Here is a 144,179-nt window from a genome sequence, read left to right as displayed (position 1 = left end):
GGCTGGCCTCTGGTGGAACATGAACACCCAGCACAGTGCCCTGTAACGGCTGACCGGCAGGGAACAACTGATCTGGATGACTCATATTTAGAGATCGCGCACCACCCTCGGGTGACATGCGGGGAAGGACTGCGCCCCGGCATAGCGGCGGGGTTGCCAGAGCGCTCCCCTGAGGGCACTGAGGACACACAGGCACCATGAAATGCGGTGAATGCTGTGTGACTTCGGTAGGGACCGCCCTAAGAATCCTGACGGTTCTTATGGCGTCAGGATTTCTTTGAAGCCCTCTTAGCGGCAATGACGGCCCTCAGATCCATCTTGCCCTTCGAGGACTTCGGCTGAGCACGCTGATCCGGTTCCCAACTCCTTGGAGGGGGACCCCGGGTAGCAACACTCTGCTTTTGGTGTTGTCTGTGTTTCGAGGAGCTTGTACTCGGTCCCTGCTGCCCTCGCCCGGCAGCAGGGGGAATTTGGGCCCTTCGAGGAAGAAACTTTCTTTGCCTCTTGGAACCTGTTAGTGATGGTAGAAATAGCATCACCAAACAGGTTGGAAGGATTCAGTGGGGCATCCAGGAGAAACGCCTTATCTTTGTCCTTAATCTCAGTGAGATTAAGCCACAAGTGCCGCTCCGTAGCCACCAAGGAAGACATAGAACGGCCGACAGACTTAGCTGTCTCCTTAGTGGCACGGAGGGCGAGATCGGCAGTAAGGCGTAACTATTGGATCAGATCAGCCCCAACCTCATCACTTTCCCCCAAATCCTTCAGCAGATCAGCCTGATATACTTGCAAGATGGACATAGTATGCAAGCATGCTGCAGCCTGACCTGCTGCCGAGTACGCTTTGCCCACTAGCGCTGAAGTAGTCTTGAGCGGCTTAGTGGGCAACGTCGGGGCATTAAGGGACGATGCCGCCTGCGGGGAGAGATGGCTCGCAAGCGTCTCTTCCGCTCTTGGCATCGCCCCATACCCGTGTTTCCTCATTCCTGCCACATTGCTATATATGGAGGTCTGAGGTGTGTAAACACGGGTAGATACCGGCTTCTTCCAGGATCTCGACACCTCAGTGTGGAGATCTGGAAAGAAGGGTAATGCCCGACGTGGAGGCAGAGCAGATGGCAGAAAGCGTTCATCCAGTTTACTTTTCACGGTCTGCTCTTGCTTTTCGGCTGGCCAGTCGATGTTTAACCCACTGGAGTCTGAGCCTGATTTGGGGCTTGGAGAAGTTTTGACATGCCCTGACATTTGTGCTTTTTTCAGTAGCTCATAAACATATTAATGACAAAAGTGTCATTACACTGTATTCAGCACAAACTAGGCTACAATAATATGTGAGGAACATGTATGTACATGTTTGTGTTTTTGAAGGAATAACATTTATGCGTGGTTATTGAAAAAACAAAAAACTTAAGTCACTGAAATAAGGCCAAAAAAAGTATAGTAAATCTGTGTTTACAAGACTTCTGGGTATTGGAGGTTGTAGACTAGAGTTTTTGCTTCAAAATTATGTAAATATTATGCTGCCTACTCCTTCATATAAAACAATATATTGATTTAGTTTTTGTAAGACACTTTTTGCCAAGAAACACAGTATACGAGGAGGCGTGAATCACCACTGAAAATGGGCGATTCTCACCTGAGAAGACAAAAGAATTGGATAGTAATGAGTTGAAATGACTTGCATATTAATGAGGCATTTCAGTCAGGTAGGCTGTGAAAAAAACCTTCTGTGATGTCTCAAGCTCATCATGATATATGAAACATACAGAAAAATATTATTACAATATAAAGTAATGGTTTTATATTATACTTTAAAATATAATGTATTTCTGTGATGCAAAGAGTCTGAATATAGGCTTTTAGTTTAAAAGCATGCACATTTGGAGAAATATTGGATTCTCAGGAGGGCGCTAAAGAAACAAAAACTCATCTAAAATTCATCTATAGAAGAAAAGAAAACGAACTAACTGCATGTCTTCTAGAGCTCCCTAACCATGACTTTTACATCCAGATAAACACTTTTCAAGACAATAAATACACGATTGAGATGATGAATGCATGTATTGACTGAATTTGCCTCTGAATAGCGCTGGCTCCGTGGGCGTGGCCGCATTAGCGGATAATGAGCTGAATCACGGACTTCTGACATGGCTCTCTTTTCATACAGATTACATAAACACAGAAGGTTTGTTTTCGATTTGACTTACATGATTTAAAACCTGACATCTTAACGTTTTTTTAGACATAAGTGTAATTTTTCTGTGATTAGTATTCACTAAGTTACAGTTAATTTTCGGAGAACTATCAGATTGGACTTCGTTCAGAGGGAGAGGAGGAATCACGCATCATGTTAGTTTTCTTTATTTTACAAAAAGCACAACATTTTGTTTTTACTCTGAGTGTATACAAATAAAAGAAGATATTCTATAGTTTCAATTGATATATTACTTATGTCTCTATGACAAAAAATGACGGAGTATTTTAAGTCTGTTTTGCTGCAATGTGAAAAAAAACCTGCAAAACGCGCCGGCGCGTTTTCAGACCTCAGAGTGTTAACTTAGCGACAGCACGAGAAAGCACCTCCATAAGCTCCTCGCTGGTGGGAGACTGAAGTGGCGGAACTTCAGACTCCCCCGTGGCCACGCAGATCTAGCTCCTCAGAACTAGACGCCATTAGCGTGACCGTATCTACCGGAGCGGAAGAAACCGTAACGCATGCTTCCTGCCTCCGGATAGATACACTTCCAGATGCAACAGGTGAGGGCAGAGATAAGGCTGGGCTCGTCTCTAACCCCTCTGTTACATCCATCTGCGAACCCCAAGACATAAGGCACCACCCTGCCTCAGCAGAAGCGGGACCCGAGCCTTGAGGAACGCGAGCCGAGCCACCCTCCTTGAAGAGGGCTCGGCGGGAGCGCAGCGTACGCAGAGGCATCTGCTCACAATGCACACAAGCAGCCCCCTCGAGAGCTGCCTGGGCATGCTGCACTCCCAAACAAACAACACACATTACATGTATGTCCCCGTCCGGGATAAAACGCGGACAAGGGTGCACACACTTCCTGTAGAGTTGTTCACTCGCCATATCAAAAAGCAGTTTTGCAATAGACAGACAACAATAAATAGGACAGACAGTATCACACGAAGCGCTTGCTGAAGACACAGAATCTGAATGACAGTGTTTTCGGGTTGGCTTTATGGTTCCTGGTCAGTGACGTCACCCGCCTATGACGTTCCGTCTCCTGACTGGACAGATTGCATACGTGCTTCAGACGACATCACGCAGAGGCGTTCCCATAGCGTTTTTACGCAGCGCGAGTTCCCTTGAAAGGGAACCAACTGTCTCTGAAATCTACCGTCATTGAGATATCATAACAGAACAAAACAGACCATAGTTGACATTTAAAAAAAAAAAAAACTTTCATAAATTTCGACCATCAATAAACTCTTGTATCAAAAACTGACTGTCTTTGAAAATCCATAAAGAAAAAAAGGAACAATACTTACCATCACTGAGATCTCATGACCGAACAAAACCTACCAACCATTATAAAACTCTCGTAACAAAACAAAACTGAATGTCTTTGAAAACTTAAAATAAAAAAAAAAAATAAAAAAATAAAAGAACAAAACTTACTGTCATTGAGATCTCATTCATCGAACAAAGCCGACCGTCATTGAAATCTTGTAATGAAAGAAAACCGACCATCTTTGAAATCTTGTAATGAAACAAAACCATCTCTTAAATCTCGGCAAGGAACTCAGAATCAAAACCTACCGTTATTGAGATGTCATAACTGAACAAAACCGACCATAGTTGAAATTAAAAAAAAAAAAACTTTCAAAAATTTCGACCATCATTAAACTCTCGTGACAAAACAAAACCAACCATGTTTGAAAATTTGTAAAGAAAGAAAGGAACAAAACTTACCATTATTGAGATCTCATGACCGAACAAAAACCAACCGTCATTGAAATCTCGAAACGAAACAAAACCAACAATCTTTGAAATCTCGTAAAGAAACATAGAAATAAAACCTACCATCACTGAAATTTCATAAGTGAAAAAAAACGACCATAGTTGAAATTTAGAGAAAAAAAAAATCATAAATTTCCATCATTAAACTCTCGTAACAAAACAAAACTGATCGTCTTTGAAAATTCGTAAAGAAACAAATAAAACTTACTGTTGAGATCTCATGTCCGAACAAAGCCCTCTGTCTTTGAAATCTTGTAGAAGAACACAGAAACAAAACCTACCGTAATAGTATATACCATATATGCCATTTGAACAACCATAGTTCAAATTTCAAAAAATTACAATTTCGACCATTATTAAACTATGGTAACAACCTACCATCTTTGAAATCTCATAAAAGAACACAGAAACAAAACCTACCCTCATTGAGATGGCATAACTGAACAAAATCGACCATAGTTCAAATTTTGAAAAAAAAAATCATAAATTTCGACCATTATTAAACTCTCGTAACAAAATAAAATTGATTGTCTTTAAAAACTTGTGAAGAAACAAAGGAACAAAACTTACCGTCATTCAGATCTCATGATCGAACAAAACCAACCATCATTGAAATCTCGTACCGAAAGAAAATCGACCATCTTTGAAATCTCGGAAAAAGAACATAGAAACAAAACTGACCATAGCTGAAATTTCAAAAAAAAAAAAAAATCATAAATTTCAACCATCATTAAACTCTCGTAGCAAAACGAAACAAGACCATCTTTAAAAACTCAAAAAGAAACAAAGGAAGAAAACATACCGTCATTGAGACCTCATGACCGAACTAAACTGACCATCTTTGAAATCTTGTAACAAAACAAAACTGACCGTCTTTGAAATCTCGTCAAAGAACATAGAAACAAAACCTATTGTCATTGAGGTGCCATAACTGAATGAAACCGACCATAGTTGAAAATTCGTAAAGAAATGAAGGAACAAAACTTACCGTCATTGAGATCTCATGACCGAACAAAATTGACTGTCATTGAAATCTCTTAACAAAAAAAAACGTCCGTCTTTGAAATCTCGTAAAGGAACACAGAAACATAACCTACGGTCGTTGAGATCTGATCACGGAACAAAACTGACCACAGTCAATATTTCGGGAAAAAAAAATCATAAATTTCGTCCATCATTAAATTTTTGTAACATAACAAAAACGACTTTCTTTGAAAACTTGTGAAGAAACAAACAAACAAACAAAACTGACCATCATTGAGATCTCATGACAGAACAAAACTGACCGTCATTGAAATCTCGTAACGAAACAACACCGACTGTCTTTGAGATCTCGTATAGGAACACAGAAACAAAAGCTAACGTCATTGAGATCTCGTGACTGAACAAAACCGACCATCTTTGAAATCTTGTATAGGATACACAGAAACAAAACCTAACGTCACTGAGATCTCATAACTGAACAAAAACCAACCATAGTTGACATTTCGGGAAAAAAAAATCATAAATTTCAACCATCATTAAACTCTTGTGTAACCGGGGGAAAAATGACCTGAAATGTAAATGTCTAACTAAGATCAACATCCTACATTATGAGGATTACATTTACAGTATATACACTGATAACACATTATGATACTGGCCCTTAAAGGTTTCAGTGAGTCGAGATCAGTTCTGAGAGTTGGTTCTTGCGAGAGCATGAGTGGAAGTAGCGCCTAGCCAAGTGTGCGATATTGCTTGTGTGTGTGAGAGATATATAAGTGGTATAACCTCGATAAATGCCAAAAAGGTGGTAAATATTCACTTGTATTCGAGTAATATTGCATCGGGGAGTCATATATCGAGGCGATTGCTTTGTGATTTGCGACAATTGATGAGGATTGATTGTGAGCTCACGTGGAGAGTTTGCCTCAAGTTCATTTGTGAATCGTGATTCAAAAGTGTAAGTGTTGTATTCTATTTGCCTATTTCATAATGTAATATGTTATGGAAATTATATTGTGCATGAAGTGGGAAAACTGTTTATTGTGTAATAGTTCAGTACTGCTTTTCTTGTCAAATTCAGAGGGGAGAAATGACACTGAATAGGCCCTCTGTGAGATTTGGATTGTGTTCAGTAATCCAGGGTGAGTGATTTACGTTTTATATTGAAGCATAAATGTAAATTTTGTGCAAATATTTTGAAACTTGTGTAATCTTGATTTGTGTTGAATTGTTTCAAATTCAAGACTTTATCTATGATAAAGCTAATACTGTGACAATTCAGTGATAGTTGAATGATGCATGTGGCCTTATATGTGCTACTGTTTTAATTTCAGGGGTGTAAAGGCCACTACTGTTGTCTACTTTTTGTTGTCTTTAAATGCCACATTGATTCTTATAATTTGGAGAAAGGAAACCAACTATTATTTTAAATTTTATTTTTGTCTGTTCTGTAAACTAATTCATCTCCAACCCCAAAAGCCAAAGCTATTTCTTTAATGCTGTATCCCTTTGGTCACAGTAGAGAATAAAAGAAACCTACTGTCATTGAGATGTCATAACTGAACAAAACCAACCATAGTTCAAATTTCAAAAAAAAAAAAAAAAAAAAATTGACCATCATTAAACTCTTGCAACAAAACAAAACCGACCGTCTTTGAAATCTCATAAAGGAACATAGAAACAAAACCTACCATCATTGAGATGTCATAACTAAACAAAACCAACCATAGTTGAAATTTTGAAAAAAAAAAAAAAAAAAAATTATAAATTTCGACCATCATTAAACTCAAACAAAACTGACTGTCTTTGAAAATTTGTGAAGAAACAAAGGAACCAAACTTACCGTCATTGCGATCTCATGGCTGAACAAAACCGACCCTCTTTGAAATCTCGTAAAAGGAACACAGAAACAAAACTTACCGTCATTGAGATCTCATAACTGAACAAAACCATAGTTAAAATTTCGATGGCTTTAGATACTGTTTTGGATGTGACTAGCTTAGTGAACTTTGTACATTATTCGGTTCTGGCTGTAGGGCCTGTGCAGCAAGGCAATTGAGTCACTGTGAGGTGGCCTAGCCGCGGAAAACACCGCTCTTCCATTCCGATTAGAAAATCAAATAGGTTCTCCCCACTCATTGATGCACTCACTGATGCACAACACTCCCTGTTGAGAGTGCCATAGTTATTGGCAATTCTATTACACGTAACTTGAAAATAGAGACACCAGCCACCATAGTCATATGTTTGCCAGGAGCCAGAACACCTGACATCAAAGCAAATTTAGAAGTGCTGGCTAATGCTAATCATAAGTACTCTAAGATTATTATTCACGTCAGTGCAAATGATGTTCGACTTCGCCAGTTGGAGATCACTAAAATTAACATTAAAGAGGTATGTGAATTTGCAAGTACAATGTCAGAAAAGGTCATTTGCTCCTGATCGTCGGAGTGATGAGATAGTTAACAGATTATCATCACTCAATGGTTGGCTGTCTAAGTGGTGTCTGCAGAATAATATAGGTTTCATATACAATTGGAAAAGTTTTTGGGGCAGACCTGACCTGTTGAACCTGGTTGAACCTGACCTGGTATTCATCCCTCTTGGGATGGTGTTAGTCTTAGAGCTAAAACATGACAAACTGGGGCCCAGGTCAGGAATCAGACAGACTGGCTAAACCGACCGCCTGCTAGCCGTCTCATGCCACAAGAAGTCAGATAATTCCCAACCCATAGAAACACTTTCACCTAGATAATATCATATAGAGACTGTGTCTGTACCCCGAATTAATAAATACAAAAAACTTCCAAAACCATTTAAAGGTAAAAATTTAATTCATGTTCAACAAATAAAAAACAGAGATAATACTGATAAACAAATGATAAAGCTTGGGTTGCTGAATATTAGAACCCTTCGTTCAAAAGCACTTATTGTAAATGATATTATCACAGACAATAATCTAGATTTGCTGTGTTTGACAGAAACCTGGCTAAAACCAGACAATTACATTACTTTAAATGAGTCTAGCCCTCAAGGTTATGATTATCGACACAATCCTCATCAGAGAGGCAAAGGGAGAGGTGTTGCTGCAATTTATAGTAATATCTTCAGTATTACTCAAAAGTCCTTCAAATATAATTCCTTTGAAGTGATGGTGCTTTATGTAACGTTATGTAAGTTGACATTTATGTTTGCTATTGTATACAGGCCACCAGGGCACCTGTAAGGATTGGGTCAATGGAGGGAAGATCCATCTGCAGCTTTTATTGAAGTCAAATTCACAGACACAATAACAGCAAAGATGAGCCAGTGGCAGAAACAGTGACAGGCAGTGATCTGGGTAGGTAGCAAACAATCAGAGTCCCAAGGCAGGCAGAGATCAGGGCAGGCAGCAAACATACACAATCCAGGAACAGGCAAGGGTCAAGGCAGGCAGCAGAGAATCAGAAATGAGTAACAGTCCAAGGTCAAACAAGAATACAGAAACCAGGGGAAATGCTCAGAAATGTCAGACAGTGCTAAACAAGACTTTGCATGGAGGTGTGGGTGCAAGTGTCTTTTTTATGTGTGACTGAGTGAGTGATTGTATAATGGGTAGCAGGTGCAGGGTGATCAGTCAAAGGTATGAAGGTAGATGGGAAATGGAGTCCAAATGATGTGTGTAGTCCAGGATGGAGTGCCCTCTGGTGGCAATAACGGGCACTCTCACTGGTGATCGTGACAGCACCATACAGACTTTATCAAAGAACTTGCTGATCAGAGTTAGTACTAGCTGCGGATAAAGTCTTTGTTGTTGGTGATTTTAATATCCATGGAGATAATGATAAAGACACATTGGGATTGGCATTTACAGACATTCTAAACTCTATTGGAGTTACACAACAGGTGTCAAGACCCACTCATTGTCGTAATCATACTTTGGAATCGATATTGATGCCACTGAAATTCTGCAGCAGAGCAATGACATCTCAGATCATTATTTAGTCTTGTGTATACAACATTTAGCCAAGGCTGCAAAACGGCCACCCAGGCATAAATATGGTAGAACCATCACTTCTTCCACTAAAGATTGCTTTATAAATAATCTTCCTGATCAGTTTCATCGAACTGCTTTACCTTTTCTGTCAAAAGTACTAGAAAAGGCAGTTTCATCACAACTATGTTCCTTTTTAGAAAGAAATGGTATCTGTGAGGATTTCCAGTCATGATTTAGACCATACCATAGTACTGAAACTGCTCTCATTAGAGTTACAAATGATTTACTCTTATCATCCGATCGTGGTTGTATCTTTCTTTTAGTGTTACTAGATCTCAGTGCTGCTTCGACCACAATATTCTTTTGAATAGACTTGAAAAGTGTGTTGGCATTAGTGGAATTGCATTGGCATGGTTCAAATCTTACTTATCTGACCGTTATCAGTTTGTAGCAGTAAACAAAGAGATGTCATATCGATCACAAGTTCAACATGGAGTACCGCAAGGCTAAGTACTAGGACCGTTGCTTTTCACTCTGTACATGCTACCCTTTGGAGATATCATTAGGTAGCATAGCATTAGTTTTCACTGTTGCGCTGATGATTCTCAGCTCTATATTTCTTTGCGCCCTGAACTTACCAATTCACAAAATAAACAGAATTCATAGCTGATATAAAAAATTGGATAACCAGTAATTTATTCAGAAAAAAAGAGATTCTAATTTTTGGACCAAAAAATTCTTCATTCTTAACCTAGAATACTGTTTAGCAGTTGATGCTCTGCTCTGTTAAGTCTTCGTCGTCAGTTAGGAAACTGGGTGTGCTCTTAGATACCAATCTTTCATTTGAAAGCCATGTTTCTAGCATTTGTAAAACCGCATTCTTCCTTCTTAAAAATATATCTAAAATACGACATATGCTCTCAATGACAAATGCGGAACAGTTAGTTCATGCATTCATGACCTCAAGGCTAGATTACCGTAACGCTCTACTAAGTGGTTGTTCTGCTCGCCTGTTAAACAAACTACAGATGGTCCAAAACGCAGCAGCTAGAGTTCTTACTAGAACCAGGAAGTATGACCGTATTAGCCCGGCTCTATCAACACTGCATTGGCTCCCAATTAAACATCATATAGATTTTAAAATCTTGCTACTTACTTACAAAGCACTAAATGGTTTAGCTCCCCAGTACCTGAGCGAGCTCCTGATGCATATAGTCCTTCACGTCTATTGCGATCTCAGAATTCTGGCCAGTTGATAATACCTAGAATATCAAAATCAACTGCAGGCGGTAGATCCTTTTCCTATTTAGCACCTAAACTTTGGAACTGTTTTCCTATCACTTTTCGGGAAGCAAACACACTCTGTCAGTTTACTTTTTTTAAAAAAGACCAAGCTTCTGCGCACACACACACACACTCAAACCTATTGACTAAACACGTAAATGAAACAAAAAGAAACAAAACTGACTACTATTAAGATCTCATAAAGGAACAAAAGTGACCATCATTGAAATCTCGTAGTGAATTGAAACCAATTGTGATCTTGCAACCGAACAAAACTGACCACTGAAATCATATAATAGAACAAAAACAATCAAAAGAAAAAAAAAAAGTTCTAAAGTGAGACACAAAGACATCATGAATCAGCACATAAATTTCAACAAAGGTGACAATCAAAAGTGTCATGCCGCAATGCATGCTGGAACCAATGGTACAAAACTTCCAGCATGCATCACAGAATGAATAAATTATGCAGCTGAATTGTCCTAATATTTTCTTTCATTCTAACTGTTTGCTTTTATTTTTTGCTGTGGTTTTTGCACAGAGTTGCTATCTGGGATTTAAATCAGGAGCATCCACTGAAAGTAATGATGTGCCATTATATGTATCAGTGTTCTGTGTATGTTTCCCCTGTGTCTCATGTTCTTTTGTTCAGTTTTCCAGCCACTAGTTTGTTCCCTTGGTTACCCTGATTTGAGTTTATTAGTCCAAGGTGTCTCTTGTTAATTAGCCTTGTTTGCTCCTTTGTGTTCCTTGTGTTCTCCCTTAGTCTTTGTTCAGTTGTCCTTGTATCATGTCTATGTTGTGCCATGTATATTAATCGCCTGTGTTAGTTCATTTAAGACCTTGTGATTGGAGCTCCATCATCTGCATGTGTTTCCCACAAATATGCACTGTGACAGAACAACTGACCAAAACACCACCCTGGCAGAGAACCGCCTATGAGGACTGAGGCAGAATGGCTGTCCATTGGAGAGGTATGTGGAGGAATTTCTTAAGCTCTCTTATGAGGTGAGCTGTCCGAAGATCTCGCTCTGTGTGTTTTTGGATGGGACTGGTTAGGAAACCATTCGGTATAGTGAACCCATTTGTTATTACTCCCTAGTTGAGTCCATTAATCTGATTCTGTATTTAAATAGCTCAAGTTTAGAAGTTAAAGTCAAGAGATTTCCTCCTCATCCAGCCCCATCGGAAACACGCAAGATCTCACCCGCTCACCTCGAGCCTGTTCCAGCCGCATACCCATCCAATGGGTCCGTCCATTTATGACTTCCTGCCGTTCCCCAAGTCCTCAACTCTGGGAGCAATATGGCCGCCACTCCAGAGCCTCGCCGCAAGATGGCCGCCGTCACGCCAGAGTCCTCGGTCAAGATGGCGGCTCTCTCCCTCGTCCCGGGTCAAGATGGTGGCTCTCTCTCCCTTGTCCCGGGTCAAGATGGTGGCTCTCTCTCCCTCGTCCCGAGGCGGCTCCAGTTTCCCACAACCATGCACTGTGACAATGTGATGTTTTCTACAATCTATGCATGTTTTATGAAGTTATAGGCAAAAACACCACATGGAAGCTACATCTGATTTTAGTTAGCGCCTGACCTATGGGGTTTTATGTGTTGTAACTCTGAGGAATATCTTGTAACTGATGCATTGGATTATTTTGACTCCTCTTTATGAGAATCATGAATCTGCTGTAAATGTGCCATTTTCCAGAATCGTCACGTTTCATGAAGTTACGAGCAAAAACATGACAAATGCAGCATCCGTATATTATTTACACATGGGTCATGCGGTGTCACGATGGGTTGTAGATATGAATATCTACGAAGAAGATACCTTCAACTAACATTTAATGGAACTCTAGGAACAAGGAACATGACAATCACCAGGAAATAACTACAAACACCACCTTACATAATCAAAGCTAGACAAAGGACAGACTGAAACTAAGGAGATATATATATATATATATATATATATATATATATATATATATATATATATATTATTATACACACCAAAAACTGAGTAGAGACTAACAAGAAACACCTGAACTGAAGACACTAATCAAATCCGTAACCAAGGAGACAAACAGGTAGGCACACAAGAAGAACTGAAACAAACTAGAACACTAAGAAACTGAAGACATGGAAAAAGCATGAAAACAGATCAAAAACAAACTCAAAACAGGGCTTCATGTACATGTTTTCAAATGACATGTGACGCATGACTATCTGAGCTGTATGATGTTTTTGACACACTGCAGTACATAGTACAAAAAAGTATTTCATAAATTATGAAAATATTTTTTGTGGTTGTTGTTGATCTACTTAGGAGTTATTCAAACTGCATTCATTGTAAAGTTTAGACTCTAAGCTTTCAAATGACACTTATTTTGTGTTGATCAAGGCAGTAGTTTTAAAAAATTATAAAAAAAATGTTGTAGCTAGGTGGTACCAACGGGTGGTACACTCAGGTTTAGAGGGAGTACTCAGCACTCGTTAAGATTTGATCAAAATGATTGGATGCATTAAAAAGCTTTAAAAACATACATATTTTGTTATTCCTATGTTGTTATTCCTGTGAGTGGTCGAAATTTGATTATGAATTTTTTTGCGGGGGGTGGTATACCGCCGGCGGTACACTTTGGGCTTAAAGTGTTAAGGCAGAAATGGGCTTCCATAAAATCCACCTCCATGTCCTTTTTTACTATGGGACAATTGTGCCGCCTGAGACAATCTCACCCTGCTTCCGGAGCACTTCCTCTTGCACATACAGTAGTTTGCCCTTGCATTACAAGGGCTAGAACTGGGACATGCCCATCTGTATTCATGACCATGGGGCTTTTTTCTGCATGTGTTTGCCTGTAGAAACCACAGAGAATTACACAGACCCCCAGTATCTCTGTTCTTCTCAAGAGAGAACATCCTCTTGGGGGACACATCTCAGGGTCAAATGTCAACTTTAACATGCTGCTTCCATCTGCCACACAACCTCTTGCCTCCGAGGCAAGTGCCAGGGCACTTCTATAGCCAGGTCACCTTGCCTTTCCCACAAAAATGGGTCAGGATGGAAGTCATCTCTTCAGTCCATTTGCATCCTGAACGCAGTCCAGCCTTTGCTGCTAGAGGACACGGAGGAGTTTGAGAGTGTAGGAGAGGGTGAGACACCAACCATCAGAGCCAAAGGAAAAAAAACTCACACTCACTCACTCACAAAAGAGAGAAAATACAGTGGGTCCAAATCCCCCAGCTGTGGGCCTGTCGTTTTGCATAAGTCAGGTATGTGTTTGTGGATGGGGATGGCTCATAACTCTCGGCAGGCTGATATTAAATCCGTATGCGTGGAGACGTGCCCCCGGACAGTAATGGATTACCTGGCCCTGATTCCCCTCCCAGCCCGGCCTGGCTTGGCTCAGCCCACCGACCCCGACTGTCTGGAATGTGACAAGATAGCAGGAGGCTGCCAGGGCTGCCGGGAGGCCAGATTTATCTGTGCTGACGGATGATAAAAATGTCAGGCCGCGATGTTTGGACTGGGTCGCCAGCCGAAAGGCCTGCCCACAACCTGCACGCCGGACAGGCCACCAAGAGATACATACACATGTGCACAAACATACAATATCTTCACTATCGCTTGATCACATAACCTGCCCCCACCTTCAATACTCACAAAACAAATCTGTAGTTCAATCTTTTCATTTCTTGGCCTCGCTGCCTGAAAAACACCTCAGGTAGAGAGCTTTGGTCCTCTGCTGCATCTTTCATGAACACTGATAACATCACAATACGTGTGATAACACCATTCCAACACACGCCACCCACACACATTGGGCTCAACAATATGTATGGCTCTGGGCCAGTTTGAGAAAGTTTCAGGCCAGCTGACAGAACTGTCACTTTCAGCTTTTGTTTGTTGATCATGTGCCATTTTGCCTTGCAAACCTAACCATTTGGATTTCTGGGAGGTATAGAATATTGCAAATTGTGCTGATTTAGATGTCTCTTCAAGGTAATGTTACCTAGCTGGCTAACAAAGATGAGGTTTTAGTGAAATGTGAGATTGATGACTGGTATTGGAAACGTCAGTTTGAATGGGGTGAAAATCCTGAATAAATCAGAAATGGTTTTGCACCGTATGCCATCATTTCCCAGCAAAAGTGTGTTTAAAAATGTCATTACAGCTTCAAATATTACATTTACATTAAATTATTTCATTGTGTGTGTGTGTGTATATATATATATATATATATATATATATATATATTTATATATATATATATATATAATTAGATTACTGTACTAATTTATGCATAAATTATTCTTGAACGTACCAAATTACTTAAAGGCAGAAGGTTACAATAAAAACATTTAAACATTAGACATTAAATTTTGATAATTTTGATGTAAAATCCATATTGTTTTATTTATAATTTGACCTATAGTCTATACAGTATTTAATTTAAATTACATCAGAAGTAACTGATTAAATAAGAGTAATCCCTTACTTTACTTTTCCAAGGAAACAGTAATTAATTACTTAGCAATCCATTACAGCCAGCACTGTGTGTGTGTGTGTGTGTGTGTGTGTATGTGTGTGTGTGTGTGTGTGTATAACATTTAATTAGATATTAAATTATATACATAAAATAATTCTTTATATAATAAGAACAATAATGGGATACACCTTGGCCAGGGCTCACTTGTAAATGAGATATCTATCTCAATGTGGTTTTCTTTTCCTGGTTAAATAAAGGTATAATAATAAAAGAAAAATAATAATGGGATTCATAACGCTTTTCCTGAAAAACGATGGCATGCCACAAACATAAATAAATATCAATAAATATCAAACCGAAATTGGATATTTTAATATTTGATCTAATATTCTAATCTAATGCAGATGTCAAAATAAAAATAAGCGGGGAAAAATTCTTGTGCGCGCACACACACACACACACACACACACACACACACACACACACGTCTCTCAGTTTTTGCCACATAGGATGTGGAGTAAAAGTCAAGGTTGACTTTAGCACCTGCTTGAGTGATTCATTGTGTTCTTCCTCCATTTAGAGACAGAGAGAAACAGAGAGATACTGTGTATTCTTTAAGAGCCTACTTGGCATCAGGCCAAAGTCCACAGGCTGTGTCCACGACAACGGAGGGATGAGCCTTTGAAAATCAACCAGCGGCCCAATTATGTCCTCCTGAAGCAATTATGCCCAATGACACCAGCTTCGCCCCATTCCAGATGCCCTCCCCAGCCTTAATTACGTATGCTAATGCCGAACCCAAGTGACATCACAAAACCTTCTGCCAGTAGAAATAAATCACAAATTTTAATAAACATCTCTATTCGAAGGATTAGCTAACCCAAAATGACATACACTATTGCCATTTACAAACACTTTTATGGTGCTTTTGCATCCTTTTTGAAACTTGAAAGCCTCAGTCCCCATTTATTGTAACTGCATGGGAAAAGAGCAACCAGCACAGCCTTCATAACTTCTCTATTTGCCTTCTACAGAAAGCAAGTCAAGGAGGTTTGTAATAACATTATGATATGACAGTTCATTCATGGGTGATCTATTCCTTTAAAAATGGTCTATTTGAGGCTTGCCAGCATAGATCATCTGCCATCTTGCGTCAGTTAGAGGTTAAATGAAAGGCACCTGGTTTCGACCCGCCTTGGCCCACTGCAGTGAGCTGAACCCAAAGGAGGTTGAAGAGATGGTGTGCCCACTGATAGGACTGGCCCACTGCATTTAATGATATTTAAAAGAAAAATATGCCAGTGTGATGGTTTAACACTGATTGATAAGGCTGCCAGAGGAAAGTAGATAAACAAGCAGGTGATGGATTTGCTGCTCTCGAAGTGAAGACATTATGCTGCGTGCAGAACCCTGTGCCAGACACCTAGGAGCAGTGGGTGGCCGGAGGTTAGCCATTTTGTGCCCACTCAGTAATGCAGCTTTAATCACTCCCTATATTTCCAGTTAAAAAGGAGGCTTAATGAGCCAGTTTCACAAGCCCAGAGAAACTGATTATTATCTGAGAATTCCTACCGAGTTGGTGTTTGTCCAAGTCTCCCTCTCCCTTTCACTAAATATCGCCTACTCCCTCAGTAGATGGCGCTGTTGTCCTTCTCAAACCCACCGGATTGTTGTCAGCGCGAACTGCCAAGTGGCTTTATGCTAGCATATTTTCTCCCTCCTGTCCTTATTTACAGCATGTGTGTGTGTGTGTGTGTGTGTGTGTGTGTGTGTGTGTGTGTGTTTTCACCACACAATAAGTGTAAGAGTTCTTCAAGTGTTTATAGAGTTTTTACTGCCAAACCTATCACAACATACGAGTGCACAGTCAGTAGTATCACAGCTCTCGGCCCATTTATAACAAGCGCTATTTTAAATATTTCTGTAAGGTGGCTTTTTACACAATCAACTAGAGAAAAATCACAGTTATAGACCCAAATCTTGTTGTTTAAAATAATTTATGGCCATTTTAATTGTTGATGAGTCACACGGTGCTGTCTGTCTCTGATCCGTCTACAAGCATATGCTACTGAGCCTGTCTCTCCTCTCTCAGGGCTAAAACATTGCACAGAGCTTGATTGTCTTTCTATGTCTATCTCTTTCTCTCTGGGCTAAATGCACAGCTGTAGACACCACAAAATGGCTAAACTTACAGTTGCCAAAAGCAGAGATGGAAAGGATCTACCCAGGGAGGAAAGACAGTGTGAAAGATGACAAAATGCAACAACATCATGCCTGTTATATTTTATGTGTGTGTGTGCATGTCCACGCATTTTGCTTTGGCTTTGTGCATTTTGTACACTCAGGACCGACGGACACACATATTGATATGCCTGTGAGCGTTTCTGCATGTGTGAAGCCTGCAGAGTGTGAGGAAGCAACTTTTCAGGAGGCAAAGGCACAAACTGTGAAGAGATGGGCTTAATTAAAATCCACATGAATATGCATGAGACACTTGTACGGTTCCAGTAATTACATATTGAAAAAAGGTTTCATGTGCTAGTGAGACGCTGGCGTAAGTATTCTTAAGTGATGTCTAATTCCAGCACGCCGCACGGCAATGATCGGAAGGGAGATAGAAAATACTCTTCGTTTAAAAAAACTAAAAAAAACTTAAAGAAAACTGAAAGAGTGCAGGAGAATGTGGAGATTAAGCTGTTCGTACAAAACTACTGTAAAACTCTGATGTGTTATAAGTGAGAAAAACACCTACAATTTAGGTTAACCAGACACAATAGTTCAGTAAATGAACAGTGTTAATCTTTGTAGAGGTGCAGCTTGGTTATTGCTGAATACGCAATGCTGCTATTGCATGATACTTTCCTGTCAGCATGAAAATCGACAAGCTCTTACAACAGACAGACACATCTGCCCACTCAGTCTCAGTATAAGCCATAGAAAATGTACAATTAAAATGTTGCACTTCAGTTGTGTGTGTGTGTGTGTTGCACTGGCTACTGTGGAATTTGTCTTGGATAGTGACACCTAGTGGTGCGGATGCAGTATGAAACAAAAGTTTTGGCTGCGTAAAAATGCTCTATGGTTAGTCGTGATGAATTTATTCTGTGAGTGCAAGTGTTTGATAATAGGAAGTTTATTGAAATAAAGTCAGTAGTGTTCAGCTGAGATTATGATTTCAAGATGGCCACCCCCATGAGGCAACCCACTCCATGTAAAATAAAACTAGAAATTAGAAAGCTTCTAGGGTACCTGGCTACTAATATGATTTTAATGACTTTTTTCAAAATACTATTACTTTCTTTAGGGGTAAACTTTAATCGAGGAAAAAAAAAAAACTTTAAAACATGTAAGAAAAAAAAATATTCTCTGTTAATAGATGGAGAAAGCCAGAGGAATGGAGAATAGCAGAAAATAGGGAAAACTAAAAGGAACTGTGAAAGAGATTCAGAGAAGGATAGAAAAGGAAGTTGGGAATTGCAATGGCAAGTATGATAGGATGGTTAATCACCACTTTGCCCTGCTAATTTCGCGCCCCCGTGGCAACAGAGCATGTTTTATTCAACAATTTATTAGATCCCCATCCATTCTGGCACTTAACACGCTGAGTCCACGCCGCTCCACCGTGCACTGTGTCTACAGATCCGCCCAGCAGCGGAACGGCCTGTCTGCAGACCTCCCAGCTATCATTTCAGACCGCCGACAGAACAGCCAAACATCATTACAGACTGTCTACAGACTGAACCAACATCACTGCAGTTATCCCTTTACAGAATCATCCATTGCTGCAGTGTCTACAAACCCTCCAAACATCACCCATAGAAAAAATGGGAGGGGAACGGAGGTAGCATGAGAGAAGGGCTGGGACAGCAGCACTAGGCAGGGTACTAATGGCTCCCTGAGCTGTGAGACACTGGCATTATGCAGAAACATGCTGGCCATATGGAAAAGACAATGAAGTACAGTAATTAAAACAGAACAAAGAGAGAGACTCAGTGTGCCATAATTAGAACACTGATTAATCAGCTGATAATTTTACCTTGATTAATGTTCCTGATTTTCTTTTCATACTGACCTGAGCCAGTTGAGTACGGTCCAATTAAATTTAAATTAAGCGGCAGAAAATTCTACATCAGAATAAGATGTCACAGGACAGGAAAGTCTAATTGTTTTAGTGGTATGAACAATATGCAAGATGAGACCTTTCTGGGCAAGTGTTCTCAAAATGCATGCCAGATCCTCTTAATTGTTTATACTGTATAAAATGTGATATTCAACATATTATGTAAAGCACAATGTAAAGTCAGGCGGTTCTTATCATAAACCTCAACAGGGTGATTATCTTTCATTACATTAAAGCATTTTTTGACTCCAAGGACCCCCAATGTCAAAGACATTATATTTGAAGGTCCCCCAAGCTGCTCATTTTCAAACTTTATTTATGGAAACTGCAATGGCAATAAATTAAAATATATCAGTAAAATAAACTGAAATAATTCAAATAATTAAAATGAAAATTCTGTTATTAATTAATGTCGTTCCATTTCCGTAAGACATTCGTTCTTCTTCGGAACACAAATGAAAATCTTTTTAATTAAATCTGTGAGCTTTTTTCCTTTCATTGACAGCATACGCAACTAATTTCAAGCCCCAGAAATATAGTAAAGACATCATTAAAGGAATCCATGTGACTCCAATGGTTTAACCTCAATTTTAACCTTAAGCGTTGTGAGTGCTTTGTGCAAAAAAAAAAAAAAAATTATTTATTTACAAAATATTAAAGGGGACCTATTATGCAAAATTCACTTTTACATGGTGTGAACATAAATGTCTGTCGGCAGTGTGTGTACACGTCTAAACTCTGTCCAGCAGAGTTTAGCTCCAACCCTAATCAAACACACCTGAACCAGCTAATCAAGGTCTTTAGGATTAGTAGAAAGTTATAGGCGAGTGAGTTTTTATCAGGGATGGAGATAAACTCTGCAGGACACTGGCCCTCCAGGACCGGAGTTGTCCATCCCTGTCATAAATCATAAGCACATCTCTGAGCAAGCCGTTTGCAGATTCTACCTTTTGTGATGTTACAAAATGCCTAGGCCCCGCCCATGACTGCTGACAGACTCTGCCCTATTAGCAAATGCCCTGCCCTCAGTGAGCTGTTCATAGTCCGCCATGTTTATTTCCTCACCAAAGCATTTAACAGCAGCATTCAAGTAAGAAGAATGTATTCTTAAAGTGGCTAAAGTTAAAGTCAAAATTTTTTTGGCTTTTAGTATGAATAACCTTAAGGCCGAGTTTTTTCGTATTCGCAATCTTAAAAATTCGTCACGCACAGAGACCTTGCACACTGAGTCCGATGCGTATTAATGAATGCGTTGCGAAAAAAAATCGCAAAACAATATAAAATGAAGTCAAAATGCGTGCCACGGATGCGAAAAACGCAGAAAATCGAACCAGATCCAAATATCTTTTTGACGGACGAAAGTTTTGGAGGCAGTGTGCAAACGCGATTGACATAACGTGAGGTCGAATTTATTTTTTAACGTGCAAATTTTGGACTCAGTGTGCGATGACCTTTAAGGTTTTCTATATGCTAGTATGCTCCAAAACATTGACAACATTTGCATTAAGAAAATCTAAGCATTCAAAGTCTTGCCAATATGGATCAAAGATTTCGATGACATCACCCTGCACTTCAGCTTCTCATCAGATTTTCTATTCAATCAAGTGTTCTCTAGAACCTGAAGCATCACGCCTCTACACTATAAATAGATGCTGAAGCTGCGGCTGAAGCGGTTACTTGTTCACACAATTACTGTTTTCTATATGGCGTATGGCACATAATGCACTACATAGGGGATTCAGACAGTGTAAATATGCTTTCCATTGAGGTGAATGAAGTTTGGTTTTATTTTAGTGTCACTCAAACCACAGCAGCAGGCACACAGTCTGCTCCGGTCCAGGGACACGATAGCACAGAGTGGATTATATGAGTGAGTCGGTGCATAACACAAAACATATCGGACACATGCTATATTTTAAAGCGATGTGGAGGAGATTAGGAGGAGAAACGGTTAGACTCCGCATTAGAAACATCACTGATGCAGAAGAGGTAACACTGGTGTAGGGTGACCACCAACAAACAAACCAAATGTGGGACAATGTGGGACATATTACCAACACTAAAACACAACCTGAAGCTGTTATATAATGTCTATCTAACTTAATAACAACATTTGTAATCTTCCTTTCAGCTGATAAAAATACTTTGTTCTTTAGTTCCTTCCAGAAAACACCATAACATCACACTATAACAAAACATGTCTTTATTTTACATGTAATTTAAATTAAACATCACTGACCCTAAAGGCAGCAGGCATCATGTAGATAACTATTTTTATTAAGGTGACCAGATTTCTGAAATGGAAATTTGGGACATTTCCTATTCGAGTGATCAAAATATCAAATTTGTTATTATCGATTTAAAAACAGGGACAATACATTTTTGAATGTTTTTGTTTTTAATTGTTGTTGGTTCCTTATAGGCTATTATTACATTAATAATGATGATTTAGTTTTATTATTATGATTTTTGCTCTGGTCTAAATACAATTCACCAAAAAAAAAAAAAAAACTTTTACACGATTAATAGTAACCTGTAAAAGCAGTTCAAAACAATATGTCTGTTATAACATTAGTGTGACTTTACAAAAGCACATTACATTACAAAAATAAAACATAAATATAAGAAGATAAATATTTTACAGCATTTAACATATTTTTTTAACATTATTGAATTTAATATTTAAATTTTCACAAGCTGTTTTTAGCTGTATACAGTCATTACAACTGTTTTAATTATTTTGAACTATTATTCTGCTTTTTAGACTCATTTTAAGCACAAAGTAGGCTACGTGTATTATTTTATTTTATTTTATATTTATTCATATCTGAGTGTACCTTCACCACGTAGTTAAGACTTGTGTGTGGAAATTGCTGCGTTGTGACGGAACTTATGTGGACGTTTAAAATTGTGCAAAACAATCTCGCACCCTGTTGAGGCCCTGTTATACAAACAGTATGAATAGTTAGTATGTTACTAACCTTGAAACTGATAACGATGTTTATTATATTTGACGATAATTGCGTTTTGCTCTGTTCCAGATCCAGATTACGTTCCTCAGGAAGTAGCGGCGCGCGCGCGACCAAGTGTAGCTGCACAGCCCCCTCTGTTGGAGAACATGATCACTACACAATTTCTCCAGCATGCTGCTGTATGCTCGTCGGTCTTTTTGCAATAATGCGGGTTGGTTTGAACGAGCTGTAAAACGGGGACATTTCAGGTGACAGAACATCAAAAACCGGTCTGGTCACCCTATTTTTGAAACAGTTTTGACCAAGTCCAACTCCGCTCCACATTTGGATTGACAGCGTCACAACCTAGTGACCATGTTTACTCCTTTATTTTCAACCATTGGATAGGATTTAAAAAACGGCTGTTGGGATATTACTTTTATCGAAGCGCTGGTAGGTGAAAAACTACGCAGCAAAAATAATACATTTAATGCTTTCTTAAAAAGTCAAAATTTCTAAATATTAAAATTAAAAACCAACAAACTGATGAAAATGCGGGACATTTTCTCAATATGCGACGTACGGTGCGGGACAAGGAGTCGAAATGCTGTGCGGTACAACGCAAAGCGGGATAGGTGGTCACCCTACACTGGTGCCATGCATGCACCAACATAAATTTTAAAATGACACATCTACACAAACTTTACACAAACTTTTCAAACTACACAACCTCAGCATGATTATAATCACTATTTTTCTTTAGTAACAGTATCGTTAAATCTAAATTATATTAAATCTAAAGGGGGAATCTATTACACTGTGGCTGTCAAATGCGGCTTTGCTGAACTCAACAGCTCTGGCTGAGCTGTGATATAAGTGAAAGGCTATTGGCTGTTTTAAAAAAGGGGAGGAGCTGCTCGATATGTCCCACCCTGTCTTCCTGTTTCAGTGGAAATTTGTTTCACACTTTTAAAGTTCACATAATTATACATATTTATATCTGCATAATTATATCCAGGTTTTCCGTGGAAATCCTGCTAGTTGTTGAGGGAACAAATGAAATAAAAATTAACATGCAAACTGACATTATATTTTGCATGTGTGGCTTATTTTAATGCTTGTTTGGTCTTATTTTAAATAAGTGATCTTTTTCAGCTATTGAATATGTATAGTTTTTGAGGACATTGATTAAAAAAAATAAAATAAAAAATGTGCTGCTCTAAATAATATACAAACATCCTCTCACACCAATCACATGCTCTATTATTCTTCCTAAATCAACTTTACCAGTAGGTTATACTTCCCCAAAATATCAGTACACCAATGGCTGGCCAAAAAGATGTTATTTAGTACAAACGAGAGCTCCCAGCAGCCCAACACCCTGGGTGGGTCCCCTTAGAGATGCCCCACTTTGACACCAACTCCTCAATCACAGCCAAAACTAATCTGCCCAATATCACACAATGGCAGGTGCATTTATTCTGTCAATTGAGAGGAGAGGGGAAAACAGTTGGATGGCTAAATGAAAAAGCTGGCTCTTGCGTTCTCTAGTGGCCTCTCTGCGCTTCGCTTTCGTCCGGGCTGGGGCTGTTGGCCAGGCTTCAGTTGATTGGCTGGCGTCCAGCCCCTGTAGAGTCACTTTGGGCAGGCCCTGCCAGCCATGTCAGCGTGCCAAAGCCTCCTCCACCAGCGTTAGTGGAGGGCACCGCTACTGTCACCAGCGCCCCAGCGGACCCGACCTGGAGCGCCGTGTTAATTCACTCAGATCTATTTAAAAGCGGGTGACAGCTCTGTTACGGATGGAGAGGTGGCAAGGGCAGCTGTTCCCTTGCACACATACACAAACACCATTGCAAATATTCAAACTACATAAGGCCTGCTTGTTGACAGCGCAGATCAATGCACATAGTGGCCTCAAAATGTTTTTGGACACACTTAAGTGTATGAATCTATTAGCATACATACTGCATACACACACACACACACACACACACTACTGTTCAAAGGTTTAGGGTTGGTAATATTGTTTTAATGTTGAAAGAAGTCTCTTATGCTCATTTAAAATAAATAAAAAAAACAATATGATGCAATGTAACACAATGACATTCATTTTTAAGTGCAGCTTAAGTGTCCAAAAGTGTCCAAATACTTTTTGGAGCCACTGCATGTATGATCTCTTTGGGCAAAATAGATGGTAAAAGTAACCCCTGAAGTATTCACTATAAATCCTAATTCAACCCAAGTCATAAATTGAGCAGCAGAAAACTGAGAATTGAAGGTAGAAAAAGTGGCATAAAGAGATAAAGAAAAGGCCTCCTGTGATCTTGATATATGAGCTTTGTTAAATTAACGTGTGGTTTCCAATCAACAGAGGCACGCCACAGGGCTTCTCATCAATGCGGACAGAAAAAAAGAACCTCATCTGTAGCAGTCGAGCAGGGAGAAGCTGGGAAATGATCCAAATTTTGACTCGCAAGTTTATACGCAATGACCCACTCCTGATGGAGGCCTCCAAGCTCATCTAGGCCCTTTATCTTCTCTCTGGTGGGACCCTAGCACCATCTCAATTGGACCGGCTTGTAATTGACCATTAAGGTACAACAAACATTTTTCAGTTATCTCCCAATGACAATAACGGCAATAGTACATGACAACATTCCATTAGTGTTCAATTTGAGCGCAGATGGGCACGCATATGAACACACACGTGTGTGCGGAATACGACCGTGAGCACGGCGTAAACATACAGAAATATCTGCTGCTTTTTAGTGTGTCTTTGCACATTTGCTTTTTTTGTTTCTGCTCTGAAAATGAAACTGAAATAGGCAGAAGATGCTTGGTAACATGCAAATGTTCAACTATCGCTTCTACGTCTGATGTGCAGTGAGCAATGAGACCTTGCCTCTGTCATATGCTGTGTTTAATTACATGGAAACTTTCCTTTCCTGAGGCCACGGCAGCGTAGTGTTTTGACAAGCAGACCCTCGCGCTGACAACGTTTCTCATGGATGATTTGGGATAAACTACACTCAGACATAAAAGATTAGTCCATTAAGAGCAGCAAACGGCGCTGTCTCATTGATATTCAACAGCGGGCAAGTGGTAAAACAGATTATCGGTTGATGGAGCCTTCATTAATTCAGTTCAGTCTTCGGGTTGCCCGTGTCTTGTTTGCTTCTAAAACACCACAATTGTTACTGATCTAATAAAATCATGAGATGAAATGATGAAATAAATAAATACTTGAATGTCTCCGGCTATGACATAAGCTGACAGCAATAAATTGGAAATTAGCCACAAACCGTAGTAAAAAATGTCGGAGGATGCATCCCGCTGGCGTTTGATTGGACTTGACACGTCTATGAGCAGGTGCACATTTATCGCCAAAGTAAAACTAAGAGACTTTGCCCATATCAATGCCTGTGTTAAAACAAAGCATAAATTGCGCTGTGATTTATTCAGAGTAGTTCGGAAAAAAAGTTTGATCAGGGGAGGGAGAGGTGTGGGGGAAAAACTACACAACATCCCACATTTAGCTCCAATTGTGCGAGACATTTTTCTTCCGTGGCCTTTTTGATATTCTAATAACAGGCGGTGAGCTGGACGCAGGTGTGGTGTTCTGGGCAATAACAAGGCCTGAATAATTACCGCCGCCATATCCATAACAGCCCCAAAGCTCAGAAGTGTGTTCAGTCTGTGGAGCCCCTTCTCTCCAGTGTGGAATCCGCCCCTTCGATGGTAAATGGCAGAACTGGGATCTCTTCCAGATTTAGTGCTGCCCAGTTAGAGAGAAATAAAGCTGGCAATCCTCAGGAGAACTCTCTAATGTCTCTGTTAATTGTGAGTTATGGGTAAACATTGCAGGCTTGCCGAGGTCAGACCTGTCAGCAATAATACTTTTCAGGAGGAATTTACGAGATGGCCCTGTTTATTCCGCTATAAAAGGAAGTAACAGAAGGAATTAGACACGGTCTGTTGTTGTCGTTTCTTTTTGCCGTTGTTTGCTCATGTCAATCCTTCTTCCTGTCATCTCCTGATTCCCATTACGCAAAGAGAGAGCTACTTATCTGCGCAGTGTGACAGTGCCAGTTTGGGTGGATGAGGTACTTGGGCACAACGCAGTGGAGTATGATCTCTCACAGACATGTCCGACAAGCTTGGTTTTAATGACAATTCAGAACTTTAGCCTCATTTGCAGAACAAAAAACTGTTATTCAAGGGTCAATGATATGGCGTTCATTTTTTTTTACTATATATTCATTTATTCCAAAATACATTAAAATACAAATCATTCATTCAATGATCTGAATACACGAATTGATGAGCAAGTTTTAATTTCTGAATTAAAACTCATTTTGATTTTTGGAGTATAAAGTGAAAAATATCAGGGTGATACAACTGTCCTATATCATAATGAAGGAAAAAGCCTAATGAAAAAAAAAAAAAGTATAATATTCTTGAAAAGAAAACCTTAGGTAGTTTGCCATTTATTTTTTTTTTTTTTTTAATTACAGAAGTCATGTGATGTTACCAACATGCAGTTAGCTAAATAAAGTAAATAAGTAAATAAATAAACAAGGTCACACTTTAGTTTAGGGTATTCTCACTATTAACTAACTATTAACTATGACTTTTGGCTCAATAAACCCCTAATTACTGCTTATTAATAGTTAGTAAAGTAGTTGTTAAAGGTGCCCTAGAATTACAAATTGAATTTACCTTGGCATAGTTAAATAACAAGAGTTCAGTACATGGAAATGACATACAGTGAGTCTCAAACTCCATTGTTTCCTCCTTATATAAATCTCATTTGGTTAAAAGACCGAGAAACAGGTGAATCTCAGCATAACACCGACTGTTACGTAACAGTCGGGATCATTAATATGTACGCCCCCAATATTTGCATATGCCAGCTCATGTTCAAGGCATTAGACAATGGCAGCCAGTATTAACGTCTGGATCTGTGCACAGCTGAATCATCAGACTAGGTAAGCAAGTAAGGACAATAGCGAAAAATGGCAGATGGAGCAATAATAACTGACATGATCCATGATATCATGATATTTTTAGTGATATTTGTAAACTGTCTTTCTAAATGTTTCGTTAGCATGTTGTTAATTTACTGTTAAATGTGGTTAAAGTTGCCATCGTTTCTTACTGTATTCACGGAGACAAGAGCCGTCTTTATTTTCATTTTTAAACACTTGCAGTCTGTATAATTCATAAACACAACTTCATTCTTTATAAATCTCTCTAACAGTGTAGCATTAGCCGTTAGCCACGGAGCATAGCTTCAGACTCATTCAGAATCAAATGTGAACATCCAAATAAATACAATACTCACATAATCCGATGTATGCATGCATGACGAACACTTTGTAAAGATCCATTTTGGGGGTTATATTAGCTGTTTGAACTTTGTTTATGCAATGATAGAGTCGAGAGCTTGGGAGGGGGCAGAGAGCGCGAGCAATTAAAGGGGTCGCAGCCTGAATCTGCGCATTTCTAATTATGCCCCAAAATAGGCAGTTAAAAAAAATGATTTAAAAAAAATCTATGGGGTATTTTGAGCTGAAACTTCACAGACACATTCAGGGGACACCTTAGACTTATATTACATTTAATGGCACCTTTAAGTTTAGGTATTGTATAGGATTAAGGGATGTAGAATATGGTCATGCAGAATAAGGCATTAATATGTGCTTTATTAGTACTAATAAAATATCCTAATATGCATGCTAATAAGAAACTAGTTAATGGTGAGAATTGGACCTTAAATTAAAGTGTTACCATAAACAAATACATACATACATACATACAGAGGATCCCTGCAGACCCTCATGACTGAATATCAGACAATTTGAACTTATGAAAAGTTACGAATTAATGATTCAATTAATAATTTAATACATTTTTAAATTTTAAAATATTTACTTTTTTAAAATAATGATTTAGATGTATACACACATGTACTCAAGATTTAAGAACAAAAATGTTACTAATTACTTTTTACTTGATGGTTACACCACATGACATTTTAAGAGTCAGTTTTTCAACACCATATGAAACAACATTTTGGCACATATGTTTTAATTATTTAAAAAGTTTTTTTATGGACACTTGTGTCACTGACCCTCACTATGCTTACACTTTCATTCAAAACATATGAATGGACAACACAAAGTATACAGTAGAATGATGATTTAACATGAAAAAAAAAAAAAGCCTTGGTGTCCCTATTCGAAACAGACCTACATTCTCACACAAAGAGCATTTAGGTGTGATAAATGTTGGAGACCAGGGGACTAACGTGAAGCCTTGAATTGTGTTCGTTTGAGGAGGCGAGGGCGGTTCATTCCCTCTAGACTGAGCCAAATAGAGAGATCTGGGGATGTATGGTTATTAAGGGAAACGATTCTTGGCACTCTCTCGTGGGGGCATCCTCTGTGGGAAAGAGTGGAATTAGAGGAGTCCAGATTCAGACCCGAGCCATAGAGAGGCTCTGTATGAGGTAGCATTACTTTAACAGCTGTGTAAATAGCTTTAATTCCATCATTGGCTGAGAGACTGGCCGCTCACCAGCTTACAGAGTCAACAGAGAGCTAATGATATCAAAGCCCTCCATACTTTTACTCAAAGCCCTAGAACGGACAACAATCTCCTCTCTACCTCTTCCTAAAGAGCCCAAGCCATGCTGGCAGGAGGTGCCGATGAAGACGAAAGCACACGGGGGAGAATTGTTAATAAACCCAAGGACATGGAGAACAAGTGTCTTTCCATCCATCTCCATCAGTGACGGGACAGCAGACGACAGCATGAAAGACAACAGCCCCACCTATATTATCATTCAAAAGGTGCCTGATGTAAAGAAAAAAAGAGAAGCCAACTACGAGAGGAGGAGACAAAGAACACAAAGCATGCTAACGCATGGATGTTTGATTAATTTGGTGGATATGTCGCCAGTAAGGAAGTACAACAGAAAACATGCGTGATGACAAATGCGGGTGCCATGCTACATGATATAAAACGCCTTGCCAATTACCTAACAATAATAAATCATAATGAAATCTTCAGCAGACATAAGGTTATTGTGAATCTTAAGATAAAACTCATCATGAATGCATTCCTGTATACTAATGCATGCAGTATAACAATTTTTTTTTTTAAATAAAGGTGCTTAATGCAGCAACATGCTGTTCTTTAGCAAACTAGAAGTAACTGTTAGCATACTAAAACCTGTTCAGAGAAGCTTTATCTTTAAATTCAAGCCATTTAAAGACTTGATATAAGTAGTTATTGTGAAAAATCTAAGTGAAACAGGTTATTGAAAAAAAAATGTACGATGAGGATTTTGCTCTATCCATCCATTGCTGATTGGATGGAGGCAAATCTGAAATGTGAGTTTGCAGTTGATTGTAAGAAAGGGACTGGGTTTAATCTGACATGGATTACACAACAACGATGCACGAAAAACTGAAATTTTTCCTTTGTGTTTTTCGCATACAGATGACAACGTTGTCAGAACGATTCCCATTCACAAGATTTCAGGAAAACGTTTAAAAACACTGTATTGTGCTGCCAGGCCGGTAGTTGGCGATGTCACTTTGTAAAGAAAAACTAGGCGCTGACTGAACACGTAATACGCATGTGCATGACATCACCATTTTCACAAATTCTAATTTTTATAGTTTACACGGAGACAATAATGGTATCATTTTCAAAAACTTGCACTTTGAAACCCATTTCCTCCAAAACGCTGGAGCCGTGTAAATGAATGGCCAAAACGGATAAAAAAGTTTTCAGTTTTTCGTTGAAAACGGTGTCGTGTAAATAGTCACTAATTGGATAAGTTCAGCATAATGTCACCACAGAGAAACCTGAAAAAAGGAAACACGAATAATTGACAATAACATCATTGACTCACATTTATAAAATAAATAGTGTGAATTTTTATTTTTCACTACAATTCAATACAATTTTAAAGCACATTTATAGTTCACTTTGACAGCCTTAAAGGGTTAGTTCACCCAAAAATGAAAATTATCCCATGATTTACTCATCCTCAAGCCATCCTAGGTCTTCTTTCAGATGAACACAATCAGAGATATATTTGAAAATATCTTTAGTCCTCTAAGGTTTATAATGGTTGTGAATGGGGGGCACGTTTTGAAATACAAAATAATGCACCCATCCATAAAAAAAATAATCCATATGACTACAGTGGGTTAATAAAGGCCTTCTGAAGCAAAGCGATGCATTTTTATAAGAAAAATATCCATATTTAAAACTTTATAAATTCAAATATCTAGCTTCTGGCGGACGACCATACGCAGAATGCGCAAGTCAACTTGTGCCAAATGAGTAATCCTCTGACACGATGTATGACGCAGGATGTAGGACTATTGTAAGCTTAGACACCTCTCGTGGTTCAAACAAATTGGGCTGTGCAACAAATTTAAGCTCCTCTTCTCTTATTTCTAAATCCTCCAAAATTTCTCTTTAAAAATGATTGTTTTAGACTTATAATCCATGAGCAGTGATTTTTTTTTTGATGATTGTTTTACTCTATCCTCGGTGCCTCCGCGTTCGTCATTTTGTTGTGCATCAGGTCAAAGGATACTCTTCCTCCGCAAATCGACTTGTGCATTCTGCATACGGTTGTCTGCCGGAAGGTAGTTATTTGAATTTATAAAATTTTAAATATGGATATTTTTCTTACAAAACAGCTTTGCTTCGCTTCAGAAGGCCAAAGTCGTATGGTTAATTTTTTTTATGGATTTTATGGATGTAACCACAAAGAATCACCAACGAGCCAAACATGCACAAAGAGTGATAGAGAACAGACACAAAGGCATCAGCACCTGCCCTCGTGCTCCAAACCCAACCACACGTCACCCTGTCACCCACGTGTCCATCTCAGGTCCACTTTTCCCAGTCTGTGGCCTTCCTGCCAACCTCTCCACCCCTCAGCCCACTTGAAAGAGGCACTCAGGCCTCTAAATATATAAAAGATGCAAATGACGCAAGTGACTGACACAGCATAAATAATCCATAAAGGCACATGAGAGGGAATGTGAGCAGCAAGACTGACTGTAATGATAAATAATGTATTACAGGAGACAGGCCTTGTTTATTTTGGTGGCTTGTGTGATTCCTCACAGACAAATTATTCCACCTGTGTGACTGAGAGGCAACCGTAACAGACAGTAGACTGAGGAATGCATTCATCTTCTGTGTCTGTATGTGTATGTTATTCGGTAACTGGTACTCCTACTACAAATAAATAAATAAATAGAAAAAAAAAATCAATCAATCAGTCAATATTTTTAGTCTTGTTTTCCTGTAAAATTATTTGAACATTTTGCATTAAATATTCTGCATTAAGTTTTTTTTTTTCTTACTTCACAAGCAAACATATTTTTTAAAGCAATTAACCTCATTAAATTATGTTAGACTTATGCTTAAAACAAGAACAACAATTTGCCAATAGGGTAAAAAAATAAATATATTATCTAAATACGTTAATATATATATATATATATATATATATATATATATATATATATATATATATATATATATATATCTTATACAGTTTTGGTTCTCAAGTAAATTTATTTTGTTTTAAGAATGTTGGAAGGACTTGTACTAGAAAACAAGACAAAAGCTGTGATTAACCAAATTATTTTTGCAGGCTTTTACCCAGTCTTGCGCACATATGTACAAGAAAAACAATGCCGGACATATAGAATCCAAGGTCTCACTTTCGAATTGTGAAATGTCAGTGTTAATACATGTAAAATGTTCATGGCGGATGAATACCGATGATGATTGAAAGAATATTTCTGTTGTGGAAAACAACCATAACAAAACATCTCTTCACAGAATTTAATTTGCATCCCAAGGGAGCAGTATCTAGGTAACCACATCAGTTTGTGGCTCTGAAATGGTGCTGATGGTGACAGTGTTAAATATGCCCAGTGAAGCACACCTCAAAGACTGACACACACACACATACACACACACACTTGCCACTCTGTGGCACGTCACTACTATCCTGGACACCCGGAGGTGTGAACCACGCATTGGGCTGAGAAGCAGAAACACTGTGAAATGTCCATACAGAATTAGCAACAGCAATTAGTGGCATTTCAACACAAGGATGAAAAGAAACAGGCCGGACCTCAAAGAGCCTCATCACATAAACTGACAGCTCAGAGACAAGTGTGCCGAGGAGAAGGGATGTAAAATGGCAAAGCCCAGTTTTATTCTGCCTTGTTTATAATTTTGTTAACAAAATGAGTGACGAAAATATTCATTGACAAAGGTTTTTTTTTTATTTTGTCAACGATAAGAAAGACAAAAGACATCATGGCAATGATTAAACACTTTTATAGCACACTGTTCATGAATTGTGACCAAAAAAAAAAAAAAAAAAAAAAAAAAAACACAGCAAGAGCTGATCTAAATTAATCTAATAGTTCATTTGGATCTGGAGTGAAACACTTTGTTAGCAGGTTATTATGTTCACTGAAATGCATGCATGTGTAAATGAATCATATATCCACATCATAAACATAATATTGCAATTTATATTTGTACCAACACAAAGAAATGCACTTGAGAACATAAACTGTAATATATGCTAGTCAGAATATGAAACATTGTGAATATGTAACTTCATTATGTGTAGCATGTTGTTATGGCAACATAGAAAATATTTCTAAAACATGGAAATTCATAACAGTTTCTAAAACATTAAAAATACACAACACCATAACTTATAAAACAGTATAGTCTTTATATGCATTTTAGGGGCTCAGGTTTTCATGTGATATATAATACTTAAATGCTAATATCTTTCATATGGGTTTGATTTGATTTGATTTGATTTTTTTTTTTTTTTAAAGAAAGTACAGTACACAACTTATGCAGAATATGCACATGGATATACTGTACTGTACTTGCTTACAAGCATTTCAGACTAAATTCTGAATATATTTTAAAGATTTAAAGTCTTTAACCTGACAATTTTACACAAATCAGAAGTTCAAAAGTTTGGGGTCAGTAAGATTTATGTTGTTGTTGTTGTTGTTGTTGTTGAAAAAGTTATACTTTTAAGCACTAAATTGATCAAAAGTGACAGTAAATACATTTATAACGTAAAAAATTCAAACAAAGGTTTTTTTTTTTTACTTTCTATTCATCAAAACAATCTTGAAAAAATATTCAATATATAATCTGTTTTCAGTTCTGATAATAAAATGTTTCTTGAGCAGCACGTCAGTATATTAGAATGATTTGACACTGAAAAGACTGGAGTAATGATGCTGAAAATTCAGCTTAGCGGTCACAGGCATAAATTACATCAAAATATATTAAAGTAGAAAAGTTATTTTAGATTCTAATATTATTTCTCAATATTTCTGTTTTTACTGTATTTTTGATCAAATAAATGCAGCCATGTGAGCAGTATAGCGACTTCTTTCAAAAACATAAAAAAAAATCGTACAGACCCCAAACTTTCGAATATTAGTGCACATCTGACAGTCAGAAAATGGTAGTTTTTGCACATTGCTGACTCAAATTATATGCCATTCCAGAGTAAAATGGACTAAAAGAATGATTATGACATAATAAAATATAAACTACATGTAAAAGACATTTTCATCAAAAGCCTATGTAAAAACAGTATTTATCAATAAGCATTTGTAGCTAAAAGCTCCAGAGCTCCTGTAATAGAAAATGGAGTCGAGAAACAGAGTCATCAAAGACTAACCATGCCATGAGCTGATGGGAAGGAAAAAAGACAAAAATGAAATGCCAACACACACAAAACCAGAAGCACCAACTCCTGTAAGAAAAAAAATGGGGGCGTGTGCGGAATAAATCTGAAAAGAGAAGCGTTTGAAAAGAAAGCGTGCATGTGTGCGGGGGTTTTAGAAAAAAGAAAAGAAAAACAGACAGAGAGAGATGGTGAGAGATTAAGAGAGGAAGAGAGTGAATTCCATCAACGGAGGGGTGAGATGATGGGGGGATATGGGACAGTGGAGGGAGGGGGCACATCTCGGAAGGGCAGAGCAAAGCGGGCACAGGTGACTGTCATGTGTGATGATTATTATTACTGTACACCTGCTCCTCCACACTAATTAACTTTGGATATGCAAATCAGCCCTATTGCATCATGGCCTCTCTCTCCTCCCCTACAGATAAGAGGATGTTCAGCTGCTGGATTTAATTAGGATAATGAACGGTCGGACCGCTGAGGGAAAGAGAGAGGAGGAGGAGAGGGAGAAAGGGATGAAGAGAGAGAAAAAAGAAGAGAGGGAGAGAGGTAGATGAATGAAAGTGAAGCTGGATGAGACGGAAAAGGAAGAAATATGTCAAGGGAGAGGCAAAATTAGACAAAAGATAGAAACAAAGGGGATGATGAGGGGGAAAGTCTGGAGTTTTGATTGAAGAGAGATAGATGGAGGCATAACAAGAAAGAAAAGTGAAGGCGGGAGGGACCATCCCCACGCAGAAACCCCTCCCCAGCTTGAATTCGAACGATTCGCTTGAAAGAAGAACAAACAAACAACAAACAATACACCGAAGAGCGCTCTGACACACTTTTATAGGCCGTACTTGCTAATGCACCCACTTTCTGTCATGCTCTAAAGTCTCCATGGCGGTGGGTGTGGATTGTGGAGCTCTGATGGGGCTGGATTGATCGGAGGAGGACCGGAGCGAGGCTGCGGCGGAGACCGCAGGTGTTCTGTCAAGGACAACAGCCCTCGTGCCTCTATGCCAAAGGAGAAACGCAGGCTCCGGGGCTGACAGGCCGTGCCGGGCCTAGACCGCACCGGACAGAGCCGTCTCCCGTTAGCCAGTTACCCGCTGCAAAAACAAACCTGTCATAGTGACACGTCTGCATTTCCAAACAGCCAAGTTCAGGACCTCATTGTCCAGTTTTATAGCACCAGCTTTCTTTTTAATAGCATATCAGCTGATGAATTGACGGGCTGCAGAATGATAGTGTTGCTGGGAGTTTAGAGATCTGGTGCTCAGACTAATTGCCCTGTCAACACCAGGGCTGGAAATAGCCCTATCTCTGAAATGGCAAGAGAGAGGATGAGACCGAGACCGAGAGGGAAAGGAGAGAGAGATGGAATGATAGAAGGAAAAGGAGATGGAGATGATGTGTGTTCAAGGGTGAGAGAGGAGGAAATGCTATTTAGTTTTCACTCACTTTCTCTCATTCTGCGTGACAAACAAAGCATTTCATATTCACACAGACACAAAACAAGGTTTTTCTATCATAATGGGGACTAGGGTTTTTTATACTTGGCTATATTTCCTCTCCTAGCCTTAAAGTCTTGATGAAATGAAAGTATTGACAGATACTTTCTTCCATATTGTGATGTATATCTGACTGTACAGGATTATCGAAAAAGAAGAAAATGTAGGACGAGGGCTTGTTTCTGTCAGTTGGTTGTTGACTGGAGATGTGGGCTCTGATTTAACTGATTTTTAATTTAGTTTTCATTAAAGGAATAGATCACCCAAAAATAAAACATCATCATTTATATAAAAAGTATGAAAGATCTAAAGTGAGGAAAGAAAAAAAGGGCCATAAACAGTACTCTTAACAGCAGTCCAATATGTCCAATATGAAAATTGCGAGCTGCTATTAACTGTAACTGTCAATTGGTTATGAGACAAACGAGAACCAATGATCAGTGACGTCAAACCTGCTGCATTGAAATATCCCACACAAATTTAGTAAATGACGACTAAAATATCCTTCCTTGCACAACACTATTATATGGCTTCAGAAGTTTGGTGTATGAACTCTTTTTGAGATACTTTTATGGTACTTTTTGACAGTGCACTCACTGTCACCATCAAAGGAATAGTTAATCCCAAAAATGAAATTTCTGTAGTCATTTACTCATCCTTATGCCATTCCAAGTGTTTGGCATGGTAATGGGTATGACAATGTTGATATGTTTGGTCTTGGCGAAATAGATCTGCTACGCTGCTGCTGCTTTTATTGCTGCTACTACTGTAGGTTATTGCTGCTGCTGCAGAGCAAGTTCGGGACTTGCTATTGCCAATATATACACGACACTCTGCTGCTGTACAATATAGCGTACATGAATTACCTATAGGAGAACATACAGGTGAAGCTGGGGAAGGTGGAGGGTTTCTGAAAGCACGCTGCACTGCTAAGGCAAATGCTACCCAAGTATTTTAGTATTGAGTGTGCAAGCTCATTGGCCACTGATACAGCAGGAACCAATCAGCTGTGCCCTATAACAATGTGATTACGTACAGGTTGAGTTAAAGGTCCTATTAGCTTGTGCCATCTAGAGTTTCATGACAGAACTTTGCATTTCTTACATGGAACACAAAAGAACATATATTGAGATTATTATTTATTTGATTTATTTTTTTGGGTCAATGGTTGGTTGGTTACTAGCATCTTTTTTTGTGTGTTCTGCCAAAGAAAGAGAGTCATACAGGTTTGGAATGACATGAAGGTGAGTAAATGATGACAGAATTTTCATTTTGGGGGGAACCATCCCTTTAATGTTTAACATATGGAAAAGCACATGAACACAAGGTTATTCTACATTTTGATGAACATCTGATGACATCATGTGACTCACTGGATATTTGAATGTTTTTTTTTTTTAAGATTCACACCATCAAACTCACTATTACAGAAAAAATATCATCCAAAGCTGTTGAAAAACACAAAAATGTCCCAATCAGAATTCCCAAAAATACTTCTAAACAAAGCACTGACCTAGCAACACCCCATACGTTGAGTGGATTACAATTTATAGTTATAAAGTTGAAAAACTCTTGATAAGGAGTTGGTTTCAGATCTGCAGCTATTGTTCTGCAGGAGGAAGATAGTTCAGATTGCCTTGCACCGCTGCCTCTCCAGAGCGACCTGCAGCCCGGAGTTCCTCTCCCCCACTTTTAATCTTTCTGCTCCAGGTGATTGATTGGAAAAGGAATGAGCTGTTTATTGGATGCAAGGGAAACAAATTGCTGTTTTAAGTGTCTTGCCTTGATACCAGACATGACTTAAGATGAAGCGTCTTACTCTCTCACTCGTTTTTTTTTCCCGCCATCTCTCCCTCTCTCCCCGGTGTGTGCTATGCACAACCTTCATTTGGAGAGCTGCCAACGCAATCCCACTTTCACCCGCTGCATAAGTGTGCACTCTCACACAGCAGCCATTTAACATGGCATCTGTTTCAGATGCCTTTTATCAACCTATAAAATCAGCCCTTAGGTTTCCCGCACACGCAAACGAACTTGTGATCTGGGTGAACAGTGGATTTCGCTTCGTAAATAGAACCATAACCATCCTGAAGTCACTCCCAAATAATCAGGGATTTGATCGCTGGGTGAATAGCGGGGGACGCAGAAACACTGATAGCCAGTCAAGGGTTATCATACGGGATTCAGATACAGACAACTGCTGTCAGCTTAGCCGTACATTCATTAACACATGTTGGCAGATTTCATGACTACTCAACATATACCTGTCTAGACACCTTGATGGTCTTGGATAAGAGCCAGACCTCCCACATTACAGGCCTTGTTGTGTGAAGGACATATGGAACCATCTTGGCACAGGCATGGATCACACTGTGAGGTCATAGCCCACCGTGGACTGGCCATAATTACACAGCAACAGACAGACAGGAAGCCGACTGGACATGGACAGAACTCAGATGGGATAACAGGTGCACTGCCACCATACTGATAGATATTCATCAGCCTAGATTCAATATCAAATTGAGAGCTTTAATCATATCATAGAAGTTAAGCGACCAGGATCTATCAATATTATATGAACGACAATTTCAAGAAATAGATAAATAAATAAATCTGACCCCAAACTTGTGAATGGAAGTGTATATACAAATCCTCACTAAATCACGTTGATCATGGTGAAGATTTTTCCATGGGTTACAGAAGAACTTGCATATACTGTATATTTTAATTTTATTGTTTTTTCAATTGTGGGTGAACTATTCCTTTAAGAAGACTGCACCTGCTTCTACTGAAGTCAAACTTTCAACTAACTGAATATAGACAAATATGAAACTTTTTAAATAGGCATAAGACACCAACTTGGGCAACATTATAACAATCCTCTATGCGTTTAGATTAATCACAATGTCTGTGTCAATCAAAACACAACCAGTTTTACATTCATCAGATTGATAATAAAACTCCTGTGTTTCCCCCTCCTTTATTTTATTCTTTCACCGCATGAACGAATGTGCACATTCTCAGGAGGGAAGTGTCACGTGACCTACTTAATGACAATCTGTCTCCGTGCTTATATTTCTCCACTCGGCTTATTTATTTGATAAAGTGCGATGCCTTTCCTTTTGTTGCCCTTAATCGGAGCTTAACGTCTTTACTCCAAGATCAATAAACTTTATGAATTATTTTGCCGCTGTCTATTTTTATGGTTCCTTTTGCTCATTAGCATGGCTGGCTTTATTAGCTGAGGCTGCCAGTGTCTTTAGCCGGTCCTGTGTTCCTTAGGTACAGTAAATATCACTCATGTTGTAATTAATATGCACACCCTCAGCACTAATTAAAACACAGACCCCTCCAACCAGCTGGGCCCAAGCAGAAAGAGCGGCAGTCGTGCCGTAATGAACTTGTTGTAAATGTGAGCCCAGCCATCGGATATCATATCCCTAGGAGCTGACAGCATGCAACGGAGGGAGAAAGTAATAAGATCCATGAACTTGTTAATACCCACCCAACCATCCAGAAGCAAACCCCCACCATCTCTGGAAAGAGAGGATATTTTAATGACACATCTCTAATTAAAGCCTTACTTTATCTCCTGTGTTTGCTTAAGAGCGATTGAACGACAGCAAGAGAAAGAGAGAGAGAGAGATCTCCAGCAATGAAATGTTCATAGAAATAGAACATAACTTTGTTTAAACTGAAAAATTACTTGTAATATAGTACACTGTCTTTCTTATGCATTAAACTGAAATATCACTATAGGCATATACATGTTAATTAACACACAGAAAGTGAATACACAGAGGTTTAACCCAACATATTAAAATGCTAATTATAACTCTTCACAGAACGGCAAGTCAATACAATCCATTAAAAAAAAAATTCATACAGGGATTACAACCCCTCGGTTTTTCATTAGTATAGAAAGTTTACTTTCTGTGTATATTGTAGGAGACCTCTCCCTAATGACCTCCTGCCTTACAGCCTAATCTGTTATAAATGTATCTTAGATCATTGAGCAAACAGTGGGAAAGGTCAAGGCTATAAAAGAAGAACAGCAGAGAGTCTGAAGAAAAAGCAGGAACGTTCACAAAGCTGCCGTCTCACCACTAGTCTCTGCTGTTGGATCACTTTTCAAGCCCGCTCTCCACAATCCACACAAACCTGCGTTACTATGCCATAAAATGTGGCATTTTATTCCAGAGTTTGTTTGAAGACTTGAGAGGTCCAGAATGTGGATGAGAGCGAGTTCCTCTTGAAGAAGCAACATGCAGTACAGCTATTTAGTTTTGACTGTTTTTGTTTTTCATTTAAGGACTTTTAATAAGGTTGTAATAAGTACTTACTTTAAATGATTCTGTTATAATTTACTCAGCCTCATGTCATTCCAAATCTGCCTTCTTTCTTCTGTGGAACAGTAGATATTTTGAGAAATGTCTTATTTAATAGAAGTCAAGAGTCGCCAAAACTGTTTGATTACCAACACCTTTATTTGTGCTCCACAGAAGAAAAAAGATCATACAGGTTTGTAAGGACATGAGGGTGAGTAAATAATGACAAAATTTTCATTTTTAGGTGAACTATCACTTTAACTGATTTCACCAGCATTCTGTTTGCTCAAAACAGCCTTGATAATTAATTTCCACCCTTCTGAAAATCCTAATGACAGAGAAGACTTTCATCAGCCAAACAAAATGCTACGAGGTGCAGATATCACTGCAGTTTAATTCATGATGCAGCTAAACATGTGGTCCAAGCTGAAACTAATGAAGTCTTTCTAATTCGGTTATAGTTTATTAATGTCAAAGACACAAGTCCATTAATCAAGTTATAACATAACTGTGTGCTGAGAGAAATGGCTGGATTTGGTGCGGTAATAAGATCACATACATTTTAAAGGTCTGCGATTATCACCGTGGGTTCCCAGGCTCAAGTAAGAACTCCAAAAACGATTTTCATTCGGCACTCATTAATATGCAAAATTATTCAAATGAGATTGTAATTAAGCATCTACTCAGTGGAAACCCTTTTCATGATAATTTATGATAAACTCTGTAGCTGCTTTGATTGAGATTGATTTTTCGGTGCAGAGAAACTGTCATGAATACAAAACTGATTTCTTCCCCTTTTTCTCATCTGCTCAGGTATACAGATGCAACATGCCCTATGATTATTACGATGTAGGCAGCTTATAGAGATATATTAAGCTAATCTGAATAAATTCATCTGACGAATCGGAGGAGAAATGGAAATCCTATTTTTCATGGATTTTTAATGTAAAATCTTCATCTGTACAACCTGTTTCTGGCACCTTAAATACTATAAACATTGTGCTTCAATTAAAAAAGAGAAAGGGAAAAAAGGAAAAGATAACTAGAGTATTTTACATTTAATGCATGGTTGAACAAGGGCTTAGAAGAGAAGTAAATGGAGGGTGAGAGCATGAGAAGAGACAGAGGGAGAGAAAAATAGAAAAAGAGGGGAATTATTATATAGCCCAAGGGTTTCTGTGTTTCTCATAGTCATTCCCTGCTCTTAACAACCCACTGGAGACCAAATTAAAAAGGACTGTTAACTTATGAGGTTCACAACTGAACCACACACAGTCTAATGCTTGCTAATGCCTTTTGTATGATCTGATGTGCTGAGAGGCAGTTAAAATAACAAAATTGATGCCCAGTGCGGGAGGTTAGACAGTTTCTTCACAGATGGACCTTAAAGTCTTAACAGGCATGAAATATGACATTGATTTTATCATAAAACTTAAAATAAATATTTTCTACACTGTGTAACCATACTCCAATGAATTCACAGCGAGTAAATGTTCAATCGTTTATGTGAAAGCCTGTATTTGTGTGTTTATCCTTGAGGTGCGGCCTTCAGAGGCGGAGACAGAATGCAAAGAAAATAGATGAGCTGTGGGTGGATACATGGATGATAATAGGCATCATAATTAAGCAAACCTAAGCGAGCACTTAAGGGACTCAATATCCACTATTAAGGCAGAACATAAAAGGAAAAGTTAGTGCTAAGTAAATAATATTATTGTAATTGGCACACAGGTGAATAATTCAGCATAATTCTCAAAGCTTGTTAAGGTTCCCTAATGTGTACAGCAAGATAAAACCATATGCCTTTCTACTGTCATTCAACTCAAAGATTTGGGTTACTATAAATAAACACTCAGATAAAACAAACAGATGTAGTTGCTGTAATCAGAACTGAAGATTGCACAACTATTTACAATTTTTTTTAACCCCTTCAGACTTTTATGATACATACATGATACTTAAATAATGTGCACTTCTAATTCTTGATTTGGTAAAAACATACACTACCGTTTAAACGTTTACTTTGGTTGTTGTTGTTGTTTCCATTTTTTTTTTTTAAATAAATTAATTCTTTTATTTAGCAAGGATGCATTTAATTGATCAAACTTGACCTTAAAGTCTTTTACAGTCTTACAAATAATAACTATTATTTAATGAAATAAAAAAATAATAATAATAATAATAAGAGAGAGAGAGACAGAAACCCCAAACTATCGTTCAGTGGTTGGTCATTTCAGCATTTCAGTCATACTAAAATACATAATGTAATATTTTAGCATGGCTGAAATGATGACTTGACCATTCACGGAATAATGACTTTTCATAAGCTAGATTAATAAAATAACATTAATGAAAATTGAAATAGTAAGGACACAGGGTGATTGTTAATGAAACATCAAATACTCTGTTTACTGTCTACAACAGTGGAAGCAGTACTGGTTTTAGGGGCAAAGCCAGGCCAAAAGTAACTTATCTCCTTCAGCTGAAGACCAAATATGGATATAAAGGTCACCCAACTGCAAGATGCAAGTTGTTGATATGGCTTAATTGTGAGATCTGAGCGGTATGAGAGAAGACACTTGTGGTCAGGCTGAGAGAGCTAGAGAGGGGAGACATGGATAGGAGAGAAGAGCAAACTCCAAAGGATCACAAGAGGTCAAATCAGCAAAATAAACCACACCACACTGACCTGCATGTTGGCTTCCTTCAGTAGCAGCACTGCTTATACTATCAAACAAGCATGATCTTTTAAAGAGAGTAGAAGTGAAGCCAGGTTTAGTGATGCCATTTAATTTTCTTCCTGCCTATTGAACCCACCAGAGTTCAGATGATTCTACTTGTTTTCGTAGCATAAATTAGTGCAGAGCTCTTAAAATCCACTGCACAACAAGGGGTGACTGGGGCTAGTTTTTACAAAGGCTATATCTTAGCCTAATATTAACCTGACTAGCATACGGGACAGATGTGCTTTCAGTAATATTAGGTCGGGAGACATACTTTTGGATGTAATTTTGTACAATTTATAAATTACAATTTCTCTTGGTCAAAACAATGTTTAGAAACTTGTTTTGTAGTTTAATGAATTGAGTTGGGGTTTTTGAAAATAAATAAATAAATAATTAAAGCTAATAATGAAATATAAGCCTTTTCATGCCAAAATGCCCTGTTTAGGTCAATGTGCTTTTAATGAGGCATATCTTTGTTTCTGGGCAATAACGGTTAAAACATTTTTTTTCCGCAGCCAAGACTTTAAGGTTTGTTCCTACAGAATTTGACATGTGAAAACAAGCATACTCTGAGAAATGTACACTGGAATAAAAAAAAAAAATAATAATAATTTTTTAATTAATACAATGAAGTCGATTGGTTTAATCAACAGAAACTCATGGGAATGACATACAGTGAGTCTCAAACACCATTGTTTCTTCCTTCTTATGTAAATTTCATTTGTTTAAAAGACATCCGAAGAACAGGCGAATCTCAACATAACACCGACTGTTACGTAACAGTCGGGATCGTTAATATGTACGCCCCCAATATTTGCATATGCCAGCTCATGTTCAAGGCATTACACATGGGCAGTAGCTATTAACGTCTGGATCTGTGCACAGCTGAATCATCAGACTAGGTAAGCAAGCAAGGACAATGGCGAAAAATGGCAGATGGAGCAATAATAACTGACATGATCCATGATTACATGATATTTTTAGTGATATTTGTAAACTGTCTTTCTAAATGTTTCATTAGCATGTTGCTAATGTACTGTTAAATGTGGTTAAAGTTACCATCGTTTCTTACTGTATTCACGGAGACAAGAACCGTCGCTATTTTCATTTTTAAACACTTGCAGTCTGTATAATTCATAAACACAACTTAATTCTTTATAAATCTCTCCAACAGTGTGTAATGTTAGCTTTAGCCATGGAGCATAGCCTCAAACTCATTCAGAATCAATGTAAACATCCAAATATTTATATACTTATACGCAATTAGACATGCTGCATGACGAACACTTTGTAAAGATCCATTTTGAGGGTTATATTAGCTGTGTGAACTTTGTTTATGCAATGATATAGTCACGAGCTTGGGGGGGAGGGGAGCACGAGCAAATAAAGGGGCCGCGCGCTGAATCGGCACATTTCTAATGATGCCCCAAAATAGGCAGTTAAAAAAATTTATTAAAAAAAATGTATGGGGTATTTTGAGCTGAAACTTCACAGACACATTCAGGGGACACCTTAGACTTATATTACATCTTGTAAAAAAACTGTTCGATGGCACCTATAAAATCACATTCCCTTGTAATCTTTAACTAAAGATTGCAGCGATATCAAACTACAATGATTCAGCAATCCAATCAATTCCGAAAAAAATCTAATCCATTCCTACATTTCTTATTTATTGTTTGAAAAGCCAACACTATCTCACGAATTTATACGTATTTTACGAGGTGGCTAATTTGTACGAATTCATACTATTTGTCTAAACCCCAGTGACAGGTAGGTTTAGGGGCGGGGTTAGGGGTAGGTCATTCGTATGAATGCATACAAATTTGGCAACTCGTTAAATACATACGATTTAGCAAAAAACATACAAATTTGTACAACCTCACTTGTACGAATTAGTCAGTTTTTTTGCTAAATCGTACGTATTTTATGAGTTGCCAAATTCATATGAATTTGTACAAATTCGTATGAATGGCCTACCCCTAACCCCGCCCCTAAACCTACCCGTCACTGGGGTTTAGATAAATCGTATGAATTCATACGAGTGAGGTCGTACGAATTTGTACTATTAGCCACTTCGTAAAATACGTACAAATTGCCGTAAGATCGGGTTGGAGAAGCCGTTTCACTTGTATACGTCACAGTAGGGAAGAAAATCACAACTATCACAACTTCCGTTTCATGCCAAGTTTAAGATTAACAAAGAAATAGATTTTAGCATAAAATAGAGAGTATAATAAAACATGTTTGTGGATGCCAAGTACACATTTGCAAACATAAATTGCACAGACCAAAAACAATGAAAGGTGTCAGAAAGTCGGTGATGGCATTGCTGCTGCTTTCCTTCACATTCAGCAGTGTGTGGTTCTAATTGGTTGTCCTGCAGGGCAAAGAAGAGTGCACATGTCTGGGGACACCATGTCAAAGCAGCATAGAACATGTGCACACACACACACGCTTTCAAACAGAACTCCCTTGTGTCTGACTCTGTCCTCCTCCTCTTTCTTTCGCTTGCTCTCTCTGTCTACCTGACCCTAAGATCGATGAGTCGCACAGAGGCAGGGGCTGGCCATGTGGACAGCAGAGTTGACACAAAGCTAAAGGGGCTTCTTGCCGTCTCACCACACACATCCAGGCACAGAGCACCAGACAGCTTAATTAACGCTGGGAAACAAGAACTACAGGTTACAGCCAGGCCTCACTGCGTGTTTGCTACCGAAAGAAAGAACTGGCACATACTGCTATAGGAAAGAGTAAACGTACGTTTCTCTCTCTCCTATTTCCACTTTTATGTCTGCGGTTGCTTCTTGTGAAATGCAGTGTCATGAGACAGTGGAAATAAACAAGGTGTTGGTACGGTTTATTAGCAAATTTGAAAGCTAAATAGAAACTTCAGAGCTGATATGTATTAGTAAAAATAAGTATCAGATGATATCCATAATCATTCTAACATCTAACAACATATATGTCATTATAAAATGGATAATTTTGGTCAATGCAATATTCTAGCCATACTGTAACAGAGAGGACACAGAACATGAGGTGTCCTATTTTGCATACTTGTGCATTATTCTACTATTCCAAACTATATTGTATCATAATTTGTTTATCCGCACCGAAAAAAGCTGTGAAGCGTATTGCACATTGTTGGCGCATTGCTATTTTGAGGCAACTGAAATAGACTGCACCATTGACCAACTGAAACCTGGACTAAAGTCAATGGCACAATATTATTTTTGTTATTTAAAGAGCACATTAGTAATATGCGCCTATAGTTGTGCATACACATTGATTATTACACACACAGAGATGCACAGCAACACAAATATGCCAAATATTAAAAATAAAAGGAGTGCATAAAGATAAAAACGCTTTGGTGGAATCCAGCTTGTCCCGTAGATGTTCTGCTTGCGCGCTTTAACCTCGCGCATGAGCAGATCCATTTCCTTGCTAGAGAAGCGTTCGGTTTTTCTGCTTGCAAATCCCACCATGTAAATAGCACCATGACATGAGCACAACTATCTTTTAAAGGGAATGAGAGATAAGACTCTGATTGGCTTATTGCACGTTATGCCTAAAACACACCCATTACTCATTAGGACAATAGGGACAACCCTTTTAGACTATGCACTGGGCACGCCGACCATTTTTCCCGTCGTTAAACTAGCAAAAGTATTCGGACATGCCCTAAGTGCACTTGCACTGTGCGCTTTAGGCCATACTCTTAGATCGTTAAAATAGGGCCCTTTATGTTAAACATCATGAACAAACAGGAAAAGTTGTCTCATCTTGTCAGAGAAAGTGTTACAGCAGTATGAACTGGTGGCGATATCTATGGACTTTTAAGGTAATCAGCTAACCTAGCTAGTTATTTTTATTGTTGCCGTTTAATTCAATTTTAATATCCAAATATTAATATCAATCTGCATATGCCATGGACATCGGTTATGCTCATCTTTGGTAGCTCCTTTGAAAGCATCTTGAGTAAAACAGCTTTATATTTAAGGAAGCACATACAAAAGACCTGAACCAGAAGCAATGCAACTATATATGCACACATATACACACGATTGCGGCAGAGCAGTTTTGCAGCTCAATTAAAGTATTATTAGTATTAGCCTATCATACACACTCAATAATACCAATTATATCTTCCTTAATTCTGATTTAATCTGCTGCTCGTATGAAGAACTAGTCTTTGGCCATTTGAAAAGGGATGGAGATATTATGAAGGCATGTAAATGATTGCGACCCAAGGGCACATCTTTAGGAAACGAGAATAACTTAAAAGGCATATATTCCACTGAAGATGCCATCGTGAGCACTCAGACAGAACCAATTCAACATTACAGAGAGAAATCAAAATATCCACAAAGGTCTTGCGCTATCTATTGATTTAAATGAGTTGGACTCTGGCTAGATTGTTGCCATGCAATATTCTCAGATTTTTGCCCCACTCTTTTTTATTATTTGTTTATCTAGGACAAAAACATAATAAAGACCGCTGCAGAATGCACAGCTCTAAAAGAGAAAAAATTACATCATAACCACCACCAATCTGCACAAATAGTGGCACATCATGAAGAGATATATAGCCCTAAATGATGTTTGGTTTGGGGTTTTACATTTCAATTTAGCCCCAGGCCTTAGAGACATTAAGGCCCTAATGTACATCTTGGTCAGTGCACGTTCCCTGAAGCAGTCCGCATGCTTTATTAGCAAGTCTCTGGCCCCTTTGTGTAATAGCAAACCAGTCTCTCATTACTGGTCATTAGATTCATATTACTTGTATTTGAAATAGTAATACATCTTGCAACCATAACTAGTTTTAAAGGCCTCGATAATGCACTAAAGAGAAAGAAAATACTCGGAGCAAAACAGTTTGTAATTGGAACATAGTGTAAAGGCTGTTTGCTTGTATGGACTGCTAATGTGCTTCTCTTGTATAATAACTTGTACAATCAGTACAGAAATGCACAGACTGAAATAATCTTGCATTTAAGGCATACTTTGACTCAGAGGAATGTATAATTTCGCAGGCAATGCCTTGGGGTTACAATATGATAAGTCGACATGTAATGCAGACAATATTAAACAGCTTCTTTTAGTGTGCTGAATGAACACTTGATAATGGAACCGATGCAATAAGACCCATACTGGGAATAAGAGAGAAAATTTCGGCATCCTCACCATTTTTTTCTCTACAAGCTAATAAAGAGCTGCACACATGAAGAATACTAAACATGTGCTGAAAGCCCCGACGCAGCCAACATGATACAGCTTGACAGCTTTGCTTCTTGCCAACCGCGTATGTCAATGTAATGATCTGTGATAAGTCAGGTCATTATGCCCTTTTACATATGCATCTATAAATGCATTCATAAATACATCACTTTTTTATTGTGTAGGGTTAAGTCGTGACATTTTAAAATGCATTTTCCTCGTCTATTCTCCATATTCTTATTTGATGCTGATGTTTTCCTTTTACAGAGTATTACTGCTACAGTACATGACCCAAAAAGGCCAAAACCAACACAATCTCACAAGAAAGACGTAACTCTGTCACATGGATCTGCACTATAGTAAAATAAAGAAGTATAAAAGTATCATCTTAGCGGGTTGGAGTTCTCATAAAAGTTTCATTTTTCAAAATGTTCTCAGAAGCCACGATGTTTTACGAATACAAACAATGAGGGCAATCTAACACCAATGACATGTGTAAATTAAACAAACAACACAACCTCACCCATGTACAGCACCTCTGAACTTTGACCTTGGAAGGACTTTTACAACTTTTTATATTTTTAAAATACAAGCCTTTTTATACATTGTTAACATCATTGCTAATTTTCTTTTTGTTTTATGTGTAAAACATTCCTCAATCCATTTATTATTAATTAAAATATATTTGGAAATTGATAGCTTTTGCATAGGGTTCATTTAATATTTTAATCTGAATCATGATTTAATGGTAAAGGGACATGTTTGTCACCTTATTTTGAGCATGACTCGGGGCAGCGATGTGTGCCTGCAGTTGAGAAAGTGACAGACATAACATGAGAGAAAGAGAAGAGTGGCTTACTAAAATTGTCAAGACAGTTTCACAAGGGGCTATCTGTCACTTCTTGATGGCCTTGGTGAAAATTACACCCTGTCCGTTTACAGTCCATATTGAGTATACATAACACATTAAGAGACTCATTATCTATTTCAGACCATATGGACCTGGGCTGAGGTGGGTCACTGCAAGGCCATCCTAAGCTGCTCTCTCTAATTGCAACAATTATGCCATCTTCATCACAAGGGGCATTTATGGAAAATGGTGCCACGGCCCCTCAAGATTGGTGTCATTGCACTCTGGACTACAAGAGAGTCAGGGAGATATGCCCTGCAGCCCACTCAGAGCCCAAATGTGCTCATATCCCAGGGATTCTGAGCTGAATGTGACACAGGAACATTTTCTATAGATCTAAGGTTTCATGCATGTTTAAAAGCCGCAAATCTATCTTCAGATTTAGCTGACTGAAAGGTAAATCTTTGTAAGATTAGTTGAGAAATCATTCTTTTGAGTTGGATCTTTTCAATAAATCACTGACTTGAACTATTCATTCTTGTCTGAACTATTCATTCATGAATTACACTGAATGATTTATTCACAAATTAAATTGAACAACTCATTCAGGATGAATGGGAATGCTAAAATTTCCATTCCCTAGTATAGAAGTTTACCCAATAATGACAACGTCTGCTTCTGAGAACCCCAGAAATGTGAAAAGAATCCAGACTGAATCGGTCGAAGAGCTTCTCGAGTCAACAACTCACTGATTCATTGAATCAAAAAAAATCTACTGACTTGACCCAAAAGCTGCATCTGAAATTGCATACTTCTCTACTATATAGTAGGCAGAAAAACAGTATGTGACAGAGAAGTATCTGAATTCACAGTACTCATAGAAGAGTAAGCAGAAAGTACCTGGATGACCTACTACTTCAGGCGATTTTTGCTGCTTCGGAAAACGTAGGTCCTTTCCCAAATGGGACCCTAAGCTCTCGCGATCTTCCTCCTAGTCTGTACTTTCCTGATATAATGGTGCTTTGACTGTTTGGTAGAAGTCTGCTGTGGAGCTCATTTCAGTGCAGGCTTGGCAAAAATGCGCATTAAGAGCGTATATCGGCTGCAAAGGGGGCGCTTGTGAGCACCATTCTGAAACCTTATAATGACAAATGGGACACACTATGGTTTTGTGGACATAACGGATATGTGTGAGCGGTGGCTATTGTAAGTCCACAAGACCATAAGTGCATATGAAGTGTGCCATTTGGGACAGGGCCGTAGGCAGCTGACTTGTTGCCTTGCTGGCCTATTATAGGCAATGACTTTGTAAGCAGCGTTTGTGCACTAAGGTACTGTACCTCACAAAACTGATTTCGGACAGACTTCTGAGGCACCGTAACAGTTTGATGATATTCAGCAAAATAGAGCTGGAAAACATTGGTCAAAATGTATATTTAGACACAAACTGACCAGTGATCAACTGCAGTTTTCAGACGCCATCTTGATTTTTTAGCTCAATTGTCACAGAATGGATAACACATTGGTGGAATATCAAAGGCAGTGAAGGATACATCTGTGTTGCCTTCAAAAATCGATCAGATGAAGGTATCTCAGTCAAAAAGAGGTGAAGCTTACATTTGATCCGGATGTGTGTGCTCTGATGCGTTTCTACCTTGGAATGCATCCTTCAAAGGCAGCATTTTTAAGCTTTTGGATGCAGCCATTCTGAAGTGTGTGTACGATTGACACTTTACTATCCCATGAGGCCATGGCCCACGGGAGAGGATTTGTGAATGGCAGTAAAGCGACGCAACTGATGCTGGTAGGTCACATGATAAAGACAACATAGTGAATGTACATTCAGATTACATTTACACATATTCATACTACTGTATATAGAATGTACCTTTTTAGTGGTTGCGAAGTAATTACTTACTCAAAAAAAGTACCTACTCTAGAGAGTATATGCAATTTCGGATACAGACAAAATGATCTGGGTTTCTGGTCACTGACTCATATGAACCAGGTTTGTAATGAGCCAAGAACCGATTGAACTGTTAAGAGATTTAGGCTGCATCCGAAAACTGGAAAATGCTGCCTTCTGAGGATACATTTCAAGGAAGTAAGGCATCAAGGCACATCCGAATGCAATGTTAGCTTGACTTCCTGTCTCATGAGATACCTTCCTCAGATCGATTTTTGAAGGAAGCATGGATGTATCCTTATAGCTGCCTTTGATATCCCACAATCCTGTGCTTTCCATTCTGTGATATTATTTTGATATAATTTTTATCGAGAAATTACTACTGTAATAATTAAATATTTGTTTAGTTCTTACCGAAGCTTGCGCTATATTGCTGTAGATCATTAAACTGTTAGGCTGCCTCAGAAGTCTGTCCGAAATCAGTTTCGTGAGGTGCCTTCATGCACAAATGCTGCCGTACAAGTCATTTTCTTATAAGACAGCGAGGCAGCAAGACAGTTACCTAGGTTTTCGGACGGAGCCTTAGTGAACCAACAGAGGGAAAAGCAAGTCACTTTAATAGCTGTACAGCAGATTGTTCACAAATAAAACATACTAAAAATATGTTTATATGACATGACTGCTTTAAATACACAAAAGTTGGTTTTAACAGCATTTGATGTGAAATGTGCAAAAATCACACAAAGCCAAAAGATGTAGGGTGAATTGCCCTAATGTGGGACTTTTTGTGCATTTCAGACTTCTGTGACATATTGCAATTTGTAGCCAAAACATTACATTCACTCACAATACCATTTTAAAAACCCCAGGATGTCTCCTAATCAAATCAAAAGATAAAATGGAGATAACAAATTCATAAAAGAAATTATAGACATATTAGTGCTCTTAGTGCAAGTCGTCTAAAACAATCTGGTGTTTCCTAATATGGGACAGTTGTATCCCTAATGTGGGACACTGAAAATTCTATGATAAAAGGCCAAAATCTATGATGATAATAATAAGAATAATGATACTAATAATGATAATGATGATAATAATAATAATCATAATAATAAAAGGTCTATGAAAAGGCCAAAGTCTACGATAAAAGGCCAAAATCAATTGATTCATGCAGAATAGTAAACATCTTCTTAAGTTAGTAATTATCTTGGTTATGGATGGATTGATTGATAATTGAACATCATCAGAAAAATAATACAATATGATAGTTTTGATGCATATATTGTAAAGACATTAGGCATCTATTTTCATAGGCTATGTTATGTTATATATAGAAAATAATTAAATGCACAGTCAGAATTCTTTACTGTTCTCTTCAACATATAGCCTAGGCTTATTTGAAGGCAAAATATAAAATCTTGCAACCTGCAATAAATAAATAAAAAAAAACCTTGAACAAACTTTAGGCTAGATTTAACATTGAGTCAAAATTCATAAAAATGCTGCGAACTGCATAAATGTTTATTTGGCATAATGTTTTCTATTTTACTAAACAACAAACACACACAATCATTCTATTATTGCACAACAACACTAAAACACTGTAAATAACCATTTTTGTCCCACAAACCATGCCCCAATACACATTTTTGACTGACTAAAGTACTGTCCCACATTAGGCAATAATACTGTCCCACTTTTTGAAACCACATTTCCTAATTTTGATAAAAATATAAAATATATAGTTTACACATACAATGTTATAGTATTTTTTGATGGACATACATTTCATAAGCACATTAGGCCAAAATATATCATGATTTTTTTGTTTAAAATTAATTTATACTCCTTAATGTCAAGTTTGTCAAAAATCTATGTCATTGACCTTTGGGTGGCTTTCACACAAGGTCCTTCCTTTTTGATGATTGCTACAGTCTCATATATGACTGGACATTTGAGAGGCTATGTGATTTTGATCACATGGCACCACAGCTTCAGATAACCTATAGTTTCACTGACATTCATGTATTTATGCGGGACCTACAAACACTAAACCTTAGGTGTCCCACATTAGGCAGTGTCCCACTTTAGGGCAATTCACCCTAGCCTAAATCAATTTTTTTTTTTGCGTACTATAAGTGCAAATTATAATTACACTGTAGGTTATAATAAATGACTTTGTTTTTATGAGCTGAATCAACAACCTAAACTGTAGGTGCGTTCCATTCGACCGTAAGTGGACTGCAAAGTAGACTTCACAGGGTATTTCGCCATCTTAAGTGAGATTCCATTCTGAAAGGAGCGAACATGTTCAGTTCGAAGGGCACTGCGAACGGCATAGGGAATAAGGGAACATCGATACATCACTTCACAGGAAGTAGAGAGGTAAAATTACCCAACTGTCATTGCGCACCGCGTCACCAGTCAGAACTATGGAGCAGAGCCGTTGAAAGAATTATTAAACGGCTCTCTGAATTTACGTTGGAATTTTGAATATTCATAAATTTTGTTATTATACGAACGAAAGTATGAGGTTATGGCGATGAGTGTTGCATATTTTATTGTATGAATAGGCATGACAAAGTAAAAGTGTTGAAAAGCTGTCATTTTTTATTTTACTTTATTTACCTCAGAAGTCTTTACTATGCAGCTGCGCGTGGAAAAGAAAGCGCACGAGATGAGACCCAGACGGTGGATTAAGAATACATACAGTTAACCAAATGAGAATTTATTTTCATATGGCATGACAGTTACAGCTTCAAATCTGTTAAGTGTCAAAATTTTAAATTCGAAAGTAAATTATAATATTTATTTATGTTATATCATAATCTGCGCGACACCGTCGTTGACTTTCTTTGATGACGTTTTGCAGGGCGTTCCAAATGAGTGATTTATTGCCAGCGAAGTCCACTTCAACTGATATACCGTGCTCAGGGAGTAGGGAGCAGTGAACACTGCGTAGGGACCCTGTCGAATGGAACGCAGCTTATGACAGCTTTGGTTCAGTTCTTTTGCAGCAGTGTTCGAATGAACCGATTCTCAAAAACGAGTGAAACTTCTGATTCTATTTTGAATGACATCGGCGCTGCCCTGTGATGAAACTTGCTACATTGTTGTTCCGCCTCTCTAGGGTATTTTATTGGTAGTTGAAAATGAAGGGCACACACATCACTGTTCTTGATAGGTTCTTAAAGATTTGGAACCGATGTCGCGGGAGTGTCAATCACTTTCAGGAAGTTGCAGTCTGTTGCCGTGAGAGGAAAACAAAAAAACAAAAAACCGTGAACTGACTGGAAGAACCGAAACTGAGATTATGATGTATCAAAATTCTTCTTCTGTATAACATTATTCTTCTTATTGAGTGTTGACATGCTTTTATAAGGACGCGTTATTGTTATTACTAGTTTGTGATAAGGAACCATTAAATAACCAGCAATAACTTGACAGGAAGTTTACATTGCTCTCTTCAGTCATTAGTTCATAAGGATTATTCGTTCTGAAACTATCTACATGACAGTTTAACCTCATGGCACCAAAGAAATACAAACTACCCCATCCACTTCCAGAAGGATGCATTTTAACAGATTCAGAAAAGAAGAATTGGCGCATCGGCAAGATCATTGGAAAAGGTGGTTTTGGACTGATCTACTTGGGTAATGACTTTATATTCTGTATTATATGTAAAACTCCTTCATAATTTCATTTTCATCTATGACTAGACTTGGTGGCAAACTCACTCGGAGCACAAGAGTTCAAAGACCTGAACTATTGCCAGTGCAGTCTTGAAGTCTAAAATGATTTTTCTAAATGATATTTAAAGCTGTGCTTTTTTTTTGTTCAATATAATTTTACAGTAGTGTGTTTTAATTTTTATTGTTAAACATATTTAAAATAATGGACACTCACATTTTTAAATTATTAATTTAGACATCATGATTGGATAGCTCTCATAATTTCAAAATTTTCACCTTTTTTATTTATTTGTCCACATTTTACAGCTTCCCGGGATGTGAGTATCCCTGTTCGAGATGACACTGATTTTGTGATCAAAGTGGTAAGAAATATATTGAAACAATTTTGAAGAGATGTCATCCAAATATAAACAGTACATGGGCTAAGTGTCTACAATTTCTATATTCATTTTCAGGAATATCATGAAAATGGACCTTTATTCTCAGAATTGAAATTTTACCAACGAGCAGCAAAGCCAGATACTAGTAAGAATCTTTGTTCTTTTTTAACCTAAAATTCAGTCCGTTTTATGCAGTGGAATTCTATTATGTAAAACATTTTAAGAAAAAAGTTCATAAACACTGATTTTATTATTGCCAAAGGATGTAGAAACATATGCATGTTTGGAGTAGTGTTGAATGAAAATATTGAAGACCCCTCATCTTCATCTGAGAGTTCTCAAACATGAAGTGCATGTCACTGATGAAGTGGCTATAGATGTAAATTAGCCTGGCTAGGCAAATTAATAAACCAAAGCAAACATGCACCTCTGTGGTCGTTAGTGCAATCCCAGCTTGTTTGAGCTCTAATTCAGAGAGAGTGACCAAATTGCTGATAATGATGCTGGTTTCTCCGAAGGGCCCCTGACCACCTGTCAGTCTGGTGCATAGCCAGTCAAGACAGATTCCCCTTCCAGCTAGGCTGGAGGAAGTGCTTCTTTATGAGTGTTTGAGAGATATATATATATATATATATATATATATATATATATGCATATATATTTGGCTAAAACATTTTTAAACTCTAAAATCACAGTGATCAAGTGGAAGAAGTCTAAACAGCTGGAGTTTTTGGGGATCCCAACTTACTGGGGGTCTGGACTGGCTGAAAATAACGGGACAAGGTATGAACCATCAGTTTGTCTAGGGTGGGCCATATAACCACCATGATTTGAGTAATGCCTATCACTGTAGTGGTATACAACAGATGTTTTTTATCATTTGTATAATATTTAGAAGTATGGTATTATAGTACTGCAATTTTGTGTTGCTGGAAATTCCTATTTAAATGCCTGTTTTTGGATAATCAAGTAAATTAAATAATTCACATAGTTACAATACTCTAATGTGATTAATTACTCATTCTATTTGGATCTCAATGGACAAAAAAATAAGATGACACATGGATTATACTGCAAGTCTGGGGTCAGTGGAAAACCAGATTCAAAACAGTAAAATAAGTATAAAACAAATAGTTGTGAATCTGATTTCTGACTGGGGGAGTAACATTTGAAGTCGTAAAATAGCCAATATATACACACATCAATTCTGTGTTGTTGCTCAGCAACTGTAAACGGTGAAACTTTGCTTTGTTACACCCTTTAATAACAAGTTTTTACTTGTCTCGACTTTTCATCACTCTCATATAAATAATATAAAACAGTCCTGCCCACTGATAAATGGTACAGCAAAATATTTACCTATATTTACACAGTCACATAGTATATACTCTCATACAGCCCAGCCCAATATTTGACATTAATGTTAAAAACATTAATCATTTTTGTTTCTATATTCTTTTGTTTCAATTGTATATTTAAGTTAATTTTGATCTTGTTGTCCGGTTTTATAGGTACAGGTTTATGGTAATGGATCGGCTGGGCACAGACCTGCAAAAGGTGTTTATGGAGAATGGTGGACAACTGAGGAAGCCCACCGTGCTACAGTTGGGTGTCCTCATGGTGAGACGCTGCTAAACTTCGTACAACATTTAGTTAGAGCTGCTTGCCTGTGTTATTTTAGTAATATTTATAAACTATTATAGTATTCATTTATATTTACTTCCATTTTTATATTTTAAATTTTAGTTTTGTTGTGTGCTTGTCATTTTTATTTTTGTTTTTAAAGGTGCCATCAAACATTTTTTTACAAGATGTAATATAAGTCTAAGGTGTCCCCTGAATGTGTCTGAAGTTTCAGCTCAAAATACCCCATAGATTTTTTTTAATTAATTTTTTAAACTGCCTATTTTGGGGCATTATTAAATATGAGCCGATTTATGCTGTGCGGCCCCTTTAAATGCTGACCTCCCCGCCCACGGAGCGCGCGCTTGCCTTAAACAGTGCATAAACAAAGTTTACACAGCTAATATAACAAATGGATCTTTACAAAGTGTTCGCCATGTATGCGGCATGCATGCGTCAGATTATGTGAGTATTATTATATTGTTTACATTGATTCTGAATGAATTTGAGGCTGTGCTCCGTGGCTAACGGCTAATGCTACACTGTTGGAGAGATTTATAAAGAATGAAGTTGTGTTTATGAATTATACAGACTGCAAGTGTTTAATAATGAAAATAGCGACGGCTCTTGTCTCCGTGAATACAGTAAGAAACGATGGTAACTTTAACCACATTTAACAGTACATTAGCAACATGCTAACGAAACATTTAGAAAGACAGTTTACAAATATCACTAAAAATATCATGTTATCATGGATCATGTCAGTTATTATTGCTCCATCAGCCATTTTTCGCTATTGTCCTTGCTTGCTTACCTAGTCTGATGATTCAGCTGTGCACAGATCCAGACGTTAATACTGGCTGCCCTTGTGTAATTCCTTTCATAATGTTGGGAACATAGGCTGGCATATGCAAATATTGGGGGCGTACACCGCGACTGTTACGTAACAATCTGTGTTATGAGATTCGCCTGTTTTACGTCTTTTAAACAAATGAGATTTATATAAGAAGGAGGAAACAATGGAGTTTGAGACTCACTGTATTTCATTTCCATGTACTGAACTCTTGTTATTTAACTATGCCAAGATAAATTCAATTTTTCATTCGAGGGCACCTTTAATATATCTATATAGCTTTAATTTATTTTTAGTAGCTAATTTTAGAACTTGAGCTCACACTTATTTTATTTCACATAGTTGCCAAGAGGTTCATAGTTGCCAAGCTTTATTTCAGACAAAAGCGATACTTATTGCTACAATTTATCAACTCACTACAATCTTGACCCTTAAATATGTTTTAATGTGACCTCAGTGAATGTAGAGGGTTTGACTGAATATGATAAGGCGAAATTATTTACAGTATAATTTGGTGGATTTTGAGTAAGCTTCAGTTGCATTTTCTGGCAGTCCGACTGCCTTGCATCCAGCTCATCTGCCTGTAGTCATTACAGTAGGTCATTATGAGGTTACTAAATTATTCATGTTAACCTTCCCCTCTGTCACTTTGCCCTTAACAGCTGGATGTGCTGGAATATATTCATGACAATGAGTACGTCCATGCTGACATTAAGGCTGCCAATCTCTTATTGGGACACAAAGATCCAAGCAAGGTGAGTCTGTATGCACATTACCACAATCAATAACCAATGATTGGTTATGTTTTTGGGTCACCAAAAACATAAATATATGTATTTATATATAAAAAAATAAGAACACGGTTCTTACTGTGTTCATGTTGTATAGCAAAACACTTTTGCTGCTATTAAGGTGGGATATGGATAAGTTCAAGGACAGGTTTGGTGGTATAGATGTAATTGCATGCAGGTATTTTATTAAAATATGAGTACAATGTAAAACATGTCATGTTTTTTTTATTGTATTTACACAATAAGTGCATTGTATCATATGATTAATTTAAATGTTAGTACATAGTAGTTAAATACACCTAATATAAAGTGGGACCTCTTTTGTGTATAAAAATACCTATTCAAATGCAGCACATACTTGAATAAGAGTTTTTTATTATTTTCATTGATCGTCTACTAAGACGACCAGCCAGCATTGATGACATTTGGAACTTAAGTATAATGGAGTATAATCAATTAAAGTCTCACTCTGCTGTCACAACTTGACCCCATTTCCTTGTGCTTTGCACTAGCATACCATATACGGTAGGAGAGATTCAGTTTGAAAGAAAATGTCTTTGGGAAGATTTATGCTGACTTTATCTTTTGCAGGTGTACTTGGCTGACTATGGACTATCATACAGATACTGTCCTAATGGTGAGCATAAAGAGTACAAAGAGAACCCCAAGAAAGGACACAATGGCACCATTGAGTATACAAGCATTGACGCTCACAAAGGAGTAGGTAATGTAAAATCTGTCATTTATTTTATCTTTTGAAACCATGCTGAGGTATTACCGAGATAGAAACATGTGGCATTATGTATAAATGTCCTGTGTTTCCCAGTAAAGTCAACATGAATTGCCATTTGCAACCCATTTTACCTCATAATTTGAATTATTTGCAAGTGAAACAGAATATTCAGTGAGAAAAAAATGTTGGAATTGAAAAAGGTAAATAAAGTGGTATCAGAGTTTTGATTAAGGATTACAAAGACAACCCTTCATTTTTCTTTGGAATAACATGAATCAATGTATTCACCGTGATTAGACCAGGAACATGCATTAAGGACTAAATGGAGATTGTTATAATTTCATGTTAACTTTAAAGAAAGAGGTTCACCAAAAAGTATGGATTCACTATCTAGATTACTCACCTTATAATGGGTCTGTTTATGTGGCAGGGACTTCTCAGTATCATGTCCTTAACTTTGGGTCGTGCTATTGGAAACACATTAACTCGTAAATTGTGTACAGTCCTTTTTATTGGATATTGATTGTTCTATCCATGCTTACTTGGGCAGACTTAATTCAAGAAATCCATAATTAGTCAAAGTCATAACCTGCATCTTGTATGCATTTACTATTAATTAAAGCTTTGATGTTTTGTTGAACTGGGACTCAAAGCCAATATCTCTAGCTGCGTTGGCCATAGGATATTACAGAAGTTCAATACTGAATACACAGCAGTAAAGCTTGCAAATAGCCATGTTTCTGTTGCTGTTTAATTTTTTAAGCACATGGAGAAAAAACAAGATACACAGTCAGCAGAAAAATATTTTTTAAAGTTTAATGTAAGTTTAATGTGTATTTATTTGACATTTATTCAATTGTATGATAACACAGTTTGAGTTAGGGCTGTGCGATTAATCGAAATTGAGTTTCGACTTTGAGTTTGGCTTCACGATTATGAAAATACGATAGTTGAGATAAAGCAATTATTGTGCCCCATTCCATTACTTTCAGTAAAATCATGTAACATTATTTTCATAAAAATGGGATGTTTGATATTAAAAATAGTTATTAAAAGATAACTCACATGATTTACAAAACAACTGTGAATATTGTCAGTTATGTTTATTCTCAATAATTATTTTGTATATATTTGCTGACTGAGGCAATCCAGATGTTTTTTTCCCTTCCTTTTATTTTGTGTAAATGTGTGTCCTTGTTGTCTTATGTTGGTTATTGTTTTATACCTTTGTGTCTGTTAATATAATTTCAAAACTCTAAATAAAATATACTTACAAAAATATGTCAAACTGCCGGGCTTGGTGAGTATTCACATAAACCCAGTTGGTTATGTCTGAAGTGAACGTAAACAGTTGGGAAAAAATAGAATGTTTATTTGTATATTTTGGATCTGTGCATTTGGTCTTAAAGTGACAGCAATCTAATATACCTGCAGCTGTCTGTATCATTAATGTTAATCAAAGAACAAAAGACAAGAGAAAAATCACTAACTGCTCTCGACTAAATGATAATAAACCAAAGCAAGTTTAATTCTTACAGTGAAAACTATGCTGTTTTATTTTACATTTGATTTCTGTATATACTTGCATGAAAAACTTAAAGCACCATTTCAATTTGTATCTTTTTTAATATAGTATTTGTCCTATTGTTTGTAATTAGTTTTTAATGCATTACTGACTGTTTACTTATTTAAAAAAAATTTGAGGACTTTTCTCAGCAAATATGTAGTTGATACATAACCAGTGCTTCCCACACATAGACTTTACTTGGGCGGGCCGCCCAGTTATATTAACTGCCGCCCAAGTATATTTGGAGACGCATTTTTGCATTTATTATTTTTATCCACTTATACTTTTATATCAGCCCAAGATAATGAAACCATCCGCGATCGATTAACTATTTAAGATTGTCGTTTCGTACCTGCTCATTATGTGTGCATCAGAACTGTTTACTCCCGCTAGCATTCCCACGGGCGCTGCATTTTGCATTTTAAATTGTATTTAGTTTGATTTCCATTTAATTCATAGTAAATTATTGTAGTCTCACCCACAGGAGGAAAAGACTAAGAACATTATTTGACACATTTATTATTCATTTTATGAATTTTACTAGTAAAATCTGTGTCCCATTCACTGAGAGAGACACTATATGACAGAAAGGAGAACATAGGAAAAGGAGAACCATTTAAATGCTGTAATTTTGCATAATTTACAATGCATAATATTAGTATGTAATTAAATGTAATAGTATGCTGTGTAATTAAAATTAATTTCAATAAATGAAAATACTGTTAAAAATCACACATTATTTGTTTGTCACATGTAATAGACCATTTTTGTGCCATGGATAATGGAGGATTTTTCACCCGGCTACCACCGTAAGTATATTTCAAACCCGTGGGAAGCACTGCGTAATGCTATTGTTAAATAAATTACTTGTATAAGGTTTTGGTCATATGGCCCACTCATAATCATGTTAAATAATCGTGATTGAGAATATTGGCCAGAATAATCGTGATTATGATTTTTGCCATAATCGAGCAGCGTTTTTTTTTTATTTTTTTTATTTTTTTATAATATCATGTCTATTTTTATCACTCAAATAAAATCACTCAAAATATATTTTTGTATGGACTTTTTAGGGGATTATCATACTTGGGGGTCCATGGCATCCAAACGTTTGAAAACCCAAGGTTCAGCAAGGTTCTTATGTGGATTGAAACCTTTTTTACCCATATTTTTCTTTAAATGTATGGTGTTATCATTACGATGGTTTTATATGTAGAGGATGAATGCATGTGTGTATTTTTTACTGTTTAGATATAAAAGGGGAAAAAAGTTCATGAATCTCTGTAGCTCATAGCACGGACCCAGTAAAACACTTTGTTTGATACATCAGAAAGTAAATCATGCTCAGGTTCAGACCAAGGTCTGGCTGCTTTCAGACAAGACCATGTTCTTACCTGAAACAATTTGTTAACTTTCCATGTACAGGATTCTACATATGTTCCTGATTCTGTCTTTCTGCTCTGTAAATGCATGGCCAGTTGTACTGTGTAAATCACATTGCATATGGCAAGTGATATAACACTTGAGAGTTTATAAAAACACTTACCCACTGACGCACCGACTTGGGAGTTCAGTGTCCCGTTCCACTCCCAAAGCTAAACTCAAAGCAGCGAGGCAGTAAATTTGACAAACCTTGTTTGCACCACTATTAAACAATCCGCAGCCAAGCCGGCATCACAGCACTAATCTTGATGGAGGACACTGACAGCTGTTGTGTAGGTCATTATCACTGACTGCCCTGTAGATGAATGCAGATTGCAGAGTGTTTCTTTTCTTTTGGCCCCTGGCACCCCATGTAGATGTTGATTTGTTACCATGGTGAGGAGTGCAGAGACGAGCACTTCGTGTCCCACTGAACCCTGTGCAAAAGGCCTAATTATCACCTGTAGGGTTGAATTGAGCCAGCTGAAATTCAGGAGGAGAGGTTCAAGAGTTTGACATGGCGCTTTGGATAATCACAATAACAATAGACCATAATTATGAACAACAGCTTCTATCTGATGGAAGGTGTTGTGTTCAGCCTAGAATGCATCATTCTTGTGGATCGGCCTTTTTATAAGTGAATCGGTGTCAGGACTAGGCCAGGCAGCCCACCCCTTCAGGTCCATATTACAGAGTCGTACAAAATGTTTACAGAGCGTGTCTTCTCTTGTGCACTTTGGTCTTTAATCATAGTGCCCTTTTTACATGGCACTTAAGAGGCATTTTTCCAAGGTCACCTGTGAGGGATGTTAAAATCTTTTCTATTAAATTGTGTGTTTGCTAAATTAGTTTGGTCAAGGTTGAAGAAAAATAAAGAAAACCTATATATGTGGCCTAATGGTCTTGCTGGCTAGCGGGCAGGGAGGCTGACTCTGTAATAGGCACGGCAGGATCAATGATGGTCATGGATTTAGGCAGAGATTTTCTCTTTTGATGAATGCAGTCAATAGGTAATTTCTCAGGAGATGGACTGCAGTTACAGTATTGAGTTAATACACTCTCTAGGCACGAACAAATGATGTGCCTTAATTTACCCTTATTGATGAAGTTGGAGCTTTTCATGAAGGGACAGGCTTAACAGGAGGTTAACTCCTGTATATGAGTGAAACTGACAAAACCATCCCATTCAGATTTAAATTTAGGCAAACGTAATTCATTGAGGGTCCTTAGTTTAAAGTCAACCCGTAATTTGTTTAATAGCTGGGATCCAAAATGAATATTTCATATCTAAATGCTGCTGTCTGTCTGTCTGGTTGGCATAAGACTAATCATTTGGTTGAAGTGAGGCCATTTCACACTCAGTGCTCATAAGCAGATGTGGTGTTGTAAAAACTAGACTGGGATAGATTCCCATTGAGCTTATGCAAGTGTGAAAGCAGCTCTTTTGGGCTTATTTGAAGACTAAAACCACTTACTACTTATTCCAAAAGTATTAATCTCTTCTGCTCCCAGGGTTAAGAACAGTTGCATAGATTCTTTTATTGTTCCTTTTCTTGTATTTTATTTATTCTTTTAACATCTTTTATTGTGTTGCATGCAAAAAAAAAAAAACATGCACTGTGACCATTGGAGTCTGACTTGTGTGAGCGGCTTCATTTTAGTGAATCAAAAACATACAGCATGACAAGTGTAGCTTGATTCCTGCAACCAGTGACTCTTATGAGCCAGTTCTTTTTAGCGAATCAAAAAGATACAGAGTGCATTGTGTAGCCCAATTCCCGATTGATTGACTCCTATAAGCTATTACTTTTTAGTGAAACATACAGTAAAGTGTGACTAGTGTAGCATAATTCCCGAAAAGAATGACTATTATACGGTTTAGTGTTGTGTATATTTATACCGTTTGAATGCTTCAGTTTCCATGGTTGCTGTTTTGAGTCAGTTCTAGTAATGAATAGTTCAAGAATACAAACTACTGAATTAGAATTAGATATGTAAGATTATGTACGAAAAATTAACATTATAACTACTGCAATTTTCCCAAATGAATTGGAATTGAATTTGAAATTAAAATCTGAATGAAATCAAGAGCTGGTGAATCAGCATCAAACTGATTTGGGAAATCTTTATTGATTCTTAGCCCAGGGTAGAGGAGTCTTTAATGAGATATTAAACAAATGTAAGAATCATAAAAGACGAAGTGTTCTTATAAGAAGTTTTTAGTATACAAAAGACATTTACACTAGATGGCAGTTGTGTAATGTGTTACAGCAGAGGTGGAGATGGAGGCGGTCTAAGGAGCACATGCAAACACTCTCAGGCTCTTCTCTTAAGGCCAGCAGAGACCCCACGGAATCCAGAAACATGTGGAAACTATTTGGGCCAGACATTTATTTCTTTGTTTTACTGCTTGGCTCTCTGTCGGAGAGAGTGTCGGGCTGGGCCACAGGCTGTCTGGATCATGTCAGAGGCCGTCAGGATCAGGTTCCTGGACGAGTCGCCAGACCAGACGAAGGAGGAGGGAGTGTGAGAGAGATGTGAGGAGCGCTGGTGGGAGGAAACTGACCTACTCTTTCAACTCTCAGCCCCTCTTAGAAAAGCCCCGTTAGCCTGTGAGGCAGGCCAGGGCACCAGCTGAGAAAACAAAATACTTCTCTCCATCACCCCCCCTCCTTCTTCGCCTTTTTTATAAAGGCATATTTCAGCAACCAGTGGACGGGTCATTCAATCAAAGAGTTTTAACTTGCTTCTCAACCAACACTCAACTTCTTTTCCTTATCTTCACTTTCTCCAACAGCCGCATCCAGACGAGGAGACTTGGAGGTGTTGGGCTACTGCTTGCTTCACTGGCAGTGTGGAACTCTGCCCTGGCTCTCATCTCTTAGGAACCCAGCTGAGGTCCAGGAGGCCAAGGCCAAGTACGTTCCCCTTTTCACCATAGGTCTATTTGTGTACAGTGGCTGCTGATCAGAGGCTTTCTGTGCTTATTCAGCCTGAATTATTCACTCAAATGCTTCATTAAAGCCTTAAAACTCCACTAAAGGTGTAAAAGGCCACATATTTTCTTTCTTGTCTGGAAATTTAGGTAGTGGAGTACACAGCTTTAAAAGGATCAGCAGATCAGTAGAAGAGAGAATGACAAACTCTTCACAGTGAAATTTTAAATGTATGTTGTGTGATTCCGTGAGTCGAAAGCGAAGAGGTGTTTTCAGATGCATTTTTGCAACTGTTTAACCTTTCCTTTTATCATCCCTTGACCACAGGCTGATGTCCAACCTGCCAGATTCTGTCCTGAACATGTCTGCTTCCAGCACGGGTAGGTGCACGTGAGTGTGCAGACCATTTGCTTTGATCAACAAGGTATGGAGCTTCCTCGCCATCCCCACAAGCACAATCTCCTTGCCTCTCCTTCATCAACGGACTCTAGCGTCCCTGCAGTATCTTTCCCCCCTCCACAGGAAGCGAGGGCACGTGCGTCTTCTGAAAGGGGGCTTTGTGATCTATGATTATGATGAGGCCTTATTCCCCCAACCTTGAGAGGCTGGCTGCAGCTGGACCAGAAAGATAAGACCTCTAACATGCATCAAGGCTGCGCATGTGGTATACATTCAGCTAGGCTGCCACAAAGAGAACGTGCACCGGCATAGCACTGCATCCAGCATATTTATTACAGTGAAGAATGGAAGGTGCCTATATTAGACACACATTTGTGTTCTCGTATGAACAGAGAGGCCGCACTACATTGTGCTCCTGCCACTGTCCATTTGTTAGGAAGATGTGATTTTTGTTCCTTTTGGAATGAAAATGAAGTCTGCAGATGGTGGTTGTCACTTGGCCGGACATTTGCGAGTGTGTTCAGTAAGCATCTAGGTCAACAGCAGGATGCATCAACATTAAACATGCAGACCAGCTCAGTTGGTGTTTATCTGCAAATTATGCAAATACTCAACCACAGTCCATCTCCACAGTAGTCCCCACTTGTGTAGTTTCCAAAAAAGGACACATTTGGGATGCTCTACATCAAGGATATTCAATTAAAGTTCCAAGAGGTCCGGTCTCTAGATTTTCTTCCTAGCATCTTTAGTGGGGAGGGAAGCAATGCGCATGAAACATAAAGGGCTTGAATGAAGTGCGTTTGGCTCTAGATAAAAATATTAAAGGATATAGCGCGGAAAGACCATTACCATAAATGACCCTGAGTGCTTGTGGTGTGTACCGCTGTGTTGTTTTGACGCGCTTTGTCTCGCTGTGCGCCTGGAACCAAGCCAGGGTCTGGAGCAGGACAGTGGTCTGTTACTTGAGGACCCCTGCTCTACATGATGAGGCGTTTCGAAATAATGTAAAGCTCAACATCTGATTTTCAAAATTGTTTTTTTGTGTATTAATGGGATAGTCCACCCAAGAATGAACATTCTGTCATAATTTCCTCACTCTCATGTCGTTCCAAACTTATATATGCTTCTTTCTTTTGCGGAACACAAAAGATGATATTTTGAAGAATGTTTCAGCTGGTTTTGTCCATATTATGAAAGTCAAAAACATTAAGATAGAAATTAATTCATACAAATGATATAGTCCAAGTCAATCGTCATGACATTTGGTCATGTGTTGTGGGACAATCAATGAAGTTTGACTTTATTTGACGTTTGAGGATTGTAGTCTGTATTTGTGTGTCGATCAATGTTTTGATATTATTTAAAAGTGAATAAAGGCTTAAATGTTGTATAGATTAATTTCATGATACTTGAAAACTTTCATTGTTTGAACAATAACAACTGAAATGTTCTTCAGAATATCTCATGCATTCCACTGCAGAAAGAAAGTCTAGAGTGACATGAGGGTGAGTAAATGATGATACAGTTTTCAGTTTTGCATATTCAGATGTCTTTCTTTCTGATCCTTTACAGAAATAGCCAGCTTCCTGTCCAGCGTGAAAAACCTTGACTACAATGAAAAGCCAGACTACCAGGCCCTCAGAATGGTTCTGTCAGCGGCCAGGCTGCAGGGTCCATTGGACCTCTCCAGGCCAAGGGCGTTAGAGATGACCAGGCCAACCACACAAAGGGTGAGTGTGAAATGCTTTGGCACAGCAGCCCAGTAGACTTAATAGAGACCATATGAGCCGGGGCTGGAGTATTCTGAGCAGCCTGTGGGCTGCGGCAGATTTATCTGTCTGGGAGAAGGAAGGAGATGCTCAGGTTTGGGAACCCTCCTCTGACCCTTTCCCAGCTACAATGACTCCCACTCCTGCTCAGAGCCGTCTGCCTGGCCTATTGGCGGCGTTGGAGTTGGACCGAAGTGGTTCAGATGAGGAAAAAAAGGAGATTTACACAGTGGTGACAGACTCAGAGTTACTGAAGGCCCTCAGCCTGGGGCCACAGCTCAATGCAGTGTCAAAACCATACAAGAGAGCTATTTAATTAAAGCGCTCTTATTTATTGCATTCACATGCACACTTATATTTCAACGTCTATATGCACATTCAGAATCAAACTGCATAAAATACAACACACTGGATTCCTGCACTCTATTACACTGGTGAGAGACAAGAATGGCACTTTTCCTCTATAAAGAGAATGAGCTTGTGAATCTTGACCGTGGTGTCGTAGGTTAACCTTTGCTGACCTTGCCAAAAGGCTTATTGGCTCTCAAGAGGTCTGGAGTGGAGAGACCTTAATTCCTCTGGAATCACTTCACAGTTGATCACTGCCAACTTGAACCGCTGAACTTTACGAACACCCGAGCAACCCAATTTGAGGCTGTTGAATACACACATTTTTCAGAGGCCAAAAGATCGCCAGTTAGAATTGCCTCTCATTTCTATGTGGAGCTGTCCAGCAGTTTGATCTGTGGTTCAATAGAGAAGGCTCAGTGTTGAGGATTTGGTTAAGGGTTGGTAAATACCCTCAGTGTTTAGGGTGTCATTTACTCTGCTTGTTCCTTGATATTGAAACCATTCTGCATACAGTGGACACCTTGCAGAAAACATCTCAGTTCTACATTTTTAGATTGACCTTTGCCTTTCAAGTGTTTTATAAATAAAGCATGAATCATACAAGTGATTTAAATAATATAAGAAAAAAATATATATATTAAAAATATATGTGCACATTAATGAACTTTGAATGAATTCTGTGAAATTATGCTTGCAATAAAATGTCATAGTCAACAGTTGTCCATAGCCAGTAGCATAACAATGTTTGAAGCACAGCTCAGACAGAAGTTACTTTCAAACTAAGCAGCTTTCCTTTGATCTCTTGAGTGAATTCCCTTGACCAACTTGAACCCGATACAAAATCTGCATGGGGAAATCTTTTGCCCTCATGCAGAATTCCAGATAATTGGATTTTGACCATGAAAATTTACAAACAACGGTAAATGTAAATGCACCTTGTGTAATAGTAATACTGGCAAATAGTGTTGTTCCATCCTTGTCCATAAAATGAAAGCTAACTAATTACAGTGAAATATATAAATTCAACTAAATAGGCTATATCCTTTTTTCAAGGCCTATAAAGCCTGGAACACACCAAGCCAACAGCTGTCGAGCAGTTTTTGTTCGTCGGCCGACCAAGTTTTCTCAGTGTGTTCCGCACCGTTGGCTGAAGTTGGTCCCCGTCGGCTTTTTTCGGCTGATTCAACATGCTGAATTGGTGTCTGAGCTATTTGGTCAGTAGGGCCATCTGATCATTCTGATTGGCTGTTCAGCTACTGCCACCTGTTGTTACGGAAAGGCATTTCTTCTTACGCAGGCGCAGAACGGATGTGCTACTTGGCCATCGAGTGTTGAGTGTAGGTTTCGTTTGTCAGGGCAACTTTGGACCCAGACTCTGCCGACGTGAGCCAACCCCGCAGGTTGCTTTCGTCGCCACTAGTACGTCGCCATTGGCTTGGTGTGTTCCAGGCTTAAAACCTTTACTATGCTTGCTTAAATGTAAAATTCTGCAATTCAAGTTTCAGTGGTGTGCGACATTGTCATTCATTGTTTTGTTGTTGTTTTGACTATTTCTTTGTTTCTGACTTGAATATGTGACTTCCTGACCCAGATGTAGGAGCTTCCCTGGTGCACTTTGACTAGTGTTTAACTAAGAATGTGTTTCCCTGAGATGCATTAGGTCTGACTACAGTACAATATGTTTTGATGTTGCTAAACCTAGATTGGGACTGCCAGTTCAAAGTTTATAGGATTTGATCGTTCCTTAAGTGAGCACATTGGTGTTCCTTTTTGATGCACAGGTAGTTTGTGTGATGCTTGCAGTATCAATGCATTTGAATGTTTTACATGGATGTATGTTGTTTCTTCTTCAGTTCTTACAAAGCAGTGTGCATAGTCTTTTTCCTCTGACCTTGACCACCCCATCTTTAGCACAGATGGAAAGCATCAGTGTCAACAGCAAGGGCATTAAGATTTGAATCCCCTTTTCTTTGTAGTTGTATTTTTCTCTGTGGTTCTGTTCATCCCTTTCTAGACGGTGTAGCTTCAGTTCCTTTGAATAAAAGCTAAAACAACATCATCAATGTCCCCCTCGTGTCTCAGCTCTCCTGAAACCACGTCAGGCAGCATGAGGCCAGCAGCTCCTTGTGTCACTCCAACACTCCTGGAGTTTATTTTGCCTACAGCTGACCTCGCTGGTGATCTGTGGCCAAATTTAGTTTGGACAGTTGCCACCTTAGGGAGAGCAGTAGATGCCATTAATCAGGGCAGGTCCTCTCCTCTAAGGATCCAGGTCAGGCAGGGAACATTTAGTGTTCTCTTTCACTCTCTTGTGAATGCTCAGAGACAAAAGCAAGTACATTTCCGTCATCTATGTTATTTAACTTTACCTTCCACAGGCTGCAAGCCAACCCAAGACTACTGACAAAAAAACAGCCAGATCTAAGCCTGTTGTGACAGCAGAGGAAGATGATGAGGAAGGGTTGGGCGGGTCAACACCCAACAAAGTCTGGAGCAAGACCAAACGAGAGACACACAAGCAGGTGTTATTCAAAAAACGACTGAATAATGGTTCTTGTTGGTTAATGATGTGGAGTGTTTTCTTTTTTCTTTTTAAAGGTTTGGTTTATTTATTTATAACATATTTTTTTCTTTATTTTTGACCAAAAAAACCCCCAAAAAAACTACATCAACAACTTTACTGTATAAAAGCTGAAGCAATTAATAAATAGCTTAAAGCATAAATAACAAACTACAAAAATAATGTAAGAAATAAAACTGGAAGATTTTTCAGTTTATACATTGTAAGTAGATTGTGTGAAGTTGACAGTGCATCTTTTATAAAAGTAAAAATCAAGTTTTAATTCAAATGTTTAATTCAGAAATCAACATATTTTCTTTCATATAGTATGAATGGGTATTTAAACATGAAAATATATACATTACTGTTCAAAGGTTTGGGGTCAGTAGGATTATTTTTTTTTTATTATGTCTTTGGAAGAAATCTCTTATGCTCCCCAAAGCTAAATGTATTATCAAAAATACAGTTAAAAAAAAAAAAAAATATATATATATATATATATATTGCTAAATCTTATTTAAAATAACTTTTAAATTATATTAAAATATATATTCAAATTCAGTTTATTCCTGTGATGGCAAAACTGAATTTTCAGCAGTCTTCAGTCTTACTCCAGTCTTCAGTGTCACATGAACTTTCAGAAATCATTCTAATATGCTCATTTTGTGCTCAGGAAACTATTGATTATCAGTGTTGAAAAGTTCAAAAGAACATCATTTATTTGAAATAAAAACCTTCTGTAACATTATAAATGTCATTACTGTCACTTTACTGACCTCAAACTTTTGAACGGTAGTATAGTTGCCATTATATATATTAGGAAGAGGGTCTCTCACAAAGTGATCATCATATTTGGAAGTCCTCGTATATATATATGTATATGAATATAGTGTTATCATACACTCATTTAAATTATTTGTTGGTGTCATCTTTACAGAGACCAAACAAAGCTGACATGGCTGCAAAAAGAAGTGATAGGCAAAAGTTTATGCCTGAAGAAAGTGATGAGAACCTCAGTGATGAAGATGAGCCCCTCCCTCCACGAGTTCATCCTAGAACAAGAGCAGGAGCACGGCAGAGACAAGAACACGAACAAGTAAAACCAACAGCAGAGCACAGGCCAAATGACAAATAGACCACAGTCAGTCATTCACTTCAAATTGATCAATGTATTAAGCACATCAAAAGCCATAGGAAATACAAATATGCTTTGCAATGATTATTGTTTGATACAAAAGTGCATTAACAGATCCAATATCTCTCGTTTATATTTCTTATAATGTGAAAAGATACAATTTGCTCCAACAACACAGGAAAAGAGGAACGCGGAAGTTTATGAGGGCAAGACCTGGATGACCATGAGGGGAAAACAAAACCGTCACTATTTGAACCAGCAAAAACACACTCAAACACTAAATGATGACTATGCAGTACCCAGCAGTGAAGTTGACTACTGGAGGAACTACACCAGGAAACACAGCCGGCATCAAAACCAATGGGAGGAAACTTATGATGATGATGGAGACCACTGGGGAAGTGATGTTTGTGGATTGGAAAATGAAAGGACTCTGTACCATCACAGAAATGACTTTGGAAAATCAAAAAATCAGGGTAAATGGCCCATTAAAGTAATGTTGATCTTCCTTCTTGTTATGATATTAACTGTTGTTGGTTGTTGGCATTATCCTTACTGGAGCCGTAATGCCACATGATGGAACAGACTGTTTTTAAGCGTTTCCCGTGACCATTTTCACAGTGATGGGCTAAAAGAATGTATGTATAAATCAATCAGCATGAATTTTTTTTTTTTTGCACTATAAATGATTTATATGAAATTAAATATCTTTGTGCATTTAAATAAAGTTATTTTCTTTGCTATATTTGTGTGATAAAGTCGTGCTACCTTGCTGCAGTAAGGACATTCTCCAAACACAATATTGAAGCTTTGGCGACTGGTGGGTAGACCTCTCAGCCACTGTGAAGACAAATCAATAAAAGTATACCATAAATACCATACAAACACTAACAAATTATACATTTTTAGATAATTGTTTATTGGTTTTTGCATGGTCATGTGATTGTTCTGTTTGAAATACTGGTAAACTGGGTTTTCTGTATGGTTTGCTAAATCTTAAAGTGCTTACCTCATAAAGACACACTTGATGGAAAGGCTGGCCGCATCGTGGGTCATTGCAGACCTGATCTGGAATGTCTGACTCAAGTCGATAAGAGTAGCAGATGCCACATTCAACACTGAAACTCTTGAGTACACAACCACAAAATGTCATGAGCTTTCACATGTAGAACAACTCAAGCTGTCAGTAAAGTAAAAAAAAAATTTTAATAAAAAAAAAATTAAGTCTTAAAGGATTAGTTCACTTTCCAATTTAAAATTACCCGAAGCTTTACTCATCCTCAAGCCATCCTAGGTGTATATGACTTTCTTCTTTCTGATGAACACAATCTGAGATTGCAGTGAGATCAATGAGTATGAAACTGAAGACAGTGCCTCCATCCATCATAAACGTACTCCACATGGCTCCAGGGGGTTAATAAAGGCCTTCTGAAGTGAAGCGATGCGTTTGTGTAAGAAAAATATTCATTTTTAACAAGTTATAAAGCAAAATATCTAGCTTTAGCCAGACCGCATTCCGTATTCAACTTACGAAAAAACGGAACTGGCATCGTATTAGTTAAGCTTTTTCCGTAAATTGAATAGGGAAGGCGTAGGAAGTAACGTAAGCTTTTTGAACTGCAAGAGTTTTACACTTTCTTCGTAAGTTGAATACGGAAGGCGGTCTGGTGGAAGCTAGATATTTTACTTCATAACTTGTTAAATATGTATTTTTTTTTTTACACAAATGCATTGCTTTGCTTCAGAAGGCCTTTATTATTACGTTTATGATGGATGGAGGCACTTTCTTCAGCTTCATACTCGTTGGTCTCGCTCGCTGCCATTATAAAGCTCAGATGCGTCAGGTTATTTATTAATATATCTACAATAGTGTTCATCAGAAAGAAGAAAGTCATATACATCTAGGATGGCTTGAGGGTGGGTAACGCTTGGGGTAAATTTAATTTGAAAGTGAACTTATCCTTTAAGCCTGGGACACACCAAGGCTGCGTTCCAGTCCGGTTTTAGACACGCACTCGCGAACTTCCCTAAACACTTCCCCTCGGGGGAATCCCTGCCGCCATTTTGAAGTGCGTTCCACTTCGTGAAGTGGACGAGGGAAGTTTATATGGACAGACCCTCGCTCCCTCGATTTTGACCGAGGGAGCGAGTCTACTTCATATGTACACTTCAGGCAGCTCCATAACCCACAATGCAACACGATTGTGACGTCACCGCATATTGCGTTTAATTTACCCCACCACAAACAACTCTATGATATTCTAATTATTTTTTAAACATTTAAAACACACATATATACATATAGAATGCTGTATTAAACAATTTTGTAAGGGGAAAAAATAAATAATAAATCAGCTCCATTGCGGATTCCAAGTGATCAAGGGCTTAGGACGTTCCAGTTCAGCCCATACAAAGGTTCCGCCAGAAGTGGGCACTCGTGCAACGTAAGCAATGACGTACATCCGAGTCAACGAGACGAATGCTGCGTTCCAATTCGCCTACTTATACTACGCCCTAAAAGTATGTACTCTTTCTGTGAACAAAAAGTACTTACTTTTGAGTGTGTAGTAAAAGAGTAGACAAGCTTTGGGACATACTAACACGTCATACAATCGCGTCTTTTCTCTCTGTCGCATCCTGTCACCGTAAACTGGCCTGTCAATCACCTTACTTCCTCCACATTTCATTTAGCTAATTTCCTACCGTATCGGAGTGAAATGCAGCACGTTGATCTGCAGTCGCGGGTCTTTCATGTGGAGAACTCTCCTCATATTAATGCATAATGATGCATTTAAAAGTTAATGGCCATTATCGGATCTTCATAAAAGTCCACATTGGTATTTGCAGATGAAAAATAACACGGGTAACATTACATATATATTTTCTATCAGGTTAAACTGATTATTAGTCACTCAAATCTCTCAGCGTCGATTGCATATATCCGCCATGTTTTGTAGTTTTTTAACACTTTTTACTCGTGTTTGTAGTTCTGAACTGAAACCTCGTCCAATGCGCAATGGGTTGTGGGCAATATTAGTTTGTGTATCTGCAGCCTGCAGTGCTGGTCTCCCTTCATGAATTACGATTATAATAAATAGACAGTGGTCTCCTACACCGAGGCGAAGAACGCGTGTGCTGGCTGACCGTCGGCTGTAGTTCTCTCGGTGTGTTCACGTGCAGTTTTGTGCCGCGATGCGAGGCGACAACACAGTCGGTTTTTAGTAGGCCTACTTTGGTGTGTCCCTATCCTTAGTGCTCCCACCAATGCCATTTTTGCCATCATTTACTCACATTTGTGTTGTTTTAAACCTGTACTATAGATAAATAGTACTATAGACAAATACTAAAAATATATATATTACATATCTACATAAATAAAAATATTTTTCATAAATCAGCATTACCTTTCTCATAAATGTCACATTTCAGTAAATAATAAAGCTTTTGACTTCAGAAAACTTGTATATACTTAATATATTGCATAAGTCGTATTAACCATTTTTTATTTAATACAATTTTGTCCATTCCAGCACTGTACATTTATCAAAATGTCTCCAGCTGTGTTCCACTGAAGTCAGTCATACAGGTTTGGAATCACATGGTGAGTAAATAATGACAGAATTTTTATGTTCAGTTAATGATTATAGGAAAGGTTTATACACTTCTCATATTTTGTATCCCCGAGTCTGATCTGAAATTCTGTATTTGAAATTCACTGTCTGCTGGCGCACGGCGGCTCATATTTGTTCCCACAGGGTGAGGAGACTCAGGTGGACTCATCAACCCTATATGTGCTTGACCCCCACTTCACACAATCCTCCTGCTTAGCAAGACGCCTCAGCCAGCCTAGAGAACCTTTACACATCCCCCCCATTCCCATGCTTCTGCTCTCTTCTCCTCCACTCTATGTGTTTGCATATTGCTGTTCAGATAATTAGATGTTTTTTTCTTTCTTTTTTTCTGAGCAATCCATTAAAAGGATGGAGGATAAAAATTTCAACATCTGGTCAAGTAAACTTTTCTCGCTTCAGAATGTTAATGATGGTCAAGCATTAATCTGCGGTACAGACTGTGAATAAACACTGCGGCCTTTCAACCCACAAGCTGAAAGAGAGAAAGCATAAAAAATGCACAGAGGAAAAAAGATAAATGGCGGAGCTATGATTAAACAGCTCTTGATAGTGCCGAAGATTCTGCCACCTTTGTTATTGTAATGATCTTATCTGTAAACAACCCAATTAAAGGAAATCTGTACCCACCTCTCCCGATGATAAAAACAAAGAGAAAAGGAGGTGGAAAAAAAGAACACTGCAAGCTTCAAATGTGATGGTGCTGTGGAACTAATTGTAAGTGGCAGTGTATGAGACGAAAATATGCAACGTACAGATTTTTCGTGGGTGGTAGGCGATGGAAATTCTATCTCCAACACATCCTTCATATTCTGTAGGACACTGCAGTTAGGGTTCCTATGAGGAGAGGAGGAAATCAGACCTTCATGCACTAATTAAACGCATACAGTCAAGTCATGATGGTATAATGAATACAGTTCAGTGATTACTGCCCAAAAATCCAGGATATCACTGTGAGAATCAACGTTCTGGGCCAAAACATTCTCACCATGTGGTTTCTGATTCATTTTACGCTGTAATACAGACAAAAATGTCTGCAGCACGCACATGAAATAGCAAATTTGCATTGAAATATGCAACATCCACTTTGATTTCTCATTAATCATTTTTAACAACCTCGGGAAAACATGAAATGGAACAGAAGTTAATAATCAGTTTGCTTACCATAAATGCATATTGGCATTCAATTTATTCCGTAAAGGAGTGACAACTGAAAGACGAGAAAGTTCAAATTATTAACATAATTGTTGTAATTAATGTCAAAAGTATAGGTGCTTCAGTAATAAGTTGATATTTAAAAAAATATAACAGTGTATTTGTCAATTTTTTGGAAGTATAGATATAATTTAGTTCTTACAAATATGCACTACAGTTCAAATGTTTGGGGTCGGTAAGATTCAATTTAATGATCCATGCTAAATGAAAGTATGAAATGCTGAAAAAAAAAAAAAATATATATATATATATATTATATATAAAATTACATACATACACACACATACATATATATGTATATATGTGTGTAAACATACACGCACACACACCCCTACACCCACACACACACACACAAACGATTGAAACTGGTGTTGAGAATTGTTACAATTGACAGTATTGGTATGTTGATGACCCTATAAACACAGTAAGCTGTTATCTGTTCTGTCACATCTTCAATTATTCATTATCAAGACCTACACACTTATGTTTTTGTAATAGCAATACACACTGGACTTCATAATGTTTGCAAAGCACTGGGGGACAAAAATGCCATCAACATAAATCATATCAATCAATCTGCATGGCAAAAACAAGCCCGAGGGAGTGTTGTATATGAAGGCAAGAACTGCGCTCACCCCCCTAATGTAGCCGAGCAGTTTCAATTAACTCTACCTCATCTCTCATTCAGTGTTCCTCACCTGATCGCAAAGCGCTGACAGACAATGCACGGCCGCGTCATTTCTTACCTCTAATCTCTATTCTTTCGTAGAAATGCCACAGCAGAGCGGGCAAAAGAACAGGACATTTCCTACTGTGACAAACAGTCTGACAGAAAGGGAAATATTCAAATAATTCAAATAAAACGCGCTCATCATGGCTGTTCCACCCGAGAGATCAATCTGGGAGGGACGTGATAGCCGCACTCTCTGTTTGTCATTTGTAAATGCAAAAAGCAATATTTCTGTCTGACCCCGCGCTCGGAGGGTCCGCGACTGCCACCGTCTTGACTATTGAAGTGTGGATTTAATATCAATGAATAACATTGCTAGGCAACCGACAATGTGTTCTGTGTGCCATTGTCAGCCAAGCATGACCTTGGATTTAAAGAAACAATCACGGCGGCTTAAATAGTGCAAACTGACCTCCATTCCAACACCATCTCGCTGAAATCTAAAAGCACATTGCGCCACAAACATATTGCGGGCTGTCAGCTCGGCCGCTCCAGTTGTAGCGGTCCTGTCTAAATGCAGTAAAGCATTTACAGCATGTGCACTTATGTACGGAGGTAATTGAAAAACAAGAGCACGAGAGGGAGGCACGAGTTCCTCGCATCCGAGCTGCCTCTCACATGCAGGAAACCGTAATAAAAGCTGTATGGAGATAAACAGAGAGATTTGCAGATATGAAAAATGCCTACCGTGCTCAGCCCCGAGCAAACAGCACTCTGGCAGCATTTTGGGGTGTCTGGGGTCAATTTGTACCTTTATTGAGACATTGTTTCCTGGGGAAGAACAGCGATATGGCAGCTTAAAATCACGAAAAATGATTGTTGATGGGCATAGTTGGATGGATGGCGGTGATCTGCAAATAATGAGATTTGAATGTAATGTTACCGATGGCGATCCTTCTCGTGGAGTCTGCTTTTGTGGGTTTTTCTGGTTCCAACACCCACGTCTGCTCATCTATCTCATCCAGCACCGACCAGAACTCGGACAGCGCCTCAACGTTTATCAGGAACTGACTGTGGACACTGGCCAAGGTGCTCTGGGTGTAGAAGAAAGGGCAATAAATTAGTATCAAATGTATTTTTCTTGCTTGAAGAGTTGGTTTTTGACTTATGGTCATTTAAAGGGACAGTTCACACAAAAATTAAAATTCTATCATTGTGGAATTTACACTGTGGAATAAAACTTTTCTCATTCTTCTTTTAGAAGTTAGTTTAGGCTTTGCAAGCACACTTTTAAGTTGTGGTCACATTAGCAAAATGTTGTTGAATATTCACAGGCAAAAAAGGTCCATTGTCTATTGTCAATAATGTAGTAGTCTCAGCCTCAGACATAACGCCCACGGACCATTGGCTGAACGTCTGATGCATATGGCACACTAATCTGGAAATACTTCAGGAGTTTCAAAGTCGTTATTTGGTTGGTTGAATTACACAGGATCTCTGGGCGACGCGTGTGTCGCATTCTTTAACGGTTTGCCTGGAAACAAATGCCGTGTGGCTAAACTCAGTCGTGGAAGAAGAACGCAGTCGTGTTTACAAGCGCTTACCAGGATAAACTAAGCGCTGGATTTATGTGGCTCCATTGTTGCTGTAAACTTGCACAACGTTCTTGAATTAATAATTTATAGATTATTATGCCAGTCTGTTATTGTAGGGACATTGACATTTTCACGCCTCTAAACATGACGCGGAATAAAACTGTGATTGTCATGTCAGTCAAACGTCCTCTTGGGCGGTCCTTGGCCAGTGAAAGCTGCGATAGAGTCCAGACCTTCTGCCATCAGTCTGAAGGTCTGGCTATGCAAGACTAATAGTGTAGTGACATATAAAGCAAAGCTCACACAAAAGTCACTTGGTCAACGTGTAAATTTAAGTGACCAACTTGAACCTGTTGTGAAATTTGTGTATGGAAATTCCAGATCATATGGATTTCCAATGGAAATGACTGACCGCACCTTCAGTCAATTCATTTGCTAGCTAAATCTGTACCCTGCAAATGTTCAAATGATTCATCATTACACTTTTTTAAACTTATTAAATGTTTTTATTTGCATTATGGCAAAATGGGGTTCTAGGCAGTCTTAAAAAATGGCAGTCTTAAAAATTGCAGTCAAACTTGATAGCCAATGATGCATTTTCATTGTATGGAAAATAACAGATCTGATATTTTGCTCCACAGGAAAAAAAATTAGTGACATGAGGGTGGGTAGAAGACTGAATTAACAGTTTAAAATTCAATGAAATGGAAGTAGTGACAAATTTATTCTTCAGTATTGTGACATCCATCCGAGTGTAACACCTTAATGCAAATGATCTAAAGTAGATGTAAAATGATTGTATTGACCAAATTTAGACATGTACATGTTGTATTTACAGTAAAATCCACTTGGTAAAAACATCAATGGACATGGCGCCTCTCAGTCAGTGGTTGCACTCTCAGAAGTGTCTAGATGCTAGAAATAGTATCCTTTTAAATTCTCATGCAACTCTTGATATGCAGGAACAACATTGTATTTTTTTTTTTTTTGTCTGACATTGGCTGGGCTGTATTTAATAACTCCTGAACACTTCTGCATATGGGAGATGTTGATACTGTCCACATGTCTGGTTTCATATCACTGCTTTATACAAACTCTTCAGCCCTCTGCCATCAACACTCGGGGAGGAAAAAAGAAAAAAAGAACCATTCCCACTGAAGTCTTGCCAAGTCTTCATCAACTACCTGTCAACAAACCATTGATTAAAGCACCAACCAAGAACAAATCAAATATAAAAAGTGACTGAACAGGAAAAGACCAAAACTCATACATCAGCAAACAAGAGAAATTCAGCAATAGCGTTTGATCACTGAGAACCACAGACGACCTATCTACGGTTCAGCATAACGGCTTCCTCTAATTCTAACATATACAAACACAGTTGGTTTCGGTTTCCTTTGGAGCTGTCCAGTGGTGAGGCAGAGCTAATGGTTTGAGTATGGCCGCTCATAAATCACAGCTGATGATTGACAGCTGATGGAGTTTGGCCCCGTTTCACTCCACGCTGTCAGAGTGAGGGCGTACAGGTCACCGCTCTGACCTCAGACCCACACTCCTCGCTTTCCACCCATCTGCCAAGTCAAGGTCTTTAATCTCAGCCCAGAATCAGAATGCTTTAGTCTGGACACCAGATCCTCTCTGCTCAAAGGCATGACCAATGCTGTATTTGTAGTGCTGTTTAAGATGAATAGGCTTATTTAGTGTGAAAGAGATTGCAGAACCTGAATTGAAATTGTGTCATCAAAACTTCAAACATCCAAAATGATGCCACTGTACGCAATGAAGTCCACAAACATTGCTTAATTAATGTAAAAAATAAGTTAATTGTCAATTTAATTTGCCAGTGTTTTATACCAGGGTTTTTCAAACGGGATATGCAGAAAAGTGGGAAAAAGAGACATTTTTTATTTATTTATTTATTTATTTATTTTTTTTTTTTAAATTTTAGGGCTGTCAAACGATTAATCATGATTAATCGCATACAAAATAAAAGTTTGAGTTTGCCTAATATATGTGGGTGTACTGTGTGTAATTATTATGTATATATAAATACAAACACATCTGTGTATATATTTGAGAAATATTTACAAGTATATGTATTTATTTATATTTTTATATAATTTATATTATATATAAATACATTTTTTGTACATAAATAACATATTTATCTTAAATATATATATTAATTTGTGTGTATTTATATATACATATTATTTACACACATTACTCACACATATATTATGCAAACTCAAAACTTTTATTTTGTATGCGATTAATCGTGATTAATCGTTTGACAGCCCTACTTAAGATATAAATTAAATATTCAATAATATACATTTGTAATTAATTAGAAATGCCAAAAATAACAGATTAATTGTTGTAATTATTCCAGTGATGGCCAGTTTTAACAGTAAGATATAAAAACTAAATCTATCCTTTAATTTAAAGGCTAGAATAAATAAAATAAAATAATATTATGTTGAATAAAATATATACATACATATATATATATATATATATATATATATATATATATATATATATATATATATATATATATATATATATATATATATATATAATGTATATATTTATATGTGTGAGAGGGTCCCTCACAAAATCATATTTGGGGGTTGTAGGCATCAGAAAGTTTGAAAACTCGGTTGCTTTGGCTGATGTCAACAAAAGCTGCAGCTTAAAAGGATAGTTCACCCAAAAATGAAAATTATTCCATGATTTTCTCACCCTCAAGCCATCCTAGGTGTATATGGTCTTCTTTTAGACAAACACAATTCGAGATGTATTTAAAAAATATCCTGACCCCTTATTTACACTGCACGTGCCTGCGGCGTGTTACGGCTGTGACACGGCTACCGGAGCTGATCCGCGGCCACTCTAGTCAATGCTTGTGTTTACACCAGCCGCGCCGCGGCATGTTTCAGAAGCGGCCCTTGAAATTTATTTTGTCCTTGTCATTCATAACTGGACTTTTAAGTATATTAAAGGGTTAGTTCACCCAAAAATGAAAATTATGTCATTAATGACTCACCCTCATGTCGTTCCAAACCCGTAAGACCTCCGTTCATCTTCGGAACAGGGTTTAAGATATTTTAGATTTAGTCCGAGAGCTTTCTGTCCCTCCATTGAAAGTGTAGGTACGGTGCACTGTCCATGTCCAGAAAGGTAATAAAAACATCATCAAAGTAGTCCATGTGACATCAGTGGGTTAGTTAGAAGTTTTTGAAGCATCTAAAATACATTTTGGTCCAAAAATAACAAAAACTACGATTTTATTCAGCATTGGGTCTGTGTATATCCACAGTGACGCTGCTTCTTCTTCTTCTACGGCGGTTGGCATCCAGCTTATTGGTGCATTACCGCCCCCTTCTGCCGCCCCCTACACTTTCAATGGAGGGACAGAAAGCTCTCTGACTAAATCTAAAATATCTTAAACTGTGTTCCGAAGATGAACAGAGGTCTTACGGGTGTGGAACGACATTAATGACATCATTTTCATTTTTGGGTGAGCTAACCCTTTAACTTCATCTGTAGGCTACAGTAAAATAAAGTATGGCATAGCAATAGACACAATTAAAATGGATAAAATATAACCATTTAACCATTAAAAACATGAAAAAAAAAAAAAAACAAGAAAAAAACAACGTTGGATATATCTATACAGTAAGTCTCGCGAATCCAGCCGCTGCGCTTCTGAAATGCTTCTGGTGTGAGTTGACACCACATAGAGGATGGAACAAAACCTCGCCGGAGCCATAGCGCACTGCAGACGCATGCAGTGTAAACAAGGTGTTAGTCCTCCAAGGTTTAATATGGTTGTGAATGGTAGGCTAAATTCTGAAGGCAGAAAATTAATCCATACGACTCCAGAGGGAATAAATAAAGGCCCTTTGAAGCAAAGGAATGCATTTTTGTAAGAAAAATATCCATATTTAAAACATTATAAATTCAAATAACTTGCTTCTGGCGGATGACCAAATGCATAATGCGCACGTCAATTTGGGTGGAAGAGCAACCTTTGACGTGATGACGCATTGATGAACGCAGAGGAGAGAGCAAAACAAAACACTGGTCACGAATTAGAAGTTTAAAACGACACATTTTAAAGAGAAATATCAGAGGATTTCGATATAAGAGAAGAGGAGCTTGAGTTTGTTGCCCAGCCGTATTTGTTTGAACCACGAGAGGCATCTAAGCTTACAATACTCCTACATCCTGCGTCATACATCGCGTCAGAGGATTACTCATTTGGCGCAAGTCGACTTACGTGTGGTCATTCGCCGGAAGCTGGTTGTTTTAATATATAAAGTTTTAAATACGGATATTTTTCTTACAAAAACGCATCCCTTTGCTTCAAAAGGCCTTTATTAACCCTCTGGAGTTGTATGGATTCATTTTTTTTATGGATGGATGCATCTTTTCTGTCTCCAGAATTTGGCCTACCATTCACAACCATTATAAACCTTAGAGGACTAAGGATATTTTTAAATATATCTCGGATTGTGTTCGTTTGAAAGAAGATAGTCATATACACCTAGGATGGCTTGAAGGTAGAATCATGGAATAATTTTCATTTTTGGGTGAACTATCCCTTTAATGTAAAGATAATGTAAACATTCTAAAAGAGCTAATTAACCTGCTCCACCCCGAAAAATAAAATTCAATCAAAAAAAAAAAAAAAAAGCAAGTCTATATATTAGGGGTGCAACGGTTCAAATTACTCAAGGTTCGGTTTTTATCACGGTTTTAGGGTCACGGTTTCGGTACGGTTCGATATGTGCTATGTTCAGGTTAAATAGTACTACTGTCAAATAAAAATAAAGAAAATAAAAAGAAATAATCTAACTACAAGCAACAGCACAAATAAATACAATAGAGCAAAGACAGAAATAAAATAAGCAGTGCTTTTCAGGTTTTTCAGGTATATAACAGTAGCTTTCAGGTACAGAATTTAAATAAAGTAGCTAATCAAATGTAAAACAACATTGCATATAATCAACACGGTATACATTAAATAAAGATTTATAATTATTAATTAAGTTATTACAAAAAGCTATTTAGTCATGAATGAGTGATTTCCTTGTCTTTTGTTGGTTGATTAACATTAAAAACACATACAGACAGCAGGAATATTAGGCTTCTTTCCCTTTAAGACATCCAGTACACTGATACTGAACACGTGTTCTTTCTCGAGTGTTTAAGTTCACTTAAGACATAACCTACTATTTTTGCTAGGATACTCTACAAGACGGGCATGTTGACATCATTTTTGTGTGAATTTGTCCGTTCAAGCAGAAGACTCAATATTGAGGTTCTCTTTTGCGTCTTGCACTCAAATGTCAAAATGGGCAAGGCTTAAATGAGTTTAGTTTAAACACAGATAGCAGCGTGTGCTGTTCATGTCTCACCTGCACTCATGTGCTATCAACACCCAGGTGTTGACAACGTAAATACTGTTCATATTGAGCATTCGGCACTCGCATTTAACAACGTTTAGGGGAAGCCAGAATGCGTATCCGTCGACAAAAACATACATTAGCGAAACTCTGTCTGTCTGTTTTATTTATTTTCAATAAGACATATTATAGATGCGTATGAGTTGTCAGATATGAGATGAACCGCGATGCAAGTGCGTGCTGAACCGTGTGGAGAATGGTACAGTTCGATTTTTTACCGAGAACCGTTACACCCCTACTATATACATGTGCACACAGTGTATTATTAGTCATCTGTGAACTTTTGTGGTGATCCGAGAGAAAACTAGATTGATTTTAGATTGTGAGATGTTAAATCACATTTGTCAACAGTAATTTTCAACCATTGTAATACCTCAACCACATAATACAGCCAATCTCAGCTGATTTAAGAGGGACAGGACTGGCTGCATTTAGAGGATGAGATCTCATGTGTTTTTCTTTTGTCACGTAATTTGTGTGTGCTGACGTTGATTATGTGCCTGATTCTCTGATACATTTCCATACATGTTAAATTGGAGAGCACAGAGGCAAAGCTGGAACACCCAGAGCTGGTAATTGAACATAACAAAACAAATCAAATGACTTCTGTTTTTTAGACAGTAGCAATAAGGCAAGGGATACGCAGACAGCCAAATCAGAAAAACAGCATAGTAATCTGAATTGGTTAGGGAAAATCTTTGTTAAGGCAAGAAAATATTAATGTGAATGAGCTTTCCCTGACGCCACACAGGAGAGATATAGGAGAGTGAGCATGAAACAAATATGATGGGTCATTGTGCCAATACAGCACACGCAATTTAGCATTGCACAGGTGCAAAGACGCAGCAATTATTTCCCAATTAATGCCGGTTGTGTGATTATAGTTATGCTTTTATTTAAATATATGGTGCAGGCTAGATGTCCTCATAATTGAATTTCTCTTGGAAATGTGCCCGAAATGTGGAATGGTACAATGGATTCCTCCCCAGTGAGGTGACAGCATGCTTACTGTTCTGTTAACTCTCCCAATTAGGTCCTTCCTCATAATGTTCAATGGTGCATTTTCAGCTATTTAGTGAACAAGTGTCAAGTAAATAAATCAATAACTGCACACAAAGAAATATGTATTCATTAATGCCAGTGGTCTATAATTGTGATTGTTAAGGAACCACCATGTAAAGAAGCAATTCTGGGCTAAACTATTTACATAATACATTAGTGGGACAGTGCTTGTACTACCATTATTTTGAAGTGCAGTATTTTGTAATACAATGTAAACACAACTGTACATGAATATGGTAATAATTAATTATTACTGTATAGGGTTGGATCAATATCAATTTTGGCTTCTGGTATCAGTATAGATGATAAATGAATACCTTTGGCAACAAATGGACAGCCTTTAGCGACTTTATAAAATAAAACTAGCACTGTCAATACATTCAATAATTAAATGGCAATAATTTACATAATTTTGTAGTTAAAGGGGAAAAAACTACTACTAATAATAATATTACTTATTAAATGAGCTGAATGTCAATATTGTTAGCTTGTATGAATACAATATCTTGTAAATAGCTTAATAATGTATACAGAACATTGTATATGCAGTGCAGTGTAACATCAAAAGTGACATTTAAATTTTATAAGACTTATATAAAAATGACTGTCTCTATCTGCTTGTTAAGTCGTAACGTAAGGAACGCCGTTTCTGGGTTCAAGCCTCGACTCCTTTCACTTAAGAATGGCATCTCCGTGGCCGTTTATGAGCGCTATATATCAGATTAAACATTTAACATTTTAAAGTTAAACATTTAAAATGTTTCTCTGTGCTCACAGACATTAATACTTTAACAATTTATATAAGATGAATCACTGTCTGGCCATCTGGGATTTTGGTATGGAGATAAAGATTATGATTATAATTTTTTGGAAGTATTACACCACGTCGTGTGTGTATATTAGCACCATTTGTTGTTTTCTTTTGGTATGAGATGGAGCATTTGGACCCGGAAGTGCTGCAGTGTGAGATCAGACTTAACAACCAAATATTAAAATAGAAAACAGTTATTTTAAATTGTAATAACATTTCACAATAGACCCTTTACACAGACTGTGATGACAGTATTTAACGGTCATCAATATCTTAAATCATGCAAAAAATGTTATATTTTCATAAAAAAAAAAAATATTAATGGTAAAAGACTGTAAAAATGCTACGGTGAAAAACAGTTAATTGGTTTACAGAAAATGTACGTAATATATACGGTGAATAACTAATATTTGTAACGTTATATTTAATGTAATTTTACGGTAAATAACCATTAAATTTAAAGTTTTTGGAAGTGAAAAATAAGTTATTGTATAATTTACAGTGAAAAACAGTAAAACTGATATTCCAACAATTCCCTGAGACACTTCACATTTGATGTATTTTCGTTGAAGTAACTCTGACTCTTAGATTTTTCTAATCAGTTATGATCATTAGGGTGTGCTCCTTCTATATATTAGTATGGTCTTTCTCAGCTTGTGGAAAAGCTGCTTGTGATGAACTCTTATCACCACTTTATTTGGTGGTTGTCAGTGTATTACAAAGGTACAAAACAGATATTAGTATTTGATTAATTTGATCAGTTAATAAAATGTTTTTGTTTTTTTCACAGTGTGTAAAATAAACAGTTATGAATCATAATTATTACAATATAAACCTTTAAATTAATGAGGGTGTTTCTAATACAGTGGCTATGGAAGTGACGGTAAAAATTACCGTTATCAATTGCTCTCTATTTTTTTCATCTTTTTGAAAGTTATGAAAACACTATTGTGGAGTTTTTCTTTTGCGATTTGTGCAAATGGAAACACAAAAAAATATATATAACAAAGTCTCTCACTGACCGCTATAAAAGTTTACTATGACGACTTCCGCTTCTGAAAAACACGGAAATGTGAAAAGGGTAAAATTACATTTAATACTTTATTTTTTTATTAGATAAATGCAGTATTGGTGAGCATATTTTCCCCAAATTGTTAAAAAGATATTACCAAACCCAAACTTTTGGACTTTTTGTATTTCCTTTTGTGAAATAGGTTGAGGGGTTAAAATTCATGCAGTGAGCATTGTTTCTCTTTGTGCACTCCATGAGTCGGGCCGGGTGGCTGGTTGAGCGTAAATCCCACTGAGACACACCTGCACCGCTGAGTCCGCCACCGAACAAAGAGAACACCCCGCCAAATCTCCTGATCCATATTATACATTACTCACAAACTCACTGACTCTCTCACAAACACACACACAGTCAGTTCAGCGCAGGTAATCATTACTCATTCAAATGTACGTGAGAGGCAGGCAGACAGGCCTTTCTCTTCCCTGAACAGAGGAGATGCATCAAGACATCAGCAGCGCAGCAGGGCTTCAGCCGACAGAAGGCTGCTGTGTGCTGAGCTGGTCTTCTCTGTCAGAGAGCCATGTTCCACTGCCATCCCTCACCCAGCACAACGCACAACCCTCCCTAACTCACACCACTGCTGTGCAATATGCCAAGTCGCTTTCATCCACCTCAAAGTAATTGGAGCAAACGTATGACTGAAGAGGAGCCTGTTTTTCAGGGGAGGAGGCGAAAACAGAGGACGATGATAAAAAGAAAACGAAAGTGAAAAATGGGTCTCCGTTCTCGCTTTTAATTGTTATACGTAAGAGGAAACTCGTCGAGGCTCATTAGAGGCCGCTAACATATGTAGCTTTCCAGATCGCCATCCTGTCGGTTTATTTGGCACTGTTTGAGCCTTTGTGAGTGGAGTTATTGTTTTTTTATGGAAGCAACATCAAAGCGGAGGTGGAACGGAACACCTTTCATCAACAAACACACACATTTAAATGCCAGAAAAACTTTGTTAATTAAAAACATTGTACTTTAATTGCTATTTTAAAAAGGCCAATTTTGGTAATGTGATACTGTAAAAAGCCAAATCAACTTTTCAGTAACAATATTTCTCTTCAAAAAGTTTTGAAGTAATTTAAGACTATGTACCTGAGAGGTCCACGTGATGACCAGTGGAACAGGAAGATCTGCAGAAAACTCTGGGGCCTCAGCTGGATACTGAAAAGAGTAAAAAAAAAAAAAAAAAGAGAAAGGGTAAGAAAGTAGTAATTTAGCAGATGCTTTTATCACTCAAAATGTTAGTGGAAGTCTGGTATGGTATATTTCAAATATTAAAGTGTAAAAGGTAAGCACTAATGTTTTTATATTTATATATTACGTTTTTTTGTTGTTGTTGTTATATACAGTGTTTGTTTCTGACCCTGCTGTCCCAATGAGTATTTTGCTATCCAATGGTCATGCTTTAACTTTGCAATTTCTAGTATTGCATTAGTATTGCATCCTTCTCATGGCATTTAACACTAGAAGTCCCAGAGAGCAGCCATTTGGCTTTTCTACCTATAAAACCCGCAGGACAGCCGATGGGCTGGAAGTCTTTAGGCTAATATCCTTAATCAGCTGTGAACAGTTGCTTTTGTTATGTAAACAATGTGGGGCCATGCTGAGCCACTTCAAGGAAACTTGTGTTTCACTTTGCCATCTTAGGGAGAAATCAACACACATGTTTTTTTTTCCTTTGTTGCTGAGATCTATTGATAAAAATAGTACAAAATAAAATAAAGAAACCAACCATTTGTACACATATTTACAAATAATATTAAAAAGTGAGTGAGTACATTCCAGCAATCACTCACAATCCTGGCACTGCCTGGCAATATATTATAAATACATTTTGTATATATTCATTATATATTAATCTTATATTTGAAATACATCATAAGTCCATTTTTAAAAGTGTTTGAAAGATGGGTTCAAGTGTACTACAAGTGGTAACTAAATACATTTTTCTATACAGAGATAGTATGTTAAAAGCACATTTTAGTTCAAATTCATGGTGCCTCAAAATAGCACAGTTGAGTACACTTAGATGTTCTTAAGATTATCTTAAGAAGTACTAAAGAAGAGCTTTTAGTATATTAAGTACAAAATAAGTGCACGGAAATAGAGCACTGGACATTATGGAAGTGTATAAGTGTACTAAAATAAAGTGTATTTTACTGCACTTTTTTTCACCTGGGTAGACACTCCAACACTTTCCGTTTGCATTAAGATTATTTTTATTACCACACTGGCAGATATTGATAATTTTACTTAAGTAAAATGCACTTAATTTAGATCCCCCCAGGAAACAAGACTAAATATCATATATAATTTTCTCATATAGAAAATCCATCTTGATTTAAGATTTTTTTTTTATTATTTACTTGAAATAGGATAAAAAAAAAAACTTAGTATGAAAAGCATTTTTGCAGTATGAATGAGTGAGTTAACTTTTTAAACATCACTTCATTTCAGGGTTAACATAGTCAGAGTTTTCACTTAACCTCCTTTCTGAAACCGGCCCATGGTCAATCAAGTTCTCTGCTTTTAGCAGCCCTCCCTCCCCCACACATACAAACAAGCCACCAGCAACCATTCACACACACACACCCCCAACCCCCCTGCAGATTGCTCAGGTAATGACCATATTTACACATGAATTGATGCTAATGATAGCCAAAAGACTAGCCAGTTAGCATCCACTTGGCTAAAGGAGAGTTACAAATCTCTGGGACTTCTAGTGTTAATAATTTAATAATGTCTTTTCGGTCTGAGTTAAATCTCTTTTTTGGCTCATTTTATCTGTTAAAGAAAACCTGCTTAATAATTATGCACACCTGAATATAAGGCGTTTTTTACTTTCAGCCTTCATGAACAATCATATATCACTTATGACTGATTAAATACAAAATGAATAGTAGTTATTAAGATTGATGTGGTTTGGAATTGGTAAATTGTGCTTGTAAAAAAATATGATCAGAAAATCAACATTATTGTATATATATATATATATATATATATATATATATATATATATATGCACATATTATTATTAAATAGCATCCTTCATTGTGCTAATTTACTGAAATACAGTGTAGAAAACATGCTTAGATTATTTAAAACTAGTTTTTATTGTGTTTTAGTTAAAAAGTGAAAGTAAAGCAATACATTACATTTTAAAATATATTATAATAAAATAAAAACAATTGTTTTTACTTTATTTTAATCAAATAAATGCAGACTTGGTGAGCATAAGAGACTTCTTTCAAATTTATATTTTAAACTTAAATAAACTTACTGACCCTAACGGTAAATGTATACTATATAAACATTGAACAATAGTGTATATTATATACAATATTAATAGAAAATTATATAATAAATGAATAAAATTAAGATGAAAATAATATTAATAATTTATACATTTATAAATTAATGTAAATTATTTTATATTTAAACAGCATATCCACTCTCCATGCTGAAACACTAGGTAGGAGAACTTTCCACACCTGAAGGCCTTACTTATTCAACCTCTTTAAGCTTTAAATTATCTTACATATGTTTCCACACTACAACCAGTAATACAACTATGAGTATGACCCCACAACCCACATTTACACCAGCAGCAGAGATGCCTTTACTGGCTCCTGTTGAGTAAGCTGCCGCTGGGTGACGGAGGGCCTTGTGAGAGGTGCCCGGCTCTGGGAGGATGAGCAGATGTGAGGTGGGTAGATCACAGCTATTTTTAGCACCCAGCAGGATGGTGGGCAGGTGGGCACAGGGGGCTTCTCACGCCCTGCTGAATCTCATCAGGACCCCGTGCAGTGTCCGCAAGGAGCCACTGGCATCTATACCATGTCTCCACTTCCAATGCCAAACAGAGCTCACTCACTCAGCCCAACTCTCTGACTAAACTACTCACACGCCTCAATTTTCTGCTTCTTCTGTGGCCCCTGTAATCACCTTATAAGGATCACTCATGGTCTTATCTGTGCCACCGCATCCCCGCAAACTCTCTCACCTCTCCTTCAGGCCCTGCCACAATCTCACGGCTCCATCTCTCAACATAATCTTACAGTCACAGCACATTAGTGCCACCTGCTTAAAGTTAGATACTAAAACCAAAGTTCTGCTCTCTGCTTTTGCAGTCCAGCTGAGTCTGAGAATCTAGATACCGAAATCTGTGCAAACTTATTCTGGTACATTTGCATCTATGACCCACAAAAATCATAGATCTGCAAAATGTTTCTTTTTTGAAGACCTAAATATCAAACTTGTTTAATGAAAAAGGAAATTTTCAAATCTAAAAAAACGTGGCTTGTTTTTACAGTTACGTCACATTTACAAACACACACACGCACACACGCACACGCACACACACACACACACACACACACACACACACACACACACACACACACACACACACACACACACTACAGTTTAAAAGGCTGGGGTCAGTAATATTTTAATTTATTTTTATTTTTTAATTTATTTTTATTTATTTTTTAGAAAGAAATGAAGACTTTTTTATTTATAATGTTACACAAGATATCTATTTCAAATAAATGTTCCTCCTGTGAAATTTCTATTCGTCAAATGATTCTTCATTTTTTTTTTTATCATAACAAGAAATTATTCTTGAGCAGCAAATCAGCATATTGAAATGCTGTTTTTAGTTTTTTTTTTAATATATTCGTCAAATGATCCTTCATTTTTTTTTTATCACAACAAGAAATTATTCTTATATATATATTATATCTTATATATCTTGATATATCTATGAATACATGCAGCAAAAAGAAAAAAAAGAGAATAAACTAAATATTAATAACAGATTTTTCCTGTGAGCTTTTTGTTTTCTATGCATTTTATTTTTGCATAGTAACATAAAACCTGTACCTGTAGTTATGCCAATTAATTTTGTCAGATAAATACCTTAAATCAAGTTTAGTGTTTTGTGCTTCTGCTAAATGAATGTGTTAAGTTGACACAGCTAGCTTTTACTGAATGCAAATTACATGACCCTTTAAAAAAGGACCTTGAAACTGGTCATATAGTCAAAAAACAAACAAACAAAAAACATCAAGTTGAGGGAAAATAAGGCTTACAGTTTACTGAGTAATATTATTTAACAACATGTACTTAGGGTTAAGGTTAGGATTAGGGTTTGGTTGCATAGATGCATGTAATTTTGCATAATTTACTGTTAATTTACTGTTATTATTATAGTAAGTACATGTAATGTGTAACAAGGACACTGTGAAATGAAGTGTTACCAAAATAAAAAATAAAACAGGGCTTGACCCTTGGCTTCACCTTGGACTTGAGCTTGATTGTAATAGCGTGCTGACGCCCTGCAGAGTCCTCTGCCTTCATCTTGAGTGTGCAGAACTCTGCATCGATGAAGAGCAGCCTGCCAAAACAGATCAATAATCACCACACATAAGACCACATACAACACATATCAGACAGGTCAACAGTGACAACATACAGAATATTTCTTGCAAGTAAAAACATAACAGGGATGTGCGATTTGGTCATTCTGACCAAATAAACCAGCTGAGACCTGTTGGTTTGAACAAAAATGATTTTGGTAGATTTCCTTTAAATAAAGATGCTCCTCAGATGTAGACAATCCTTTCTCCCAGCAAACAGCGCTGAAAATCATCTACAGCGACCACAGATTTATTGCTAAAATCCCAGCACTTCACGACACACTCGTATTTCAGCAGCTTATTTACGAGTCGTGTAACAGCATATCGTGGTTAGTTCATACATGCACACTTTGCTCTGAGTGTTCCCATCGGCAGAAACTGCAGGATCACATATCCACATTCTGTCCCTCAGCACTTAGATCCACATAAAAACTGTGGGAGAAGAACTTTGACACTTTTTTTTGGCTCACACTCTCTTCTGCTATTACAGCAGAATATACTCACTGTACATTGATGCATTTTTTTTAACTAACTCACTAGTGACCGTTTTGAACTTAAACATCTGTGTGCAATGCCCACAATTATTTCTCACTTTTTCTATTTTGAGGGGATTTTTTACTTTTAATTAGAAACTACAGTGAAAAGTAGTGATGTGTATGAGCAATTGACTTAAAAATAAATAAATAAATGCCTTTATACTGTATATGGGTCAATGACGTGATGGGTCCTTTTTTGTCCAAAGGCCTTAATAATAATAAAAAAACAAAGATATGACATCCAAAGAATGTGAGGTAATAGAGCTAGGTCACTTTTATTCAATCCAAAAGGTTTTAATTATATTTTGCTACATATAAACGTATTTTAAAGATTTTGAAGTGTCAAAAGGTTATTGGGTGTAACCGTCCAAAGGCCAATACAGCCATTTCATTTGTGATTAAAATATCTTAAAATGTAACAAATGTATATATTTTTTATTCTGGCATGATTTTATAACATCATATATGAACATAGTGCAACATGGTTTTAAAATTATGATGTCATTCATTCGGAGTAACCATTAGGTGTGTTCAACATCGGCTGCGGCTGGATGCAACCGATCGGCGAGCTGAAAACGGAGATGTGAAGTTAGACACTTTCTGCATCTCGTAGTGACGCTCACACTGCGTTTGCATACTTTATCACTTTACCAGTGAAATAAATGCAATATTTGACTAATACACTGATGTTTCAGAGACATTTTCATTCAGTACTTTATGTACTATTTTTATTTTTATTAGTTTTATTTTGATAAACATGACAATATAACATTGCAACTACATTAAAAGGAGATTTAACTGTAATAAAAATACAGATTTTTGAGCATTAGTCAGAGTTGCCAGGTTTTCACAACAAAATCCACAAGTAACTACCGAAAAATTCGTGTTTTCAATTGTTTATACGCATGTCCCAAAACATCAGGTCATTCGGTACATCTCTATAAAACACGGAAAATGTTGTAATATTTTAAAAACTTTAAAAATATAAAATGTTTGATTGTCCTTTTGCTAGCTAGCTATACACTTAATAAAACATAAAACTTCAAAATTAATTGTATTTTTTTTTTTTTTTGGTTTTGAGGTAAGCTCTGAATGAATGCAAATCTATAATTTTGTATAATGTACAGTTTTTATGAATGCATATTTTAAAAAGTGCATTGATAGTCCCTTAATTATTTTAAAACTGTTATTGGTGACATTGGTGGTTACATTTGTGAATACTGACTGTAATCCTGGCAGACCTACCTGCAACCACGCTTTTATTTCTCTGTTCTACTGTTCAAAGTGATCTTAATGCTCAGTCTATTTTTCTCACAAGCCATGAAGCAATGGGACAAATCTTTTGCATCACATTCAATTACATGAGCTTTTGGCACAAAATCACACCAATCATTCATTTCCTCAAAATTGAGATCTCTTTTCTGACACGAACGTCATTCAGCCACTCTGCATTCTACAGGGATCTCCCGCCACAGTATCAGGCCTTGCTGGCGTTCACCTCAGTTGATTGAAACAGCTTGACGGCTCGATGTCTTGCTGGGAGGATTGATGAGAGCATTACATTTGCAACTAGAAAATCAGCTCCCCTCATAAATGGCGAAAGGAACATTTGGCATGTTTGCATACAAACAGGCCATAGATGAAAGCCTAAAGCTGTACAAAAACAAAACAAAACAAAAAAAAATCGGAACAGTAAGGGGAAAACATAAACTGTAATACCGCCAAGGCCACTTTTATGAAGACTTCTCATCACAACTTTCCAGATATGCAAAAAGCCAGCTGCTGAAAATAGTACAGTTATTCCATTCTCACAGGTGCCACCAGGGATCATGGGTTTTAAGATATAACTGCTGGCTGGAGTGAGATGGTGAGAAGACCAGCCAATAGGAAACCTGCTCAGGTGTCATTATCTTGGCGGGGTGTTAAAAGACCACAGCGAGAGGCCCCGCGCTTCTCTCTCATACATGTGCAAGGTGTGACAACCTCTCACCATGGCTCCCATGCACCAATTGTCTAAAAAAATCTGAACATTTTCAGATGACGATGTCAGACCAAATGCAATATCTCACAGTAAAATGGGAGCAAAATGGGATCAAAGTCAAAATATTCAACTTTCATTTTCTTATGACCTAACGCTTTGCTGCGATACTTCAAATAGCACACTTAGACTGCACTATAAAGCAGCCAGAGACTGATGTTTTGTAATTTCCTAAATATCTGACTCTTTTGAACTATTCCAGGGATAAGAGGGGAGAGCAGACCTGACCCCATCTATACAGTAATTAACAGTAAATGTGGCTTCTTCAAGGCAACTAAAACTCATTAAAATGACCAGGTTCTGCGGCACTTCCCCCTTCCTAAACCAATCAGGGTCCGCAACTGTGCCGGACTTGAGGCTATTAACAGAGACACGAATTAAGGATCTTAATTAATCTCAAGTGCATTTACAGATAGCGCTGGTGTATAATACTTCTGACCGCAATTCAGGTCTGAAACGTGCACCTTATTTCCAGCCTAACTTTTCAGCCTACATTTCCCCATTAAACTTGAGAGTGGGTCTCCAATTAGACCAATTTGCATTTGCTAATATCATAATTATATCTTTGGACATTAATAGAAAGTGGAAAATGAGAAGCCTAGTGAAATCACAGCTTGATACGTGGCTGACAGACACCACATTAGCCTCCTCTGTTACAAAGCAAGAAATGTGACACGATGTTTTCATGAAAAGTTGACGACAGCCACTCATGTCCTTACAGTAATGCGAAGGATTTGTCCTATATGCAATTATAAGAGAACACAATGGAATGCAAGTCGAGAAAAGCACTAGGCCACTAGAAATCATCATACTTATCCCATCCTAAAATCTCCATCTCTGTTATCAGCTGGGAATAATACTGGGGTGGTGAGAAGGACTGACATCCTGGCTGGCTCTTCAACGCCACTTCCTGATAATAGACAAGTTCATAATAATGAGAATCATTTATTCAATCTGCGGGACTCGTGTGCTTATTATGGTAATATGATGCTAAACATTACATCATGTATAACATTTGTCAACCTGAATATGGTAATGCAGGAAAAAAACATGCAATATTTTAGCAATGTTTACCAATACTGTTCTGAGTTCCAGGATAAAGGCCATCAGATTAGTTGAATGCTGTAATCTCTGTTAAAAGAAAACAACAAATAAAATTCAAATGCTTTGATTAAAGTACTACATAAAGAATGACAAAACCAGCATCTGTCATTTGACTAATGAGAGTGACCATTAGAGTTAATTTTTAATAATTTTAAATTCATAAGAAAATAATGAACTTTAACTAGTTAGGGTACCGCATAAATCTAGGCAGGGTAAATCATAAATCTAATCTTTTCACCCTAGAGGCACATGGAAAATGATTTTTTTTTCTTCCCTCGACAAACATTATGTGTTAATTAAGACGTATTTCTTGAATGATGAGAAATAGCTGCAAACTATTTGCCTTTGATTAATTGTACCTGCTTCACAATATGTTGATAACCATGAAGTAGCCGTTTCATTTGCCAACAACAATGTAATCTGCAAAATAACCCAAAGACAAGCCAAAGAAAATTAAATAACAATAACAGTAATAAAAAAATCATACTTAATAAACTTCTGTAATTATGTATATTAACAAAATAATAATCCTCCTGAATACCAGAAAAAAAAAAAGTTTTGTGAATTTAGTATTTTTTTCATGTCATTACATTGTTTAGTGTATAAGAAAGAAATCGAAAAATAAATGTTTTGAAAACTGACATTTTATTCATATGTTATGCTATGTCCTCTGTAGTGGACACCAGGACTCTGTTTAAAAAAAAATAAATAAATAAGACATGAATAAACAATGGGGTTTTTTAAATCACCAATCAATTTTTAGGTTTCAGGATTTTTTATACCAGACTTTGTATAAAGATGATCCTCAACTATGTTATGAAAGATATAACAGAATGATTTGATATACCATTTTGCTTTATGCAATATGTGTGTAAAAAAGGCCATAAATGTTTTGTTTTTTCCCCCCATTATATACAATGTATTTACACGCTGTATGTAATTTGCATATGAATGTATTCTTGGAGCAACATGTAATGAAAAAAGAAGTGTAATAATGGAAGTAATAATTGGCAAGATTTTCATAATAATATCTTATATTTCATAGGAATATTGATATATAATTTATTTCCCTATTCAATTGTGTCTCCTAAAATGCCTGATAAACATGATTTAAGTCCTGTTGTCCTCTACAGTGTACATATATAAAATCAATGACAGAAAGTCATATTTTGATTTGAATCCCCTAAACATTTTCCTGAGATGTTGATTTATAACAAACAATTTGAAAATTAGTCAGGTGTAAATTATAATAACAAATACATTCACAAATACATCCAAACATTTGGTATCTCTGAAAATCCCTGAATGTGCTCTTTACAGGACATCCAGACTTAAAACTGTGACATATAAGGTCTCAGAGAAATTGGCTAAAATATAATGTCCTCTACAGAAGACAAAACTCCATAACTTGTAGTCAGGAGGATATATACTACAGGAGGATATATTACTTTTACAATTTACATAAAACATATGACCATGTCTTGTATATGGTCCAATGTTCTTTACATATGTTATATGTTTTTGTATTCTTAGATATTTTAATAGATAAACACTCATTAAATAAAATATATTACAATCATACTTTGCCTGTTTCATCTGATGATCAGGGGGTAGAGATATTCTTATCCTGAAGTCTTTTTCCTGTCAAAGATTAAATAAGAAAAAATTGACACTTGTGACAGTCGGTTCAACTGCTGTTATACGATTCACACACCTTACATATTCACACTGTAAACGGAGCTGACAACCTACACTTGAAAAGACTCTGAACTGAGATGTGAAACTTTCCTTACCAGCACTGTGATGAACCCGTCATAGACTGTCTTCTCCTTATTAAGCGCAATGATCATAGGGCTTTCTCTCATCAGCAAACAGCTCATGGTGAAACATAAATACGTCAAAGCCCAGAAGAATATAAACCGCTAGCTAAACTCTTACTTAGAAATTTCGATAGTGAACTAAGTCATATATACACAGACAGAAGGTTTTTGTACAGAAAACAGTCGAACGCTACTGTCAGAAGAGTCTTCTGTTGTTGTGATGCAGGCAAAGCGAAAGTAAGTTCCCGCGAAAAGACTCGAGCGTCACTGACGTCATTAAAGTTTGAATGACCAAACTTTATTTGAACTAATTTGCAAACGCCTTTAACCAAATAAGGCCTGTTGAACGGTTAAGATTGTTAAATTACCTGCAGTGTCCAGGTACAGAATCTTTCAACGTTTTGTAAAATAAAGGTGTTATATTGTCCAATATATGAAGTTTAGGATTAGTTAATCACTTGATGGATGTTTATATTATTTTCCTTCAATTAAAGAGAACGCCTTTAACCAAAATCAAAAGAAGTAAACTAACGTTAGTCAAAGTGTAACAGGTAGGTCAAAACGTCAATCCCTCTTTTGTACACTTGCCTGACTGTCGTCATTGTAGTAAAAACACTTTGTTTCATGAGTTTTGTCCTCTCAACTAAAATTACAGTATCGTCATTGATGAAAATGACGACATAACATTAATAAAGATATTTTTCTTACTGAAAGCTTGAAGTGTGTTTTCAGGACAATGATATTTTCAGGAAGGGGCAAGTTGTCACATATTGTAAATGTATTCAAGTCATAGTGGCCTACTGTAGTAATACCATATTTGTGGAAATCCTTCGATAATTTTGTATGTTACCTTTTACATTTTGCTGAATCATATTTTGTATTGTTTTGAATAGCTTAGCTGATTTTGCTGTTACAAAGTCTGTGGCAGGCCATTAAGACAGTGGTTTTTAACCTTTTTGACTCAATGGGTTCAATATTAGAATGCCCAAGAGATTTTATGTATTTCTTCTGTAATTATGACACATACTTTTTCATTTTTTAAAACAAAAACTGGTAATGTTTGTTTATTAAAATAACCATGATTAATTTTGTGTTTCCAAAAGATTCAAAAACTGTATGTTCAATAGTTTTTGGCTGGATTCTTGATCAGGATTGGAAATCCCTACCCTAGGAAATTTGCTGAGGCTTATTGGACCACCTGGCCCCCTGGTTGAGAACCACTAAGGTATGTTTGAGTGTGACATGTCCTGCTATTGGGAATGCTAAATGAAAAAAATGGAAATCTTAAGTAGATTTGTCATTATTATTTGTAGCCAGGAGTATCGAAGTATATACAGACACTGATTATGAGAAATATTAAATGGTGTGACACCTAGCCTTAATTCCCTGCATATCAGCATATCACTTGTTCCCTGACAGGTTTCCTTTATGGCAAATCTCCAACCCTCCTTGCTAAACTTTTTTTTTTTTCTTTTTCTCAAACAGACTATAGCACATATCTTTCATTAATACTAATGTGAATATATAAACTGTGAAATATAAATGCGCCCTTCCCTTGTCACTTTCTGCCATACTCTGATACTGTGGATGCAGATGTCTTTGTTTTGGCATCTACAATTCCGCTTTCATTAAACCTCGCAGTAATAAGCAGAGTGTTTTCTTTGTCCAAACATGCTTAAATATTCAGAAAAGCTGCCTTTAAGCAAACACATATCATTACAGCTGAGAGCTCTGTATTGGAGTGTGTGATTGTATATTGCTTGTGTAGAGTGTCAAGCGTACGTGCTACACATTGTGCCTGGAGAGATTGATGTTTTGTCATCCACCTGCTTCTAAGCTGTAAAAGCAAGCGCAGCAAAGGCAAACCTACCCAGCTTCAAAATCCAAACAAAGAAATCTTAGTGGGCTGTTTACATATCTGTGGAAGGATATCTGGGCTTGTGTTGACGGGGTGCTAGAGTGGTTGAGAGATCAGTCCCCGCACAATGGGTGAGTGTTAAATGCTTTTTTTGTTTGCGACAGTGAGGAACAATTTAAAGCGATTTTGGCTCTGGCTGTGGTTTGGAGAGGGTGAGCCTGGCAACCTCACATATGGAGAGAGAGAGAGAGAGAGAGAGAGAGAGAAAGAGAGGTTCCTCTTTCCCGTCACATGCAGATTGTTACAGCGTACACTGCACAGGGTTAATGGCAATCCTGAAAAAAAAGGATTTAAACAATTATGCCTTTCGGAATTGCTGGAGAAACGCGGATTATTTCTTTTCCCTGCCTTCTGCCTTATTGCTGCGGCATCTGCCTTTCTTTTATACCTTTTGAGGAGCGTGATCTATTGTGCATTGTTTATCTCCAGCCATGGTCACTTCTCTGGAATGCAATTGGCTGGAACTACATCGTGTGGGTCTTGCTCCCTGCTTTTTTTTCTCCCTCTCCCTCTCTCTCTAACAGATTCTTTTGAAGCGAGACAAGAGCAGGGGTGGCCGATTTATCGCGCCTCTCTCTCCTTGCCATGCATTCATCTGAATGAGAATAAGGAGCTATTGTTCTGTTCCGTTCTCGGTAGACAAGCTTTAATGCTGTTTTTACGAACCGGTTTGAAAATATATTGTTATTGCTAATGCAGATTGTGGGATTTTTTTTATTTTTTATATAGGTGTTGCTTTCTCATATATGATCTAAAACATATTAGAACATGCTTGATTATAATGTGTGTTTTTTTTTTTTAAATTTTAGAGGACATTTCAGAAAATTGTTAAGAATGTTCTATATTTAATTGTTTAATTTGTTGTTATTAATTAGTATTAGTAGTAATATGAGAATTTATTACTATTACATATAACATTATTTAATTTAATTTACCTTTTAGATAATCTATTAGACAAAATAGTTAGATTAATTATATTTTAAATGTATATAATTTAGAAATAATTTTATATCTACTCTTTTATAATATATATATATATATATATATATATATATATATATATATATATATATATATATATATATATATATATATATATATAATTTATATAATATGTGTGTTTACTTTCTCAGACTTTAATACTGAGCATACCCAGTATCCTCACCTGTGCATACTAAGCAGACAGAGAGAGTGAACCATTATGATGTAGACTTTGGCATGTGTATTAGTTGCAGCTTTACCAGAGCTCCCATAGCTGGCCATTATTTGAATGACTGGTGTAATGAGACGGATCAAACCCGGTGCTGAGCTGACCAGGGAAGCTGTGCATGTCAGCTATTTGGCCAGGGTCCTGGACCATCATTACACTTTCTTTATGGAGCCATTCAGACTGTACATGAAGCACAATATGTCAGTGGAAATTAAAGTGTCCCAGCACTCTCTCCTCGTTCCTGCTCATTTACCATGTGCACTGGCCGTTAGCCTTTGCATGTCTGTAATGGGACACCTTCCCATGTCTCACCACCAGCCAAATACTTCAAAGTTATATACTGCTTGGATATAGTTCACCAGTGGCTAAAAGTCAAACGTGGATTTAAAAAAAAAAGTTAGACCTTGCAGAATATCTTCTGTACAGAAGGGCAGACTGGGGCTAGTTGTCACACATTTCATCTCTTAAATTATCTTTTTATGGGTGAGTTATGTTAACCAAACTAAAATTACAGTATCATATTTTTGCTTTAGTTGTTGTTTAAAGAAGTAAATATAATGAAACCACTTTGGTGTACATTCCAACAATAGTCAAGTATAATGAAGATACATTTTTAAGGGAAAAATTGAATGGGTCAGGTCGAGGCAAGTTGTAAATTTATACAATTTATTAATTACACTATTTGTGGCTAAAACAATGCTTTGTATATATTTATTATGTGCTAATATTTTGTTATTATGAAACTATTTTTTTTTCATGTATTTCTATATGCCTGCTATTATTAAAAAATGACTTTCAAAAATGATTTAAAGACTTCCAAAAATTATTTAATAAAAAAATATTAAAAAATATTCATAAAAGGTGTGACAGCTAGCCCTAGTCCCCCCTACATTGTTTGTGTCAACTTTAGTATTGACTATAGAAGGAATTAGTTGAATTGCTTATCCAGTTATGCTTAGCTGTTAGCACACTGGCACCCATCCACTGCAGTGTGTCTAAATGTACACTACGACTAATTTGCTGTATCACGCTCTGGACCAAACCCTTTTCTTATGGAGGTGAGGCAGGCAGTGTGAAGACTTAGCCTGGATTACAGGACTTCAGAGATAGCGCTGAATCCAGCCTCCTGTCTGACAAGAATTGATCGGATTAGAAAGGGTGGATTCCATCCTTTAGGGGAAACCAAGCACGTTGTATATAATTGACTTTTTTTTCTCCCTCCATGTCTTGTGGGTTGACAGTGCTAGCAGAAGGGAATACTTTGGTGGGTAAATATCAGAAAGGACTCTGGTTTGACCAGGTTGGCGGAGGCTTAGAAAGCCGATCGATATCACTGGTGTTGAGTTGCAGCGGCAGCCCATGGACACGGCGCGGAGGAAGCGTGATGCGCTGTGATGCTCGACCTGCACATCCACCAAGGTCCAAACGACTCTGCCACGGGTCTTGTTTCAGAGGGTTTTGGTTGTTTACCTCCTTTGTGCTCCTTTTCATCCACCCCCCCTCCTCCCCCCATCCTCTGCTCTCTTAAACTTTGCTTTTTGCTCCTACACAGTGGAATAGACACACATGCTCCAGCTCATCAGAGTGGCATGGATAAGGTTTTTATCTCTTTTGGTAAATCCTAGTGTCAAAAATGGAACTCTTACTTACAGCTTTGAATCGGGCACATCCGGTAACCTTTGAAGTGTGTGTGGAGAACAATCACAGTCATGTGAGAAGGGCTCTGCAAATGCTAGGTCGCTTCAGGAAAAAAAAAGTTAAAACGGTTTTTGCTTTTTATATGAATGATGCCTCTCAGCAGTTGCAGTTCAGTTGTAACTTTACAGTATATATCTCCTTCAAGGTCATTAAATAAAATTCAATTACATTATCGATCAAATGTTTTAGGAAGGAAAGATCAGCTCTATGTTGTTTTAGTCAACTTTATTATTATTATTATTATTATTATACATTTTCTTTAAGTAGCAATTTTCATTGTTTTTATTTTGTTTTATTTTTATTTTTAGTTATTTTAAACCCAGGATTTGTGACCTTTAAGCAAGTTTAAAAAATGTAAGCTGCATGCACTTTATATGCATGTTAAGAAATAATTAGTATATATATATATATATATATATATATATATATATATATATATATATATATAATATATATGAGCCCATTTCATCTTCAATATTGTGTCATTAGACCAGAGCCTCTGTGAAAAATTGCAATTCTTCACATAACCATGTGTTAAAAACTGAGCACCTCTACCGTTTTGGCAAAGAATTAGGTTGAGCTTAATGGATCAATTTTTTGATTATTAAAGCCAAGTCTGTGTGCTGAGGCGTAATGCGTTCAGCATTGATCCCTCTCCAGCCTTTTATTGCCGTTACTCCAGTGCCTCTCACATTTAAAAGATATGTTCACACGAATAAAGATTTTACAAAGTGACACGGGGATAAATAAGATCTTGGAGTGCAGAGATCACATTCTTAAAGGAAGGTACAGTCTGGAGAGAAGTCAAGGAACCACTCAGGGAGCGTTGAGGGATGCCACAAGTTTTGAAACTACAGCATAAAAGTGATTCCTGGAAAATTGAAGCTAAAAAACTTACCACGGGCCAATTTTAAATTTGATTTACTTGTGTACTACTAAAGTTTCAGTGATGGTGAATACTGCCAATACACAATGACTCCTTTGTTCCTATATTATATTAGACTGATATAAAGTATCAATTTGTTCAACATGTTTTTGTTTTAGCATATCTTGATTCATGGTTAGTCGGATGTTGAAACTATGCTAAATTTGAGCAGCTCTTCTGGCTCGTCTTAACAGTTGAGTTTGATTTAGAGGATGCTATAGAAAAAGCATCCCGACATGTTCAAAGGGCCGAGAGCATATGGAGTCTTTATTGACCATATGAGTTGAAATGAACCCAAAAGCTTGGCGTGTAATGATTGTTGCACACTGGGCCCACGAGCTGTGCCGTGAGCTAACCAATCAATACCCCATCAATAGCTTTTTATTAAAATTGTTCGCAAGCAAATCAAAATCTATATTGTTTTCACTAAAGAAAAGAGTGTGAAATATTCCATTTATGCGTTAGTCAGATGAACGAAGTGAAATATTGGTTTCTATGCATGATGGAATTAGCGCTCGTTGCCTATACGTATTGATATTAGAATACCTCGCCCGAATTGATTTTACTAAGCGATGCGTTTGTGATTAACTTATTTCCATTCATTTCAACGGAGCTGAATTAACTATCATATTACCTCTGTATAAAGATGAGATTAATAACACAAGTACTCATTATACTTATGAGATGAATGATATGCTGCACAGGCCGTATCGATTCAGCTGTGAGGAGAGAGCGTGGGGCGAGTTGCTTATCGGCAAGCTCTTATCGTTTATTTACTGCTATATATTGGGCAGTACAGGCCATTTAAACGAGTCTATTTCACCAGCTTGAAATATGAGCCAACGGAATACTCGATAGTGCATCTGTCACCACAAAAGTCCTTTTTCTGCTCCTCCTTTCCACTCAGCATTGTTTAGCTGTTTAATTCAGATCAGTAATCCTCCCTCTGTGATAGACCATTAGACATACAATGGAATGTTGAAGAGCATCTTTATTTAGATCAACCATTCTGAATATTACTGAATAAACTACCCACCTCTTCACTTTCCCCGAGCTCAGAGATGAACGAGGGAGGAAAAAAAAAGAGAAAGCAAAACAGATAGTAGGTGTGGAGGCTGAAAAGGATATTCACTGAAAGTTCCCATTGCTGGGGTTTGTTTCTTATCTTTGCAGACGAGTGGGAAATCAAAGACTGGAATGCTGGGAGAACGCTGGGGAAACTGATGGAGGGGTGAGCTCTGGAAAGGAGGACAGATACTTCCTGTTCCTGCTGGAGTGACCCGCAGGTCTGAGGAGGAGTGAGGAAAAGAGAGGGCGGAGAAAGTGAGTGAGTATGATATGAGACGGTAGCAACGAATGCACAGGAGGAATTGTGTTGGGAATAGAGTTAGTATGAGAAGGAAATATTGATTAATAGACATTTACAGGGAAGTGTGGCCTAGTGTGTTTTGGGTCACTATTTTACCCATGATGCTTCTTTTTTTTTTTTTTTTTTAGCATTGTTTGACTTTTACAGGGTTTCTTTAAAGTTCATTGCATTTGAATTAATCTACTACTCAAATCCAGTTATTTATGTTCTTGTACTGTACTGCACAGGCCAACCGCAAGGTCATAACCTTTATATTTGTAACATATTTGAGTGAAACTTCAAATATTTCACATTGATATTTGGCATTTTTTAGCATCGCATCATGATATCGAAGCTTTATCCTTCTCAAGCATTTGTAATTATGTCAGGAAAGAATCTGCAGTCGCACATGCCAGCCAAAAGAGGGCAACATGATTTCAGAATTCCTCCACATACTAGACCAGAACAGTGTCTAGAGGGTTAAACGTGTAAGTAACAATAATTTACATTTGCATTTGGAATGGTTTCCCTATTCTGTCAGTCGGCAGTTCAAAGCAGTTCAACACTCTTGGCGACAAAGGAAGGTGTTGTCACATGCGTGAGATATTCCGGGGCTAAAATGAAGTTGCTCACCATCAGTGTGTCATCACAGAAGGACATCTCCTCTGTGATGACTGAATGAAAACAAAAGAAAAATTACATTAACCTATTATTGCTGAAACAACCTGCTGTCAAGAGATACTGTCACCTGAGATCATTAGGTTCATTATATTTAGGCTGTTCCGGTGTTTAAGAGTGATGTGATTTAATCTTTTTTTTTTTTTTTTTTTCAAAGTCAGCGCAACATTAATGTAGATTTAGCAGTTCTTGGAAATGCTGTTGATATTACATTCCAAATTCACTATTATCACTCATGAGTTTTTCAATATAACTGCACATGTGCTTTGCATCAATCAAACGAAGGCTAATATTCACAGCAGAATTATGGCAAGAGTGTTCTGCTTCTTGCATCCAACTAAAAGCGTTTTTACAGAATACAGCACGTACTTACCTTTGCAAGTGCATAAATGCACACATGTATACATATGCATGTATCTGTGCGTGCTTTTCTGTTTGTGAGAAAGACATCGCAGCATGCATATATGGGCTGAATGTGTTTGGTGCACGCAAGCATGTATGGAAATTTTCTTTATATTTGTTTGCTCAGCGCAACCTGCATCTCACATACAAACACACCTTTCTTTTATGAAATTGACATCCTGGTTTAACACGGGCAACTGCTTTTGCTAGTTGGCACTGTAGGAAAACTGTAGAAGGGTCAATTGCACTTCAGTCTCTGACCAGCAGAGGGCGACCTTTCCAGTCTGGGCAAGCAAGAGGTCATTTTTGTGGGTGCGTGAAACCGTTTTTTGGTTTTAGACAAATATGAGCATGTTATATAGGGATTTATTTACATTACAAACATTGCATTTTTGTTTTTTAAATATGTTGCCTATAAACAGTTGAAAAACTACATCAGATAAGATGAGTTGTATTGTAATATTTAATGCTTCTAATTCCATTTTAAAAAAAATTTTTGTAATGAATACACAAGCATAATTATTATTATTACTATTACTAATTTCTAAAGATTTATTCATTTTAGATTTTATTTGCTCCCATTTTACACATTTTACCGAATCACTTTCTGTGTGCCATTTTTTTTTCTTTACTATTTTAGTCTAATTGTTTTATTCTCCATTCAGTGTCTCGCGTTCAATCTCTTATCACTCCTGTCAGTATTATTTCCATAACAGTAATGCACTTGTAGAACAATTCAATTAGGCTGGACATGCTGTACAATTAGGTTTTCCTGTTATGGAATTTAACGGTAAATTACTTGCATATTTCCCAGTCATTTGCAAGTATGCAGGGCCCATTTCATTAGTCTCTGAATAGGACTGAAGAGAAATCATACAGCTATCCTTCTTCCTTCAAACCTGAAACCAGCGGCTCGACATTAAAGAACTAAAGGTCAGACAAAACTCTTAAATTTGAAGGTGACCTATCTGAGCCTCATTTAAACTTCCTGTGGCAGTGCAGTTCTCCAGATCACTGTGATTATGAAACGACTGTTTTATCAATATCATCGCTGCCCTTTGCGGGTGCAGCCGTGCTTGTGAGATGCAGATCTCTCGCAGAATGTCACATTAAACAGGTGTACAAACACTGTCTGCTTATAAATTGAGTAAACACGCATTCTTTTGCGCATCCCTGCGATAGCTAATTATGAAACTTTAGTTTCTTCTTTGGCTTTTTGTTGTAACTGGGTTAAAGTGTGAATGTGAGATTTGCTGATGTCGACATTTTGTATTTTTAAAGCAACAACAAAGAAGCGCTTGTTTGTTTCTTTGCATTAAGCTAATTGATTGCCGCATGCTTTTGACTGATATGCAAACCGTTGTTTTGTAGTAAATTAATTCAAGTGAAATCTAGCTACTAGAATATTCATTTGACTGTAAACACATGTACATTTTTTATCATTACAGGATAACTTTAATTAAGCTCACTTGAAAGTAGATTATCTGTCTTTATTTTTGAGTTGTATAACACTCAAAACACGCTGAAGTCTATTAGCACGTTCGCACAAAGCGTTCCACAAGCTTTTTGTATGCCTTTTCTCCTCGTTTCTAATTGCCGGCTGATATTTTAGACCTCGGAACTGAATCGAAGCTATTCTCGCCACAAGCCTTTGCGCTTGGTGCCACAGATGTACGTCGCTTTCTCAGTCTGCCCGTGTAGACCGTCGCGGAGAAGCACATTTCTTCTCAGAGCTGTAACTGACATGACACCTTCTCCTCAGCACGGATCCAGGGATGTGTCTAATCGGCGCTGGCAGAACACTCTCTGCTTAATTTTAGCCATAATGGCTGTGAGGGGTGAAATGATACTTTAAAGAGGATAGAGAGAGAGAAAGGGAGTGAGAAGGAGAGCGAGAGACAGTGAGAAGGAAAAGGAAGAAAAAAAAAGAGAACTTGAAGGTGATTAGTTGTTCTGGAGAATCTTGGCTGTGGAGGCAGGAACACTAATCCTTGCTTTGGTTGGAGCCATTTTGCGCAATAGGTCCCTGATTCCGCCCCCTCTCAATTTTAAGACCCGTGTCAAGCTCAAGCTCCTCTCCTGCGCCTCGCTGCTCTCATTTCCTATGCCTTCTGGCGAAGCCTGCTATTTATAAGAAATCATTTTTCTTCTTGCTTTTATTTAATTCTTTCCTACTTGTTTGATTTTCTGCCCTGCTTAGGAAGGTGGCCAGATGAGTGGCAGGGATCCAGAGGGTTCCACCGTTCGCATTCTCACACCCAGAATCCTCTGTTGTGGCCCGGCTGCCTCTCTGGCTACCTGAGCCTCATGAACACAACAACGCATGCGCATGCGTAGTCTCTGGTAATCATATAGTAATCTATATAGCCCAGAGCTCAAAGCATCACTGTTCAAATGCCTTTGTTAAAAGCGCTGCCTTTCTTTTGTTGGTGCTATAGGCATCTAGACTGGTTGCGAGCAAACTAACATGCGCTCTGATCCAGATCATATTATGTTTTTATTGATAGGTGCATCCTCATCAAAGTAGAGCTTTAGGCTGTTTCTCGTCATTTGCTTTGAATGCGCGCATGTTTTAGAACTACTGTATTACCTGATTCAAACCTTTTTTATTTTAATTGCCTCTTGAGTGTACTTTTTGCTGTGATATCTATTGATATATCTATTACTTGGAGCATGTCTACAAAACAGGCTGTTTGAAATTCTTCAGGAATGGAGACGATATGTTTTAAAGGAGTTTGTCACATTAAACAAAACGTGGAAGTTGGTGGAGAAAGTGGGAGGTTAAGGGTTTTTGTAGAGAAGTGAAGTTCTTATTGCAGGTCTCTCATTGAATTTAGCTGTTGCTGCGTGTTCAAATCCTCACGCAAGGCTTGCATTGGGAAGATGTTGACACGTATGGAACTGTGAATGCTGAATTACCTGCTGTTGAAACGTTTTGTATAGCAGGAGTTTTTATTGTGGTTTCACCTTTTTTTCCTTTCCTCACCTTTACAGAGAGAAAAATTAATTTCCCTGACCTTCGAGTTTTCAGAGCAGCAGGGCTCAAATTCCACATATTACTATTGTGGCTTTTTATTTTACTATGAAATGCATGAAACAGGATAATGACTGCTCAGGGAATCTACTTATTGATTTTTATTTCAAGGCTAGAAATAATAATTAAAACAGAACAAACCAGCACCTGGTCTTTGGGTGAGTGGTTTTAGAAATAAATTTGTGTTTAAAGTACTATTTTAGTTGTGAAGAAAAAAATGCTGGTTACATATAAACCAGTGGTGAGGTGTGTTAAGGTAGTAAAGTTGATGCTTCAATGCAGTATTTAGAGCTGTAGTAAAACACTGTGAATTTTAAATTACTATTTAAGTAGTAATTATATATGTACTACTTAAATAGAAATAAATACTACTAGTAAATAGTAACATAATATACACAGTCAAACCAAAATTTATCCACACACCTTGAACATTTCATTCATTCATTTAGTTAGTTTATTCACTATAGTTTAAAACAATGGTAATAAAATATGACAAGATCTCAGTGTTAAACTGTGTCAGAAAAAAATGATCTTAATTATGTCAGATAATTAAGGTCAAATTGGTCAGGTCAAAGTGTCTGAATAATTTTTGGTTCCAAATTTTTATCAGTTTTACTGGTAGTCTACTGTATGAAGAAATTTTGGCTATAATATGTCACAGTTTTCTTTATTTTGCTATCCTCACAACTATAGTGTATAGTGTTTATACAAAATAAACTTTTATTTTTAGTTTTTTATTCTTTAAATTAACACTTTTCTTTTTTTAACATTTGAAAGTTATAAGTAATTTCCTGAAAATGTTTTATAGTTTTTATTGTTTGTATTGTTAGGGTTTAGTAAAAAGAGATAATTTAAACAGGTGTATGTCACCAGGTATCATCTATGAAACATTAACCATACCGCTGCAAGAAAAAAGAAATGCTTGTGTCTATCGGACCATTACTAATATAATGAATTGAGTAATGTTTTTGACACCTCCATCGAGTCAGGCCATGAAGTCTCTATTTCAGAGTGTTGTCTTGAAGCGCTGCTCCACTGTCCTTGCCAGCCACGTCCAATCAATCGCCAAACGACGGGCAGGAGTGGCAGAAAAGAATTAATGAAGGAAAAGTTTCTCAGACCCGGTGTCACTTCATGCCAGGAAAGTTTGTTTGAAACCCTAATGTGCACTGGAGACGATCGAGGAGGGGGGGTGGGGAGAGCAGTGTCCGTTGAAAGATATTGATATAGATTTTAATAAATGTACAGGCGATGACACCTAAAATGCCACTTCCACAATGCAGTTTGACAGTGTATTTGTACTAATAACCCCTAAGAGTGGAGATGAAATAGTGTCTGCTCCACTGTAGCCATGATTAATGTGGCTGAAGTAATTAAATTCCATTAGGCCCCGGGATCACCTGCCAGTGGAAGCGGGTGGCGGGCCACGGTGAGACAGCCATCCTGGACCCAGAGACTAATGCTTTTTAAAGCAGCGCTCCCAATCCCGGCCAAGGATACGGTAACGGAGGACATCTGCTCCCCGTTGATGGCTGAAGGTATTGATGCATTGGATCATTAAGGGGGAGGGGGGGCGCTTAGCGGATGGTACCAGCGCAAAGCTGTGTTTTCGCTGTTGACAGGAGAGATGCGCCAGAAGAAATGTGTCCGCTGTGTCTGTGCTGGCAGTGCGCTGTAATCTCTGGGCGTAGAAGGCAGCAGAAGCCTGGCTGCAGGCTGTAGCGTTGCAAGGCTCAGTGGGAGTAGCTTTGCTCTGGGTGCAACGTTGGGCTGTTGTTGTTGCTTTTTTTTTTTTCCTCTGCAGCGGTACTTCGTCCTCCCGGTAGATGGGTACGGCACCGCCCCCACGTCCCCTGCTGTTTTGCAGCAGATTCCCGAAGACTGGCATCATTGCTGGTGGAGAGAGGCCCATGCCCTTTGCAAATGGCTACAGTAATGACCCACTTGGGAGGCAGCGGGTCGCTGTGGATGCGGATGTGTCCAGGTGCCACAACATAAGCATTTCATTAAATATTGAAGGGACTGCTTTCAGTTATTGAGGCGGCGGAAAAAAATTTGGCCACATTCCAAAAGTGACTAAACGTATGTGAGATGCGAACATCTCTCTCGTTCTCTCTTTTTCTGTCTCCTCTCTCTAATCACTTTCTGGTTTTACTTGACCTTTCTTCTGCTAATTAGTTGCCTTCTTGAAATGCATTATGGGTAATCTATCTTGGGCGATCCAGCTTCCCCCCTCTTCTCGCTCCGGTAATCACTCTAAACGTATGAATGATTTATTCAGCGGAGCTATTTCTCACAATCTTAAAATACACAAACCATAAAATACAACCCAATTATTACCTCACGCCTGCAAAAACTGGACTTGGGCCTGCGCCTGTGTTGTGTAATTGTGGTGACATTGAAGGAGAGAGAGTTATCTGGGGTGTGCACAAGCACAAGTGGGCAGGAACTTGCAGCTGCAGATGAGCACGGTAATGTAAGGTGTTGAGATGTGCAAACTCGTGCCCATGCTGTGTTAAATGCTACGTGTGCGGCAGTCTGAACGCGAGTAGTTTTGCACAGGCTGAGGAAAGAGCTGTGGCCAAGCACGTCCTTGTTACTCACTTGAAGGAAAAACAAAAACAAAAAGCCTTATGAGATGCAAATCGTTATTCAGCAACCCTGCTAGTCTAGTGATAGCTATTATACATAAATTATGTGATCTTTCCTTTAAAAAATAAATAAATAAATAGCATTTTAAAATATTAAAATTTTTTTTTTTTAGTTTATTATTATTTTATTATTATCATTAGCTTTTTTTTATTTTTTTTATTCACTTGCAGTTTTTGTTACCTTTCATGCAAAACAAGAGGTTATTGTGCACTTGTGAATGTCTGAACGGATTGTATGTTTGAAATGTGCGCCCACTGGAAGTGGGTACAGCAGATGTGTGGCGCTGGGGCCCCCGGCTGCTGCCAGCTCCTGGGATCCTGTGTTGACAAGTGCCTTCAGGTGCACAACACTCCCCATTACACACATAACAGAGTTAGTCCCTGACACGGAACCAGAGCCAGAGAACACAGTAGAGCCCTGCGCGTGCGTGCGCGTGTGTGAGTTTTAAGCATATTGGAGTGATGGATTTGGAAGAAGAGTTTGAAATGCGCAATAACGATTCTAACTTGTACTACCCTCTAAAACATGTTGGGTTAAAAACAACCCAAGTTGGAGTGAAAATGGACAAACTCAGCGATTGGGTTGTTTTAACCCAGCGGTTGGGTTAAATGTTTGCCCAACATGCTGGGCAGTTTTATTTAACCCAACTATTGTTTAAAAGTGACTATATGGCTGGCTTAAAATTAACCCAAAATAGGTTGGAAATTTAATAAATTTAATAAATTTATTAAATTTAATAAGCAGTTTAATAAATGTTTATTGTTTAATTATTATTCATTAAACATATTAATAAATGTTCATTTCCAACATATTTTGGGTTCATTTTAAGCAAGCAATACAGTCATTTTTAAACAGTAGTTGAGTTAAATAAAACTAAATGTTAAATGTTTGCCCAACCTGCTGGGTTTGTCCATTTTCAACCCAACTTGGGTTGTTTCTCGACTCGGCATTTTTTAGACTGGATGGTTGTACTATTAATCAGAACCAATTATTGGACAACAACAGACATTTGGTGTTGAGAAACTTGGCCTGCACAGTCATGTAAGGTAAGCAGCAAACAGTAAAAAACAAAAAAAACAAAACAAAAACAAAAATACTCCAATTTAATTCTACGGTGGCTTTCACATTAGCAGTTTAGATAAAAACAGCATGGTCAGCATGAAGAATTTGACATTTGTAAAATGGTCACATAAAAATAAAATGTTTTTGGAAAAAAAAAAAAATATATATATATATATATATTGGCAGAAGTTATTAATTAAAAATTTAATAAAAATTTTATATAAATAAATCCAATACATGCATTTTATTACCTACTTTACGACTGTGTGTTGTAGCCCTGTTTGTTTAAAATATCAATGACAAATTAGTCAGTGCTTTTGCTTTTTTTTTTTAATATTCCTTTATTATTTGGTGTTAATACTAGAGCTTCAAAGTGTTACTGAATCTGTCTGAATGGATGAAGGCATTGTTTCTCTGAGAATTATATGCGTGGGTCTCCATATGAATATGCATCAATTAAATCTGAAGTAAAGAGAAAGGACAATTTATTGCTCTGAGGATTTATTCAATTTAACTCTGTAATTGCTTGCAATTCACTTGCTCATTATAGTACAATTTAGTGCATTTAACAGCAGCTGTTATAGAGTTAATGACAAGAGCTATAGGGAGGATCTACATTATCCCAAATGACTCTGTGCAAGGTGTAATTCCACACTCAAACACTCATTCAGCTTGCAGGAACCACATGAACGAGATTTAAAGTGAGAGTAGTTTTTAAAAGAGAGAGTGTGAGATAAATCATGGATTTCTTTACTTGAATAACAATTAACTGATGTAAACAGATCCCAAGAATGGATCATATATACTTAATTTAAAAAAACAAACATAGGATGTTGGACACAAGAATTGAAGCAGCTAACAGGGTCTCATATGTGGGTAATCTCACAAAAATGTGCCCAGGTCACATTTCACCTGCCCCAAGAAACAATAAATACAAAAATAAATGAATTAATTGATTGCATTTTTTGTACATCCAGTTTTTCTTAATGATCTTTGATTGTCATTATGGTAATAGGAGTGTTTTTTTATTGTAAATACTGTAATATTGTTCATTTATATCAGCAAAAATGAAAGGCAGCACAAAAAAATACTATCATGTACAATTTAAGCTAGTACATTATATAAGCTAATATATTTACAATAAAAAAACAAACAAAATGTTGTCATTAGAAAAATATCATAGGCCAATTTTTTTGGAATATTATGATTTTTTTTTTTTTCATTTCATTTTTTTCCCCCTCAAAACATCATTTTATATTTCTTTCCTTTGATTTAGGGGTGAAATGCTGTATGGCCAATACGTGTTATACGTGTTATTGGCCTGCAAATTCATTATTCTGTCTGCTATTTCATATCTAGATAGATTATTGTGGTTGTATATGTGTATGTTCTCACTTGTTTGTATGAATCTCTGTGTGTGTGTGTGTGTCATAGTGTCAGTCACTATTCTAAAGGTGTTCAGACTGTGTGAACTGACTGTGAAGATGCCTTTGAGCAGTGGCTATGTTTTCTGTCTGATTGTTTACCACTCCTCTCTCTCCGTCTCTCTCTCTCTCTCTTTCTCTCTCTCTCTCGGCTGTAAGTCTAAAATTTTAATTATGCTGCCTGACAGGCTCGGTGCGTGATGCACGGCCATGCATCCATCACGGAGCGAGGGCCAGTGGCGGCCCATGCCTTGCCTGGTTCCTGAACGTCGGAGCAAGGGCTGAGCAGCAGGTGCCATATTACTGTGTACAGAAAAGCAATTAGGAAGCATATTGGATGAATGAGGAGTGCATTAATATTAGCGAGTACATTTGTCAGTGGGCTTGATGCGAGTCTTTTTCTTTTCTTTATGCAACATTAAGATTGTGGCGCTCATAAATTCTCTGCTTAAATTGCCATCTGTTTCCCTGTCAGGGCACTCTGAGACTCTGAGAAGAGAGGAGGGGGATAGGAAAGTTTTCTTCTTTCCTCTCTCTCTCTCTCTGTCTCTCATCTGATCTTTCTGTTCTTTCTTAGGATAATGTAGCTTTGCAATTCATCAAACAGTTTGACATGTTAAATGGAATGTTCACCTAAATATTCAAATTTTGTGATTGTTTACTCACTCTCATGTCAAAAGGACATGTTTAACTGAATGTTCATGCTGCTCTTTTCAATGCAACAAGAGTGAATAGTGACCAGGGGCTGTCGGGCTCCAAAAATGACAAAAAGCATAATAAAAGTGACCCATACTGTGCATGTGCTATATTAAAATACAAACCCGATTCCAAAAAAGTGTAAATTGTAAATAAAAAACAGAATGCAATGATGTGGAAGTTTCAAATTGCAATTGAAAATCAAATTGTTTTATTCATAATACAACATAGATGACATATCAAATGTTTAAACTAAGAAAATGTATCATTTTAAGGGAAAAATAAGTTGATTTTAAATTTCATGGCATCAACACATCTCAAAAAAGTTGGGACAAGGCCATGTTTACTTGTCTTTAATAATGCTTGAAATTTTGTATTAGTTAGTCTAGTTGTTTTTGCGATGGTATTTTTAAACCATAGGCAAAAGTTCCTTGTGTAAGTGTTGTTTATCCTGTTGATTTTTGTTCATGGAATTCAGCTACAATTAAATGTTTTGTAAAAAGTATTAGAATTAATATGAATGATATCCAAGTTTTTTTTTTTTTTTTTTTTTACCTTATTGGAGTCAAAATTAGAAATCAATAAGAATCAGAATTGATAAGCAGAATCAGAATCGTTAAGATTCAAACGATACCCAACAGTATCCCCCATACAAAGGGACCAAAATTTAGCTGAAAATGTTTCAATTGAACTCGGTATGCCTTTCAGGGTGTCATGTTCTCAGGTGATAAATAAAACCAGTTTAAGTGAAGTTCTTAGACAATGAAGCGCTTCTTAAAATTACAAATTTTACATACAAATTTTACATTGCTACTGTAGCATCATTTTTGGTCATGGTGACGTGTATCAACAGTACTGACATGTTCACCGGTTCGCTGTATGAATGAAGTAGACTTTGAAACAGTTCAAATGCATCATCAGAGAAGTGCTAAGTAAATGTCTCTGTTTCAGTCTACGATTGCTGCCTGTTTCACCCAAATATTTTCATTGCTGAAATTTCAATTTCACTGCCATTGTATGGAAAAGAGCAGCCAGGATAATCTACAAAATATATCAACCGGGAGAGAGAATTGCAAGAGGGAGAGATTGTTCTAGTTTGTAACAACATGAGGGTGAGTAAATAATATGTAAACCTTTAACCTTTTGCTCATTGTTTGAGCCCTGTCTGCATATGCTTAAATCAGATTTCTTTTGCATTTTTCTTGTAGAGGAGATATTTTTAAGTCGATTTTATATTTAATTAAGTCAACATGCGGACTGTAAAATATTCCGCAGCAAGAGCATGTTAAAAGCACAGATTAAACTGATGTGGCTTTTAGGAAAGAGGAAAACTGTCTGTCCTCTCTTTCTTTCTTTTTCATTGTCTTTCACCCGGAGAGGAAGAGCTGCTCATCGTTCGCTCTTTTTGGCACGGTGGCCACATTCTCAGGGCTATCATCTCAATAACACGGACGGCTTAATGACGGCACGTCCAAGTGCTGTCACAGGGAGATTACTGTCAGTGCGTCCCATGCCCGCAGGGGATGTGGGGGTGTTCTGAGCTCGATTGGAGGGGGGCAAGGGGGGATAGCATAGAACCCCATGATAATTAGCCAGCCTGCAGTGTGCGTAAAGCAGTCTGAACAGCCAGTAGAGTGGCAGAGAGGGCAGCATGTTCACTCTTTGTGTATCTGTTCTCCCTTCCTTTGACTTCAACTCAGCCCAGTTGAGTGAGACTGCTGGGAGTGGTACTTGGGCACTATTACGACGTTTAAGACGGGTATAGTAGGTAACTGGTGACTTAGCAGACAATATGTAGTTCTTTACAGCCAGTTTGATTCAAGCATATGTAGATTACTTGAAGTTATAAGTGCAGTGCAACACCTCTGTGGGCCTGTCGTGTGGCTTTGAACAACAGATCACATGTCATTATACATCCACAACCCCTACCAGCATTATCATCGCAGACAGTTAATATACACTCTTCATATGCAGACAACTTGGGCGAGGATTTCTGTACACTCTGGGCTTTGTTTGCTCATTTTAATGCGAGTCAGTGGCCGCCAAATCTGACCATCCAATGCGGTTGCGTTCACGCTGGCTGCCTGTTATTAAAACATTTTCCCTTTTGAGAATTATATTCAAATAATTCTGTTGCCAGAGTTGTCAGCCAGCTACGATTTAACTGACTTGTCAGTAGCTAGCTGCCATAATCTGTATTACAGGCACTGGCACGGCGATTAAAGATCAAGAGATTTTAGGAAACTTAGGGGGAAAAAAGAGGGAGAGAGTTTGGACATTTAAATGGCAGAATTCCTCTGTAAATACACAGAAAATGTGGGTTGCTTTTAAAAGACCTCCTTGCATGAGGTTAATGCCTGGAAAACTGTGGTGTCCCATTTGAAAAGAGAAGAGAAACTTGGCATATTCTCTATTAACTCTTCTGTATTAGTATTTCTCTTTTTTATTATTTAATTTTATTGGCTTATGCATCACCTTAATGCAGACTGACTTTGAGAGAGCCAGATCCAGAATTGGTTTCATCTAAAATTGATTATAAATATAGTTATTATTGTTGTTGATGCTGTTTTCCTTCACAACACTTTAACTTTACACTTCAAAAGCAACATGGCTGCTGAAAATATATAATGTATAGTCATGTGTAAAGACATGGGGTTGGTAAGATGTTTTTAAAAAGACAGAAGAGCCATTACACCAGTCTTCAGTGTCACATGATCCTTCAGAAGTCATTCTAATATGCTGCATCATATTTTGGTTGAAAATATAATACTGTTATATATATATATATATATATTTTTTTTTTATTATTTTTTTTTTTTTATTCTGGAGTATTTGATTATTTTCAGCATGTTTTAATAAATAGAAATCTTTTGTAACATTATAAGTGTCTTTGCTGAATCAAAGTATTGACTCTTTTTGTACTACTTTGGATTTATTATTTGTCATGTCACTCTGGCTAGCAACCTGAAAATTCATAATAATTCTTTCCAATGGGATTTCAGTCCCTCTAAAAATCTGAGATTAACTGTTCTCAACACTCAGAATCTATTATTGCCTCAGTTACAGGTCCTATGTCTCTTTCAATTTGGTTTGGTGTACATTGGAAAGAAAGAAATGTTAATCGGAAAAGATTATTTCTCTACCGCTCCTAATATTGCTGAAATGCATTTTTATTTTTATTTTTAAATTTCACAGCCATACAACATTCAACTAGCTCCTGAAACAGTGTACAGTTTATTATGATTACTCATATCTGTGTATAAAATGTAGAAACCAGAGCTCTTGGATCATGCGTACCCCTGATATACAGTGTCTGTTAAAGCTCATAGCAGCGTATCTCTGTGTGTGAGTCTACAATTGCAAGTACCTGAGGCTTGTCTGTCTTTGGCATAAATCACGTTGGTAACAAGACCAAGTTTATCTCTCCTGTAGTGCGAATGAAGCTCTCAACAGGTCTGTGCATGATCCGGTGCTATTAGGCTGTCTAATACCTTCTCATTGTTATTCATGGACTATAACATGGCTCGTTTTTTTTTTCCTCCGCTCTTGCCTTCCCTCACAGCTCCATTTATGAATTGCTGTAACCTCTTTTAAGAGTGCCGTCTAATTGATCTAATTCAGCACTAACGGATGTTCTCTGTTATTACAGATGATCTTGGAGGCAAAGTTGGTAAAAGCATTAATAATCTGCACTCGTTGTGCAGTGCCATGGCACGCCTGAACGTGCCGGGGGGTAATCATGCAGTCCATAGGGGGCGCATGAAACCATTATTAATATTAAGGAAGATTGTTCGGCCTACAGTCACTCACCTAGTCTAAATGGAAGGCTGTAGGTGGGATTCACTGCAATAACGGCAGTACCAGATACAGCGACCCACAAACTCATACCTGTGTTTTCAATATCCCTTTCCTTCATGTTTTGTACCTGACATCCTTTCGCAAACCCACACTCCCCTCAAAAGAGACGTTGTTCAACATCATGATGATGATGGTCTGGGACTCCGCTACACCACAAAGCCAGGATCTCTTCTCAGATCTCTCATGAGAATTGTTTGCTAGCTTGGTGAAGGTTGTTTGATATTTCCTAGCTGCTCTCGACTTTCTTCTCTCTCTTTTTTTTGCCTCCTAATTCGCAGTATGATGACAATAACTTGCACGACAGCCTTAGCGAGACCTTTCGAAATGCTTCCGGCCGCCCACTCCCCTGCCAAGGTCGCCACTAAAAGGCGTCTCACTCTTCTCCTAGTGGCTTCTCCTTTGCGCAGACTCGTCGGCTAGCCCTGAAAGATATAATTTTCTTCAAATGCACCTCTCGGACTAGTTTGTCTATTTCCGTGGTGCCCTTTTCCAATATGATTCAGAGACTCTACATAGCAGCGACTTGCGCAAATCACACGGCAGGGCCGGGATCTGAGAGGGACAATTTGCCAGCAGTATGCATGAGTAAGCAGGGAATTTCTCCATCCATTTAGAGTGACCAGACTGCTCCCTGACAAGAAGATGAGAGAGAGAGAGAAAGAGAGAGAATGGAGAATCACTTTTGCTCTCTAACTCGGTCCTGTGAGGGAACTGCCTTCAGATGGCTTTTGCCATGTCTGATCTTTCTCTCTGGCCAAATCTGGTTTTCCATTATCTCCACTGGTGCCTTGTGACAGGGTAGGGAGCCCATTAAAATTCTGGGAGTTATATTGGTCATATGTAAGTATTTTTTGTTTATTTCTTGATATTGCAGTGTAAGCAATGCTGGAGTAAGTCTGACAGGTACTGTGGAGATACAATACTTTAAGAAGTAAGTGCAAAATACTATATATTTATGCCTCAGACAGTGTTGTCTGAGTTCACCTCGTCGGGTCTTAGTCGAGCCCAAGTCCTTAACCAACTGAGTTTGAATAGGAGACATTTATTACACATGATTTGGAATTGACTGTACTCAGAAACATATGAGTCCAAAATATCCAGGTATAATTAAGTGTAGATTATCATGGTGATTTTATATATATATATATATATATATATATATATATATATATATATATATATATATATATATATATATATATATATATATATATAGTAGTCAACATTTGAAATTTGAAGTGGATCAAAACCTTTTATCAATGTTGTCCTAAAACCTTCTTCTTAGGACAACTTTGATTATCCACTTCAAATGTTGACTACTGTGTGTGTTTTTTAATATATATATATATATATATATATATATATATATATATATATATATATATATATATATATATATATATATATATATATAATATTATAAATTATAATAATAATAATAATATAAATTATATTGTAAATATTGTAATTTTCTGTGATGTAATTTTTTGTGATTTCACTCATTCAGTACATTTATTTGGCAAGGACTCATTAAATTGATAAATTTTATTTTTAAATTGGTAAAGTGACAGTAAAGACTTTTTATGTTGTTACAAAAAAATCTGTTTCAAATAAATTTTGTTATTTTAAATGTTCTATTCATCAAAGATTCAAAAGAAAAAAAAAGTATGGTGTCCACAAAAATATTAAGCAGCACATTTTTTTTTTTTTCATCATTGATAATAATAACCCTAACTTTTAAGCACCAAATTAGCATGCAAGAATGAATATACCAAAGGATCATGTGACACTGAAGACTGGAGTAATGGCTGCTGGAAATTCAGTTTTGCCAACACAGGAATAAATTACATTTTAAAATATATTAAAATAGAAGACTTGAAATTGTAGTAATAATAATAATAATAGTAGTAATATTTCAAAATTTTACAGTTAGTATATTTTTGATCAAATAAATGCAGCCTTTGTGAGCATAAAATACTTAGAAATATTAAAAAATATTGCATACCCCAAACTTATGAAGAGTGTAAATTGTGCTAGCCATATGAAGTTCTTAAAGAAAAAAAAAAAAAAAAAAAAAAAGAGTGTCCAGCATACAGGAACTGATCAGTACTGTTTAAAAAACATCTTGGTATCTCATGTAGTGAGCACCAATTTATGTTTCTTTAGTATGAGAGGTTTTGCTATTGTATAGTGTTTTTTCAATCAGGAGGGCAGTATGCCCTGTGTTTTTTACCCAGCCAACCCTGAGTAGAAGAGCAGGCTCAAGACTGAATTGGCAGGTTACATTTCTGTACGCAACACATGAAACCTTGAGTGGTCCCACATCTTGTATGAAAGAATGTGTAAATCCTCCCCATCCTACTTTAAAAATCACGCTGACTGAAGGGGTCCCCTCTTACCAGTCTGCTTCACTGAGACTCTTAATGGTATTGTTATCACTGTTAGAATTACTGCTGTCATGCAGAACAATACACCACCTGTTATAGTGAGGAAAACAAAAGCTGTTTTTCACCTTTCACTTTTTTTGAGGCCAGTGTGGTTGGTGATTACTTTTCTGCTGGATTGGCCAATTACAGGCTTATTTTGGTTTTCTATTTTTAATGGGTTAAATAGTTGTCTTTTTATAACAGGTTATAGTGCTGACAAAATAAGTGTCTTATTGAATATTGTTAACTCTGAAAGCTCTTAACCTGTCCGTAAAAAAAATAAATAAAAAAAAAAAAATAATAAAATAATGCATCCAAGTTATGATGAACCACACACATGCCAAGCTTATCCCCAATTCTACAGGGATTTTACACGTACATGTGGCTTGGTCCTTAATCCCTCAAAACCACGTAGACTTTCTCTGCTGGAATGTTCCATGCTGGGAATGTTGTGTTGAATGTGGCTGTCAAGACAGCTACAGTATTTAAACTGGAAAACGTTTGTAATTGTTGAACCACTTGCTGAAGAGCAAAGCCCCTTTCTGCTTGTTGAGCTGTCAGGATTAGCATGGACATTAGAACAATATTTACAATTTAGAGTTTCACATTAGAGTTTCACATTAGAGTTTCACATTAAGTTGGTTGAATGAAGAGTGGCTACATTGAAGACATACAATTGAACTTTTAATTCTGTTTATTGATTGATTGATTGATTATTTGATTTGTTTGTAAATACATAAAATTCCTATACTTCCACTTGGTGGTCTTGCTATTATTCCAAAATATGAATAGTTAAAAATAATAAATAGATAAAAATAGCTATTTTGATCAAGCTCTCAATATCCACTACTATTTTTCCTTTCTTAGAAGTTGTAAACTCTCTTTTTCATACCCTTTCTTAGTCTTCCCCCAGGGTCCAGTCCGGCCTGTGAGATTTCCTTGTTAGCTTAGATGTGGAGAACTGTTTTTAGAGTAGACACCTAGTCAAGACTCTGTGTGTGTGTGTGTGTGTGTGTGTGTGTGTGTGTGTGTGTGTGTGTGTGTGTGTGTGTGTGAGATGCCCTCCAGCCAGCGGCGCGGTAGGGATGATGCGCTCTCTCACAGAGTGCTAACCTTGATCAATACCCCACTATGGATCGCTCCAAACCCCGCCGCTCCCGCTTACTCTTTATTTCAATATCACGGCTCTTTGAACACTGTAGCCAGAAGCCCTAGCTGAAATGGTCTCATTCTCTCTCTCCCTCTCTCTCTTTCCACTTCCCTCACTCTTTATGGGTAGTTTTGTAGCGGATAGATCACCAGAGGCCATGGGCAAAGGACAGCTGTGTCATTTACCTGCATTCTTCCTTCCCATCCAAACTGAGAGGAAGAAAAAAGAAAAGCAGCTTTTTGTGTGGTTGTTGCAAACGCCCTCACACAGACATCAAAAGTAACTTATATTTTGAAGTGCAGGAAAGAAAGAGTAAGGTCTTTAATCACTTCCCCTGTGCCCTCACAAGCCTTCATGAGCCCTTCTGGGCTGCACAGGAGCAGTTTGTTTTTATTTGCTGCCTCGATCACTTGCTCATTTTGGGATTCAGTGTAACACAAACAGTGCCTTATTCTTTTTTTTTTTTTTTTTTAAATCCATTCTTGATCTTTAACTGCTTAAAATCCTTTTGGACAAATGAATCTCTTTGAGTCTGTGAGTTCACACAGGTGGAGTTTGAGTGTATACCAGCGTACCAGAATAGAGAAATACTGTGATTATTTACATCATATTTACGGTGTTAGAGGCCATTCACACAGAACATTTATTATTTATTTATTGTTACTTTTATTTATTTATTTTTAAGTTTGAAAATGCAACTTGAAGGGCAATGGAATAATAATAATAATAATAAAAAGACACTGTGTAGACTAAATTTTTCAGTAGCTCAGCTGTTTTGAAAACGGTATAGCTTTTCCAGTAGCATAGTCAAAATGTTACATTGCTGTTTTTTTGTTGCCTTATATTGAGCTGGTCATAATTGGAAGACTAATACAGTGGACATGTGTAACTAAAAATGTAAGTTATGCAACACCACAAACTTTTCTGAAGTGTGAAAGTTGCTCAGCAATATACTATAGCTAGCTTTTCATAGAACAAGCTACTTTTTTCTAGCATGCAGCGGGGTAGCATGACAAAAATATGCAAAAAGCCTAATATTTAGGGATAATTCTAAGTGGGTTTCCTCAGAAACTTCTGAGTAATAGCATTTATTTGATTTCTGAGTAAAATAAGCTTTCTAATAAAATTCTACATAAGAACTACAACTGTTGTCTGATTCGTTTTGAAGAAGTTTCAGTGTTCGCATTTGAGGTATGACTGTGTGTAATTTAAAGGCACAATATGTAAGATTTTTGCAGTAAAATATCCAAAAATGTCTTCAACTGTTTGTAAATTGTGAGAAAATAGCTTTTTTAACCAAGGATACAGGATTTGTCCGGGAGTTACCTGTCAATGGTGTCATATCTACGTTACCCTCGGTTTCTTATTTTGTAGAATTCATGCAACACCAAAGACACTTTAATATATTACATATTTTATTAGACAAGGGAACAACTGTTTGGATACACTAATAGACCGAAAATGAATTATTGTTATATAGCTCAACACATTTAATCTTTTTGTTTAAATCTTGTTTTTTTTTTTTTTTTTTTTTTTTTTTCTGAGAGTTCCATGCTTTTACCATGCCTCAGAGAAAAACGCTTTCACTTTCAAAACATTTTTAACACAGTCAAATGTATCTAATATGATTTTACCTCATATGCTTGCCCGGAAGAAGCGGAAGCAGTGACTTAGGCATAATAAAAGTCCTGCTGCTTGCGAGACGTGTGTCGCGTTCGTCATCATTAGCAATCGCTCCAGTGGCCTCATTCCGCTCCAACATCACTAGCCCTGCACTGCTTCATACTACAGTAACGTTAATAATCTCATCCATGAATATGATTTCTGCCCGAGTCCCATCCCGATTGTTTTCCACAGACTGTGAGGTGAAGACGTCAACTCCCAAGATTACGTGCTCAAACTCTGTGTCATCAAGCTATGCCTTTGTTTTGAATAGGCAACCTCTAGCGGTGAAAAATCTACATATTGTATTCATACAACAGCATTCTAAAAACACATTAATTATCAGAGGGAACCTGTGAATGCTAATTTTTTTGGGGTTTATACTTGTGTTTTGTCTGTCACACTGTGTATAAATGTAGATATTTGCTGTATTGTTGTATTTGCTGTATTGTTAATGTTGTATGCAGTGTATCTGTGTGCTTTTATATTATAACTCAATAACTAATTGAGATGTTTTATTTCCATAAATATATATATGATATCATGTAATGGCTTCATGGCTTTATTGTAGTTAGTTACTTTGTGTAGCCTGTAGCATTTTCAAAATATGTTCCCCTACATTGCTCACATGGTGAAATGACACGTGCACAGTGTACAGTAGTTAAAGTGCGCATCGGAGTTCAGAGGCTGACCCAGATGTGTTAAAGTGGGTCACGGGAGTGTCTGGGCCTTGCACAGAAGGCAGAGATGTGTGGGATACTGAGAAGGGTTGGGGGTACTTTGCCCTGATTAAAGCAAATTTGGAATGGGAATTGTGGTATATCCCTTGTGTTTTGGTTCCGCTGACATACTCTATGCATCCATCCTAATCACAGTCTCTCCATCACACAACCTCTAAAGGTGAAATATGCATTTTCTGTGCCACTAGTATTACCAAACAGGACTGTGAAAGTAATTTCTGTTTTCAGACAGGTTATCCTACCACTTATCTGGCAAACAGATAAGGCACAGTCACACTAGCAAAATTTCAGCAAAATTTTGCAGACAAAGTCCACAGACACAATGTACTACTCGCTTTACCAATCAAATTCACACTACATTCATACGACTACTAAGAATTAGAGGGAGTGCGAGCTTCTTTATTATGCTATAGTTTAATTTTCTTTTGTGCACGTTGTCAGTTCATTAGTTGTCTATTTAAAATGATCCATGTTATTTAATGGGTGTCCAGTGAGAAACCAAGCATTTACTCTGCCATCTCCCAGTAATCTCATACCTCTTGTCAGCCCATCTCCCATCATGCAACGCTCTCAGATGGGCAGGCTGCTCTTGATGCTGTCATCTGTCTCTCCTGTCTTTCCTCATCCTCTGCTTTCCTTTCTTCCCCCTCTATCAGCACACTCATCCTTGCTTCCATTTCCTCCCATTCTCAGGGCCGATCTCACTGGTGGGATTTAGTTTATCTGACAGTCTTCTGTGAGTGTTGCCTCCTCTCATTATAAAGTAACCCTGGTCCAGCTCAGTCCTGCCATAGTCCTCTTCCTGCCAAGAAACCAGTGGTATAGGTGCCTCAATTGGAGGGAAGGCGTCTCAAAATACAACAAACCAAGACATGCTTTAAATTGTCATGTACTTTTTATTTGTGTTCCCTCTGGATGAATTTGAGTTCTGCATGTCTCAAAAGTCTCAATTGCATCTTGAAGGGGACATTTCATGCAAAAATAAAATGTCATTTACTGTAGTCACCCTTATGTCTTTCCAAACCTGTATGACTTTCTTTTCCTGTATGGGACAGAATGCTCGTGCTGCTCTTTTGTATACATTGAATATAATTGGGGATTGAGGCTCTTTAAAGGGATAGTTCATTCAAAAATGATGTTTTTTATCATTATTTACTCACCCTCATGTTGTCCATGTGGAACATTAAAGAAGATATTTTGAGAAATATTGTAGAAATAAAGTGTTTTTTTTTTTTTTTTCATTGGGCTCCAATGTTGTTCAGTTCAATGTCTTTCAAAATATCTTTTATATTCTTAGAAAGTTATTCAAACAGGTTTGGAACGACGTGAGGGTGAGTAAATGATCACCAAACTTTCATTTTTGGGAGAACTATCCCTTTAAAGGATTAGTTCACTTTTAAATAAACTTTTGCTGATAATTTACTCACCCCCATGTCATCAAAGATGTCCATGTCTTTCTTTCTTTCGAAATTAAGGTTTTTGATGTAAACATTCAAGGTTTTTTCTCCATATCATTCATTTCAATGGGCACCAAACGGTTGAAGGTCCAAATGGCAGCTTCATTGCAGCTTCAAAGGGCTTTAAACGGCACCAGACGACGAATAAGGGTCTTATCTAGCGAAACGATCAGTCATTTAAAAAAAAAAAATAAAAAAGTTTAAGTTTTATAAGCACAAATGCTGGATTTGCTCTTTTCTCCGATGCGCGTTCGTGACGTCACGTAATACGCAATTACGTTGAAAAGGTCACGGCTGACGTAGGCGTAGCAACCACAGTTTAATTCGCTCAGGAATGTGTATAGGAAATCTCTGAAAAGTCACAAATTTCTGTCCTGACAAAAAATTTCTTTTAGGCTTTCTAATAGCACCCAGGATAGTTTAAAATATTCTAACTGACCGCCAGGGTGAGTTTTTTTAAGGCGACTCTTATTTTAGAACGTTTGCCCTTATTGTTTCCATGGTGACGCGTGCGTGTCAGGAGCGCTGAACGTAGCCCCAATAACACTGTGAGAGATGGATCACTATTATTTTGTTTTTCCTTTTTTATTTAAAATATTCACAAACTTGCTTACATGTCTTCAATTCTATGATATTCCGATTCTCAAATATGTGTGAGTGAGTGTGTTTTGTCGTTTAAAAACCTTTATAAATTATCTTTATCTTGATCTATAATGCGAGATGGGCGCCGCCATCTTAGTTTGCACTGCAGTTCACAGAGTTCTGTCAGTCTGATTTACAGCAGGTGAATACATCAGTTTCTCCTGAAATATATGCAAGTAAGTGGCTGGTGAACTGGAAGAATAAGAGAGTAAACTTTATAGTTACTTAGACCCATTATGTCTGTCTGATATGAATAAATGTCGGCAAATTATATTTGAATTCACTGTTTATTGATGCTTCCACTGATGTCTGACATATGTTTGTATTTTATAAACTCCAAATGTATTGTTTATTGGTGCTTATGCGTATTTAAATGTCTGAAACCTTAAAAGAAGCATTATGTGGCTGAAAACACTGCATAGCTGTGATGACAAGAGAGCGCGCGAAAGCACAGTTTGAATCTAGCAGTTATGTGACGTCGCTGAACATTCTAAATCCCATATGTGGAACCGTACGCCCAGGGGCACAGAAATAAACATCCCATATGTGGGAACGTACCGCTCAATGGATTAAACAATAAACTGACACAAAGACATTTGAATATGTGTATATGATCCTCCTTCCGCACATTTGTAATGTAAACACTGACTTGATACTTTCGCCTACGTCAACCGTGACCTTTTCAACGTAATTGCGTATTACGTGACGTCACGAACGCGCATCGGAGAAAAGAGCAAGGCCAGCATTTGTGCTTATAAAACCTAAACTTTTTTTAGTTTTTTAAAAATGACCAATCGTTTCGCTAGATAAGACCCTTATTCATCGTCTGGTATGTCGTTTAAAGCCCTTTGAAGCTGCACTGAAACTGCCATTTGGACCTTCAACCGTTTGGTGCCCATTAAAATGAATGATATGGAGAAAAAACCTAGAATGTTTTCATCAAAAACCTTCATTTCTTTTCGACTGAAGAAAGAAAGACATGGACATCTTGGATGACATATAGGGTGAGTAAATTATCAGCAAAAGTTTATTTAAAAGTGGAGTAATCCTTTTAAGCTGCAAAAATGATACAAAAGCACCATAAAAGTATCATAAAATAGTTAATATGACTCATATTTTATATTTTGAAACAATTGTTCTGTCTGAGGAATTTTTAATTCTGCCTTTGAAAATTAATTTATGTATATTCAGATATTGGTCAAGAAACAGGTTTGACATCAATAATGCCAAATGTCACTGGTTCTCAAAAAGCTCACATATGGCTTCCATCTTCTTGTCCCATTTTATTGTGCCTGCTTACAGTACCTGTCAACCTTTTACTAGAGCTTCTTTCTTTTCTTATTCCCAAAGAAATCTGATTTGGTCTCGCTTTTCCACATTGAAACTAATTACTTGGCTGAGTGCTGATGTAAGGTGTGATGTCACGCTTTCTAGTGGTTTTACGCTAGTGCACTCGCATGCTAATGGTCATCGTTTTTTTCTACTTGTTCATAGGAGCACAGATAATTAACCCCCCCACCACTTTTTTGTATAGATATTGTAGCAAGGAAAAAGAATGATGCCCTATTCTATATTCTGATCTATGATTTAGTATTTTTCACCACACTCTGGTAGTTTTCTTATGTGCATTTGATAGAACAGGATTGTATTTACATGAGAAGCCTACAAAGTAATCAATAAGCATGTGTCTTCCTTACGGCCTCGATATCTGCCATCTGAAGGTCTATAGCTGATGTTAATCATGCATACCCACTTCAACTATATCAGCAGATGATAATGACTGTGCTTTCCCTTTTTATTTATTACACAGCCATAAGGGAAAATGTATTGACTAATGGTATGTTTCCAACCTCCATATCCAAAGAATCACACACTGTACAAGAAAGGCAGCAGCAACAGCACCTGGATAAACTAGTTTAAACAAGTGGAATTTTGTGTTTTAACCAAACCAGAATCTGTTTTTATATGCCTCTTTGAGTGTGTCTGTCAAATATGGTCACCCGTGTTGTCGCTGTCAAGTAATTACTGCGGTTAGAGTAAATGTGGCATTTTAGTAAATGGTTTGTGTCCGGCCTGGTGCCCAGTCCGAGTCTGCCGAGACGTGCCGAAACAGATTGAGCGGGCCAGGTAGTCCATGACATCCTGTTAAAAACGTTCAGCGTATCCAAACGGCCCCGCGGACATCAAACCTTGCCAAGCTGTTCCCACGGCCCTCTGCTGCCCGCCTGTCAACTCATGCCAGACCAGCGCCGGCCAAGTCCAACACGGCCATGTGGGTGAGTGTGAGAGAGAGAGAGGCCTATATTAGCTTACCCGCAGCCCGTTGTGTGGGAGCCGCAAGCGGGTGAGGTCAGGCCTCGTGTGAGGCCTGCAGGGAGGGGGAACCGGACCTGGTTTGGCTGGTCTCTAAACAGCCCCAGGCCCAATGAGAAGAAAATGGCCAGTGAGGTAGGCTGGACTGTGTTTACTCAGGACTTTGTGGGTTTTGGAATGGAGAAATAGAGATACGGCGAAAGAAAAGAGAGCGAGCGATCAAGCAAGACTTGGCCCCTGACTGCATTGGGTAGTTAAACATCCCCAGGCTGGGATTGTGGTGAGGGCAGCTGGACTGCGGCAAGCTAAAGAAGAAGAGAGGAGGCCCTGCGCACATGTGGCTTTTACATCGTCTCTCTTTCTTTCTTTCTCCAACTCCTCCTCTCTCACCCTATCTCTCCTGAGAGGCCTTTCTCTGTTCTGCTGAACTCCCCTGACCTTGTGGTTTGAATCCCTTGCCACCCACACTGGCATGCTGCTCGTCTTTGATATGATTCCAGGCCCAGGGGTAGAACAAAAAACCGCTGCCCGTTGCTTGCCCATGCACACTGCTCAGGTGTGCGGAACATACCTGACCGTTATGGAAAACGGGTTTATCCTGCTCTCCATGGTCTTCCCCTGTTGGGCTCCAGTATTCAGTACCCACATAGCACAAAAAAACGAGAGGTAATAAGCACCAATGGAATGAAAGAACAACCCAGCTTCACATATTAAGGCAATCCAGAGCACTCGGCTTACGAAATACAGTATGCTAAATTCGAGCAAGATGAAGCAGCTCATCGAAGTAACTTATTAAATAACAGCCAGCTAATTACTTTGTCTTCCCATTGTCCTGCTGCTATACGTGTTATTGAGTGTTTTATGTATCTTAGAGTAATGAGGAAGACAAGCCTGGCACCTGCACTGTGTAATTAAACATATAAATTCTCCCCTCGCAGAATTATTTGTGGTCACGGGCTGATTTATATGGCTTGGTAAATTGCAACGTTGAGCTTATTTTCTTTCCCTGAAAGGGCTTAAAAAAGGAACCCCATCCATCAGCCACCTTTGCCAGAATAAGCTTTGCTAAAAGTTGACTATATATAAGAAATACATGGTATTTCCCCCTCCCCCCATTTTTTTTTGTTTTTTGTTCTTGCCCTACTCCAAGCTATGTTCAATCTACCAGGCATTTTTCCTTTGGGGAAAGCATGTAAATATGTATTTCTGGAGCACAAATTAGTTTTATGTTCGGATAATCGGATTGATGGTGCTATAATTTTTGCACTGATTATTTGCATAACTTTGGAGGCCATATGTTTGTGTTGATGACTACTGTTCTAAGGGAGAAATATAGAGGAGAACTTTTGAAGAGCAAAGATCTCGGACACAGAAAGTTGGCCATGAAATATCCTGCTTAGAAAGGAGAGCATGGAAAAACATGTTACTGTTTCTCTGTCCTGATCACTTTTGGGTCGCTTTTTTTTTTTTTTTTTTTGTCAGTTTAAACTTTCAGCAGTGACTTATGTGTCTTGCGGCTGTTCACCTGGGAGGGACTGTGTGCCTTTTGAAGATTGCTTACTCTACAGTTTATTATTTATTCTTTCAGGCGGATTATAAATTGATAAAATCTTAATGATATGGAGAGGCTCTGGGGTGTGGAGAGTGTTCTACTAAGGAACCTTAACTTACAGTTGTGTTAGTGTGTGTGTCAGCCCCTGTATCCGCATAGCACTTCTGATAAGCAGCAACAAACACTCTCTTTGTTGTATAACGCATTTTCCGTTCTTCTGACGTTTCCCTCGTTGCTGCAGTCTCTCAATAACTACCTTCATGTTTAGACTTCATTTCATTTCTTTCTTGTTCCTCTGTGAAATGAGAGCTTTTTTCTGAGTTCTTCCAGCGATTTTAGCTCCGGCAGTTTTGTAAATATTTGGTCCCGAGGTTTAATAAGTAGTAAATGATGAAAATCACATTTAGAGATGATAATCTCCAGTAACTGAAGGGGGAGGTAATGCAGAGATGATGATTTTTCTATTTTGTCTCTGCATATTTTTAGAGTTATTATTGTGCCAATGCTATTGCGAGGGAGTGTAGTATTGAGAAAAAAAAAAAAAAAAATGAAAAGGAAAGTATGAAAAATATCTCAACTGCCACAAGAGCCCCCCCACCAAGAGACAAACCTCCTTACATGTGCAAGTAACTGTCACCACCACCAATATGGTGTCCTGTTTCTTCTCATAGAGCATATGTGTGAATGTGATGTCATGTTTGTGTATGCATGCACATGTGTGTTTGCATTTGTTACTGTGTGAGTGAGAATGAAAATCATGGCAGGCCATGCTGTTTATTGCTCTGTCTTTCCCTGTACTTTAAGATCCCTAAGCATACATGTTGTCTGTCAGTATTGGTATTTTTTAATTTTATATATATATATATATATATATATATATATATATATATATATATATATATATATATATATATATATATATATATATATATATATATATATATATATATATATATATATATATATATATATATATGTGTATGTGTGTGTGTGTGTATGTGTGTATAGAGAGAGAGAGAGAGAGAGAGAGAGAGAGAGAGAGAGAGAGAATGATATTCGTATCACTCTATATATTTTAATATTTAATTGTACGTGCTCATCTCCCTATTTTTATATATTTAGATATCCTCTAATGCTCATTTGAAAATGCTCATCTAACGTTATTCTAGAAAAATTTGAATAATTGAATAACACTGTTGAATGTAATCCTTAACAAATCTTACAATGAATGAATATCATTTTTTTTTATGCTGTATATTATAATGTTAGGATTCCTAAATTGACTTGTAGCATTTAAAACGATTGATTTCAGTTTTACTGTTTTATGTTTAATTTATTTAGACAAAATAGTAGAACTATAATCAGCCATAACCAATAGTTTAAAGGCTTAGTGTTGTTACACTAAATATCAGAACACTTGGAACAGTGCTTGTCCAATCAGATTAGAGGACTGGAACTAATTGTTGTTTAATTCCATGCAAATGAGATATGTGAATATTCTTTACTCGCTGCATTAATTGCACAGTTTAAATTCTGTGATGTCTGTGATCGAATCAAGACCTTACTGACCTGAGGCTACAAAATATTGCAAAATGTAATGTCTCTCTCTCTTTTTTCTCTCTCCTGATTTACTTTGTTTCCTCTTCGATTTAGATTATTTATTTTATTCCGTTTAATTTTTTCTATTTTTTTATTTTGGCATTTTGTGGGGTCCTGCTGCTTTTATTACATTCCTGACACTTTTGTTAATAAATCATTGCAAAGTTAATGAAAATTGCATTCAGGCATATCCAAAATGATTGTGTCCTTTGTCATGCTAATAAATTGAAAGATGTTGGTCCAATGGGTGAATGCCTGCCCATTACTGAGAAGTTTTTGATGGGTGCCTGTTGAACCTCTCATTTTCTCCTCTTTCTCTCCCTTCCCAGTCGTTGTTTTTCAGTCGGATGATTTTTTTCACATTTATCTTTAGGTTTTATCAATGTGAAACTAATAGGTTTCAGGTGCAGTCATTTTCCCTTGCATTCATTTGCATGGCACAATGTAAGGAACAAACATGTACAGTCCTAAAGCAAACTGTCAGGACAAAATATATAAATGAATAGTTAAACATGGTAATAATACACATTTTCCTTTCATGCATGTCACTTGCACATGCTGCTTCTTTTGACCTTTACCTTGTTACCTCAGCTTGAATATAAAGCATTTGATATTCTAAAGCATTAAAGAAATCTCTGTCGTGGTGAGTTATACATTTCCAGCATTTCATTTTTGATAAGCATTTTCCTATATCTTGCTTTTTCTTTCCCTCCGAGCTCTGTTGGTTGTGGACCGTCTTATCGTCCGCCACACTCAGCAGATACTGTGTCAGTGAATGAGGTGTGGACTATGTGGACGTTTTACAAATCTAAATGCAAAAAGAAATGGAATATTTGATAGCCTTCCATAATGGCCCTGAAATCTGTGTCATTATCTACTATCAGATGTGGCTTTTAAAAGCATCGGGAGTTCCTGGCGTTTTACATGAATTTCAGCTGAGAGCAGTTATTGAGAGCAGAATACATTTAGCGTGTCAGTTTTCTGGGCCTTCCATTGCTTGTCTTCCCCACCGCTTCAGTGGCACCCGACACGAGAGAAAACCGTAACAAATAGGTAATGCAGGAATCACCGTATATTCAAGTGATGTACGTAAATTTAAATCTGCCATTAATGTATCAACCTTACAATAAAAATGAAATTCAATAGAAGATCTGAAGAGTCTGAGAGAAAAACATTTTTCACGAAAGAATTCTCTTATATTCAGTGTTTGTACCAGTAAAGCATCACAACTAACACATTTTGTAGTAACGTACTACTTAATTAAAAAAAAAAAAAGACTTGAATATTATGGTGTAAATTTAATAATGTGCATTGCTTTATTTATAGTGTTTATTTGATATGAAATCATCTCCCTTATTCCCAGTAGCTAGAAACGGCATGGATGCTGTATTTAAGGTGTGTAAGCATTGCAGAAGTTGTTGTATTGGAGAATAATGCATGTATTCATGCTTGTATGTACAGCTATTGACATTTTTTTTTCTTTCAACTCACCCTGAAACTTTTAAAAAAGTCAATTTTGAGTGCTTCAGTGGAATTTTCTTTGACCATGACCTTGGTGTTGCTGGCGCAATGCTCTGTTTGAGCTACAGGATGACAATTGTTATGACAATTGGTGAACACTTTTTTTTTCATTATATAATGCATGTCATTCCATGCAATACAAACTTGAAAAACAACACTTCCAATGTCAAAAATGTCTGCAAACCAAACAAAGCACTTTTGCTTTCAGGGCTCCAGACTAACTTTTTTACTAGGAGCTCTGTAGTCCCTTACTGAAAATTTTAGGAGCACATGCAGAAAATTTATTGGCACACATTAAATCAACCTGCAGCGCATACTGACAAATGCCTTGGTAATAAATAGACTTACAGAAATTACAATGTGCAGTTTTATTTTAAGTTCATAGGGCTCCAGACTAACATTTGAGTGTGGCATTATCATTCATAATGTCTAAATAATAATTCAAAAGCACAACGAGTAAATGTATGTATGTATGTATGTATGTATGTGTATATATATATATATATATATATATATATATATATATATATATATATATATATATATATATATATATATATAATATATTAAGGTGTGGCAATAGTTAATACACCAATAAGCGCTCCTTTGCAGCCTCCTAGTGGTAATGTCTTTTTTATTTTTAAAAAACTTGAAACTTTTAGTTTTATAAATGGGGATGATCTTTGAAAGATGAACAAATAATCTTTTGCTCATCACATAATGTTTTGCTCATCACATTAAAAACAACATTTAAATATGATAATACTAGAGTTTTGAAGTTCTGGAAAAATATGTGTGAAGTACTTGAAAGCATTTGACTATTCCTACCACAATTCCATGGTTACAGTTAGTGTTACTACATTAAATCCAGGGTGGATGTTGTTCATTTGTGGACTGAAAGCATTCTATAATGTAATATAATGGTGTCCGTGTCAGTGATGTTTGATCTGATATCACTGCTTAATAATAGAGAACTTAAATTTAAATGAATTTAAATGCTTCTCGCTAGATCTTGCATGATGTTATTATTTCTGTGTTATTATTTCTGTTACTTATTGCGATACTTTCCATAAAAAGCAACATAATTAGTTACTTTTTATTATGAATAGCACAATAGTGTAAGGTTTTACGTTTCAAAGTATCTTCCCCAACACTGGATATATTTGAGTTTCAGAGCACATTTGTGTAGTGAATGATAGGAGAAAGCCCATTAAAAGGTCCATTGAGGAGAGCCAGATGGTTTACACTTAGTGACTGAAGTCTCTAATCTCCACTCATATCAGAAATTTGACATGTTTGTTGATTCTTGCCTTTAACTCGTATGTTGATTGATGCGCCATTGCTGTGCGGACAACCAAAATAAGTCTTTGTGCGTCTTTTCTCTGTCATTGGCCACGTGTATTGAGAGGGCTGTGTTGGATTCAGCTGCACCAGATTCGATTAGCAAGCTAATGTTTTATTAGAGAGGAGTGCGAGAGGGGGAATAATTAAAGAGCCCTTGTGAGGGAGGGACAGGCAGTCCTGTCTGCCTGGGCTGATGGGACATCTGTTTGCCTGGGGGTCAGGCACTGAAGCGGTGGGGTGCTCAGGATGGAAGGGGGAGTTTGAGGGGCGACTGCTAGAGCTAGAATGGTGGCCACGCTGGAGTTTGTTTCCTCACTACGCCGCTCTGGAGCAAGAAACAGCAGGCCTGCTAACACACAGACACCAAATTAAAGAACTAACCCAACTTCATTAACAGAATAATGATGGGCTCAGTCTGAGCACTGCTTTATTACCCATGCAAAAATACATTCGCATCAAACCGCGATAGGCCGGCGAGCAACCGGAGCACACCAGGATTTTGAAAACGTTTAAAACCATTTAAGTCGATAGACGCAGACTTCAAGTGAGTCGAGAACAAAGGAAGACAAAAAGCGAATCATCTCCCTTGGTATGTTTCCTGGGTGCACCTTGGATTGCACACAGAAAGCTTATGCCAAGTTTTCTCCGTGTGCAAGTGCCACGATGTGACCCGGGGGCCGTGTGGCGGAGCCGGGTCGAGCGGTGCTTTGGTCTGCGGGTCGGCCCCTCCCACAATTCTCACCTCCATACTGCAACCTTTCAGTCTAAAATAACTTTAAAGCGCTGCGCCTGTTGGGAATATGGCTCCAAACTAAAAGCTAGTCGTATTAAAACCACCCTAATGCTAAGGAGGGGGATGAAACAGAGTGAACTGTGGGGCTGTATTGATGTGGAGAAAATGAGCAGCTCTTGCTGTGGAAGAGGCCTGACTCCCCTATCGATTTAAAAAGGGAAAATGTAGAAATAGACTCTGTAAATCTGGCACTGCCTAACAGGTTAACAGCGACCATCTTTTCATGTAAACTCATTCAGTATGCCTGCATTGATGTCGGGAAGATGAGCTGTAAACCAGAGCTCTTACACCTTCCCTGCTTTGTGAATTATAGTGTTTTTATAAATCAATACGCAAACACAGTTATCTGTTATTAAATTGGGATAAATGGTCATTTTAGTCACGCTGGTATTTGTGCTCAGGGGGGAAGTATTCAATGGTTTTGCTACATTTGAATATTGATGATTTACAGACTTGAGTGCTACTATTGGAAGTGATGTGACGGAGCACACATTAGTTTCATTCATACTAGAAGTGTTTAGGATTGACAACCATACAACAACAACTCTCAATTTGCCCCATTCATACTACAACTTAAAGATGTGAATCAAAAACTTTGTATGAATAAGTAATATAAGTCTAACCAATTTTCTATTCTGTTTGCTGTGATTATTAAAGTAAATTTCACAACAGAGAAACGTGATCACAACAGTGCTGTCGAAACACTATTCCACGTGACTCTCGGCACTGACACAGCTTAACAATTTATTAACTCATGTAAATTAAGTCATGACAATTGTTGTCACTCTTGTTTATAACCAAACTGTGAATGGAATTGTGCTGCTCTAAAACAGAATTGATATCCGTATTGTGAGACTTGGAGAGGGATGATGTTTCCGAGTTCTTAAAGCTAGCAGAACTCCACATTCATGATATGTGGGTTAGGGAGTGCAGCATCTGTGGCCGTGTGCTAAATAGGTCCTTATTTCCTTTTCTCCTTTCCTGAGTGCATGTTGTGTGCAGTGGCCATGTTATCATAACAAAAAGAATGAGTGGAATTTGTCATCACACACACTTCCTAAAGCATATGATAGAAAGTGTGGACAGCTGCCTTTTTTGGAATCAACAAAGTATATACAATCACCTTCCTCTTACTGATATTAATGTCCATCATTCTTCAGAGCTGTGGTGTAGTGGTTAATGCATGTGCTCCAGGTACTGAGAGTGGCTATGCTGGGTTATTTAGGTTAGATGGGTCTTAGGTTAGTCCAGAAAACTGCAAAATGCATATCCTCCTTCTCAATTTAAGTTAAAGTAATTTTAACTTCACCTAAAGCATAAATGCATATATAAAAACATGGCTTAATCTCAAACTTTTTAGATAAATTAGCCTTTATATGGTCCATATAATATACACATGATATATTGTTGCACAGGGATCTCGTATAGTAATTGAGAATTTTTAAAAAAATAAATAAAGAACATTAAATAATTTACATATATAGTTTGTGTATGTGCACTGCTGTTCAAAAGTTTGGGGTTGGTAAGATGTTTAATGTTTTTGAAAAAAGGTTACTTATTCTCACCAAATCTGCATTTATTTGATAAAATACCATAAAAAAATAAAATACTTGTCACATGAGCCTTTAGAAATCATTCTAATTTGCTGATTTGGAGCTCAAGAAACATTTCTTATTATCAGTGTTGAAGACATTCTGCTGTTTTTGACAGTTGACAAAAAATATATATATATTTTTTTCTTTCCAGGATTTGATTCTTGAATAGAAAGTTCAAAACAACAGCATTTATTCTAAATAAAATCCATTTATAATCCTTTATAAATGTCTTTACTGTCAATTTTGATCAATTCAATGTATCCTTACTGAAGAGTATTATTTTCTTTAAAAAAAATAAAAATAAATACTGACCCCAGTCGGTAGTCTATATATTGTAAATCAGACTTTTTAAAGAATATTGTATACAAATATTGTTAAATACAAGTGTATGTTGGTATGGTCCGATCAGGATTTTGTTGTCGATACCCACTACCGAATACTTGTCATCATGATTGGCCGATACCAATCCCAATCATTTAAGCTTTATATAAGAGCTATAAATATAAGTGTAAGCTCTCTGTTGACTGTCAACTGTTAACCCCTTATACCCTGAAGGGATTTTTAATGATTTCACATGATTTCAAGTAGCATACTTAAAAGTAATGGCTTATAACTCTTACAACACTGCTGAGAGAACCCCAGAAAAAGTAATTTATTGATTTATTTTGTTATTATTCATGCTTGAAATGATGACTATTAGAAAGTATATATGACAGGTGATAAAATTTAAGTTTGGGCCTGTTTACAATCATGTCAACTGCATCTGGGCCGAATTTTGTCAATCAAAAGTTATGACATTTGTATCCATGGTTGCCATTTTTATCAGAAGTCCAAAAACCTCTCTAAACAAATGATTTAAGTGTTTTACTGAACACAAGAACTTCTTACATGTGTAAACACCACAAAGTATAAAAATATTCATAATTACATTAAGTAACAAAGTAATAAGATCTTGGTTGATGAGTGATCATCTCCCAGCTGTCAATCTGAGTGATTAATCCAATCCAAACCAAGCATGCTCCAGCTGTAAAACAGTGTCCAAATGGTCATCCCGTTCAATCATTCAATCATCCCTACCCACCACACCCGAGATCCAGTTTCCATTGGTTGAACTTTCAAATATCAATAGAAAAAACAACGTCGTGATTACGGCGCAATTGGATTCCGGAAGTCCTATAGCTTTAACCAAGCAGCTCGTAATGTCACTCCATAAGGATTTTCTCAAGATCTACGCATGATGTTATGTTGCGTGTGGGCTTGTTTGAAGATTTGCTCTAAATAAAAGTGGTTTTCTATGGTTTAATAATGTTTCGCGAAATTACAAAGCAGATCTTGGTACAAAAGTATCTGTATACTGTTTACGTTAACATCAGTGGCAGCTTTTTATGTTTTTTTTACGTTATAAAATTACAGTCAGTTTTTGAGATCGGACAAATATAGTGACTACCGATCCAGTCATAGAATGTGATTATTGGCCGATACCTATCTGCAGCCAATCAATCGGAGCACCCATAGTGTTTGTAAATGCTTACATATAATATCCTAAAAAAATGAAGATAAAATCCTAAACCTCAAATTAACTGATCAACAATCATGACCAGTCTGCTGAACTATATCTTTCTCATAAATATGCAAATGCCCAAAAATAATAATGTCCATGAATCAGCTGTTTGATGGACATGCATTATTTGTCAGAGCTTTGTTGATTGGGCTTTGGCTGGAGGGTTATGGAGCAGGTTTCTATGCCAGTGAGCCCCATCCTCATGGTCTGTGAGCTATGTGGAGCACAGATGGAGGGGTGGAGGAGCTGGAGAGCGTGGAAGGGAAGAGTGGTGTGGTAGGGGTTGGATGAATGGACCTTCAGTCTGTTCTGAGAGACTGAGTGGGTGGACGAGAAACCTGCCAGGTATGGGTTGATTGACAGGGTCGTCGTGACACGCCATAGCGGCGGAGGTGAAGATCGGCTCCTTTCACACAGATGAATCCAGAGAGGGTCGAGGGTGAGCAGCCAGTAGTCAGCCGTTGATGTCCAAATCGGAAGCTCCAAAACAATTACTCTCACAGCGGAGTTTAGGGACGAAAACAGATCTCTCATATTGAGAAGAGAAGGGAGGATGGGGTGAGAAATGTGGCTGTAATTAACCCTCTGGAGTCTGAGGCTGATTTGGGGCCTGGAGAACTTTTGACATGCCCTGACATTTGTGCTTTTTTCAGTTGTTCATAAACATATTAATGGAAAAAGTGTCGTTACACTGTATTCAGCACAAACTAGGCTACAATAATATGTGAGGAACATGTATGTACATGTTTGTGTTTTTGAAGGAATAACATTTATGCGTGGTTGTTGAAAAAACAAAAAACTTAAGTCACTGAAATAAGGCCAAAAAAAGTATAATACATCTGTGTTCATAAGACTTTAGGGTATTGGAGGTTGTAGACTAGAGTTTTTGCTTCAAAATTATGCAAAAATTATGCTGCCTACTCCTTCATATAAAACAATATATTGATTTAGTTTTTGTAAGACACTTTTTGCCAAGAAACACAGTATGCGAGGAGGCGTGAATCACCACTGAAAATGGGCCATTCTCACCTGAGAAGACAAAAGAATTGGATAGTAATGAGCTGAAATGACTTGCATATTAATGAGGCATTTCAGTCAGGTAGGCTGTGAAAAAAAAAACCTTCTGTGATGTCTCAAGCTCATTATGATATATGAAACATACAGAAAAATATTATTACAATATAAAGTAATGGTTTTATATTATACTTTAAAATATAATGTATTTCTGTGATGCAAAGAGTCTGAATATAGACTTTTAGTTTAAAAGCATGCACATTTAGAGAAATATTGGATTCTCATATGCTTATGTCAATTTTCTATACAGAGGAGTTATATTAACTTAATATTCATTGTCATTACTATGAGCGCTGGTGTTTTCAATTCATCCTTGAAGTCGGAGGGCGCTCTATGCATTTTTAGTCCACAAATTAATCTAAAAGAAGAAGAGGCTATTCCATGAATGGAGTTTCCAATACATACTGCAGCCGGAGGGCGCTAAAGAAACAAAAACTCATCTAAACTTCATCTGTAGAAGACAAGTAAACAGGAAGTAACTGCATGTCTTCTAGAGATCGCTAACCATGACTTTTACATCCAGATAAACACTTTTCAAGACAATAAATACACGATTGAGACGATGACTGCATGTATTGACTGAATTAGCGTCTGAATAGCGCTGGCTCCGTGGGCGTGGCCGCATTAGCGGATAATGAGCTGAATCACAGACTTCTGACATGGCTCTCTTTTCATACAGATTACATAAACAAAGAAGGTTTGTTTTCGATTTGACTTACATGATTTAAAACCTGACATCTTAACGTTTTTTTAGACATAAGTGTAATTTTTTTGCCATTAGTATTCACTAAGTTACAGTTCATTTTCTGAGAACTATCGGATTGGAGAGGGAGAGGAGAGATCACGCATCATGTTAGTTTTCTTTATTTTACAAAAAGCACAACATTCTGTTTTTACTCTGAGTGTACACAAATGAAAGAAGATATTCCACAGATTAAAATGGTGTATAACTCTTAATTGTATGTGCAACATTGACGGAGTATTTTGAGTCTCTTTCACACTGATAAGAAAAAAACCACGGTGGTATCGCCGGCGATACCGTCAGACCTCAGAGTGTTAATGAGTAGCTGGAATGAGGGAGTCCCAGATGGAAAGGCAGAGTCGCCTGGCATGATTGTGCATCCGTGGCTGAGCTGTAAGATATACCTGGCCGCACGCTCGGCTCTCTGAAGTGGCTAGTTAGCATACGCCGCTCTTGTTATTTGTGTACTCAGTGTGAGAGCGGGCCTCCTCAGCTGCCGTTCACCAGAGACTTGTTTTGTAAGATTAATGAAGGTCACCGATATTCTCAGAAGTATTCTGATAATTAAGGCTTTGTTTATCAAAAACAAGTTATATTAAGAGCAAAAAAGATTCATGGTAATTATTCATAATCTTAACAATTCAAGTGTAGCCACCTCATTTGTGCTTTTAATTCTTCTTGTTAATGTTTTGCATAAATCTGCATAATTACTTGAGATGCCTGTTGTAATTTTGACAGCTACTCAGCTCATGTGCACTAAAGTATGGCGAACGTTCCGCGTGCTGCATACTTATAAACGGACGTATGGCACCGGCGGAATGTTTTTCGGAGGAGTTTTCTTCTCGTTGCACTTGCGTTGTGACTCTGGGAAAGAATATGTGTTTATATCAAATATGCTAAATGAACGGTTTGGCCCGCAGTGGGGAAACGCGAGCGGGAATGACTGGTTTTATGACCGAGGCGCTGCTGCGATCACGCTGACAAAACAAATGCCGACATGCTTCTATAAATCCTTGGCACAAATGGTCAGTCCCCCTCTGCTGTGTGCCCAGATGTGTCTGCGGAGAGCAAAGGCTACTAGGCCCTCTAATCACACTCTAATTTCTGCTGTAATAATCATCATGTAAATGGATGTGAAATGGTAATGCAAGTCTGGAGTTTACGTAATCTTGTAATGACCTCTTGTATTACACTGTCTGTGATGTTGCCTGTAATAGATTGTTAGTCACTAATCTGAAAGGGGGGGGGGGGGGGGGGATCAAGAACAGTGGCTTATGAAATTAAATTTGGAGTGTGGCTGGACCTATTAGCACTCTGACATAAGTGATATAATTTCTTTCACTTCTCTGCGCGCACACACAGACACATACGCTCCCACTTTAGGATGGCTGATTGGTATTCACTAAACAGGAGAAATAATGCTCTCATCACTGGCTTAGACCTCAATGATACTTTTAAACTAATGCGCGGTGAGGGTTCACAAGTCATTGAAATTAGAATGCTGGGGCTGCTTCAGCAGCAGAATGCTGAACACAATCTATACAGTATGCGTGCGTATGAGCAATGAGTAATATAGCCGGCTTTTTATATGAATTATCAAAGCGGGGTTCATATATTTGCTACTATCTGCCCTGCTATGATGCTTATGTAATGGTTTCTGTCTCTAATCCGTGTCATCTCTGTACTTAAAGGAACAGTTCCCCCAAAAACTAAAATGATTATTTTTCGTTTTGTTTGATAACATAAAATTAGTTTATTTGTTGTTGTTATTATGTGTGCTGCTTTTTCAGTGTGGAAACATAATAATAATGTTCATATAGTTTTATTTACAACTTTGAAAAAAAAAAAAAAAAAGGTTTATTACGGTGAAGCTTTTCCTAAATGGCTCTAAAAGGATTTTGCCATCAAAAAAAAAAAAAAAAAAAAAGTATTTTTAAAAGTATTTTTTTTAATTATTATTATTACTTTTTTTCTATGCAGATGCAATCCCCAACAAAATCACCTTGCTCACAGTAGAATGATTCATTCTTTCCAAATATAGGCTTGCTATTCAAGTCATCTTGTGAAAAATCCTGTATTTGTTTTATATCTCAGTATAGCAGAAAAACAAAATATCGCAATGTCAGTTGTTTTTTCCAGTATTGTGCAGTCCTTGTTATAAGACACCCATTGTTATATTTATCATATTTGAACCATTTTGACATTATATAACAGTTCTCTCCAGTCCTTTTTTATTTTGAAACTGTTTTGGCACCCTTGGCAGTGGCTAATGAACTTTGACTCTGATTTGACTCAAATGAAATTTAAAGGGTTAGTTCACCCAAAAATGAAATTTCTGTCATTAATTACTCAACTTCATGTTGTTTCACACCCGTAAGACCTTCGTTCATCTTCGGAATACAAATTAAGATATTTTTGATGAAATCTGAGAGGTTTATGACTCGTCCATAGACAGCAATTTAACCAACACTCTCAAGGTCTGGAAAGGGACTGAAGACATTGTTAAAAAAGTCAACGTGACAGCAGTGGTTCAACCTTAATTTTATGAAGTGATGAAAATACTTTTTGTGCGCAAAAACAAAGCAAAAATAATGACTTTATTCAACAATATTCTCTTCTGTGTCATTCTCATATGTTGTTTATGTCCAGCTCTTCCAGGATCTATGTCAGAACGGCAACTCATTATTGGCCGGCTCCTGCATCAGCATCACACGTATGCGCCGTGCTACGTAAGGACAATGACAGGGAAGAGAAGAGATTGTTGAATAAAGTTGTTATTTTTGTTTTGTTTTTGCACACAAAGTATTCTCGTCGCTTCATAAAATCACTGCAGTCATGTCTGGACCTTGAAAGTGTTGGTTAAATTGCTGTCTATGGACAAGTCATATACCGCTCAGATTTCATCGAAAACATCTTAATTGGTGTTCTGAAGATGAACAAAGGTCTTACGGGTGTAGAACTACATGAGGGTGAGTAATTAATGACAGAATTTTCATTTTGGGTTGAACTAACCCTTTAACTTGTTGACTCAACTTTTTGGCTTTGCAAACATGAACATAGGTGTAAGTTTTTGTATTGCGTATTATGTGAAACAAACAGACACATTCAAGGTATTTAATCAGTTTAAGTTGCTTAAATGTGAAAGTTGCTTTAAATGGTGTTTTCCATATAAATGTCAATATTAGCACCAGCCATTGAAAAACCCAAACTGCTCAAGTGCTACTCAGTTACAGAGGTAAGGTGTATTTTCAGGCATACCTGTATGTTTGGATATACTGTTAGCTTATGCCAGTATTTTGCATAGTTTGTTTTCATGGCAGAACTGCAAACATGTAAACACTAGCACCTAATATTCCTCCCTCTGTGGAGCTAGAGACCTTGACCTCTCTCGCCAGCCTGCTGTCGTGCCTGCGTTGCGGGTGCGCTGATGTGCATAAGTCTCCTTCACGGCACTGTGAGCCGTTCATAGATCTGCAGAGGACTGTGCTTTATGGGAGGGCCATGTGGCATCAGGAGTTAAATGAAAGTTGCCTAATGAAGTAAACTTGCGAAGACGGAGTGAGGGGAGGCGAAGAGGCGAAGAGACAAAGAGAGGGCAAGAGAAAAAAAAAACTCAACTTTCTTTAATTATGTTTACCCAACAGGCCTTGCCTCCTAATTTAAATAGCATAAACATCTGGACTGCACCGGCATTAAAATCATGGCAGTAGTCAAGCAAATCTTGTGGAAAATAATGAAATTAGATCCCTGGTGTTGTGACAGAGGAAGGGCAGGATACATCAGCTCCATGTTAATAAAATTTCCATGAATGACTGAATACAATTAAGAAATTGTCAGTTGTGGCTGTGAACTTTTGTAACTCATAGATGTTTGCATCATTTGATTATGGTGGCAATTTGGAATTGTTTATCAGTGTCTGTGTTGGGGTATTAATTATGACCTTTTTTTATTGGTCACAATTAAAACAAACACAGGCTCATGGGGAGGAACAAGAGCCAAGGTCTGTGTTGAGTACAGCAGGACTTATTGGAAATCATCTCTTTATAGTCTTTATTATCATCAGTGGTTTATGGCTATTATTATTAGTAGTAGTGGTGTAGTAGTAGTACATCTATAAATTATTATTATTGAGGTAAAGTTGGTCTAGCATTCTTGTCATTATGAGTTAGATAAGAGTTTTGTCTCTGACTGGGACTTTAATCCTCAGCGTTTTTTTTTTTTTTTTTAATTATTATTTTATTTATTTATTTATTTATTTATTTTTATTACGTTGTTTGTCTTATTGCTTCTAAATTAAGATTCAGAGCGAGGTGCTTTGCAAATTGAAATATGAACCTCTACCTCTGTTTCAGTTCACTCTC

General features: G+C 37.4%; 2 protein-coding genes across 3 annotated transcripts; one reads left to right on the top strand and one right to left on the bottom strand.

The window, feature by feature from the left end:
- The first annotated feature begins 53,326 nt into the window (after positions 1–53,326).
- On the top strand, positions 53,327–71,017 carry vrk2 (VRK serine/threonine kinase 2). 2 transcript variants are annotated; one of them, XM_067386305.1, is made up of 13 exons: positions 53,327–53,747; positions 54,093–54,148; positions 54,242–54,311; positions 54,862–54,949; positions 55,678–55,786; positions 57,305–57,397; positions 58,025–58,157; positions 63,953–64,073; positions 64,419–64,471; positions 66,063–66,220; positions 68,989–69,132; positions 70,108–70,266; positions 70,484–71,017. In XM_067386305.1, exons 1-13 carry the CDS (start codon positions 53,621–53,623, stop codon positions 70,880–70,882), a joined length of 1,710 nt encoding a protein of 569 aa, XP_067242406.1. In that variant the 5' UTR covers positions 53,327–53,620; the 3' UTR covers positions 70,883–71,017. The 2 variants fall into 2 exon arrangements, with proteins under 2 accessions (XP_067242406.1, XP_067242407.1); XM_067386306.1 differs by having other exon boundaries at positions 70,108–70,311; positions 70,484–70,609.
- Positions 70,799–96,957, bottom strand: fancl (FA complementation group L). The gene is made up of 14 exons (XM_067386308.1): positions 96,716–96,957; positions 96,505–96,563; positions 95,282–95,342; positions 94,893–94,949; positions 94,631–94,728; positions 91,126–91,222; positions 86,917–86,985; positions 76,763–76,913; positions 76,567–76,650; positions 75,099–75,144; positions 74,690–74,771; positions 71,315–71,431; positions 71,074–71,145; positions 70,799–70,933 (listed from the first exon to the last, which is right to left on the bottom strand). The coding sequence occupies exons 1-14, from the start codon at positions 96,800–96,802 to the stop codon at positions 70,898–70,900; spliced, it is 1,116 nt and encodes a 371-aa protein (XP_067242409.1). The 5' UTR covers positions 96,803–96,957; the 3' UTR covers positions 70,799–70,897.
- Between the last annotated feature and the right edge of the window lie 47,222 nt (positions 96,958–144,179).

This window comes from Chanodichthys erythropterus, chromosome 5 (assembly GCF_024489055.1).
Source record: "Chanodichthys erythropterus isolate Z2021 chromosome 5, ASM2448905v1, whole genome shotgun sequence".
Taxonomy (NCBI): domain Eukaryota; kingdom Metazoa; phylum Chordata; class Actinopteri; order Cypriniformes; family Xenocyprididae; genus Chanodichthys; species Chanodichthys erythropterus.
This window is presented reverse-complemented; position numbering and strand designations above follow the sequence as displayed.

Coding starts and splice junctions, on each gene's coding strand:
- vrk2 (XM_067386305.1), top strand. CDS start 53,621: ATGGCACCAAAGAAATACAAACTACCCCATCCACTTCCAGAAGGATGC. Junction 53,748..54,092: donor TTTTGGACTGATCTACTTGG/GTAATGACTTTA, acceptor CACATTTTACAG/CTTCCCGGGATGTGAGTATC. Junction 64,074..64,418: donor GTCCAGGAGGCCAAGGCCAA/GTACGTTCCCCT, acceptor CCTTGACCACAG/GCTGATGTCCAACCTGCCAG.
- fancl (XM_067386308.1), bottom strand. CDS start 96,802: ATGAGCTGTTTGCTGATGAGAGAAAGCCCTATGATCATTGCGCTTAAT. Junction 76,651..76,762: donor CACGAGAAGGATCGCCATCG/GTAACATTACAT, acceptor GTTCTTCCCCAG/GAAACAATGTCTCAATAAAG. Junction 71,432..74,689: donor CTACCACCCACGAAAAATCT/GTACGTTGCATA, acceptor TGTGTACTCAAG/AGTTTCAGTGTTGAATGTGG.